The sequence below is a fragment of the Lathyrus oleraceus genome, chromosome 3, assembly GCF_024323335.1.
Source record: "Lathyrus oleraceus cultivar Zhongwan6 chromosome 3, CAAS_Psat_ZW6_1.0, whole genome shotgun sequence".
Lineage (NCBI taxonomy): Eukaryota > Viridiplantae > Streptophyta > Magnoliopsida > Fabales > Fabaceae > Lathyrus > Lathyrus oleraceus.
The window spans coordinates 376,102,046-376,246,224 of NC_066581.1; the positions used below are offsets into that span (position 1 = coordinate 376,102,046).

A 144,179-nucleotide genomic window follows, 5' to 3' on the forward strand; every position below is an offset into this window, starting at 1 on the left:
ACTTAGAATATGCAACTTCCCTATGCTCTGAGGACTTGGCCAATGACACCATTGGAGACTGGGTTATCTTTGATTGTGCCTTTCATCTGATGCAAACCTTGAGTGTCCCTGGTTCATTTTGCTATGTTATCTCCTTGCTTAAGCTGTTATTTTAACTTTGTGATTGATATCTGATGATTGTTTCTAAGAATCTGCCTTGGAATATTTTCATCTGATACATTAGAAGACATTGAAGACTGCTAGCTATTGGAGTGCTTGCATGGATGTTATAGCTATCTTTATTTGATGTCTTGGTCTTCATATGATTTTCTTGGATGTTTGCTTATGCTTATTGCTTGCTCAAAGGTCTAAAGGAAATGGGTTTCTATCTGACATTCTTGTCTTGTGGATTACATCCCATTGGTCATATCTTTTCAACTCTTAACTTTTAATTTTTGTATAGGATAGTTATTTCATCTCCTCCCACTTCTTTAATTTCAAAATCTCTCCCTCTTTTCAAAATATTCTTTTCTTGTGATTTCAAACTTAGATATGTTTTAAATGAGTAGAAACTTTGGCCTTATGCCAATGAATTTTCAAACTCCTTTTCTTAATCAAACCTGTGAATAAACTTAACCATATTGAATTTAATTTCAAAAAGACAAAAAGAACTAACAACCCCATTCAAGTCTTTGGCATATTTGTGCTTTTTTGTGTTAAACTTTTGTTAAAACCAATTCACCAACTTCTTTGAAATTTTTACCACGAACTACAGGGTTTTGATCCTTCATTTTTATGTTGGTACGTAGGCATAATTCTGAAGGTCTTGTCAAATACAAAAATATAATTTATGAATTCTTTCCTCATCCCCTCACTCTATATTTTTATCAAACATCATTTTGACCAAAACACTTGCACACAAAAAAGGGCTCCTTTGGAGTACCTATGACACTTTGGGTGTTAATACCTTTCCTCTGTGTAACCAACCCCCTTACCTGTAATTTTTGACATTTTATTAGTTTTGATTTGAAAACTTCTTATCTTTGGATTTTGTTCGTACTCTTGCAATTTTCCTTTGGAAACAATAAAAGCACGATGGCGACTCTGGTTTTATTGACGTCGAGTTTATCCATAGCTCGATGGTCATGAATTACCGCTACAATGAAAATCACGAAAAACATAAATAAGAAATAGTTTTTCCCATACCTTCATAATATTTGTTTGCACTTCATATTTCTCAAACCCATTGAATATAATGATCCTACTCCCTCTCCAAACTTTGATTTCCCTGTATTCGAAGCTGAGGAAGAGAATAATGATGAAGACGTTTCTGATGAGTTATCTCGTTTACTTAAGCACGAGGAAAGAATAATTCAGCCGTTTAAAGAGTAGATTGAGTTGGTCAACTTGGGTTCCGATGATGATATCAAAAAAGTCAAGATTGGGTCGCAGCTTCATCCAGAGGTTAAGAAGGGGTTGGTTGAGCTTCTTCGAGAATATTCTGATGTGTTTTCCTGGTCTTATCATGATATGCCAGGTCTTAATACCGATAGTATGGAGCATAGATTTCCATTGGAGCCAGAATGTCCTCCAGTCAAGAAGAAGTTAAGAAGAACTCATCCTGATATGGAAATGAATATCAAGGAAGAAGTGCAAAAGCAAATTGATGTTGGTTTCCTTGTTACCTCTGAATATCTGCAGTGGGTGGCCAATATTGTGCCTGTTCCTAAGAAGGATGGAAAAGTATGCATGTGTGTTGATTATAGAGTTTTGAACAAAGCTAGTCCAAAAGATGCTTTTCCTCTGCCTCACATTGATATGTTGGTAGATAATACAACTAAGTTCAATGTCTTCTCTTTTATGGATGTATTTTCCGGTTATAGTCAGATTAATATGGAACCCAAAGATATGGAGAAGACCATATTCATTACGCCTTGGGGAGCATTCTGTTATCGAGTGATGCCTTTCGGTTTTAAGAATGCTCGTGCAACATACCAGAGCGATGACCACTCTTTTCCATGATATGATGCATAAAGAGATTGAGGTTTATGTTGATGATATGATTGCTAAATTAAGGACTAAAGATGAGAATGTTGAGCATTTATTGAAGCTATTCCAGCGTTTGAGGAAGTATAAACTCCGCTTGAATCCTAATAAGTGTACATTTGGTGTTCGCTCTAGTAAGTTATTGGGCTTTATTGTCAGTGAGAAGAGTATTGAAGTTGATCCATCCAAGGTCTAATCAATACAAGAGATGCATGTGCCCAAAACTGAGAAGCAAGTCACAGGTTTTCTCGACTGCTTGAACTATATCTCAAGATTTATATTGCATATGACTGCCACATGTGAGCCTATATTCAAGCTCCTTTGAAAAGATCAGTCTTGTGGTTGAATCGAGGATTGCCATAAAGCTTTTGACAATATCAAATAATATCTACTTGGCCTCCGATTCTGTCTCCGCCTGTTGAAGGAAGACCTTTGATCATGTATTTGATTGTGCTTGAATAAAGTATGGGATGTGTTCTTGGTCTGTAAGAAGAATCTGGGAAGAAATAATATGCTATTTACTACCTCAATAAGAAGTTCACCGATTGTGAGTCTCGGTATTCTATGCTTGAGAAGACATGTTGTGCTTTGGCTTGGGCTGCTAAGCGTCTGGGCCAGTATATGTTAAATCATACTACTTGGTTGATATCCAAGATGGATCCAATAAAGTACACTTTTGAAAAGCCTGCTTTAACTGGGAGGATTGCCCGTTGGCAGATGTTATTATCTAAGTATGATATTGAATACTAAGCTCAAAAAGCGATTAAAGGTAGTATCTTGGTTGACCATTTGGCTCACCAACCTATGGATGATTATCAATCAGTGCAGTTTGATTTCCCTGACAAAGAGATTTTGTATTTGAATATGAAAGATTATGATGAACCATTGCTTGAAGAAATGCCAAAACCTGGTTCCCATTGGGGCATGGTATTTGATGAAGCTGTTAATTCATATGGTAATGGCATTGTGGCAGTGATTATTACTCCTCAAGGCACTCATTTTCCATTTATAGCTAGATTGACCTTCAAATGTATGAATAATATGGATGAGTATGAAGCTTGCATTATGGGGCTCGAAGAAGCCATTGATCTCATAATCAAATATCTTGACGTCTATGAAGATTCAACTTTGGTGGTTAACTAGATCAAAGGTGAATGGGAGACGAATCAACCCGGTTTGATATTGTAAAGAGATTATGCGAGGAGGATATCAACTTTCTTTACAAATATTGAGTTTTATCATATCCCTCGAGATGAAAACCGAATGGGAGATGCTTCGCAACATTGGCTTCCATGATCATGGGAAGTATTGGAACGAAGTTCCTAATTTTCTTATGATGTGTCTTGATAGGCCAACTCATGTATTTGTTGTTGAAGAAATCAAGGATGATAAGCCATGGTACTATGATATCAAATGTTTCCTCCATATTCAGATTTACCCACTTGGGGCGTCTTTGAAAGATAAGAAGACTTTGAGAAGACTGGATGGAAACTTCTACCTGAATGGATATGTGATTTACAAGAGAAATTTCGATATGGTTTTGCTCAGATGCATGGATAGACATGAAACAGACCTATTGATGACATAAGTCCATAAAGGTTCCTTTGGTACTTATTCCAATGGACATGTTATGACAAAGAAGATGTTGAGAGCATGTTACTATTATATGACAATGGAATCTGACTATTGCAAGTTTGTAAAGAAATGCCACAAGTGTCAAATTTATGCGGATAAGATTCATGTTCCTCCGACACTTTTGAATGTCATTTCCTCTCCATGGCCCTTCTCTATGTGGGGAATTGATATGATTGGCCTGATTGAGCCCAAAGCTTCAAACGAACATCGTTTCATTCTAGTGGTAACTGACTACTTAACAAAGTGGGTTGAAGCGACATCGTATGCAAATGTGATTAAGCAAGTTGTTGTAACGTTTATTAAGAATCATATTATATGTTGATATGATGCGCCAAGTAAGATCATTACTGATAATGGATCGAACTTGAATAACAATATTGTGGAAGCTCTTTGCAAAGACTTCAAGGTTACACATCAAAATTCTTCTCCCTATAAACCCAAGATGAATGGGGTTGTTGAAGTTACGAATAAGAATATCAAGAAGATTATCCAGAAGATGATTGTGACGTACAGAGATTGGCATGAGATGCTCCCATTTGCTTTTCATGGGTACCGTACATATGTCCGCACTTCAACTGGGGTAACCCCTTTCTCTCTTGTTTATGGCATTGAAATTATGCTCCCCGTGGAGGTTGAGATCCCATCATTGTGTGTATTGATGGAAGCCAAGTTGACCGATGCTGAATGGTGTCAGACCAGGTTTGGTCCGCTCAATTTGATTGAAGAGAAGAGATTGACTGCCATGTGTCATGGCCAGTTATATCAGCAGAGAATTCATAAAGCTTTTGATAAGAAGGTCATGCCTCGTGTGTTCCGAGAAGGTGACCTCGTTCTCAAGAAGATCTTATCTTTCAAAATCTGATTCTAGGGGCAAATGGACTTCTAATTATGAAGGCTCATATGTTGTTAAGAGAGCTTTCTCAAGTGGTGCATTGATTCTTACAACTATGGATGGTTAAGAGTTCACTCGTCTTGTAAATGCTGATGCAGTCAAGAAATACTTCGCCTAAAAATGAAAAGAATAGCTCGCTAAGTTGAAAACCCAAAAGGGAGGCTTAGGCAAAAATGAGCGTCTTGGTGGATTGAAAATCCAAAAGGGTGATCCAGGCAAAAGTTAGAGACATAAAACAAAAAAATCATCCTGATAGATTGAATAACCCACCTTGGGGCAAGCTAGGAAAAAATTAGGGATTATGGCAAGTAACTGCGTCCGGCCAAATCTGATCGTTGAAGCAGCATAGCCAGTCGTTTGGTTCTGATTCACCATTCTCAACCGAAGACAAAAGAAAAGTAGATTTCAAAGTTGGTAGGGAGAGTAGTGGTCATTGTATTCAATGTAGCCATTTTCCATGTAAATTACCACTTTCAAACTTTGTAAAGATCCATGGAGTCCTTCCTTTTGTAGACTACCATTCTATTAAATAAATTTGAGCCTTTACCCAATTTTTATGATGATTTTTGAAATAAATCAATCAATTAATAAACATTTTTCTGAAATAATAAGGCATTTACTTTAAGAACTTTGAAATCGAAATGGAATGTCAACAGCAATCTGAGAACAGTAAGGCTTGACGCGTGAAGCATCGTTGTCTTCACTGAGCAGCGTTTGGAGGTGTTTTCTCCCCAAACAATTTGTTATTCATCCCCAGCATGATTGATATGTTGGTCTCATTGTAGTTCATCATTCTATCCCCATCTGAGGCCTTTGTGGATTTTCATCCTCAGTTTGTATTGTGATTGAACCCTGGATCTCCGGTAAAACCTTTATTTGGTTCTCAGATCCCTAGCACCTTTATTTGGTGGTTGCATAGTCATGGCTTGGTTTCTCCCTTTGTGAGTTTCTGCAGGCCGGTTGATATTTTTCGTACCTTGGAATTAGTTTATTTCTCAATCTCTAAGAAGAGTCTTATGACTGTTGTTTTTCTTTTAAGGAATATGTTGCTGATTGCATCCTTGTATGGCGCGTGCTTTATCCCGATAGATTTTTATTCCCCAGTGAAGCCCCACGGAGTTGATATTTATTGATGGAATCCCGAGTAAGTTTCCTGGTTCCCCACTCGGAGGTTTTGCATCTTGTTATGATGTGGATCCCCCTCGGAGTTTCCTCTTCTGATGAAAGATCTCCTCAATTCAGGCAAATATCCGATTTTGAGCAGTATTGATGTAGTTGTCCCCTGTAGGGTTGTCTCCCATTTGATATGGTGTTGACCTAAAATTCCCCGCAGCGTTGATTTGTTGCCTTGAAGTGTATATATATATATATATATATATATATATATATCCCTCAACTTGAAGGTGTGGATCCTCAGCTGATCTCTCTTATCCTCAGCATGTTGGTTGATGTTCTCAATAGTGCTTTCATCCCCCACGGAGTTGCCAAGATGTATTTTCTCCTCTCCCATTGAGTTTGAGTTTTAAGAAAGATCTTGATCAATCATTGCTTATTCCCTAGCAGTTGTTTCTCCCCTCATGAGAGTCGAGTATGGAAGTTGGATTTTTTTTATCCTCGAGATTTCTACTGATATGTATATATTCTTCATTTCCTCTGAGCGCTGACTCTTCAACCATTTTGGGTCGGATGCATGTTCTCCATGTCTTTCCCCAACCAAAGTTGAGCATTGATTTGGATTGTTATATCCTCAACCTTCCCTGAGTACATGGTTGTGTGCTATTTCTAGGGAATTGAATATTTGAGATAAGATTTATATCCTTAATGATTTATTTTCATCCCTAGCAGGTTTTCTAGTTGGTTTTCCCATCTTGTTGAGATTAGCCGAGTATCTCGTTATGATGATTGGATCTTCATGTTTGTATCCTTTGTGCTCGTTTTTCAGCATAATCATATACATACTCATGCATAAGCATAACATCAGATATTTCATTGTGCATTTTACACATTGACCTTTTTTTTCTGATCCCTGCTTTGGTGATATCATTTCCCCATACAGATTTGGTGTGTCTGTCCTCCTTCAATATAGAGTGTCAGCCCCTTAAGCTGAAAGAGATTATCCTTTCTTCTTCCCCATTGAGACATTTCCTCGTGGACAATTGTTATTTCTGTTTCCTCCCCAATTCATTATCTGGATGGAACCACTCCCTTTGAGTTATATCCTCATTGGTTTGACTCTTGTTTGACCGTTTCTTTCTAGTTCTTACCTAGATAGATCTTTTGGTCCTCCAAAAGTTTATTACCCAGTAACTGGTAATATCCTTCTTGATGTTGAGTACTTTACCAGTGTTAATTTACCCATTAATCGGTAAAAGGTAATTTACTTCTTTGTTTTCTCCAGCGGAGTCGTTTTCGTTTCCCCCAGCAAGTCTATCCTGGATATGTTTACCTTAACCAGTAACGAATATTCTTTGTAGTGAGTTTATCCTTGATATGCTTACCTTAATCGGTAACAGATATTCTCCTTTGTTTGGTCTTCTGCCCAGTAATAGGTACTTGTAAATCCTTTTTTCCTAGCAAGTCTATCCTTCATATGTTTACCCTAATCGATAACGAATATTCTTTCCTTTGGTCTTCTACCCAGTATCCAGTAGATGTAAATCCTATTTCTTTGCGAGTTTATCTAAGATATGTTTACCTTAACCGGTAACGGATATTCTTTCCTTTGGTCTTCTGCCTAGTAACCGGTAGATGTAAATCCTATTCTTTTTTGCAAGTTTATCCTTGATATGTTTACCTTAACCGGTAACGGATACTCTTTGTGGAAATTTTATCCTTGATATGTTTACCTTAACCGATAATAAATGTTCTTTCCTTTGGTCTTCTGCCCAGTAACTGGTAGATATAAATCCTATGTTTTTATGGTTGATCACCTTTATTAAGCTGCCTTAATCGGTAGTTGGTGATTCTCCCCAGCAATCTATCCTTGATATGTTTACCCTAACCGGTAACGAATATTCTTTCTTCGGTCTTCTGCTCAGTAACAGGTAGTTGTAAATCCAATTTCTTCATGTTTCCCCAATAGGCTATTCTTGTTTAATAACCGGTAATGGATATTCCACTTTTTTCTCAGCGAGTCATCCTTGATATGTTTACCTTAACCGGTAACGGATGTCCGTCTGCCGAAGTGTCTTATCTTCCTACCCAGTAACAGGTGGTAGACAATATATCTCTTTTACTCCTGTGTTGAAGTTTTTCTTCCTCAGTTGAGTCTGGATTCATATTTATTTGTGAAATCGAATTTCCTTTTGGGTATTTCAACTCTGTTCTGATTTACGCCTTTCCCCGGTGGTTATGTCTTGTTCTGTTTGTTTTATTCCAAATGCATGCAGATTCTTTTCCCCAGTATGAGTCTTTCCATTGATTTATTTTCATGGAAATCCCCTCGTGTCTCCAGCAGTTTCTCAGTTGTAGCCTGACCTACACATAGCTTTTTATCCCCAGAGTCTCTATCCCCTCAGCGAGCTTTCCTTACAAAATTCATTGTGCTCCTATGGACTTTCAGTCTCTCCCGGATTCTTTTCCTTTGTGGGAATATATCCCCCACAAAGATTATTTTTGCACTCATATCATATGCATCATGAGGTCTCTTAGGGACCAAAATTTGTTTCTTGATGTTGTTATTTAAGTCCATTCTACCGCGTTAATACAAAGATTTTAACCTTCACATCCTCGGATAAAATGACCTTAAATAGGGGCAGCTGTAAGACCCCAATTTTGACCCTAAGATCCCTCATGCCATCTCATGACTTTGCATTGGCATTGGGATCACATCTTGGTATCCTCCTCACCTATCATTCATTGGGTTTGCATTGGGAGAGATCACCAAGCATATTTGATTGTATCATACTTTACCTTTTCTTTGTTTACTATTCAAAAATACAAAAATATGTCTAGTGTAACTTTGTTTCTTTTATAGGTAGTGTGTATGTCCACCAGTGCCTCATCAAACTCACCACTAGGGTTTCATACCCTCAATGCAAGGGATCAAGTTAGGAAAGGTCCACATTGGTTAAAAGCATCATATATGAATCCCAATGTTCTTTATTTGTCATTTTGATCAAGAATTCATCAAGAGTTTGAAGCTTATTTGTCAAGGAAACCCTAATTCATCTGGGTATCTTGTGTACCTTCCTCAACAAGTTTCCTCAAAATTTTGTCAAAGATATCATGGGATACTTCATTGAACATCATCTTAAGCATATATTATTCTTCATGATCCCCAGAGAGCAATATAACTTCAAGTTTGCAAGTTGATTCAAGGAGGTTGACCAGAGAAGTCAACTAGTCAAATATAGGGTTCCCTAGACCCTATATCCTGCAATTTTGTCATATGAAAATGATTACAATATCAAATTTACTCTTTATGATATTCCAAACAACTTTCATGTTGGAATCAAGAGCTAAGTTTGCTTGGAAAGTCAGTTTTTATGGTGAAAGCTTATAGGTCATTTTGTTTGTGCCCTAGATAGAAGGTCAACTTCCAAGAACCATAACTTCCTCAATTGTTATTATATTAAGATGATCCAAGTTTCAAGATCAATTTCAATATGTCTTCTTCAACTTTTCTTCTTTGAGAAAGGTCAAGTTCTACTTTCAAGGTCATGTGCCATGAGGAAACATTATAGGTCCATTTTGGCCATCATCATTGAACAAGCATTTTTCCTCAACTTCTAAAATCCATAACTCTATCACGCAAGCTCCAAATGGTGTCAAATTTATGATCAAATTAAAGATAATTGAAAGACCTACAACTTTTAATAAGGAACCAAAATCTTTTAATCTCATAGCAAAAGTTATTCAAGGTGGAAAAATGGGTCATTTGACTTTTAATTTAGAAAATTTTCAAGTATGTTTGATCCCTTCAACTTCAAGGTCAGAATTCATCATGTTCCAAGCTTCAAATGGAAAAAGTACCAACATAAAAATTGTTCCTCATTATGCTAGCTTTAAAAATAAACCAAGATAATTTCATTTGGGCAAGATTTGAAGGGCTTGCGCATGGTTTCTTTGCATGACCCAATTTGGCAACTTTTGAACTCAATAATCACAGAACTTTGCATGGCTCCATGTTATGATCTCATCATCATTTGTGCACGAATTGGAGTGGATTGCATTGATCATTTGGGCCTAAACACATGCCCATGCACATGAATTATTATTTTTAGCCAAAATTTGAAATGGTGTAGAAATGAATTGCATTGCCTGTAAATTGAACTCCATGGCCTCAGAATTGAGAAGAACCCTTGCCCAAGCTTTTCCAGCAATCCCATAGCCCCATTTGATAGAATACCTTGAAGATTTCATTGAAATCTAGCTTCTAGTTCAACTTATGTTTCTGAACTAGAACTCTAAGGATTCACATCCATTTTGATCCTAATCATCTCCTGCAAGCAAGAGGAAGCAAAACCAAGTGGAATTGCATAAAGAACGAGCCTCAAAACTACAACTCGAAGGTGAAGTTTCCAGAATTTCAACTCTTCGATTCTCTCTCATTTCTTAAGATTTTGGCTTGATTTTTGGTTGACTGAAGCCCTACCAATGTAGGCATTGATACTGAGTTGCTTTAAGGTTGAATCAAAGCAATTCAGTTTGCACACCTCAACTTTCAACTCCACATTTCTCATTATATAGTGAGAGTTGAAAGATTTGGAGGTCATATTTGGAATCCTCGTGATTTTCTCTTCAAATTTATGTATGATCCATAAATTTTAGTGACATTTTTATCCTGACCAATCCGTTGAGGTGGCCGGAGAAGATGACCGGAGCTAGGGCTCCGGTGGTGTGGTGGCGCAGTCTAGACCATCTGATCATGTGGCCACGTTCTAATCTGGTCCATCCATTTGAAATACCACTTGTACGCGCGCGTTGACTGATGACCATGGTGGATGATACACACTTGGCCATCAGATCTGCCACCTCAATTAATGAGGGAGATCTGATGGCCCTTGTTTTTCTGATTTAATTAATTTTCCAATTTAATTTTTAAAACAAGATTTTCTCATTTAATTCACTATAATTTCCATTTTAATCCAAAAATCATGGGACTTTCACCAAAATTCCACAAATAATTTCCTATTCCATTTTCTGAATTAAAACTAATTTTTGGATTGAGTTTGATATTTTTAATGAATTTTGTGATATTTTACTTGTTTTTAATAGATTTTAATTACTTCTGACTTTCAAAAAATGCCAAAAATAATAATAAAAGGTCATTTGGTGTTTTTGAAGGGATTTGAGGTTTTTCCCCTTTAAAAATGTATTTTTCTTCATTTAAAAATTGATTTAAATTGTTTTAATTGCTTTAATATTTTGTTGAGCTATTTTATTGACTTTGTGATGAATCAACTTCTGTTTGGCCTTGATCCTGGTTGAATTGGACATTAATTTAGTCAATACCATTGGATTTAGGGGGTTGATGAAGTTTGAACTTCATCCCTCAAGATGAATGAATGGTATTGATCAAGTGAGGTTCAGCCCTTTGTCAATTTGGGATCCCTTTCACTTCTTCATCTCATATTCATCTCACTTCTTCCCCAATCCTCTCATGACCAATGATTTCTCTAAGATAAAAATGCTAGTTGATTCATCAATGACCTTATGTCAGATGAATCAAATGAGCTTGATTGAGGTAAGTACATCCTATAAGACCCCAATTTTGACCCTAAGATCCCTCATGCTATCACATCATGTGCATTAGCTTTGGGATCACACCTTGGCATCCTCCTTACCCCTCATTAATTGGGTTTGAATTAGGAGAGATCACCAAGCATATTTGATTGTATCATACTTTATTTTTATTTGTTTGCTAACCAAAATACCAAAATATGTCAATGTATAACTTTATTTTTTTTGTAGGTAGTGTATGCATCCACCCATGCTCTATCAAACTCACATCTAGGGTTTGAGACCCTCAATGAAAGAAGATCAATCAAGAAATGGTTCACATTGGGTCTAAACATGATATATGGATCTCCATTCTCTCCACTTATCATTTTTATCAAGAAAACATCAAGAGTTTGAAGCTTGTTTACCTTGGAAGCCCTAATTCATCTAGGTATCTTGTGTGACATCCTTAGCAAGTTTCTTCATCATTTGATCAAATATTTCAAGGGATACTTCATATTACATCATATTACACATATATGATCCTCCATGAGTCCCAAAGATCAAGAAAACTTCAAGTTTTCAAGTTGGTTCAAGGTGGTTGACCAGAGAAAGTCAATTGGTCAAAATTGGGGTTCCCTAGACCTTATCTCCTACAATTTGTGCCATATGAAAATGATTACAAGAGAAGCGTTACTCTTGATGACATTAAAAACAACTTTCATGTTGACATCAAGAGATAATTCTTATTGTAAAGTCATTATTTATGGTGAAAGATTATAGGTCATTTTATCTTTGCCCTAGTTAGGAGGTCAACTTCCAAGGACCATAACTTGCTCAATTTTTACGATATGAAGGCCAACCAAGTTTCATGATCAATTAAAAGAAGTCTTATCAAAATTTGATTCTTTTAGAAACTTCAAATTCAACTTGCAAGGGCATGTCCCAAGAGGAAACATTATAGGTCATTTTGGGTCATCATCATTGAACAAGCAATTTTCCTCAACTTTTAAAATGCATTACTCCTTCATGACAAATCCAAATGAGGTCAAATTTGTTACCAAAATGAATAGGATTGAAAGAGCTACAACTTTGATGAAGTAACATTTTCTATTTGAAGCTCATAGAAAACGTTATTCAAGGTGGAAGAAGTGGATTTTTGACTTGGTACTTAGAAAAATTTCAATTAGGTTTGATTTCTCAAACTTCCACCTCAAAATTCATCATGATCCAAACTTGAAATCAGAAAGTGTTAAACATGAAAGTTGTTCCCCTTGATGTCACATTTCCAAAAAGTCCAAGATTATCTTATTTGGACAAGATTTGAATGACTTGCGCATGGTTACTCTTCATGGTTCCATTTGGATGAATCACATGATCATTTCTCAAATACAAATGCATGGCCTCATGTTAGACTTTCAGCATCATTCATGATCATTTGTGGACCTTTTCTAATTATACCATGGGCCTATTAGACGCCCATGCAAGCATGTACTAACCTTTCCAATTTTGGTCAATTTTTGAAGTGTGCGAAAAGCAATGCAAGAACTCTATAAATACATGGCCTTGGTGATCAGAATGAGGATCCTCTTGCCCAAGCTTCGACCTGCTTCTTCCCTAAACTCCATTGAAAGGATAACCTTGAGGATTTCATTTGAAATTGAGCTTCAATTCCATTTCTGTTTTGGGATTGAAACTCCAAGGATCCAAGCCTTTTGATTATCTCTTTCATCTCCTGCAAGCAAGTAGAAACAAGCCCAAGATAATTGAGACCCAAATCGAGCTTCATCACTGCAAACAGAAGGTGAATTTTGTGAAATTTCTCTCTTTGATTCTCTCTTAATTCTCCATCATTTCAAGTAATTTTTGGTTGGATGAAGTCCAACCAATGTAGGAAACAAAATTGAGTTGCTTTGAGGTCAAATCGAAGCAACTCAGATCATGAACCTCAATTTTCAAATCCACGTATCTTTCAATATACTTGGAATTTGAAGAAATGGAGGTCAGATTCGTGCTCCTAAGCATTTTTCCTTCAAAAACATGTCCTCAATTTTCATTTTCCATTTGGTTGAGGGTGGACCAGTTCGGTGAGATCCACCAGAGAAGATGACCGGAGCTAGGGCTTCGGTGGTGCGTTGGCAAAGTCCCAGCCATCTAATCTAGCTCCCACATTCTAATATTGACCGTCCCTTTTAAATACCACATGTGTGATGCATTGACCAGGGCCCATGGGGTTCCACATGCGCGTGACCTACAGGTCTGCCACCTCAATTAATGAGGGAGATCTGATGGCCCCTGATTTTCCATATTTTCTGATTTTCCATTTAATTATTTTATTTTGTTTAATTCATAATAAATCCATTTTTAATTCAAAAAATATGGGACTTTCACCAAACATATTTAAATATTTTTCTCTTCCATATTCTGAATTAAAAATATTTTTGGATTAATTTTGGTATTTTTCATGAATTAAATGTTTTTGTGCATATTTTTAATTGTTTAAAAATACTTTTGACTTTCTAAAAATTTTGAAATTTTTTGTCTAAGGTCCTTTGACATTGTTTGACCTAGGATAAATCCCTTGGCCATTTATTTGGTGTTTTGAAGGGATTTTAGGTTTTGACCAAATTAAAATGTATTTTAATGTGATTTTTAATTGATTAAATGTTTAAAAATATTGTTGAGCAATTTTTATGGTCTTGTGATGTTTGACTTTCTGTTTGGACCTTGGTCATGGTTGATTTGACTTTTGTTGGATAAAAACCATTGGATTTAGGGGATTGATGAAATGTACATTTCATCTCCCAAAATGAATGAATGGTTTTGATTTGATGAAATTCCTCTCATGATTAATCTGTATTTCTGTCTTCCCCTCCCTCTTCATCTTCATCCATATTCTTCCCCATTCCCTCATTTGACCAATGAAATCTCTAATGTCTAAATGCTAATTGATTCATCAATGACCTTGTGTCAGATGAATCAATACAAGTATGATTGAGATAGGTCCTTCCCATTTTCTTTTAGTGTGTGGTATGTTTTAGGAGTTTGGTTCTTTAAGCCAAATCTCTAACATGAATTTATTGCCCGGCCTCAGATAGTTGTGACTTCTACATAAGTCCAATTATGTTTGCTTAACATAGAACTAAATTTAACCTTCAAGGCATATCATTCTGAAATTCTAGTTATCAGACTTTAGATGTCACACGGGTTGTTATGACATCCAATTCTGCACAGACAAGAATTATGCAGAACTTAACAGTAAGTGCAGTAAATAACACAAGTAATTGTTCACCCAGTTCAGTTCAACATGACCTACATCTGGGGGCTACCAAGCCAGGGAGGAAATCCACTATCAGTACTATTAATTCAAAGCTAAACTCACCCGTTTACAACTCGTCACTTAATCCCTACCCAATGCAATTTCAATCTTACTCTAAGATCAGAGTTCCTACTCACTCCCCCTCAATCACCTCAGTGATTACTACCTTTAATCAATATTAAAGACAACTTTGAAGTCACACTTCAAACAACTCTTGATTGTGCTTAACAGCTTTAATCAAGATACACAGCACTCACGCTTAAAAGCTTTGAGCGACACAACACTTACAACTCAATGAACACCCTATACCAAAACAATCATCAACGTGATAATGGCTTGGCTTACAAGATATGTCTAATACAAGACTCACAAAAATACAGCAGTGAAGTATGATGGACACACTTAATCTTCACGCCTCAAAATCCCCAAAACTGAATGAAGGAACGACTTCCTTTTGTATTGCAGTACCTGGGCTTTTGCACTTGTATTCTCCTGAATTTAAGGTCACGCGAGTTCCCATAAATTCAATATCTAGGTTACTAACAAATAGACTATTTGTTAGGTTCATTAAATGTAGCTTGGTTGTTGATTTCCTGGTTTTTCTCTAAGCTGTTGAATCCCTGAAGAATAGCTTGAGAAAAAGCTGAAACAGAAAACTGAACAACCTACAATATAACATATGCTGTCAGGAATGAATGTCACGACATTCAGCTTGACATCAAGGATCATATGCTGAGTCTGTTTTTCCAGAAAATAGACTGTACAATTTTGCTGACCTGTACATGACCAAAAAGACCATGATACAGTAACAGCTTACATTAATAAATGTCAAAGTATCCAATTTGACATTTACACATTTGGCCTTAAGTTAGTTCTGTTATCCTCTTGAAGAACAAACTAAGAAACATACTGAAGTGTAGCAGAACACCACTCTGTCTATTATTCAATATATACTGTCCATGATGAATGTCATAACATCCAGTTTGACATTCATACAGTAGGCCTTATGCCAGGTCTGGTTCTTCCTTGATAACCAGACTGCAAATGAATACTGAGCTCTAACAGAACACCAACTGTTCTATTCCTCAGTAGCTGCTGACAGGGATGAATGTCACAGTCTCCAGTTTGACATTCAATAAATCCTGTATTAGCTAATCCTGCAGTAACTACTCAAGTGTGTCATGACATCAGTCAAGACATCAGAGTACAGTTAGATATTCTAACCTACAATGCAGTCACACATACACACCATGTCATGACATCAGTCAAGACATTAGAATCCAGCTAGTGTTTTACCATATAATGCAGCCAATTAAACACCTACAAACTCCCCCTTTGGCAAATTTTTGGCTAAAACACTTTGATCCCCATAACAGAGTTCATAGCAGCGGAATCACACATCTAGCAGGAAATAAACCTAGCTAATACACTCAGAGTGGCAGCACACTCACATACATGGAAGTTAAATAAGAACTTCACAAAGCAGCACACATACAGAAGTTAAATAAAAACTTCAACACACATCAACTGCTGCAGGGGGGGAAGTTGAATAAAAACTTCACACACACAACAACATACAAAAGAAGTTAAATACAAACTTCATCACACATCAGCTGCAGGAGAGGAAAACTTGAATCTGTTGTCCTGGGGTATCACTTGTCACTCCCCCTTTTTGTCAAAAATGTTGCCAAAGCAACACTTTAAGTTACAGATCCATAAATAGTAAGCAGAATTACACACAAACGACAGAAAACACAAAAAGACAAGTATTTACTCCTCAGCTTCATCATCCGCCTCCTCCTTAGAACTAGCCTCCTCCTCACCCTCTGAGCTCTGCCTTGCAGCTCCATCTATATCCTCAGCAGACATCTCCAATTGAAGGATCAACTTTTCCAAGGTGAGCTTCCTAACCTCCAGTTCTTTGCATGTCTCTCTGAGCACAGCAATGACAACAGCCTTGTCTGGATGGTTGCCAACATTGGATGTTTCTCCAGATGTCATGGCAATGTCAGGAACATGCTTTCCCAGAAACAGTTTGTAGCTGAAGGCCAATGGGCTCTCTCTTCTTTGCACACAGTCATTGTCTGTCAAGATGTTTGGGAATTGGTTCAACACAATGCCACAAATGAGGGACGGGAAGGCTATAGGTCCCTTCACACTGAAACTTCCTGCATGTTTCATGGTCTGATCAAAGATGTAAGTACCATAGTCCACCTTTTCCTTGGTACCAACAGCATATATGAACTTTCCTAACATCACAGACACAGTTGACTTGTGATTAGTTGGGGCCCAGTTTGCAGCTCCAACTTTGTGTAACATGGCATATTTCACACTGAGTTGACTAGCCACCAGCTTCCCTTTAAGAGGCCACTTCCTGACCTGATTTGCAGTGATGACTTGACAGATTCTGTTGTCAGTCACTTCAAGCTCTGGGCGCACTTCATCTGCTCTTCCCAAATACAGATTGATTACTGAGGGGGAAAAGGTCACACACTTGCCACGCACATAGACCTTTCTAAATTCATGGGACTTTCCATCTGCACATTCCTCAGATAGATTGACAATGAACTCCTTCACCAAGGTCTCATAACACTTTGGGAGTTGAGTCACAGTCCTCATTAGCCCTGCTTCTTTAATCAGCTCCACAATTTCCTTACATTCCAAGGCATTCTGAGCCAGTTCCCTCTCCAAGGCCAGTCTTTTGTGGTAGACATACTTCCACCTATTCACACTCGAGGCAAAGTGGAAGGACACATTGTCAATGGGAACCTCTGGAACACTAGCAACCAACTTGCTAGAGGTTGGCTTCTTCTTGATCAGGGATGTTGTGACATCACATGGAACATCCGAATCAGACTCCACCACAATTGCCTTGGTCTTCATTTTCTTGGGCACCTCTTTGCTCCAAGATTTAGCAGGTCCATGTCCTTTTCTCTTGCGTGTACTTTCTGTCACTGTTTCCTTGGGAGAAGTTGTCTCATCAACTTCCTTGGATGGAGACCTTTGCATCACTGTCTTTTTCCCTCTCCTAGTCTTGACCCTCTTGGCTATGCTAGGGATAACTGAGGTCAACCGTTCGTTATCAGAGAACTCTTCCAGGTTGATTGTGTCAGCTCTAGGGTTGGCCTCAACATCTTGAGGGACACTTACCTTCTCACCTCTCACCTTGCTTACATGTTTATCATTCTTAGGACCCTCTTCAGGTACTCCAGACACATTCTCCCTAAACACAACTGCGGTTTCACGACATGCAACATCATCGGGAACGATAGTGTTCAAGGGAACGGAAACCCCAGGAACATTCTGATCACCGGACAGAATCTTAGTGACCATAGAGGCAATGGCATTGTGCACATACCTCGATCCTTCCTTGGAAGGGTTGTCCAGAGCGATAGCTGAGGAGATTCTGGAGACCGTTTCTTTTGGTCTTCTTGCATGGGACGACGTTGCAGCGTTGACACTAACTTCCTCCCGGTTGGGGTTGCCAAACTCCGTGCTGTGAGAATCGGACACGGTAGTGTAGGAGGTGGTATCGGATTGGTGTGCCATGCTGAATATCTCAGAGGGAAGTTGAACCGTTTCTTTGGAAGAGGGTTTGCACGAATGGTGTTTGAAGCGACGGAATGTGAAACGCTTTATGCAAGAGTAAGGTCTATTAGATTTTGACCACTCAGAGCTCACTATTTGTTGTTTAATAATTTGACTTACTAAACAGTAGCTAACTAACTTCATTAGTTGCTATAAATTTTCAGACGTACGCATTCCCTCTTTGCCCTTACTATTGTCACCCTTAGCAGCGTACAATGTCATGACATTCCGGGTGACATTGTACTCTGTCTGCATCAGGTTCCTCCATACTAGGGTTGACCACCTGCTACCACACGCTAGGTGTTGAGATTCTGCAGACGACAATAATACACACCTCTGTCTATCCCTTGCTGTCATATCCTTTGTATGATGACCAGTAGGTGCCAATGGCTCATTACTTTCAATCAAACATTTTCCACAGTCTGTCTTTTTATCTAAAGACAGATATGAGACTCTTCTCATAGTTCTCTTGGAACTGCTCTTCTTCATTCCTTGTACCTGAAGGTGATCAAGTCTTCCATGTCCCAGCTTCCCTTCCTGATCTCCCTTGGCTAAAGGACACTTGGGAAAGTTGAGAGAGTCTTTAGATTTCCATAGATAGCAATTATCTCTGGATCTGTCTCCTCTCATCACTTCTTGATTGCACCCATTCAACACCACACATCCTCCCTTAGTAAATTCCACCTTGCATCCTTGGTCACATAGCTGGCTTATGCTTATGAGGTTCACAGTTAGTCCTTTTACTAACAATACACCACTCAATTTTGGAGCTTCAGGACAATCCAACTTACCAACACCCTCGACTTCTTTTTTAGTTCCATCACCAAATGTCACAAACTTGGTGGTAGGAGGATGTAGATTCACCACTAGGTTGCTCATCCCAGTCATATGCCTTGAGCAGCCACTATCAAGGTACCAGTCTTGTCTGATATGTGCCCTTGAAAATGTGTGAGCAAGGTTAGCAACACATTGTTGATTCTCAGGATAGGAGTGAAGCTTAGATGCCTGCTGCTTAGGATTGACCTGAGATGTCTGCTTAGCCGCCCATGTTTGTTTCTTAATGGGGACATTATGCTTAGACACCTTCTTCTTAGGCCTACCTTGCGAGGTCTGGTTTGGGTAACCATGCAGCCTATAGCAGAAGGGTTTTATATGACCGAATCTACCACAGTAATGACATCTCCATCTCTTAAATTTCTTCTTCTGATGATTGCTCATTCTGGTTCTCCGATGTTGCGACATTGGATGTGACTTCTGCTTGAATTTCTGAAATATAGCCTTAGGCTTTTTGAGTTCAGATGAAGAGTACTTAGTGCTTCCTAAGTCAGACATGAGTCCTGACTTCTGTCCCACCTTTAGGATTTCTTCCAAGGTGTCAGATCCTTTATTCAACATTTTGATGGATTTGGTCATTTGGTCTAGCTTAGAGGTCAGCAAGGAAATCTTACCCTTCAGACCCTCTATGACTTTCAGCTGCTCTAGTTTCTCAGCTTCTAGCTCTTTGATGAGTTTCTTCTGCTTTTCTCCTTGGATACAAACTTCTGCACTTTTAACACATAGTTCTTTATATGAGGCAGCAAGTTCATCCAAGGTGAGCTCATCTCCACTTGAGTTATCCTCTGAGGCACATACACTGGTCAGAGCAGTGACATGTTTGGCAAATTCTCCTTCAGATTCACTCTCAGTGTCTTCTTCTGACCAGGTGACAGATATCCCTTTCCTTTGCATCATGAGAAAGGTAGGGCAGTCAGCCTTAATATGACCATATCCTTCACATCCATGGCACTGGATTTCCCTTGCCTTGGTTGAACTTTTCTTCAGAAGTCGATCTTTTCCTTATGTCAGACGGGATGTTCTTGACATTAGGTCTACCCTGTTGATCAAATTTCTTTATGAGCTTGTTGAACTGTCTCCCAAGCATGGCTAAGGCTTCTGATATACTTTCATCACCTTCAGTATATCCTGCTTCTGACTCCTCTTCAGCGTTAGATACAAAAGCTACGCTTTTGTTCTTCTTTTTAGCATTCTCACACAAGCCCATTTCAAAGGTTTGAAGAGAACCAATGAGCTCATCCACCTTCATATTGCAGATGTCCTGTGCCTCCTCTATGGCTGTGACCTTCATAGCAAATCTCTTAGGCAAGGACCTGAGAATCTTTCTTACAAGTTTCTCTTCAGCCATTTTCTCACCTAGTCCACCAGAGGTGTTTGCAATTTCAAGAATATTCATGTGAAAGTCATGAATAGTGTCATCCTCTTTCATCCTCAGATTTTCAAACTTGGTGGTCAGCATCTGAAGTTTGGACATCTTCATTTTGGAAGTACCTTCATGAGTTACCTTGAGGGTATCCCAAACTTCCTTAGTGTCGCATCGCGCGAAAAACCGGCGGGAAAAGAAAGAACAACAGAGCCGCCACCGTGCGTTATTTATCCCAACAGAGGGAAAGGAAACGCTCGAAGTAAACCTGGGAAGAACATGGTCTCGCGACCAAAAAGAATGGGTTCGGGAGTCGGTTATGCGAAGGGAAGGTATTAGCACCCCTACGCGTCCGTAGTACTCTACGGGATCCACGCACAAAAGGAAGGATAAATGGTTGCTAAACACTGCTCAAATACTCACACACACTGGCTGAAAGAAACGCAAGAAACTGACTGAAACTGACTCGGCAGGATATCGTATCCTGGGCCTACTTAGTCTATCAGGCATAGACATCAGAGTCGAAGTAGTTCGGACTGGGGAGACGACACATGCTCGCTAGGATATCGCATCCTATGCATACGTATCTTCTCGGACGAAAGAAGAATCAGAGCATTCGTAGCTCGGCTGACACGCACACAAACAAACAAGACACACACAGGCAAATGTGGAGCCCGACTGCCAATCACTGGACTTATGTCAGCATCCGAACCTAAAACACACGCAAAGAGGCAAACGTGGAGCCCAAATGCCAATCACTGGACTTACATTGACATCCGAACCTAAACACACACACACTGGAACCCAAATGCCACTCGATGGACTTACATCGGCTTCCAAGCACACAACAACACAACAGGTTGATAGGGAGTCGGGGACTCAGCCTATAACTGTCAAGCACACACAAACAGACAGACAACAAATTGCTAAGGAGTCAGGCACTCGAGCCTAGCAACTGTCAAACAACACACACAAAAGAAAAGAAAAGGGCGCCCGGAGAGATCAGCTCAATCTCCTGCCTACATACTTCATCTGGTATGAAGATCAGGGCGATGTAGTTCCCCTACGCAGGGATAAAGGACTAGCCTAACCAGATAACAGAGGGAGACATAACTAGGGAGACTACGACTCGAGCCTAGATGTTATCATGCAAAATCATCCCTAAGTTATGTTTTTTAGCTAAATGGCACAAGGGCCAACCTATCCTAAGCATGGCTCACACAGGAAGCAAGCCACACACACTCTTAACTTGCACAGGAAGCAAGCCAAGCAAAACCTAACTTGCACAGGAAGCAAGTCTAAACTAATCCTAACTTGCACAGGAAGCAAGTCAAACAATCCTATCTTGCACAGGAAGCAAGTCAAACAATCCTATCTTGCACAGATAGCACACGCTATACACAAACAAGTGGCTCAAACAAGGGTTAGGTTTTAGTCAAGGGGTCATATCAACCTCAACAAACAAACCTCTGGAACTGGGTGAATGCGCTCTTAACCTTGCCATTGAGGGGCTAAGGTGAAGCAGATGAAAGGATGAGTGAAGATAAGACTTCACAGCTCTTATCCCTGGCCTGGGAGAGCTCAAGACAAGAATGTGTGGGTTCAGAAAGTGGGAACCCTTCTACACATTTAAACTGACTCAACTGTACAGTTGTACAAGATCTTGGGTTTTTATCTGTAATGCATCAACACAGTGGTGTGAGCAAGGCAGATGACACACTGAATAGTGGGGGATAGATTGCATATCCCTACCTTCCACCAATTGCCTCTTCACTTAGGAGGACTTTGACTCTATGCAAGGACAAAGTTAAACATCCACAAACATTGCCTCTTAAGGAGGGCTTCAGACAGTTGCCTGGCCAAGTAACAGGCCAGGTCTTCCAGACTACATGGAGACTAGAAGCATACCTCAATGCAAATTGCTTATACAAGCAAAGCAAAGCAAAAAGTTCACAAGGAACTAAGCAACTAAAGCACCTTTTTTGAAGCAGAATGAGAAACAGTTGTTGTTTGGTCTTTGAGGCTCAAAACAGCTGGCCTTTAACACCCTAGATGATGAATGGGAGAAGTACTTTGGCTAGACATGGCTTGGTTTGGATACAAGCAGCTTCTGTCATGGAGGATGTGTTGCACAAACAATGCTGCCTTTCTTGCTTCCAGTCGTGGTTCAGGACTTGCAACAGCTTTCAAAGTGATGGAATGTGATGATAAACCTAAACCAAGCTCGAGTCTTTTTGGTTTTTTTTTTGCAGAAAAGTCAAAAATGAATAGAATGAGTTCTTTGAGAGGTGAGTTTTTCTGTTGTGTGTTTTGTGGCTACCTCCTGTGGTGTCAAATGACAGGAAATGTTGTTTTGGTATTGTGTCAAACAAGGCAGGGTTTTGGAAGTTCTGGGCAGAAAAATCAAAATGCAAATGGCAAGGATGAATGCAGTCTTGTGAGAGTGTGAGGTTGGTTGTGTAGGTTGGCAAGACAGTGATGCTAAGTTGAGTGAAACAGGCTATTGTTGGTTTTTATCATGACAGAAGGAATAATGGAGTATGCTCTGCTGTTGTATGTTGCTTCTTTGTGGTCATTGAGTTTTGACAGCTTTTTCACATCTGCCAATAGCAGGGTGGATCAAGATGAGTGAAAGATTGGTTTGGAGTTTGTGGACTGGAAAATGAAAAAAGTGCCAAGGTGTGGTTTTTTGAGTGAATGAGAGAAAAGCAGTTCAGTTGGTTTGTGTTTGACAGGTTTTGATGGATACTGTGCAGGGTTTCCAAGAGTGGCCAAGGATGAGCAGTTTGGTTGAGTGAAGTCTTTTGGCTTTTTGCTGTTGGATGTGGTGACAGGGCTTTTGAAATGCAAAGCAAAATGGCCAGGTGAGAGAGTGAGCCTTTGTGTGGTTGCAATTGGTTATGTTGCTAAGTTATCCCAATGATAAAAAAATGAACCAGTCTCCTTTAGCAGTTGCCTTGTGGTCTTTTGTGGTTCCTTAATTCCTCATGACAGGAAATGAGGTTTTGAAATCTCCATTGGAAGTTGCCCTCTTTTTTGACAGAAATTGCAAGTGTCAAAGGCAAGGTCCAAATGAAGGATTTTCTGCTGCACACTCTTTGATGGCAAAAATGAGGTTATGTTCTCCAATCAAAGCAAGGTCATGCTGTTGGATCTTGGTCTATGGTATGGCAGGTTTTTCCTTTTGTGCCTGACAGAGAGCTTGAAATGCCAAGAAAATAGCAAGGTGAGGTTGGAAAATGAGTGAAAGTGTTTGGTCTGCTACTTGTTCATCATGGTTTTACAGGAAAATTTTCACAGTGCCAAAGCAAGTACAGTCCAAGGCAAGGTATGGTTCTCTTGACAGCAAAATAGGAATGCAAGTAAGAGATTCAGCATGAGTGAATTGGTATGCTATTGGTTATGTGGCTGTGTTATGTGTGTGTCCAAAACAGAAAATGATGGCCAAAATTCTGCTATGTGAGAGTGGTACAAGTATGGTTCATGAATTGGATTTGTTGTAAACATGTCCTTTTGCCAATGTTCAAGTAAACTAGTAAGGCCATATGTACTTGTTGGTTATTTGGCTGCATAATGAGGCTCACCATGACAGAAAAATTGCTGCATAATGCTGCTAGTACAAGGCATGGTTGTGGAAGCATGGACAAGTATGGTGAATTTGTACCTTTCTTACAATTCAAGCAACCAAGCAATGGCTTCATGTACTGCATATTTTGACTTTGCAAACACATTCTAAATGACATTTCTGAGCTTTCCCAATTAGCCAAATGGTAGAAAAAGGTTTATATCAAAAAGTCAACTCTTTGTCAAACTTGCATTTAAATGAAATAGGTCAAAAAATGCCATTTTGATTGGTGAAGTTTTGGCTCATGAAATTTATATTTTTGGAAAGAGGGGATCAAATGTGACTTGTAGGAAAAAACCCCACCAAAATTGGCCAAACGGTTTGAGAGATATGGCCCTTTGAAGTTCAAGATTTTCTGAAATCGATTCGATCATAACTTGCCAACCACACATGGGAATTGAGAGTTCTAGGACTTTTTGGAAATGGGAGAACAAGATCTTCAACTTTCATGTTGGGCAAAAATTCATTTGAGGCTTGTATCAAAATGTAAGTTTGAGGATCAAGACTTTCCATTTATGGCAGGTTTCAGTTACAGGCCCAGTTTCCATTTTGGGAAATTTTGATCTGGCTTCAAATTCTTCCATGATGGTGTTTGGCATGATATATGATGACTATTTGGACATGAATGAACTCTCACAAACCAATTCCAATCATCAAATCACTGATTAAATGGACAGTTGACCAACAGTTGACTTTTAGGGTTTCTGTCTGATTGTGCATTGATTGATGACTTCCAAACCCTAATTCCTTGAGAACTTGACTTCAAATGATGTCCCAAGTTGTATGAACTCTTGATTATTGATCATGATGCCCAAATTCCACAAGAATGACCACCACCCACTGCTTTGACTGACAGTTGACTTTTTTAGGGTTTTTGACTGTCTGTGTATGAACTGCTGACCTCTGAGCCTTCAACCCTTGACTAAAATACTTCCAATAGACCTCCAAGCCATGTGAACTTGTTTGGACAAACCCCAAGGCCTTGGTTCAATGAGAAATTCCTTTGCTTGCTTGGTTGACTGATCAGGAGATTAGTTTGACCTAATTCTTGATTGCTTGCTCTTGAGGCAACTGAGGGACAATGCAAATGCTATGCAATGGACCATGATATGCTATGACCAAATATGAAAATGTATGTACAATGATAGGTGCAAATTTGAGGTGCTACAGCTGCCCCTATTCAATCAACTGGGGACCCGAATGGATGAGAGCAACGGCTGTCAGACTTTCAGGGTAAACAGGGATTGAATACCAAGAACCGTAGAATTTGCACAACACAGGGATCCACCAATGGAAACGTCCACTGGGATTTGATTTATTGCTGGGTATATATTTTGTTTTTTTTTTTTTGGTTTTGTTTTCAAAGGGTACGGCCACATCCAGACATCGCAACGACGATGAATGGGAACAACAATCACAACTAGATGCCAACGGACAACTAGGAAAAACTCGACGTTTATCGGGACCAACGGAGAGGTAACCAGACGTTATTGAATAACTGGGAGGGATACAACCATACGTCAACGGACGAAATGGGAAAAACTCAACGTTTACCAAGACCAACGGAGAGGTAACCAAACATTAATGAATGAATGGAAAGGATACAACCATACGTCAACGGACGAAATGGGAAAAACTCAACGTTTACCAAGACCAACGGAGAGGTAAATCCACGTGGGGACAGGTACAACTAGACATCATCGGATGACTAGGAAAAACTCGACGTTTATCGACACCAACGGAGAGGAGGAAACTCTACTGGGGAGAGTGAACACAACCAAATCATCAACGGATGATCGGGAAAAACTCGACGTTTATCGACACCAACGGAGAGGAGGATACTTCACTTGGGAAGGAGGACACAACCAAATCATCAACGGATGATCGGGAAAAACTCGACGTTTATCGACACCAACGGAGAGGAGGATACTTCACTTGGGAAGGAGGACACAACCAAATCATCAACGGATGATCGGGAAAAACTCGACGTTTATCGACACCAACGGAGAGGAGAATACTTCACTTGGGAAGGAGGACACAACCAAATCATCAACGGATGATCGGGAAAAACTCGACGTTTATCGACACCAACGGAGAGGAGGATACTTCACTTGGGAAGGAGGACACAACCAAATCATCAACGGATGATCGGGAAAAACTCGACGTTTATCGACACCAACGGAGAGGAGAATACTTCACTTGGGAAGGAGGACACAACCAAATCATCAACGGATGATCGGGAAAAACTCGACGTTTATCAACACCAACGGAGAGGAGAATACTTCACTTGGGAAGGAGGACACAACCAAATCATCAACGGATGATCGGGAAAAACTCGACGTTTATCGACACCAACGGAGAGGAGGAAACTCTACTGGGGAGAGTGAACACAACCAAATCATCAACGGATGATCGGGAAAAACTCGACGTTTATCGAAACCAACGGAGAGGTAACTCTGCATGGAGAGGGGTACAACTAGACATCATCGGATGACTAGGAAAAACTCGACGTTTATCGACACCAACGGAGAGGAGGAAACTCTACTTGGGAGAGTGAACACAACCAAATCATCAACGGATGATCGGGAAAAACTCGACGTTTATCGACACCAACGGAGAGGAGAAAACTTCTTCGGTCTGAATACCGGAAAATTGGCCTCGTGCCATGAGTACATCGACCTGATCGTCGGAAACTCCTTCGGTCTGAATACCGGAAAATTGGCCTTGTGCCATGAGTACATCGACCTGATCGTCGGAAACTCCTTCGGTCTGAATACCGGAAAATTGGCCTTGTGCCATGAGTACATCGACCTGGTCGTCGGAAACTCCTTCGGTCTGAATACCGGAAAATTGGCCTTGTGCCATGAGTACATCGACCTGATCGTCGGAAACTCCTTCGGTCTGAATACCGGAAAATTGGCCTTGTGCCATGAGTACATCGACCTGATCGTCGGAAACTCCTTCGGTCTGAATACCGGAAAATTGGCCTTGTGCCATGAGTACATCGACCTGATCGTCGGAAACTCCTTCGGTCTGAATACCGGGAAATCACAGTACATATTATCTATAGCCGTCAAAACGTAGATAATACACTCGCATGGAAGATTATCCATAACCGGGTTGTAGGTTGCTAAATGAACAATCGACCGAAAAGAAAGGCATCTGGGTACCAGACTAGGTATGCAAAAGATGACCAATCAAAAGAGGATAAAGTTGCTAACTCGGAGCAAGTATCCAAAAGGAAGGGGAAGACCCAATGGGGACAATACTGCTTGATCAGGGCAAGTATCCAAAGGGGAAAGAATGTCAATATCACGAACCGGATACTGATAACTGCAAGGAGGGGATTACATCTACCGGTTAGTAGGCAGAAAACCACGGAAAAGTAACCAGTCATGCATAGGATGAATCACACAGGGTTAACTCCACCAAGGGGGTGAAAGTGGGATTTTACAACTACCAACTAGTAGGTAGAAAACCACAAAGATAGGACTTACAACTACCGGGTAGGTAGAGGCCAATAAAATCCGCTGAGGATGAAATGAATGAGTGCCGGTTAGTGAGCGACTATTCATTTATGCCCCAGGGCAGCACAAGAGATAGTCAACAAGAAGCCAATTTAGGATCGATCCAAAAAGGCAGACTGAATCAAGACTCATCCTAATGAGGAAAGAGCTCAATAGGGAAAACCCATCCTGTTAGGGAGGGAACGGAAGCAACCGTCATCCACGAGGATGTATCTCAGTGGGGAAATGGCAGGAAAAGATTAACACTTTCTGCTTAAGGGGTAGACTCTATATGGAGAGATCAGACACACCCACATCTGCTTAAGGAAAAAAGACCCAAGCTTGGCAAGACGCTAACAATTGGGGAGTAACACTGTTGGGGATACCCACTCGACTGAGGAATCACTTGTTGGGGAAACACCAACCTCTCAATTATGCTGATGAAACCAATCCTGAAGCCGATCCAATGGCGCGATGCTAAACTTTTTCCAACAACCCGAGCTCGGCTGGTCGCCACGGCCTAGGGCTAATGGATATGCTTGTAATGTTGATGCATGAGTTTTTTCTTGCTTTACACAATGCCCCATGATTATGGAAATGCTATGCACTAATGATGCGATATGCTATGCTTATCTAAATGCTGAATGCATAAACACACGTTTCCTTCAGAGACAACACCGGGGAACTCCAGGAACTGTGCTGGGGAATGGTAAATCGACTTCACTGGGAGGAAAACTCAACCAATCTTCAGATAGGATAAACCCTGCTTTGGAGAACGTCTGTTACTTCGCTAGGGATAACCCGCGCGATCCATGGGCAGAATCAACTCAGCTGGGGATGCAGATATCGGTCTGCTACGGAAACTCGCCCAATCCACTGGTAGGATGAATTCTGCTGGAGAAATAAATGTTACTTCACTAGGGACGACCCAACCAATCCATATGTAGGAGAATCACTGCTGGAGATGTATTTCATGAGACCCGCTCCACTCGGGGATCTATCTGAGGGAATGTCGGATTACGGGGATGTCGATCCACCAGATACTGAATCTTCAAAGAAAAACACCCATGTTGGGGGAGAGAGGAAGACTGCTCTGCTGGAGAGGCGAAAGTTGAAGTCTTCAGTAAACACTCTGCTAGGGGGGCTGCCCCACAATAATGTCCGAAACAGCAAACTTGCTGGGGATGCCCCACGATAGGGCACAAACAGCACTCTACTGGGGATGCCCCACAATAGAGCTAACAGGGATTTGGAGGAAGAATCTGTACTGCCGGGAACATGAAGATAAACAACTTCAACCAACACTGCACTGAGCAACCTCGTTGAGGAGAAACCATGAAAATGTTCTGCAGGAAAAAAGATACAGTCATGCTCGAGATACGAACAATTGTCTTACCTGTTGGTAATCATACCACCCTCGGGAGAGCACTGCGGATCTCCTAAGTATCCTTCCATCATCGTGAATGTTCACTTTGTTTAAGAACAATTTTTTTGAAAATTTTGTTTATTTTGAAAACAATGATACTTTATCAATTAAAACATGCAAAACATTTGTTGAGTCGAAACAAATAAGAGTGCAAATAATGGGATAAAAGCTCAAATAGATGTAATGGAATGGTAGTCTGCAAAGGGCGAGACTCCATAGATCTGTACAAGTTTGAAATCGGTGATATATATTGGAGAGGGCTACATTGAACGTAATGACCTTTCCTCTACCATTCTGAATTTTCGATGTATTCAAAGCTTCAGTCGACGACGAATCGAGAATTCCTGACGGATGACAGATGTACAGCACAGTCTTGTCGAGATGCAGTTACTTGCCAAATCCCTAATTTTTGCCTAGATTGCCCCAGTGTGAGGTGCTCAATCTAGCGGGATGCAAATTCTTTTTTCAATGTCTCTAACTTTTGCCTGGATCGCCCTTTCGGGTTTTCAATCCACCGAGACGCTCCTTTTTGCCTAAGTCGCCCTTTGGGGTGTTCAACTTAGCGAGCTGTTTTGCTTTTTTTTTTTTTTTTTTTTTTTTTTTTTTTTTAGGCGAAGTATTTCTTGACTGCATCGGAATTCACAGGACGAGTGAACTTCTTCATCCATTGTAGTAAGTGTTAAAGCACTGCCTGAAAAGGCTCTCTTGACAACATATGGACATTCATAGCTTGGGGGTTCACCTGCCCCTGGAATCGGGTACAAAAGACAAGACTTTCTTGAGCACAGGGTCCCTCGGAACACACGAGGCTTGATCTTCTGGTCGAATGCTTTTTCACTCTCTGCCGATATGACTGACCATGACACATGGCAGTTGATCTCTTCTTTTTGATCGAATTCAGCATCAGCCAACTTGGGACTTTGAGGGTGCTATTTTCTTTTATTTCTTTCCTTTCTTTTGATTTCTTTTGATTTCTTTTGATTTCTTTTTTTTTGATTTTGCACCCTCCTCTTTCTCTTTTTTCTCTTTTTTTTTTGATAATGCCCCAGTTGGCTGTTCTGCTGATTCTCGAGATGCAGCTGAGTGATCTTCTTTTCTTGCTCAAGAAGTCGGGAAATCTCGTCAGGAATCCCTTCAACATCATCTTCTTCCGCTTCGAATACAGGGAATTCAAAATTGGGAGATGACGTCCGATCATTATGTTCAATGGGTTTGAGAAACGACCTGCATAAAGATTTAGAGATGAAAAGCTTTTTGAAAAACAAACAAGACAATCGTTATGCAGATGAAACGATTGCTTTTATTCTTGTTTTTAAGGTTTTTTTGGTGATCACCAATTTCATGCAAAAAAGCAAAAAGGAAAAACAAATGGAAAAACAAATGTTTAACATGAATTTATTTGAATGAAAATATCATTGCACAAAATGCTGCCAACAATGCCATCACTTCTCCTTTCGGCATGGGAGAAGGGTTTTTAAACAAAGTGATTATTACTCTGACTTATGAACAACTGTAGGAAAGCCCACAGTGACCCAATTGTGATAGATCCCTCCAGGGATGACAACTGTCAGTATCCTTTGCATCAGTGTCATGAACCGGGCCATGTTTGCCCTCATTTCGGCCAATTCTGCTTGAACCTGATCCACACTCCTCTGATGATTGAGTTTGGTTGAGTAGCGGTGCGGACGATGATCAACAATCCTCTCTCAGTCAAAACCCAAAGTGAGAAGTCTCTCCCAAGCATGTCTGCAATGCAAGGATGATATGTGCATGATATGCATATGATGCGAATGCTATTTTATCATGAATGATCCTGAAAAGGATATGAGTATGCGAATTAACTTTCTCTTTTTTATGCATTACTATTTTTTTTGAAAATAAACATGCTATGATGCAAATGATGCAACATGACTGGTCAGGCTGTGCGTCTCAAGGCACAGGGTCGAAGCTTCAGCTTGAACTCGGAGTCACAATCCGTCTGAAACCCAAAGTCATCTGAGGAACTGTCATCTGAACCCATTCTTAGAAACCAAATCATCATCTGAACGAGTACCCTCAAATTCAGCCCAGGGATCCGAAATAAACGGAACCCTCTGATCAATACCAGGGTCAAACCTCCGGCGTCCAGAAACATATGTCCAGAATTCATAGTCACCATCAGTACCGGGAGTCACCAACTGTACCTGTTAAAATGAACAAACCCTTCCCCACTCACGGGTGTCATCTAGGCCAGGGTAAGGTCGAGAGAAACGCAGCATAAATAACCTTTCGTGGAATATCATCCTGTGCACACCCGATGTATGCACCGATAATATCCCACCAGGGTCTGAACTGCTCGTGATATCAATGTTCCGCTAAGTGGCGCCATACCACCCGCTTCCCATGAATCACTCTATTCCTAGGTTTCCTAGATTTCACTCATAGCCTGGGTATTGGGCCTTTTACCTCGAGTAACTCCCACCCCAAACAGAGAAACACAGCACAACCAGCAGATGAATATGAATAAATGCAAACATTAATGCAAACAATAAATGCAAACAGTAAATGCAAATATATACAAATGAATGCAATAAATAAACACAGCACAAAGCAACCAAACCCTAACCTAGAGAGCGCTAGGAGAGACTCGCTCAGGGAAGATGGACCAGCACAGGTCAACTTCTCGGATATCCCCAGCAGAGTCGCCAGCTGTCGCATCGCGCGAAAAACCGGCGGGAAAAGAAAGAACAACAGAGCCGCCACCGTGCGTTATTTATCCCAACAGAGGGAAAGGAAACGCTCGAAGTAAACCTGGGAAGAACATGGTCTCGCGACCAAAAAGAATGGGTTCGGGAGTCGGTTATGCGAAGGGAAGGTATTAGCACCCCTACGCGTCCGTAGTACTCTACGGGATCCACGCACAAAAGGAAGGATAAATGGTTGCTAAACACTGCTCAAATACTCACACACACTGGCTGAAAGAAACGCAAGAAACTGACTGAAACTGACTCGGCAGGATATCGTATCCTGGGCCTACTTAGTCTATCAGGCATAGACATCAGAGTCGAAGTAGTTCGGACTGGGGAGACGACACATGCTCGCTAGGATATCGCATCCTATGCATACGTATCTTCTCGGACGAAAGAAGAATCAGAGCATTCGTAGCTCGGCTGACACGCACACAAACAAACAAGACACACACAGGCAAATGTGGAGCCCGACTGCCAATCACTGGACTTATGTCAGCATCCGAACCTAAAACACACGCAAAGAGGCAAACGTGGAGCCCAAATGCCAATCACTGGACTTACATTGACATCCGAACCTAAACACACACACACTGGAACCCAAATGCCACTCGATGGACTTACATCGGCTTCCAAGCACACAACAACACAACAGGTTGATAGGGAGTCGGGGACTCAGCCTATAACTGTCAAGCACACACAAACAGACAGACAACAAATTGCTAAGGAGTCAGGCACTCGAGCCTAGCAACTGTCAAACAACACACACAAAAGAAAAGAAAAGGGCGCCCGGAGAGATCAGCTCAATCTCCTGCCTACATACTTCATCTGGTATGAAGATCAGGGCGATGTAGTTCCCCTACGCAGGGATAAAGGACTAGCCTAACCAGATAACAGAGGGAGACACAACTAGGGAGACTACGACTCGAGCCTAGATGTTATCATGCAAAATCATCCCTAAGTTATGTTTTTTAGCTAAATGGCACAAGGGCCAACCTATCCTAAGCATGGCTCACACAGGAAGCAAGCCACACACACTCTTAACTTGCACAGGAAGCAAGCCAAGCAAAACCTAACTTGCACAGGAAGCAAGTCTAAACTAATCCTAACTTGCACAGGAAGCAAGTCAAACAATCCTATCTTGCACAGGAAGCAAGTCAAACAATCCTATCTTGCACAGATAGCACACGTTATACACAAACAAGTGGCTCAAACAAGGGTTAGGTTTTAGTCAAGGGGTCATATCAACCTCAACAAACAAACCTCTGGAACTGGGTGAATGCGCTCTTAACCTTGCCATTGAGGGGCTAAGGTGAAGCAGATGAAAGGATGAGTGAAGATAAGACTTCACAGCTCTTATCCCTGGCCTGGGAGAGCTCAAGACAAGAATGTGTGGGTTCAGAAAGTGGGAACCCTTCTACACATTTAAACTGACTCAACTGTACAGTTGTACAAGATCTTGGGTTTTTATCTGTAATGCATCAACACAGTGGTGTGAGCAAGGCAGATGACACACTGAATAGTGGGGGATAGATTGCATATCCCTACCTTCCACCAATTGCCTCTTCACTTAGGAGGACTTTGACTCTATGCAAGGACAAAGTTAAACATCCACAAACATTGCCTCTTAAGGAGGGCTTCAGACAGTTGCCTGGCCAAGTAACAGGCCAGGTCTTCCAGACTACATGGAGACTAGAAGCATACCTCAATGCAAATTGCTTATACAAGCAAAGCAAAGCAAAAAGTTCACAAGGAACTAAGCAACTAAAGCACCTTTTTTGAAGCAGAATGAGAAACAGTTGTTGTTTGGTCTTTGAGGCTCAAAACAGCTGGCCTTTAACACCCTAGATGATGAATGGGAGAAGTACTTTGGCTAGACATGGCTTGGTTTGGATACAAGCAGCTTCTGTCATGGAGGATGTGTTGCACAAACAATGCTGCCTTTCTTGCTTCCAGTCGTGGTTCAGGACTTGCAACAGCTTTCAAAGTGATGGAATGTGATGATAAACCTAAACCAAGCTCGAGTCTTTTTGGTTTTTTTTTTGCAGAAAAGTCAAAAATGAATAGAATGAGTTCTTTGAGAGGTGAGTTTTTTTGTTGTGTGTTTTGTGGCTACCTCCTGTGGTGTCAAATGACAGGAAATGTTGTTTTGGTATTGTGTCAAACAAGGCAGGGTTTTGGAAGTTCTGGGCAGAAAAATCAAAATGCAAATGGCAAGGATGAATGCAGTCTTGTGAGAGTGTGAGGTTGGTTGTGTAGGTTGGCAAGGCAGTGATGCTAAGTTGAGTGAAACAGGCTATTGTTGGTTTTTATCATGACAGAAGGAATAATGGAGTATGCTCTGCTGTTGTATGTTGCTTCTTTGTGGTCATTGAGTTTTGACAGCTTTTTCACATCTGCCAATAGCAGGGTGGATCAAGATGAGTGAAAGATTGGTTTGGAGTTTGTGGACTGGAAAATGAAAAAAGTGCCAAGGTGTGGTTTTTTGAGTGAATGAGAGAAAAGCAGTTCAGTTGGTTTGTGTTTGACAGGTTTTGATGGATACTGTGCAGGGTTTCCAAGAGTGGCCAAGGATGAGCAGTTTGGTTGAGTGAAGTCTTTTGGCTTTTTGCTGTTGGATGTGGTGACAGGGCTTTTGAAATGCAAAGCAAAATGGCCAGGTGAGAGAGTGAGCCTTTGTGTGGTTGCAATTGGTTATGTTGCTAAGTTATCCCAATGATAAAAAAATGAACCAGTCTCCTTTAGCAGTTGCCTTGTGGTCTTTTGTGGTTCCTTAATTCCTCATGACAGGAAATGAGGTTTTGAAATCTCCATTGGAAGTTGCCCTCTTTTTTGACAGAAATTGCAAGTGTCAAAGGCAAGGTCCAAATGAAGGATTTTCTGCTGCACACTCTTTGATGGCAAAAATGAGGTTATGTTCTTCAATCAAAGCAAGGTCATGCTGTTGGATCTTGGTCTATGGTATGGCAGGTTTTTCCTTTTGTGCCTGACAGAGAGCTTGAAATGCCAAGAAAATAGCAAGGTGAGGTTGGAAAATGAGTGAAAGTGTTTGGTCTGCTACTTGTTCATCATGGTTTTACAGGAAAATTTTCACAGTGCCAAAGCAAGTACAGTCCAAGGCAAGGTATGGTTCTCTTGACAGCAAAATAGGAATGCAAGTAAGAGATTCAGCATGAGTGAATTGGTATGCTATTGGTTATGTGGCTGTGTTATGTGTGTGTCCAAAACAGAAAATGATGGCCAAAATTCTGCTATGTGAGAGTGGTACAAGTATGGTTCATGAATTGGATTTGTTGTAAACATGTCCTTTTGCCAATGTTCAAGTAAACTAGTAAGGCCATATGTACTTGTTGGTTATTTGGCTGCATAATGAGGCTCACCATGACAGAAAAATTGCTGCATAATGCTGCTAGTACAAGGCATGGTTGTGGAAGCATGGACAAGTATGGTGAATTTGTACCTTTCTTACAATTCAAGCAACCAAGCAATGGCTTCATGTACTGCATATTTTGACTTTGCAAACACATTCTAAATGACATTTCTGAGCTTTCCCAATTAGCCAAATGGTAGAAAAAGGTTTATATCAAAAAGTCAACTCTTGGTCAAACTTGCATTTAAATGAAATAGGTCAAAAAATGCCATTTTGATTGGTGAAGTTTTGGCTCATGAAATTTATATTTTTGGAAAGAGGGGATCAAATGTGACTTGTAGGAAAAAACCCCACCAAAATTGGCCAAACGGTTTGAGAGATATGGCCCTTTGAAGTTCAAGATTTTCTGAAATCGATTCGATCATAACTTGCCAACCACACATGGGAATTGAGAGTTCTAGGACTTTTTGGAAATGGGAGAACAAGATCTTCAACTTTCATGTTGGGCAAAAATTCATTTGAGGCTTGTATCAAAATGTAAGTTTGAGGATCAAGACTTTCCATTTATGGCAGGTTTCAGTTACAGGCCCAGTTTCCATTTTGGGAAATTTTGATCTGGCTTCAAATTCTTCCATGATGGTGTTTGGCATGATATATGATGACTATTTGGACATGAATGAACTCTCACAAACCAATTCCAATCATCAAATCACTGATTAAATGGACAGTTGACCAACAGTTGACTTTTAGGGTTTCTGTCTGATTGTGCATTGACTGATGACTTCCAAACCCTAATTCCTTGAGAACTTGACTTCAAATGATGTCCCAAGTTGTATGAACTCTTGATTATTGATCATGATGCCCAAATTCCACAAGAATGACCACCATCCACTGCTTTGACTGACAGTTGACTTTTTTAGGGTTTTTGACTGTCTGTGTATGAACTGCTGACCTCTGAGCCTTCAACCCTTGACTAAAATACTTCCAATAGACCTCCAAGCCATGTGAACTTGTTTGGACAAACCCCAAGGCCTTGGTTCTATGAGAAATTCCTTTGCTTGCTTGGTTGACTGATCAGGAGATTAGTTTGACCTAATTCTTGATTGCTTGCTCTTGAGGCAACTGAGGGACAATGCAAATGCTATGCAATGGACCATGATATGCTATGACCAAATATGAAAATGTATGTACAATGATAGGTGCAAATTTGAGGTGCTACACTTAGCTAGTTCACAGTGGTGCACCAGCCTGAAGATGTTCTTACTGATTCCATTGAACAATGCATTCAAGGCCTTCGAATTTCCAAGAGCTAATGCCTCTTGCTCCTTGTCCCACTCTTCTTCAGGAATTTGCACACTGACTCCATCTTCACCTGTCCTCATTGGATGTTCCCATCCTTTGTTGATAGCTCTCCAGACTTTGCTATCTAGAGACCTTAAGAAGGCTATCATACGAGGCTTCCAGTCATCATAATTAGAGCCATCCAACATGGGTGGTCTATTTGAGTGTCCTATATCCTTGTCCATGGTACTAGAAAGTAACTTCCCTAGATCTCACCCAGAAATTCACAGGCAGGGTGCCTGCTCTGATGCCAATTGAAATTCTAGTTATCAGACTTTAGATGTCACACAGGTTGTTATGACATCCAATTCTGCACAGACAAGAATTATGCAGAACTTAACAGTAAGTGCAGTAAATAACACAAGTAATTGTTTACCCAGTTCAGTCCAACATGACCTACATCTGGGGGCTACCAAGCCATGGAGGAAATCCACTATCAGTAGTATTAATTCAAAGCTAAACTCACCCGTTTACAACTTGTCACTTAATCCCTACCCAATGCAATTTCAATCTTACTCTAAGATCAGAGTTCCTACTCACTCCCCCTCAATCACCTCAGTGATTACTACCTTTAATCAATATTAAAGACAACTTTGAAGTCACACTTCAAACAACTCTTGATTGTGCTTAACAGCTTTAATCAAGATACACAGCACTCACGCTTAAAAGCTTTGAGCGACACAACACTTACAACTCAATGAACACCCTATACCAAAACAATCATCAACGTGATAATGGCTTGGCTTACAAGATATGTCTAATACAAGACTCACAAAAATACAGCAGTGAAGTATGATGGACACACTTAATCTTCACGCCTCAAAATCCCCAAAACTGAATGAAGGAACGACTTCCTTTTATATTGCAGTACCTGGGCTTTAGCACTTGTATTCTCCTGAATTTAAGGTCACGCGAGTTCCCATAAATTCAATATCTAGGTTACTAACAAATAGGCTATTTGTTAGGTTCATTAAATGTAGCTTGGTTGTTGATTTCCTGGTTTTTCTCTAAGCTGTTGAATCCCTGAAGAATAGCCTGAGAAAAAGCTGAAACAGAAAACTGAATAACCTACAATATAGCATATGCTGTCAGGAATGAATGTCACGACATTCAGCTTGACATCAAGGATCATATGCTGAGTCTGTTTTTCCATAAAACAGACTGTACAATTTTGTTGACCTGTACATGACCAAAAAGACCATGATACAGTAACAACTTACATTAATAAATGTCAAAGTATCCAATTTGACATTTACACATTTGGCCTTAAGTTAGTTCTGTTATCCTCTTGAAGAACAAACTAAGAAACATACTGAAGTGTAGCAGAACACCACTCTGTCTATTATTCAGTATATACTGTCCATGATGAATGTCATAACATCCAGTTTGACATTCATACAGTAGGCCTTATGCCAGGTCTGGTTCTTCCTTGATAACCAGACTGCAAATGAATACTGAGCTCTAACAGAACACCAACTGTTTTATTCCTCAGTAGCTGCTGACAGGGATGAATGTCACAGTCTCCAGTTTGACATTCAATAAATCCTGTATTAGCTAATCCTGCAGTAACTACTCAAGTGTGTCATGACATCAGTCAAGACATCAGAGTACAGTTAGATATTCTAACCTACAATGCAGTCACACATACACACCATGTCATGACATCAGTCAAGACATTAGAATCCAGCTAGTGTTTTACCATATAATGCAGCCAATTAAACACCTACACATTCTAGTAAGTGAGATTGTAAGTCTCCCATTCTTCATGGCATTGTGTGGAGACTTAAACTTTTTTCCTTCCATGGGAGCTAGTGGCATACTTGTTGAATTATCCAAGTTGGAGCCCTTTTCGTGGAAGATGTCTTGGTTTAAGGATTCATACTTGTGAATGAATGGTTAAGTGTTTTCCAAAGAATGACTTAATCAATTAAAATTCACCACTAACATTTGACTAACCATTGACTAACTCTTGTTAATATTGCTTTAATTTCAGTCATTTATCATCCATTGCCATTTAAATTTCATATAACTTGTTTATGTTTCAAGCCATTTTCACTTTGCTCATTTAAGCCATATCTTGTGATTGTATATATTGTTTGTTTGCTTTTGGTTTTGTTTGTGGTCTTAGGACCTTAAAACATTTAATAACAAGAGAAACCCTAAAAAAAATTTGGTGGTCTGTTGGAATTGATATGAACTTTTGGACTTAGGATTAGGAAACTTCCCATGTGCTAAAGGACTTGGCCAATGCCAACATTCTGAGACTGGGCTATCTCTGATTATGCCTTCATCTGATGCAAGACCTTTCGGTGCTCTGGATTCATCTGCTACTCTATCTTTGTGCTTAATTGCTTATTTTGTTGTTTGTCTATGTCTGATGTTTTTTTCTGAGTTGATCAAGGAATATTTCATCTGATACAAATTGGAAGACAATGAAGACTGCTAGTTCTTGGAATGCTTGCTTGGATGTGGCTATCTTTATTTGATGCCTTGATCTTCATGATGTCTGTATATTTGGTCATTGCTTATTGGTTATTGCTTGATTAAAGCCCAAAGGAAAATGGGTTTCTATATGACATTCTTGTATGTTGGATTGCATCCCATTGGTCAGATCTTTTCAACTCTTAACTTTTAAATTTGTGCTTAGGATAACCCCTTCATCTCCCCCCACTTCTTTAATTTCAAAATCTCTCCCTCTTTTCAAAAAAATTCTTTACTTGTGATTTCAAAATTAGGCATGTTTAATGATTAGAAACTTTGGCCTTATGCCAATGAATTTTCAAACTTTTTCTTAAACTAAACTTGTAAATAAACTTAACCATATTGACTTAAATTTCAAAAGACAAAAAGAACTAACAACTCCATTCAAATCTTTGGCTTTTTATGCCCTTTTACTTAAACTTTTTGTTAAAATCAATTCACCAACTTCTTTGAAATTTTCACCACGAACTACGAGGTTTTGATCCCTAATTTTTATGTTGGTACGTAGGCATAAGACCGAAGATCTTGTCAAACACAAAAATATAACCAATGAGTTCTTTTCTCATCTCCACACTCTTTTTCATCAAACATCTTTTATACCAAAAACACATGCACACATAAAAAAGGGCTCCCTAGGAGTACCTAGGACACTTTGGATGCTAACACCTTCCCTCTGTGTAATCAACCCCCTTACCTGTAATCTCTGGAATTTTATTAGTTTTGCTTTGGAAACTTCTTATCTTTGGGTTTTGTTCGTACTTTTCCCTTTTCCTTTGGAAACAATAAAAGCGTGGTGGCGACTCTGGTTTTATTGACGTCAAGTTTATCCATAGCTTGATGGTCATGAATTTACTGCTACATAAATTAAGTGGAGACTCTGCTAGGGAGTATTCCTCAGTGGGTTTAGCCTACTTTTTTATATGAATATATTTGTATATTTTGTTTGTGTGATATGATCTGTCTGTTGTGCTTGGTGATCTCTATATGGTGAGATAAGTTCTAACCCAAACTTGAGTGCAATTAAGATATGAGGATGGTATAATCATGTTCAACTTGTGTGGAGTAGTCCTTAACAAGTTGGCTTGAGACCCATCTACTTAGTGGAAACCTCTTTAGAGTTACTGATGTCACACAAGTTATTTGTGGATAGGAATTACTTTCTCTAAACTGGGGTCCGAGAAGCTGAGGACCGTAGAGCATTTAACCTAACTTGGCCTATTTAGGACATAGTGTGGAGACGGTTCAGGTGTAGACTTGATAATAGTTGTTACACGATACTACACTCAGACGAGTTTCTCTTGAGAATATTATGGGTTGATGAGTCAGTCATCCTAACCTATAATATCTGATAGACGGGATTAAGACTCTTGGCACTTTTGTAGAACATGATCTGCATGTTTTTATCCTTAGTACACTCCTTTGGGATGGTTCTTAACCTGACTCCATGCTCGTGACTCACAATAAACCCTTTGATTCTCGGTTGATCCGATCAAATCTCATTAATATAAATGGAACTTGGGTGTTGATAAGGTGAAAACCATAATCCATCAAAATGGATGATTGATCTTGATGATGACTTGATCCATCCCTTGACCTTTGTTTGTGTTTGTCTTGTGTATGATCCCTTGTTTGTGATTGTTGCATTCATGCATTCATGCGCATCATAACATTCATCACAGAAAAATAAATTTCAAGGAAACTAAGGACTTATTTGCAAATATTTTCAGACCATGGATTGTGGACGAAGGAACACTAAAAAGTACAGTTTCAGATATCCTTATTTGAAAGAGCTAAGGAAGTTGTCATCCTTTGTATTAGATCCCTTGGACTTTAAGCAACGTCATGGAAAGCTCTTGTCTATATCATCTGCTGATGTGTTTGAAGGACTTCTGAGTGTTTTGGTTCAGTTCTATGATCCTCTCTACTGATGCTTCACTTTTCCTGATTATCAGCTTGTGCCTATGTTAGAGGAGTATGCCCATCTCTTAGGAATACCTGTATCTGACAAGGTACCTTTTAGTGGATTGAAGGAGATTCTCACATCTCATGTCATAGCTGAAGCTCTTCATTTGAATAAATCTGAGATTGATGCTCATTTGGTGAAGAAAGGAGGCATTCTTGGGTTGACTTCTGAGTTCCTCATTGGTAAAGCAACTGTCTTTGCTCAAGCCGGTAGTATGGATGTGTTTGAAGCCATCTTGGTATTGTTCATCTATGGTTTAACTTTGTTCCCTAATATTGATGATTTTGTTGATGTTAACTCCATTACAATCTTCTTGATTGGGAATCTTGTTCCTGCTCTGTTGGGTGACATGTATTTCTCTTTGCATTTGAGGAATTCTAAAGGTGGTGGAACTATTTTGTGCTATGTTCCTCTTCTGTACAAGTGGTTTATTTCTCACTTTCCTCAGACGCCTGCTTTTTCGGAGAACAAGCAATATCTACGATGGTCTTAGAGACTTATGTCTCTCACTAATGATGATATTGTTTAGTATAGTTCTGCACTGAGTAGCTTGGATATTATTGATAGTTGTGGTGAGTTCTCTAATGTGCCTCTCATTGCTACACAAGGAGGAATCAACTACAACCCTGCTTTGGCTCGTCCTCAACTTGGGTTCCCCTTGAGAGATAAACCTAATAACACTTAGTTAGAAGGTCTATTTTATCAAGAGGGTAAAGATCCCCAACTTTTGAAGAGAAAGATGGTGCATGCTTGGCATAATGTGCATAATAAAGGAAGATCCAAGCTTGGTCTATGCAACTGTGTAGCTTTGGAAGCTTACACCATTTGGGCGAAGAAGAGAGATTTGCAGCTGAAGATGTTGTATTCTTGTGAGAGACCTATTTTTCTGGTTGGGATGAGCCATCAACTCTCCCTGAACAATATGTAAAGGAGTTGGAAGACGCACTTTCCAAGATGAAACAAGAGTGAGATATGTGGGAAGAGCGGTTCTGTGCTTTGATCCCTAAGCATGAAGAGTTGCAGCTTGAGTATAAGGATAAAGATGCACTTATTGAGATTCTTGAAGACCGTGTAGTGAAGAGATAGAGAGATCCAGAGGATTTATCTTCCTCTAGCATGCCTTAGCCTTCCGGTGCTTGGAAGAAGATTGTTGATCAGCTAGTTCTTGAGAAAGCTCGGATGAAGACATCCTTTGAGTCCGAGATTCGACACATCCGAAGGAAGTATGCACTCATAGCCAGATTATCTGATGCAGTTGCTAGGGATCCTTAGGATGATAGTTTCCTCTTCTCTTGTATTTGTATTTTACTTTCTGAAATTGTACTCAGTATAATCCTTCCAACTTTTATGAATAAAAAGAGATTTTATTGTCAAATGAATTGTTAATTGTTGATTGAATATATATTTTTTCAAATGAGAATTCATATATTCTTTGAAATTAAAAATAATCAAAACATTGCATTTCATGCATCATTTGCATAACAGGTTTCTTTCGCCAAATGTCTTATCATTTCTTCTTTTGTGCATCAGCCAAGCTGACTCACCACTATAATACTCACACTAATCAACCGAAAAGAATGGAGCAACTAGAGCAAGAGAACAAAGAGCTGAAAGTTGAGATCGCCAGACTTACGTCACTAATAGAGTCTGTCATTGCTGCCCAGAATTAGTCATCACCATCTCCTGCAACACCTCCTCCTCAAAGAATCGTCCTTTATGAGATTGCTTCTTCAACTGTTCCAGTTGTTGCTGCCAGCCAATCCATTCCTGATATGCATGCTGGATTCCCTTGGGGAATGCCACCAAATTTTATGCCATAAGGGTATGCACTCATCTTTGCTTCTCTGCTGGCATATAGCCCGGTCATGTCAGTGCCACCTCCTGTTGTTCACACTTTTCCTCGTGTTGATGACACTATCTACCACTTTGAGCCGTCTGAAGGTTCATACGTCTACGAAAAGATGGATGAAATGAAAGATCAATTCCTTGAGCTGCGCAAAGAACTGAAAACTCTGAGAGGGAAAGATTTTTTTGGGAAGAGTGTTGTTGAACTCTGCTTGGTTCCTAACGTCAAGATCCCGGTGAAATTCAAGGTCCCAAACTTTGAAAAATACAAAGGGAATACTTGCCCGCTAAGCCATCTTATTATGTATGCTAGGAAAATGTCTACTCAAACTGATAATGATCAGCTGTTGATTCACTATTTCCAAGATAGTTTAACTAGAGATGCCTTGAGGTGGTACATGGGCCTGGACAGTGCAAGCATCCCTACTTTCAATGACTTGGGTGAAGCCTTTATCAAGCAGTATAAGTACAATGTGGATATAGCGACTGATAGAGATCAATTGAGGTCGATGTGTCAGAAGGACAAAGAGACATTTAAAGAATATGCCCAGAGATGGAGACAATTAGCTGCTTATCCGCCTCTTGAAGAGAAGGAGATGACTAAGATTTTCTTAAAGACGTTGAGTTCGTTTTACTACGAACTTATGATTACAAGTGCCCCCAATGATTTTACCGAAATGGTAAACATGGGGATGAGGATAGAAGAAAGAGTCTGTAAAGGACGTTTGACTAAAGAAGAGGCGTCAACTAGCAAGAAATACAATGGTAATTTCTCCAAGAGGAAGGAAGGAGAAGCCAATTCAATATCAGTGGGGAGGCAGAGGAGGCCTCATGTCAGAAAAATTTCTACACCCCGTCAACATCAACACCAAGTTTCTTCAGTAATTCCAATTATTTCCAACAATCCCAACAATCAATCAGTTCCAATTCAACAACAACAACATCAACAACAGCTGCAACAAAGAACCAACTTCAACATCAACAATCATCACCAACAAAATTTTGAGAGGAAGCAGGTCTCATTTGACCCCATTCCTATGACATACGCAGAATTGTACCCGTCCTTGGTCCTCAAGAATCTCATTCAGCCAAGAAACCCTCCGCAAATACCTGAGCCACTACCATGGTGTTTCAAGCCTGATCTTCGTTGTGCTTTTCACCAGGGATCCCCTGGTCATGGTATTGACCCTCCCCGAAGTCCAGTTGTCACTAACATCTTATTCAAAGGCTAGTTATTACTAGTATTTGTTTTAAATCCAATTATTATTGGTATCCTTGAGTTTTACTTGTCACTGGTATCATTTTAAAATCCAATTATTATTTGTATCCTTGAGGTCCATTTGTCAGTGACATTATCTTAAAGACCTAGTTGTCACTGGTATTATCCCAAAGTCCAATTGTTATTGGCGCTCTTTGTTTTTAATCCAATTATTATTGGTATTCAAGGTTCAATCGTTATTTGCACAGTTTGAAGTCCAATTCTCACTAGCACCAATCTGCAAACTCCAATTGTTATTGGTAACCAATTCTGGTTGTTACCAGCATGCATCCTTTAAAGTCCAGTTGTAACTGGTACCCTGTTTTCAAAGTCCAATTGTCATTCGAATCCAAAGTCCAGTTGTCACTAGCACCATTTTCCAAGCCTGGTTGTTACCATCTTTACTCTCGAAGTCCAATTGTTATTGGCACCTTTTAAAGTTCAATTGTTATTGGCACATTATCTTAAAATCCAATTGTTATTGGTATCCCAAGTCCAGTCATCACTGGAATCACTTATAAGGTTGATTGTTATCAGTGTATGTTTTCCAAATCTAGTTGTCACTGGTATCTCTTTAGAGTCCGGTTATCACTAGGATCTCTTTTTAAGTCCAATCATTATTGGTATCCCCTAGAGAGTCTAATTGTACCTGGCCATCATTTTCAAACATCCAATTGTTATTTATGTCCTTAAAATCTAGTTGTCACTGGTATCCTTTTAAGACCAGTTGTAACTGGCGCGCTATTTACAAATCCAATTGTTATTGGTACCTTTTAAGTCCGGTTGCAACTGGCATTCGATTTCAAAATACAATTGTTATTGGTACCTTTCAAGTCAAGTTGTTACTGGCATCATTTATTAAAATGTAATTGTAATTGATACCTTAAGTCTGGTTGTGACCGACATCGTTTGAAAAGTCCAATGGTTATTGGTACCTTCAAATTCCAGTTGTTACTGGCCCCAGTTTGAAAACTCCAGTTGTAATTAGCACCAATCCATTAGAAGCTGGTTTTAACCAATGGTTACGGTTAAAGTCCAACTTTGTTGGAACATGCAGAGAGTTTTATACCCTATTTATCCTGATGTTTCCTAGAAAGTTATGTATGACTCTTTATTCTAAGGAATTCCCATAAGTTTGTATGTCGTTCTTGTTAGAAAACTCCGACATTTTGTCTTGATTGATTTCTTTGTAAAGAATCATAATAGCTTTTGCATGGATGCTTTTCTTGTTAGAAAACTCCCGAGTTTTGTCTTGATTTGAATTCCTTGTCATGGATCTCTTTTGTTGATTGATTGATTTCCTGTAAGAAAACTCTAGAACATTGTGACGATTGATTTCATTGTTATGAATCCCCAAAGTCTTTGATTGGACATTTTTCTTGTATAAACCCCACGAGTTTTATCTTGGAAGATTTCTTTGTAAGGAATCTCTAAATTTCTTTTATATGGATTAATTTTCTTGTAAGAAAGCTTCCAGATTTGTCTTGGATGTATTCCGAGTTTGCCAATTTGTTTGGTTAGGTGCTTTTCTTGTTAGAAAACTCCATAATTTTGTGTAGGATATATTTCTTGTCAAAAAACTCCAAAACTTTTGAATTCTCTTGTATTCTAAAGTTTCGTTTGTCAACTTTTACTTTGGATATTCTCCATTGTCTTTTCTTCAGTGGGTTATTATCCCTAGTAAGTTTTCACTCTCATTTTTGTTTCATATGGGCCACCATTTCCTTGCCTCTATCATTCCCCACAAATTTGTCTTTCATTATTCATCCATCGTAAAATATCCTGCTAATGTCCATCTCATATCACATCATATCCCTAAAAAAACCAAATAGATAAAAGAGTCATTCATACATGCATAGCATATCATATCATGTCATATGCATACTGTCACACTCCAATTTTGAATCTGAATCACCGAATAAATACATACATCATAGCTTTTTCATCTCTCCATATCATAGCTTGCATTTTCTACCGCATAATGCCTAAAATGTTAGTAGAAATAAATTTTCGAATATACAGGCATACCAGTTGAATCAACTTTCAAACATGGGTTAAATTAGCGAGTGAAAAATTTCAAGTTGAACTTGTAGACATCCGTTTTGTTAATCTACGTTTCACGTAGTTTAACCTGGTGTGCTCTTTTTATTTTTTCGACTACTTTTTCGATCACATTTTGATCTTCCTGAAGCTTTCAACTGATCATTTTTTACTTCAATATTTAACAAACCTGTATGTTTTCGTTAAGTTTATTTCACGGTGGTCATTTTTGTGTATTTAATTTATTTATTTTAGCATTTTTGCGTTCTTTTTTTATTCATTTATTCATTTTCATTTTTCTTATCAAAATGCCAAAAAAATGTTTAAAATTTAATAGTTTATTAATTTGATTCTATTTTACATTAATATATTTATTTGTTATCTTCAATTTAAAACTCTTTTAATACTAAATAATCGCCAGTGAATTTAATTATGGAATAAGGATTTTTTAAACCCTAATATATATATATATATATATATATATATATATATATATATATATATATATATATATATATATATATATATATATATATATATATATATATATATATATATATATATATATATATATATATATATATATATATATATATATATATATATATATATATATATATATAGTGAGTAGTGGTTTCGGATTGGCTGGACACAAAAAGAAAAACTCTCGTACTGACTGACACTTCTCATTTTCATTGATCTTTCTTTCATTTGTGAAAAATGGACCAATAACATCGCAACACCATGGCGGCTTCCTAAAAGAATCATCTCTCATCCAATAAAAAAATGAAGAGAGATGCAAACATATTAGTCTTCTTCTTCCTAGAGATGGACCTGCATTTTTTGATTTGTTTGTCCTCTCTCCAAGCAGTAACCCACTATTCACGCCCTTGAGATCTTCATCACCTTCAAACTCACCTCTTCTCACGTCTGACTTTCGTATGCTCCCTCATGTCCGTACACAAACCACTATAAGCCTCGTCATACTTCACCCTTCAAACAACTTTGATTCACCAACCCCAAACCACAAAAACACATTTGACATCACCTTCAATAGAAGAAACCACAACAACATTATAACAACTCTCTTCATCTTCTCAAGCAATGGATTTCAAACAATGAGTTTTTTGTTATCTTGATTACTATTTTCTTTTATTTGATGTTATTTCAATCTGGGGTTTAAATTGGGTTTTGGGCCCTATTTGATTCAAATATTCCTTATTGGCTTACACCCCATATAAATTATACCCTTTTTTCTCTTTTCACCCTCTTTAATTATTTTGTTTTTGTTTTTGTTTATTTGTTCGTATTTGTGAGTATTTTATGTTTTAGAGTTTAATTTTGATTAGGATATTAGGTCTCTTTTGGGTTTCCTAATTGTTACTAATACCATATCCGTTTTTGCACCTCCCACATGTTGAATAACTTTGTTATATAGTAATATTGGGTTGCTGTTGTTTAATTCCATTTCGTAAAATTTGAAATTTTGAATAGCGAATTTGACAATTTCATGTCGTTATGCCGCTGAAATTTCAATACATTGATAGATATTTTCGCCGCGTTATGACTCTTTGCATACGACATTCCATTTATTGTCGATACACACAAACCGACTTTGCATGAATTTCTCAACTTTTTTCTTATTTTGAATTTTGATTATGAGGTTTACTTAATCGCGGATTGATATCGTTTTCTTTTCCATTGTGTGAATTAAGCCTCACTTTACGATTTCACTTGCTGAGTGTATCAGTTCATTTCATGCCATTTTGCAATGATATGTTTCATGTTAGCATTTCTTTCGACTCATGATAACACACAACGATCTAACTTCGTTGCATTTAAATCAAATTTGAACTCAATTTCCATTTTCCTTGCACGTCCTTGCGTTATGTGACATTGGTTCACATCTCTGCATCATGATCTTGATCTGTGCATGTTTCATTCTTGTTTTACTTCTTTCGATTTAATTATAATGAACGTGTGTTGTGCCTATGACGTGTGTGTTTCCATCTCCTATCTCTTGGCTTGCTCTTGGGATTTCTTACATTGAGACTTTTTTTGTGCACATACACTCACTTGCTTGCTTTTTTTTATTAGGTTTTTTCTCTAATCGTTTCGTTATTTCATATGCCTATTCAACATATGTACCCCCATTTCCATGACGTGTAATAATATTATCGCTTTATTTTTTATTGCTTTGCTTAGGTACTTTCTAACACAAGAATAAAATCAACCCCTTTTCAAAAAGAACAAATTCAAAACTCGATCCAACGTCTAGTATTTTTTCAAAGACTCAACCATTTCAAACTTTATTTTCAACTCATTCTTATTGTTCCCTATTTCTAAAACCTTTCACTTTCAAACTATTTTCAAACTTTCAAACTATTCTATTAAACCATTTTGCAATCGTTAATCAAATGCTTGATCCAACATCAAACCATTTTCACAATGAAAATCAAGAAAGTGTAATTCCTATTTTACACTTTTTAATGAAGATGGAAATAGAACATGATGGATACCACGAGCTCCAAAGGCTAAGATTCGAGATGGATATCTCACCCATCCTAGCTCTTTCCATCATTCAAAACTGTAAATGCGAATTTTTCAAACCCTTTCTCAATCAAATATCAAAACATCTAAAAAATATCAAACCCTTTTGTAAATAAGATAGAAATGAAACATGGTGGATACCATGAGCTTCTAAGACTAGGATTTAAGATGGATATCTCGCTCATCCAAGTTCTCGCCATTACTCAAAACACATTCAAACCAATCAAACTCCTTTTCTTGTCGCCACACGATTGATCCTCAAACCCTTTTTGCAATCGAAAGGTACTTTGTCTCAAGACAATGCAAAATATTTTTTTGTCCACTTGAACATGTGAGTAAGCTTGTGATGTTGCCCATGAAAGTTGATTTGTAAATCCATTCGGTCGTGATGCAAACGTTCCCTTTTCCACTTGTTTTGGGTCGCCAACAATGTTTTTATCGATTAACACAAAATATATTTTGCTAAAATCGACCAACAAAAAAATTCTACCTAGGACTATTTAAGCCTTGAGTTTCTATTGCACCTGAAGATACGTAGCAGCATGATTTGTAAATCTTGTCACGCACATTAATAGAAAATCCAAAAACATTTTATATTTTCTTTTGGTCCTATTCTTTCTTTCCCTCTTAATAACTCGAGAAGCCTAACATTTCTAAGCTAACATTAACACGTATAACTAATCAAACGATTCCCATTGAGTATAACAAACGTGAGGGGTGCTAATACCTTCCCCTTGCGTAATTGACTCCTGAACCCTGATTTGGTTGTGATGACCAATATCACTGTCGTTCTTTCTTGGGTTTTATTGATATTTCTCATTTCCTTTTTAGGAATAAATAAATTTCGGTTGTGACTCTGTTTAGTCCATCCTGCGAGCATGCGATTGTGCTTTGCAAAGTCGCGTTCTCATTTTTCGAGGTGCGACAATCATCATGTTGAATTATTTAAGTTCAAATAAGATGGTTCTATTGTTGATTACCAAGATAAATTTGAGAAGTTGGGAAATCCAGTTGTGGGATTTCCTCACGAAGATATTCTTAATTGTTTTATTTCTAGATTAACACCTTAAATTAGAAATAAAATGGCTATTCATAGACTTGTCTCAGTCTCTCAAACAATCGGCCTTGCAAAACTCATTGAAGCCAAATCTTAAGAGGTGAAGCCCAAGTTTTAAAAACTCGTATTTACCACTTTTAATCGTACAAACAATAACTTCCAAATTACACCTATTTCAAAACCATAATACTTAACCTTCCCATAACATACTCCTAATCCTAAACACCCACCCACATCCCAACCACCAAAGAGTCCCATAAAACTCCTATCACAAGCTCAATTACAAGAATGATGTGCACAAGGTCTTTGCTCTAGTTGTGATGAAAAGTTTGTTCTTGGATACAAGTGTGCTTCTAGTAGGTCTCTACTACTTCTAGTTGAGGAAGACACCTAAAAATAAAATAATTAGAAAAGTTAAGTAATGTAGAAGAAGTTGTTGAGACGGGTCCTAGTGATACTTATTTCCATCTATCACCTCAAGCCTTGAGTGGTCAATTTTCTCCCCAAACTCTCAAATTCTAAGGACTAATTGGAGGAATTCCTATGATGGTTCTTTTTGACATAGAAAGCCCTCATAACATATTGCAACCTCGATTGTACAACATCTAAACCTAGCAGCCATATCGATTACCTAATGTTCAAATTACCATATAAAACAAACCTTTCACTATACCCTCTAACTTGTTACCCATGGAGAGTTCTGATGTTGATTTGGGCATGGCTTGACTGCATACTCTAGGGCCAATACATGCATACTTATTAAAATCTTTCTATCATATTTTCCCACAATAAAACTTATGTCACTCTAAAGGTTGATCCTAAATTCCATTCCAAACAAAAAAGCTTTCACTAGCTATGCCAACTAATTCATACAAATTCTATTACCTCCTTACACCTGATTGCCTTTCAAAGAATTGAATCGACAAAAGAACCCATTGAACCCACTATCCCAATCCTTTAAAACATCCCTTCTAATATTCCACCCAAAATTTCTACCATTATCAACAAATACCCTATTATTTTCCAGGGTCCACATGGACCACCACCATCAAGACCACATGACAACCACGTTCTCTCTTCCTAAATACACAACCCATCAATGTAAAACCCTTCCACTATCCTCACACCCAAAAAGAGTAAATGTCTTTAATTATATAACAAATGTTAAGGGAAGGAACAATTATTCCCAACAACAGTCTCTTCTCCTCATCTGTCCTATTAGTTAAAAAATGATGGGAGTTGGGACTTTTATGTTGAATATAGGTTCCTAAATGTTGTTACAGTTAAGGATATGTTTCCCATTGCAAAAATTGACGAGTTATTGGATGAACTAAGTACTACATCAATTTTTAACAAAATAGATTTGCGTTCAGGCTATCATCAAATTATAGTTGCTTTGGAAGATATAGATAAAACTGCTTTACTATCTTTCGAAATTCACTACGAATTTCTTGTAATGTCATTTGAGATTACTAATGCCCTTTCCATATTTCAATTAGCAATGAAAGATTTACCGGACCCTTACTTGCGATGATATATTCTTATTTTTTTATGATATCTTAATTTAATGTTCAAATTTGAGTGATCATTTAACTCATTTTTTAAACTTGTTATAATCAAATGCTTTTATTGCCAAGTTGTCTAAGTGTGTTTTTTGTAGTTGATAGGTTACCTATTTAGGTCATGTGATGTCTGTTAAGGGCATTACTCGATATGCAGAAAAGGTGCAGGCTATTTTAGATTATCCTGAACCTCGCTCACTCACGACTATCTAAGGTTTTTTTTAGGACTTATCGGCTTTTATAGGTGCTTTGTGTGTCACCAAGCCACTTTCGCCGCTCCACTTGCCGATATATTGTGTTCCATTATATTTTCTTAGAGTACTGAGGCTGTGATAACCCATACACAGTTAAAAAATGACTGACATGTTAGTCCTAGCTTTTCCAGACTTTACAAAAATATTCATCATGGAAACAAATGTTTTAGGAGTAACAATAAGTGTTATGTTGTTCCAAGACAGTCACCTCATCGCCTTCTTTAGCAAAAAGATATGTCCCCAAATGCAAGCCATTCCAATTTATGTGCGATAAATGTATGCTATTACAAAAGTAGTTGAAAATGGCATAAGTATATTATTGCTCACAACTCTCATATTTACACAAATCAAAAGAGTCTTAGAAATTTGTAGCTCAAGAAAATCCAAGCATCAGAGCAAAAAACACGAGCTTCAAAATTAAAAGGATTCAACTTTGATATTTTTTATAAACTACGTAAATCAACTCGTAGTTGATGCCTCTAGTAGAAAAATTTATACTAGAGAATCCTTGTTGTCGACCTTGTTCTCACCATTTTTAGATATCCTAACCAAGCTCCAATAGTTTCATACAAAATATAGTGAAGGTCAAAAGTTGGTAGAACAGATGGAACAAAATGAGAGTGAACATAAATTACACAAATTTTTAAAAGTTCTATTGTACTACAAAGATAAAAGTTTAGTACCTAACCTCAAACGACTTCACTTTTTGTACTTTTTGTACCTATCCAGCAAGTCACTCTATTGTTAAGGCAACCACACACGATTGTCAACCTCTTTTGCTTAGGATTCCCTCAAAGTGGAAGTAAAGAACTTTGTCAAATAGTCCTTTATTTTCTAACCGAACAATACCAAAATCAGAAAAAAAAAATGTGTGTTACGACCTCTACCAATACCAATTCTAGTTTGTAAAAAACTTATAGTGGATTTTATTACACATTTACCAAACTCCTTTGGTCACATTATCATTTGGGTGATTTGTGATCGTCTCACCCAGTTCGTGCACTTCGTCTCCTTACCGACCATGTTGTCAACTATGGACCTTGCATCTCGCTTCTTACTATAACTTTGTGTGGAAATATTTGCTTGCAGGTATGAAGCTGATGATCCTGAGGCTGATAACCTTCTTTATGTTTTGGTGACAAAAACGTCGATGAATGCATAAATTGGTGGTGATATATTTCCAACTCTTAGGTGATGTTTATTAACTTGAAAATATCTTAAGCCTCATCAAACATAATATTCAAGGTTCCAGTGAAATTCTTATATGATCGGTATATCTAGAAAAGGAAATTGAAAGCTTTAGAGTTAAGAAAGAAAGGAAGTGTGAAATCTCTCATGGTCTTGTGAAAGTAAGAAAGTTAATCCTAATGTACTAAGGAAACTCACACACACCTAAAATACTTTAAAGGCCTCTCTTTACATAACAAAATCACCTAAAAAGGTTTTCACAACCTGGCCAATTGATTAGGGGACTGTTTGTTTGATTATGATAATTTTTCAACTACCGAGTCGATTAAATCATAAGCCTAATCAAATAGATGATGCTTAATCAAGTCTGTAATCGAATTTGATAGTCTCTTAATGATTAGTAATGACTATCTATTTAAACATTCCATTTCGAGCTTCAATTATCGGTTATTAGACACACCTAATCGATTAGCCTAACAATTAGACCATTAATTTAACCCATGGATTGTTTCCTTTTTAAGCCAATTTTCTCCTATATAAAGAAGACCTTTCCTGACTTCATCTCACATCAGAATTCAGAGTTTTCCTATTTCTTTACGATTTATCTCGCTCTCTAAATATTTTATTTTTCCTATGATGCCTTAGTATCTTGTGAGTGAAAACAGTTCGTGAGAAAAGAGTTTTACTGGTGTCCTGCCACTGTTGTTATTTTTAAGATTGCAATACTCTTGAAGAATTAAGTTTGGTAATAGAACTCGGCCTGGAAAAGTTTTTTTTGGTTAATGAGATCAACCTCTAAAATCTCTACTTGGTTCATGAGTTCATCCTATGGAAAAATTTATCTTTTGGTTGGAGGGATAAACATGTGTAAAATCCTTTGATTCGCTTGTATCAAAGATTCATGAGCATAACCTGTAAAATCTCAATATCCTAGTCAAACCTCAAGAAGAACTCCTGGGGGCATGATTATACCAACGTTCGATCGAACCTAGATAATTCTCTAGTGCCATCTCTCTAACCTTTATTTTTTTAATTCTTTTTATTTACTTTAATGGTTTATTTTTTTCTACTTTTCTCGCTAATCTTAAATATACTAACATCATTTTCCTTTTAAGTGATAAAACCCTTAAAATTAATCGAGAATTTATAATACCATAATTCACCCCCTCTTCTGATTGGAGTCACTTGTCCAACAATTTTCCACCTACACGAGATTCCCAAATCGATAGTCTCTGGCCGCGACCCCTTATCTCTCGGTACTAAAAAGAGAAATTAAGGAAATATTGAGAAACTACAATTTGGACTCATCTTTGTAGAAACTTTAGGAAGTATTGAGTAACTAAAAAGAGAACTTATAATGAAGTGGAGAAAATGGAGATATAAGAAAATAAGGAAATAATTGATGTTACCTTTCATGTCGGGGACTTGGTAGTGTTATGATTGTCGCACCCCAAAATTTGACTTTGGCTTTGTTGACCACATCTTGATTAATCTCGTTGTCTCGTATTCATCTCAATTTCTTAAACTTCGCGTGACAACTGGTTTGATTAGGTTTTGTGTGTTTTCGTTGCTTACCGTGTTGTATTTCGTTGTTTTAGCAAAACCTGGCCGATATCGTTGCCTCGTATTTATCTCGCTTATCTCTTTTGTGCGTGGCATCGCTTCGATTAGGTTTTGTGCGTTTTTATCTATTTAATTGTTTGTTTGTCGGTATTTTGACTGTATTTCAAATATATTAGAGTTTTCGTATTGTCCGATTATTTGTGATTGTGTTTGTCAGCGTTTTCGTGATGTCGTGTTGATTTTATTATTGCCTAGGGTTGTTTATTTAATTACGTGTTGTGCCGTGTGATTTAATCGAGTCTGTTTGAGTCGTGTTGTTGATTTTACTGGTTTACCGGTTTACTGGTTTATTGGTTTTATCAATTTGTCTGTTTTGCTGTGCAAATTGTCATCGTTTTTATCGCGTTCGTGTCGCTCGATTTTATCGTATTTTAATCGTGTGCCGTTAATATTATTTGTGGTTAATATTAATTGTGTTTAGTTGTTAATTAGTTTATTTAATTAGGATTAATATTATATTAGTTTATTATTATTATTATTATTATTATTATATAATATATAAATATATATTATTAATTTATGTTAGATATTTTTTAGGTTTCTTATTGTTTAAGTAATCTAAATATATATTATTAATTTATGTTAGATATTTTTTAGGTTTCTTATTGTTTAAGTAATCTAAATATATATTATTAATTTATGTTAGATATTCTTTAGGTTTCTTATTGTTTAAGTAATCTAAATATATATTATTAATTTATGTTAGATATTTTTTAGGTTTCTTATTGTTTAAGTAATCTAAATATATATTATTAATTTATGTTAGATATTTTTTGAGGTTTCTTATTGTTTAAGTAATCTAAATATATATATATATATATATATGTGGTTAGTAAGAAAAAGAGAAAAAGAGGAAGGGAGTTGATCAGTAAGGAAAAAACGTGTGGTGAGAGAAACAGAGAATTGAAAAGAAATATTTTTCCAAAAGGTTATCGTATTTCACTTGTTCTTCATTTTCGGTAACCCAAAATCGTCCCGATTATTCACCGAAACACAAAATCGATTTCATATCTTTGAAGTTCGTTGAGTCCAGGTCACAAATATCTAAGGTTCATTTCATTCCGGCGTCGTTTCACCGATCAAAAGCGACGTTGAAGTCAGGTACTCACGAAGGCAGCCAGCACTGCGTCGGTGACGGTTTCCAGCTTTCGGTCGATCATTTGGACGATCAGAAGTTCATCCTCTTCACACAAGGTAATATTCTTCACTTATCTCTGAAATCGGCAAAGTTCCGACTTGCCGACATGTGTTTTAATATATTATTTATCTAAATATATATATATATATATATTATTTTTGTCTATTATATATTATTTGTCTAAATGTACATATATATTATTTTTGTCTACTATATATTAATTGTCTAAAATATAAATATATATATATATATATATATATATATATATATATATATATATATATATATATATATATATATATATATATATATATATATATATATATATATATATATATATATATATATATATATTACTTTTGTTTACTAAATATTGTTTATCTTTTATTATTATTTTGCATATATGTTTTATTTAAATGTTAGTTAAATTAATTATTTGTTTAAATGTTTATTTTAATTAAATGTTTATTTATATCAAATGTTTATTTTGTCTAAAGTAAATGTTTATATTGTTTTTTTATATTTGTTTATGTTGTTACTAACCGTTTCGTTTCAGTTTCAGCTCGATTAACTCCACTAACTATTCGTAATACTAACTATTCATAGCTAACTGTGTTGTAATAATTTACTTTCTCGCATTTTTTATGTTCTGTATTGTGTGTTTAATCGTATTGTTCACGTTTTATGTTAAAAAATCGAAAAATCCAAAAAAAGAGAAACCCGATGCGATTCCAACGGTCGCCGTTTAAGAAACCTTTTTCACACACTCACAAGCTTACTCTTGGGCTTCCTTATAATGAGCTCATTTATGTATTGTTTCAGGGTTTAGGCTCATTCAAATCTTTTGCCAGCTTTGGCTTTTCAGTTTAAAAACATTTTCAAAAGGACGTGTCAGTCTCGAAGCCTCCCGCCTAGGTCGAGCAAGAGATGGCAAGACACGCCAATCTAAAATCAACAAAACAGACTTTCCCCTTTTCTTTTGGGAGAACTACGTGGATTCTGATTTCTCCATTGCGCCTTGGAGATACGTAGGCATGAAGTCTACGACTTTATCGAGTCCAAAAACAATAAAATCAAGTTCTTTTCTCATCTCTCCAATCAAACGATCAAAGCGAAAAAAGCAAAGCATTCACATAAACATAAGCAAAAAGGTTCCTGTGGAGTACCACAGATGTAGAGGGTGCTAATACCTTCCCTTTGCATAACCAACCCCCGAACCCGTAACTCTAAAGGGATTTATCGTTATTTTCCCCTTCCTCTTTTTGGATAAAATAAAAGACGGTGGCGACTCTTGCATTTAAAATATTTTTCAAACGGGTTAAGTTCAATCAATACTTAATCTCGTGAAAAATCCCGCCGCGACAGAATGGCGACTCTGCTGGGGACACAATGATTAAACTTATTTGAGGGTTTAGCCTATCTTTGCTTGTTTATATGTTTGCTTTGTGGATATTTGCTAAATTGTATTGTTTGTAATGTTTGTTATTTTGGGTTTTGGGGGATACTTGTGATAAATCCTATACCCGGATTTGGGGTACATTTGAGATAGGATGGATGATAATTCAGGTTGACTTGATAGGAGACAATCCTTACCGAGTTGACTTGAGCCTTTGTCCGCTTGGTGGAGGCCTCTTTGAGGGTGATAGTGCTAAACAAGTCATTTGTGAGGCATTGTTGCTTTCGACGGGCCCGTGAAGCCAAGGACCTTAGTTTACCTTTACCCCATCTTGGCCTTACTTAGGATGTGATGCGGTGACCACTTCGGACCAAAAGTCTGGTTTGGTTGATACGCGATATCACACTCAAGCGAGATTCTTTTGAGAATAATATTGGAAAGCGAGCAGTTGCTTAACCCGGTATTATCCGAAGAAGGATCCATAACCTTGGGAACTTTTAGAACCTGTTTGGCAGGTGAACCTTAGAACTTATCTTGGGGCGTTGTCCTAAACTCCATGCTGGTGATGAACTTTGAGCCTTGTATTGTTTGACCATGTTTGTGTTTGCTGCATTCATGCATGACATGCATTCATTCCCATCATTTCAACCTTTTTCCAAGGAACTTAAAGTGAGGATTGCAAATATTGCAGGAAACATGGATTTTGGACAGAGAAGTGTGAAAAAGTACAATCTCATCAATCCAAAGATAGATGAACTAAAGAAATTGGTTTCTTCGATCGCAGATCCTATTGGTTTCAGAGACAGATATGGGGCACTTATATCTTTATTGACACTTAGGATGGAAGAAGGGTTATTGCAGACATTAGTACAGTTCTATGATCCAGTCTATCACTGTTTCACATTCCCAGACTATCAACTCATGCCTACATTGGAAGAGTATGCCCAGTTGCTTCACATCCCAGTTGCTGATACAGTACCTTTCTCTGGTTCAGAAAAGTTACCCGAGCACAGTTCTCTTGCAAAAGTGTTGTACATGAAGAAGTCAGAATTCAAGAATAACTTCACCACCAAAGGAGGACTTCCAGGTTTCACTGCCAAGTTCTTAATGGGGAAGGTTTCTTATTTTGCCAGTCAAGGTTGTGATACTATTGTGGAGCATCTGTTCGCCTTGTTGATCTACGGTTTGTTACTATTTCCTAATATTGAAGGTTTTGTGGATTCATATGCTATACGCATCTTCCTAAGTGGTAATCCTGTTCCAACTTTGCTCGGAGACACCTATCATTCCATCCATTACCGTACTTTGAAAGGAGGAGGAACCATAGTCTACTGTATATCGTTACTCTACAAATGGTTTGTCTCTCATCTTCCTAAGTCAGCTACTTTTTGGGATCGCAAGTCAGGACTTCAGTGGTCACAGAGGATTATGTCTCTTACCCAGTCAGATATTGCATGGTATAGTAGAGTTTTAGACGATGTGAATATCATTGATAGTTGCGGGGAGTTCCCCAATGTGCCCCTCATGGGCACAAAGGGAATCATTTCTTATAATCCGGTACTTGCTAGGAGACAACTCGGTTACCCTATGAAGGACAAGCCTCCTAACATTCTTTTAGAAGGTATTTTCTTGAGGGATAACGAGGAGGACCCTACCATGAAAGAGAGAGTAGTAAGAGCTTGGCATCGTGTTTGTCGCAAAGGGAGACTTGAATTGGGTAAGAAAGATTGTACCTCCTATGAGCCGTACCTCCAGTGGATCAGAGCCAGAGCTATACAGTTGAAAATGCCATACCCACATCATGATCTTATCAAACCCGCTCCGTTGAAGACCCCCTACCTTCCGCTAGATGACGAAGAAGAACTCCAAGCCACCTTGGAGAGGGTCAAGAAAGAGAGAGACGCTTGGAAGGATAAGGCCCAGGTGCTCGAAATGGAAAATGAAGAACTTCAGAGACAGTTAAAGGAGCAGAGTGGAGAAGATCGTGCAGGTAAACGTCCAATGGTGCAAGAGGATTTATTTTCCTCAGGCACAACAGATTACTCCCAGATTCCACAATCCTCATGTGCATGGAAAGGTCTTGTAGACAGTTTGGTGAAGGAGAAAGCTTTTATGCAGAAGGCCTATGAAGAAAGAATTGAGAGACTTGAAGGACAACTCCTACTTGTTTATGCTCGTCCTGATGACACATGTCCTTAAATGGTTTTCTTGGTTGTATTTTGGGTTGATAACTTTGTTTTGTTATCAAAAATGTTTGCAATTCTATCTTTTCCTTCACTTAGAGTTCCTTGGAAAATCATTCATTTTGCATATCCATGCATCACGTGCATACAGGTTGTCTGTCTTGGTCCAGTCTTCTAACAGTTGCTTCCCGCCAGCAGATCCATTTCAAGCTGACGCATAATTACAACACAAGAGCCAACTACAAAAGAAGAATGGAGATAACAGATAACGAGAACCGAGAATTGAAAGCTCAGGTTGACCGCCTTTCTGCTATGGTCGAGACATTGATAGCAAACCAAGCAGCCCAAGCTGCTCAACTTCAAACAGCACAAGCTCAGGTTGCCGAAGCACAAGATGCACAGATCCAGGCGCAAGCACAGGCAGCAGAGATGCGCAACCAAATGTTAACCGCCCGTCTACAAGCAGAGGAAGCCCAGGCTAGGGCTCAAGTTCATAATTCAGGACAGACTTCGGCACAGAATCAACCTTAAATTCAGAATCAGACAACAGCAGCACCCGTCACTACAGTCATCGCTTCAGAAATCAACGCTGTCCCAGTCACTTCTGTTACCATCACAGCATCCCGTCCTTGGGAAATACCCAGGGATCTTAATCAAGATAGATATCAACAAGAGTTCGTTCCACCAAATGCTCCTGTCTTCACTAATGTGCCTCCCGTTGTTCACTATACTCCTCACCTAGGAGAACCTGTCTATCACGGCCCTACCCCAAGTGAGGATCCTGGTCTCAATGATAGAATGGATGAATTCCAGGATCAGTTTGCGGAATTACAAAAAGAGATAAAAGCTCTTTGTGGGAAAGAACTGTTTGGCAGAGATGTAAATGATATGTGTTTGGTTCCAGACGTAAGGATGCCAGCAAAATTTAAACTACCAGAATTTGAAAAGTACAAAGGAAGTTCTTGTCCACAGACCCATTTGGTTATGTACGTGCGAAAGATGTCAATGTACACCAACGACCAAAGGATGCTCATTCATTGTTTTCAAGACAGCCTTACCGGTGCAGCTTTACGCTGGTATATGGGATTAGACAGTTCTCAGATCAAGACTTTCAACGATTTAGGCGAGGCCTTTATCAAACATCACAAATACAACCTGGATAATGTGCCAGACCGAGATCAGTTGAGGTCCATGCAACAAAGAGAAAAGGAGACATTCCGTGAATACGCGCAAAGGTGGCGCGAAATTGCAGCACAGGTTGTTCCACCTATGGAAGAAAAGGAGATGACGAAAGTGTTCTTAAAGACTCTTGATACTTTTTATTACGAGAGGATGATTGCAAGCGCTCCTACAGACTTTACTGACATCTTCAAGCGGGGCAAAGAGGTACGGCGGTTTTATGAAAAAGAAGGAACAAGAAACTAATGATGTGTCCTATAATCATCCAAGAAGGATCAATTATCCTTACCATTCCCAACACCAACATATAGCAGCCGTGACTCCAGTAATCACTTCCGCTCCAGTTCAAGTCCAATACCCTCAGCAGCGTACCAACCGCTTCCAACAGAATACTCAGTATCAGCAACAACATCAACCTCAACAACATCAACATCAGTTACAACAACGTCCGCCACAGCAGCAAAGAAGAACCAATTTTGATCCAATTCCAATGTCATATGCAGAATTGTATCCAGCTTTGATCACTAAAAACCTTATGCAACCACGACCACGACCTCCTGTACCAGAAGTGCTACCTTGGTGGTACAAGCCAGAGGTATCTTGTCCCTTTCATCAGAATGCTCCAGGTCATGACTTAGACAACTGTTTTGCTTTAAAGTTGGAAGTACAGAAGTTGACAAGAGCAGGTATCCTGACCTTCAAGAGCATGGGTCCCAATGTGAAGGACAATCCAATGCCAAGTCATGGTCCTTCATCAGTGAACAATATAGAAGTTTGTCTCAATGAACAACGTGTTACGAAGATAGAGGAGATTCGGCAGTCTTTGGTTGAAATTCATTCTGTTTTATGTGCTCATGGTCTATTCCAACATGACCACCAGATCTGTGGTACATGTTCAGTCAATTCAAGAGGTTGTAAAAAGATTCAAGATGATTTGCAAGGCGTCCTTGATCAGGGTTTGATTCAGATTTCTAGACAAGTGAGTTCTCCAGAATCACAAGAACAAGAGGTGAATGTCATCATTCCTTGCTTCAACATTCCAGAGAAAGTAGAGATAGCTTATCATCCGAGAGAGCCAGTGGTGATTTGCCCTCCGGGCCCAATGCCTTACACTTCAGATAAAGCGGTCCCTTACCGCTATGCAGCAACTATTATTGAGAACGGTAAAGAGGTCGAGATTAAAACCTTAGCCTCAGTTACCAATATCACAGCAAATAGCCGAATGACGCGTAGTGGCCGCGTGTTCGCTCCGCCGGTTATCCCAAGTAGAAATGTTGAGAAAGATCCAATAGTCGTGGTACCAGTGACAAGAGAAGCAGAAGGGCAAACAAGCAATTCAACCCTTGATAAAGAAACAGATGAACTACTCAGAATTATCAAGCTCAGTGACTACAAAGTGGTAGATCAGTTGCTACAGACACCGTCAAAAATCTCGATCCTGTCCTTATTATTGAACTCAGTTGTCCACAGAGAAGCACTACTGAAGGTGCTTGATCAAGCCTTTGTAGAACAGGATATAACAACAGAGCAGTTCAACAATGTTGTAGGCAGCATCACTTCGTGCAATGGCTTAGGCTTTTGTGATGAAGAACTGCCAGAAGAAGGAAAGAATCACAACTTCGCTCTCCATATCTTAGCCAATTGTCAAGGGGATTCTTTGTCTAATATCCTAATTGACACCGGTTCATCTCTGAATGTCATGCCCAAGTCTACCTTGTTGAAGCTAAAGTACAAAGGGGGGCAAATGCGGCACAGTGGAATTATTGTGAAAGCGTTCGATGGATCAAGAAAATCAGTCATTGGAGAAGTTGATTTGCCTATTGGTATTGGACCACATGTATTCCAGATCACTTTCCAGGTTATGGATATAGTGCCAGCTTATAGCTGTCTGCTCGGACGCCCATGGATTCACGAGGCGGGTGCCATTACATCCACGTTACACCAAAAGTTAAAGTTTGTCAAGAATGGGCAAATAGTGACGGTTAATGGGGAGCAGGCTATACTGATTAGCCACCTTTCATCGTTTAGTGTGATAGAAGTAGACGAGACGGCTGTTCAAACTCCATTTCAGGCCCTGACCATCGATGATTACAAGAAAAGTGAAGGTTCAATCGCGTCATTCAAAGACGCCCAGCGGATTGTCAAGACAGGTCCTACAGAAATGTGGGGCAAGGTGATAGAGTTGCCAGAAAACGTTAACCATGCAGGATTAGGCTTTGTTGATGGAAAACAAGTGCAGACTTCAGTGGTGCGACCTTTCAAAGATATCTTTCACAGCGGTGGGTTTATCAACATGGTAGCAGTTGAGGAGGATACTTTTGAGGGAAAGACAGAAGACGAAGGCCCCAGATTTGTGACACCAGGAGTAGTTATGAAGAACTGGACCACAGTTGACATCCCACATTGTGTCCACATATCAAAGTAATTAAGCTTTTCAGTTTTCAAAAATCTTCCGCTTTAGCCCAAAGCGCGAAGCATTAATTTTGTAAAATGGGCACTTTTGCCAAAAACGTACCATCCATGAAAAAGATCTTTTGTGTTCCTATACACTTGTGTCCTTTTATCTTTTCAGCTTTTTCGGAAAATGGTAACACAAAAAAAAACCTTAAAAAGAAAACATTTTTGCATGTCATGGTCAGTCCTCTAAAAACAATTGTTTGTACAGGTTACTTAAACCCGTTGAACACAATGACATCATGCCCTCTCCCAACTTTGAACATTCTGTATTCGAAGCTGAAGAGGAAGAGTGGGATGAGATTCCAGAAGAGGTCGCCCTCCAGCTTGAAAATGAAGAAGACACTATTCAGCCATACAAGGAGCCTTTGGAAACAGTCAACTTGGGTTCGGAAGAAAATGTGAAAGAAGTCAAAATTGGAGCATTGTTATCCCCACAGGTCAAGGAGCAACTGATCAGCCTGTTGAAAGAGTATGTAGATGTGTTTGCTTGGTCTTATCAAGATATGCCTGGTCTCGACACTGACATCGTAGAGCACAAGCTACCTTTGAAGCCAGAATGTCCACCGGTCAAACAGAAATTAAGAAGAACACATCCAGATATGGCCGTCAAGATTAAAGAAGAAGTTCTGAAGCAAATAGATGCTGGTTTTCTTGCCACTTCAGTGTATCCAGAGTGGATAGCAAATATTGTGCCAGTTCCTAAGAAGGACGGGAAGGTACGAATGTGTGTCGACTATCGTGACTTAAATAGAGAAAGCCCAAAGGATGATTTCCCCCTGCCTCACATTGACATGTTGGTAGACAATACAGCAAAGTTTGACATATTCTCCTTCATGGACGGATTCTCCAGGTATAACCAGATCAAAATGGCTCCCGAAGACATGGAAAAAACTACATTCATAACACCATGGGGAACATTCTGTTATCAAGTGATGCCGTTTGGGTTGAAGAACGCAGGTGCTACTTACCAGCGAGCCATGACAACGCTCTTTCACGACATGATGCACAAAGAGATTGAGGTTTATATGGATGACATGATCGCGAAGTCTCGTTCAGAAGAAGGTCACTTAGTAGATCTATTGAAGCTGTTTCAACGATTGAGGAAGTTCCGTCTTCGCCTCAATCCAAACAAATGCACATTTGGCGTCAGGTCAGGTAAACTCTTGGGCTTCATTGTCAGCCAAAAAGGCATTGAAGTTGATCCAGATAAAGTAAAAGCTATCCAAGAGATGCCCGCACCAAAAACCGAAAGGCAAGTGAGAGGTTTTCTAGGACGATTGAATTACATATCCCGGTTTATTTCTCACATGACTGCCACTTGTGAACCTATCTTCAAATTGCTGAGAAAGAGTCAGAATTGTGTTTGGACAGAGGATTGTCAGAAAGCATTTGACAGTATCAAAGAGTACCTCATGGAGCCTCCTATCTTGTTACCACCTGTTGCTGGAAGACCGTTGGTTATGTATTTGACAGTGCTTGAGAATTCTATGGGTTGTATTCTGGGTCAACAAGATGAAACTGGAAAGAAAGAGCATGTCATTTACTACTTAAGCAAGAAATTTACTGACTGTGAATCACGATACTCCTTACTCAAGAAGACATGTTGTGCATTGGCTTGGGCTGCTAAGAGATTGAGGCAGTATATGTTAAGTCACACCACTTGGTTGATATCCAAAATGGATCCAATCAAGTACATTTTTGAGAAGCCTGCACTCACTGGTAAGATTGCCAGATGGCAGATGCTGTTATCAGAATATGACATTGAGTATCATACCCAGAAAGCTATCAAGAGCAGTGTGTTGGCTGAGTACCTTGCTCACCAACCCGTTGAAGATCACGATGATAATGAGGATGAGTTTCCTGATGAAGATGTCATGTTCCTAAAATCCAGAGATTGTAAAGAGCCACTTCCTGAAGAAGGACCTGAACCAGATTCTCAATGGGGTTTAGTATTTGATGGAGCTTCCAACGTTTATGGACATGGAGTAGGTGCAGTCATTATCACTCCAGAAGGTTCTCATATTCCTTTCACGGCAAGAATTTGCTTTGAATGTACAAACAACATTGCTGAATATGAAGCCTGTATCATGGGTCTTGAAGAAGCCATTGACCTCCGCATCAAAAATCTTACTGTTTATGGTGACTCAGCGTTAGTTATCAATCAGATCAAAGGAGAATGGGAAACACGCCACCCTGGCTTGATCCCATACAAAGACTATGCAAGAAGATTGTTGACTTTCTTCACCAAGGTTGAATTGCATCACATTCCTCGGGATGAGAATCATATGGCGGATGCTCTAGCTACGTTGTCTTCAATGTATCAAGTGGGTTTTCCAAACGAAGTACCCAGAATTGTGATCAAGCGACTTGATAGACCAGCACATGTGTTTACAGCTGAGGCCAGTTTTGATGATAAACCATGGTACCACGATATCAAGCATTTCCTTCAGACTCAGGAGTATCCTCTTGGAGCAACAGAAAAAGATAAAAAGACTTTGAGAAGGTTGTCAGGCAGTTTCTTCCTTAATCAGAATGTGCTCTATAAGAGGAATTATGACATGGTCTTACTCAGATGTGTTGACAAAAAGGAAGCAGAAATGTTGATGAAAGAAGTTCACGAAGGGTCCTTTGGTACTCATGCAAATGGCCACTCTATGTCAAGAAAGATGTTGAGAGTTGGTTACTACTGGTTGACCATGGAATCAGATTGCTACAAATTTGTAAAGAAGTGTCACAAATGTCAGATCTACGCTGATAAGGTTCATGTACCACCAACCTTTTTGAATGTGATTTCTGCTCCTTGGCCATTCTCAATGTGGGGCATTGACATGATCGGTATGATTGAACCTAAAGCTTCCAACGGACACCGTTTCATTCTCGTGGCAATTGATTACTTCACCAAATGGGTGGAAGCAGCTTCGTATGCAAAGGTGACAAAGCAAGTGGTGGTCAGATTCATCAAAAATAATCTCATTTGCCGATATGGCATTCCAAACAAGATCATCACTGACAATGGCTCCAATCTGAACAACAAAATGATGGATGAATTATGTGAAAGTTTCAAGATCGAGCATCACAACTCTTCTCCTTACCGTCCCAAGATGAATGGGGCAATTGAAGCTGCAAATAAGAATATCAAGAAGATCATTCAAAAGATGGTTGTTACCTACAAAGATTGGCATGAAATGCTGCCTTTTGCACTACACGGATATAGAACATCAGTCCGTACTTCAACTGGGGAAACCCCATTTTCACTTGTATACGGTATGGAAGCTGTGTTACCGATAGAGGTTGAAATTCCATCAATGAGGATACTAATGGAAACTCATTTGTCAGAGGCTGAATGGTGTCAAAGCAGATACGATCAGTTGAATTTGATTGAAGAAAAAAGAATGACTGCCTTGTGCCATGGACAGTTATATCAAAAGAGAATGAAGCAGGCATTTGATAGGAAGGTTAAGCCGAGAGAATTCAAAGAGGGTGACCTTGTACTCAAGAAGATGATACTATTTCACAATGATTCTAGGGGCAAGTGGACTCCTAACTATGAAGGACCCTATGTTGTCAAGAAAGCCTTCTCAGGCGGTGCTTTAATTCTTACAAACATGGATGGTGAAGAGCTTCCACGTCCCGTGAATACAGATGCAGTCAAGAAATACTTCGCCTAAAAAATGAAAAGAACAGCTCGCTAAGTTGAAAACCCGAAAGGGCGGCTTAGGCAAAAATGAGCGTCTCGGTGGACTGAAAACCTGAAAGGGCGGTCCAGGCAAAAATTAGAGACATAAAAAACAAAGAAAATATTATCCCGGTAGATTGAAAACCCGAAAGGGCAATCTAGGCAAAAGTTAGGGATTTCAGGCAAGTAACTGCATAACGGAGACAAGATCATTGAAGTATCAGAATATTTTCAACAGTTCTCCAACTTTCTCAAGGCTGCAATACAGGTCAAAAGTGGAAGAGAGAATGATGTCATTGTAGTTCAACGTACCCTTTTTCCACGAAATTACCATTTTCCAATTTGTAAAGATCTATGGAATCACGTTGTTGGCTGATTACCATCCCATCAAATCAATTTGAGCCTTTCTATATTTCTTGGCACTCTTAATTTTCATTTCAATTTACGAAAGTTCTTTTACTTTGACAGATATGTTTTGAAACAAAAGTTTTGAATTAAAAACAGTTTTTGAAAAATATAAAGATTATTTATTTTGATTTGTGGACATCAATAAAAGGATTGAGACATGTGGTCCCAGTAATTCTGAAATCATGTGATTCCAACTAGACATGTTCATATTACTATCCTTATATGTATATGATGAAAAAATCTCCACAGGTGTCTTGGCAGTAATATTTCTCCAGCAGAGGTTGTGATTCTGGATATCCCCAGCTATGCTTCCTGGTTTTCCTCAAGAGATCATGCAAGAAATATTTCAAGAAGTTTATTCCCTTCACTTGGGGCATGAAGACTCCCCAGTTAATTGATCATGAAGACTCCCCAGTTTAATTGATCATGAAGACTCCCCGGTTAATTGATCATGAAGACTTTGATCCAGGTTTTAAGTTACAGATTTGGCCTATGGGATTACTACAGGTATTTCCCCAGTAATTTATTAAGGCGGGATCAGCAATGTCCCCAGCAGAGGATGAGAAGGAAGATTTGATTTCCCTGAGCAGGAGTAATACAGAGGTCTCCATCCCTCAGCGAGTGAAGAAAGTTGATATTCAGAAACTACAGGGAATCTCCTGTTGTTCTCTGTCCATTCAATAGAAGGATATGTCTCCTCCTCAGTAATGTTTTGTAGTAAAAGAAGAGTGTGTTATGCATTTTAAGCAAATTCAAGAATTGCAGGATTTCTCCTGAATTCTCATTTATATTCAAAGGTCAGACATCACTGTTCCCCGGCAGAGTCTCCTAGAGGAAAAATCTCGTAACCAGATATCAGACACCATAATCCCCTGCAGAGTCTTCAGATACAGAAAGTCTCCATGATAATTAAAGCAAAAAAATCAAGGATAGATTCCCCTATATTCTTATTCCCTGGAAAGATACCACCTATCCCCAGCGGACTTTATCCCCAGCGGAGTCTTCCAGAAGAATAATCCCTTCTGCATTATCAGCAAATTCAAGAATTGCAGGACTTCTCTTACAATATCATCTTATTTCCAGAGAATAACACCTTGTATCCCCAGCGGAGTCCTCAGAAAGGTCCAATCCTCATATACCTCACAAATTCAAGAACCACAGGGAATCTCCTGCATTTTTGAAGTAGAAGGCATCTCCATTTTTCTACGGAATCCTCAGCAGAGACAGACTTTTAAAGAAACCTGGATATGGTGCTCTTGTACCAATTCCCCAGCAAGTCTTTGTACTACTCCCCAGCGAGTCTCAGTGCAAATCTCCAGCAAGTCCTTATGCAGCTGTTAACATTTTTAGCTATTCCTAGTTTTGTCTGTCCATCATGCATTCATTACTAAATATTCATGCATATCTATGACATATCATGCTTGCGTTCATATGCACCTTGTTTCCTTGTTTATATTGTGGGTTGAGTCAATCTCTCCATATAGAGTATCCTCATAAGCAGCAAAATACCTTTTATTGGTCATGTTCCCCACAGAGATCTATGCCTCGTGGAAGATGGTTGTTTCAGTTGTAAATCCTGATGAGTTCATTCCTCTTCAGTTGAAGTCTTGTTTGACCGTTTCATTCTAGTTCTATCCTAGTTTGAACCTCGTGTCTCCAGATAAAGCTCAGAAATTGCCAGTAAAAGAAGGCAACAATATAGTCTTTGTGACTCTCATTCAGTAAAACAGACATGACAGATATTGTGTCCAAGTCCTTTATACCTTCATCTTTGAGTTGGTACCCGTTACAAACTTGAGTTACCTACATCCATGAGTGGTAACCTTTGTTATCCCTCGGATAAATTAATTACTATCTCCATCTATGAGTTGATAACATCCTCACAGAAAGTTCCATGGTTCTACCTGCAACTTTGAGCTGGTAGCGTGCTTTCGTCTTTGAGTTTAGCACAGATTCCTTTTGATTCCACCTTCGTCTTTGAGTTGGTGAAGTACCTGCAACTTTGAGCTGGTAATATGCATTCATCTTTGAGTTAGCAAGATTTCTTTTGATTCCACCTTCGTCTTTGAGTTGGTGAAGTACCGTCGTCTATGAGCTGGTAGTGTGCATTCATCTTTGAGCTTGCACAGGTTTCTTTTGATTCCATCTTCGTCTTTGAGTTGATGGAATTCCTTCATCTATGAGTTAGGTACACTTTATCCTGTTACCTTCATCTTTAAGCTGGTAACGTGCTTTCGTCTTTGAGTCAGCACAATTTTCTTATGTTTCCATCTCCGTCTTTGAGTTGATGGAGTACCTTCATCTATGATTTAGGTACATAGTGAGCCCTCATCTATGAGCTGGTAGTATGCGTTCATCTTTGAGTTCGCACATTTTCCTGTGATTCCATCTTCGTCTTTGAGTTGATGGAGTACCTTCATCTATGAGAGGGTATGTTTGATCCTTGTTGAACTGATAGTGTGCTTTCATCTTTGAGTCTGCACAGATAACTTCTGATTCCATCTTCGTCTTTGAGTTGATGGAGTACCTTCATCTATGAGTTAGGTACATTTTGTCCTTCCACCGTCATCTTTGAGTCGGTAATGATAAACATCTCCAGGAGAATATGTTCTAAATTCTTTTAAACACCTTTATCAATGAATCGGTGGTTGCCTTCAACTTTGAGTCGGCATTTCTCTGTCTACCTCATCAATGAGTTGGTAGTGCGCATTCAACTGTAAGTCTGCACAATGATCCTTAGATCTGATTCTTCATCTACACCATCATCAATGAGTTGGAATTTGATTTCCCTAGCAGTGTTATTATCAATCTTTTGAAGCTTGCCTTCAACTTTGAGTTGGCATGTCCTGTTTACCTCATCAATGAGTGGGTAGTGAGCTGTCAACCATGAGTTAACGCAGTTCGATTCTTATTATGCCCTTGTTATACCTTCATCCTTGAGTTGGTATTCATCTTTTCTGTTACCTCCGTCTTTGAGTTGGTAATGTACTGTCACATCAGTACTCTTGTTATATTGATCTTTTCCCACTTTCATCTATGAGATAGTGATGTATCGTCAACATTGAGTCGATATCTCTTTTCCTCCTATTTTCCATCTATGAATAGGTAGTGAATCTTCCCCAGCTGAGTATTCTCAGTGTTTACCTTCATGCATTGAGTCGGTGTATGTCCTTCCCCAGTAGAGTTTGCACTCTTGTGTCTCTGTGTCTGTCTGTCTTTTGCATCATGCATACATACATTTGCGGTCAAATTTTGTGGCGTTTGTCATATTTAATTACCTTACGCCATTCGATAGCCTCCGGCTATCTGGCCTAAGTTAATTAAATAGGGGCATCTGTCGCACCCCAAAATTTGACTTTGGCTTTGTTGACCACATCTTGATTAATCTCGTTGTCTCGTATTCATCTCAATTTCTTAAACTTCGCGTGACAACTGGTTTGATTAGGTTTTGTGTGTTTTCGTTGCTTACCGTGTTGTATTTCGTTGTTTTAGCAAAACCTGGCCGATATCGTTGCCTCGTATTTATCTCGCTTATCTCTTTTGTGTGTGGCATCGCTTCGATTAGGTTTTGTGCGTTTTTATCTATTTAATTGTTTGTTTGTCGGTATTTTGACTGTATTTCAAATATATTAGAGTTTTCGTATTGTCCGATTATTTGTGATTGTGTTTGTCAGCGTTTTCGTGATGTCGTGTTGATTTTATTATTGCCTAGGGTTGTTTATTTAATTACGTGTTGTGCCGTGTGATTTAATCGAGTCTGTTTGAGTCGTGTTGTTGATTTTACTGGTTTACCGGTTTACTGGTTTATTGGTTTTATCAATTTGTCTGTTTTGCTGTGCAAATTGTCATCGTTTTTATCGCGTTCGTGTCGCTCGATTTTATCGTATTTTAATCGTGTGCCGTTAATATTATTTGTGGTTAATATTAATTGTGTTTAGTTGTTAATTAATTTATTTAATTAGGATTAATATTATATTAGTTTATTATTATTATTATTATTATATAATATATAAATATATATTATTAATTTATGTTAGATATTTTTTAGGTTTCTTATTGTTTAAGTAATCTAAATATATATTATTAATTTATGTTAGATATTTTTTAGGTTTCTTATTGTTTAAGTAATCTAAATATATATTATTAATTTATGTTAGATATTCTTTAGGTTTCTTATTGTTTAAGTAATCTAAATATATATTATTAATTTATGTTAGATAATTTTTAGGTTTCTTATTGTTTAAGTAATCTAAATATATATTATTATTTTTATTTTTTGAGGTTTCTTATTGTTTAAGTAATCTATATATATATATATATATATATATATATATATATATATATATATATATATATATATATATATATATATATATATATATATATATATATATATATATATATATATATATATATATATATATATATATATATATATATATATGATGTGGTTAGTAAGAAAAAGAAAAAGAGGAAGGGAGTGGATCAGTAAGGAAAAAACGTGTGGTGAGAGAAACAGAGAATTGAAAAGAAATATTTTTCCAAAAGGTTACCGTATTTCATTTGTTCTTCATTTTCGGTAACCCAAAATCGTCCCGATTATTCACCGAAACACAAAACCGATTTCATATCTTTGAAGTTCGTTGAGTCCAGGTTACAAATATCCAAGGTTCATTTCATTCCGGTGTCGTTTCACCGATCAAAAACGACGTTGAAGTCAGGTACTCACGAAGGCAGCCAGCACTGCGTCGGTGACGGTTTCCAGCTTTCGGTCGATCATTTGGACGATCAGAAGTTCATCCTCTTCACACAAGGTAATATTCTTCACTTATCTCTGAAATCGGCAAAGTTCCGGCTTGCCGACATGTGTTTTAATATATTATTTATCTAAATATATATATATATATATATATATATATATATTATTTTTGTCTATTATATATTATTTGTCTAAATGTACATATATATTATTTTTGTCTACTATATATTTATTGTCTAAAATATAAATATATATATATATATATTACTTTTGTTTACTAAATATTGTTTATCTTTTATTATTATTTTGCATATATGTTTTATTTAAATGTTAGTTAAATTAATTATTTGTTTAAATGTTTATTTATATCAAATGTTTATTTTGTCTAAAGTAAATGTTTATATTGTTTTTTTATATTTGTTTATGTTGTTACTAACCGTTTCGTTTCAGTTTCAGCTCGATTAACTCCACTAACTATTCGTAATACTAACTATTCATAGCTAACTGTGTTGTAATAATTTACTTTCTCGCATTTTTTATGTTCTGTATTGTGTGTTTAATCGTATTGTTCACGTTTTATGTTAAAAAATCGAAAAATCCAAAAAAAGAGAAACCCGATGCGATTCCAATGGTCGCCGTTTAAGAAACCCTTTTCACACACTCACAAGCTTACTCTTGGGCTTCCTTATAATGAGCCCATTTATGTATTGTTTCAGGGTTTAGGCTCATTCAAATCTTTTGCCAGCTTTGGCTTTTCAGTTTAAAAACATTTTCAAAAGGACGTGTCAGTCTCGAAGCCTCCCGCCTAGGTCGAGCAAGAGATGGCAAGACACGCCAATCTAAAATCAACAAAACAGACTTTCCCCTTTTCTTTTGGGAGAACTACGTGGATTCTGATTTCTCCATTGCGCCTTGGAGATACGTAGGCATGAAGTCTACGACTTTATCGAGTTCAAAAACAATAAAATCAAGTTCTTTTCTCATCTCTCCAATCAAACGATCAAAGCGAAAAAAGCAAAGCATTCACATAAACATAAGCAAAAAGGTTCCTGTGGAGTACCACAGATGTAGAGGGTGCTAATACCTTCCCTTTGCATAACCAACCCCTGAACCCGTAACTCTAAAAGGATTTATCGTTATTTTCCCCTTCCTCTTTTTGGATAAAATAAAAGACGGTGGCGACTCTTGCATTTAAAATATTTTTCAAACGGGTTAAGTTCAATCAATACTTAATCTCGTGAAAAATCCCGCCGCGACAATGATTACAACCTTATCAACAATAAACAATTAGAAAAAGAACATCTCAAAAGCTATCAAAACGATTCTTTGGACCTTACACTATTATAAAATATGGGAGACTAGTGATCTATGAATTGGATATCCCCCTTCTTCCCTTATCCATCTGGTTGTCTATATTTCTCTGTTGAGACCATATTATGGTGAGGACCTCCATGCGGGTTTTTGTGCCTTGCCGTTGCGTCTCAAAAATATTTTCACTCAAGAAGTGGTAGATGATGTTCAAGAACTAGATATCAGCGTAATAAATCCAACTACTGCTAAGTCCACTTTAGTTCGGGGAAATATGATAGAAAAGGAATAGACAAAAAAAAGAGCTAATTTTTTTTGGGAAGAAGAAATTTGAGAATGGAAGTGCAAAGACTTGTTTAAGTGAAAATTATACCAAAATGACTTAAACACTTCACTTCAAGGAGTTAAACGAGTTCACTTAAAACAAAATGACCAAATTAACTCCATATCCAACCTTTAAAACTAGAGAGTTTGATGAAAAGAGGAAGGGTGCACCAGTTAACATATCGCCTCTCAACAAACAACAACTCAAAAACGCAATGGTACAACTCCTTTTTCGGTCAAATGGAAAAAGGGACTTGGATCAACCGTTGTTTGATCACAAAGATAAAAAAGAGACAATCACAATCGTTGATCAAGAAATCTTAGGAAATACACGTTGTACCATTTGACGCGTTATGAACAACAACTGCCACACACGATCAGACAGACTGCTACATCAGAACGTGTGTCAACTCTTGTGACATGCTACCCTAGCGTGTCAGGAGCGTGTAGCCCACTCAGTTAATCTCACTCTTCCACGCAACCGTGTCCCCAATTCATCCCCTCACACTCTACTACACATCGTCTTTTCGAACTATTAGATTTCTTAATCTCTCATTCTACCAAATCTACACCATCCAAAATTTTCCTTCAAAATTTAGTTTAAGATTCCCTTTCCACTACTTTTTCAGATTCCATCTTATCTCATTCTAACCTGGGTATCTGAATCAACTCTCCACCATTGGATCAAAATAACTTTCTTATAAATTCCTCACCGCTATCCATTATCACCAACCCAAAATTGGATGCAATGACCAAATTCTCAAAAATTCCCCCCACCCCAAACGCACCATCAAAAATCACAACAAAAGAAAATTTCAATCCCTTACCACCACGTGTCACCATTTATCTGAACCTTTGGGACACTATTCTTATTGGAACTATGAATATTGATATGAAGCCCAATAAATCCACTAGAGATAAAAATGTCAATTATGTTGAATGACTTTTATTCATATTAAGGGGGTGCAATTAGTTTACCTTAACAATTTTAAAGCTTTACAAAAGAGGTCCATGACTTATTTATTTTTAACAAAACTCTATCTATTTATAATATACTTTGTCCGTCCTACAATGGTGACTCAGTTGACCATTTTACTAAAGTACCTTTATTATGTATTGGAAATTATGAAAGTAAAATTAATTAGAAGATAAAATTTAAAAACAAATGGATTAAAAATTAAAATGAGTCATTCATTTTAAGATACTCTTTTATTTTAAATATGTCATATTGAAGTTATGTTCTTTAATAAAATTTCTAAAATTTATTTTATCTCTTTTCTTTTCAACCTAGATCAATATTTTAACCCTAACATTAATGTCTCATTTATCCACTACCCACAACAAAATAGGAGTATGTGCATGCATCATAGATGAGCGTGATGCTTTTGTATTGATAAAAACCGAATGAAACACTCCAATTTATGATATTCACACAGACTATTTACTTACTTTAACTCTCCATTGAATATATAAATGTTATAAATATTTTATTAAAATTTTGACATAACTTCCACATTCGCATTCTAATTTTCATTCTAATAACTGCCGCGTCAAATCAAAACTCACCTATCACCTTATTTTAACTGTGAAGTTGAATTTTAAAAATAAAATAAAATAATAGTCAAAATTACAACCTTGAAACTTAAGTTTAATAATTGATTAAAAAATATCAAAACGGCAATTTACCAGAAAAGCTAAAAACGAAAATTATAACAGAAACTTTCTATAATCATTTCTATACAAAATCATGATTATTTTGTTCCCATAGAGATTCTTTCTCTATGATCAACTTTTATGGGTACATAACTGATTTATATCGAGAAAGTTCTTCAGAAAAGTAAAGAGAAAGCAATGATATTGTTTTATTTTGACGCAAGCAATGATATTATTATTGAATAATGCATAAGATGTAAAACTTTGTATTCCATAATGATTTTGACATTTGAATCATTGTCAAATATTCATCATTAAATTTTGCTAGATATTAACAAACTAACACATGCTTATTCAAACAATTATTGGATTTGTTTGAGTCGTTTCTTATTCATGCATTATTACTAGTTAATCATACCAATAATCATCTAAAGAAATCTATGGAAAAATGTGGTCCAATATTGTAAAAGGATTGAAGGACAAATTTAACACTACTTGGTATATTGGCTTTTTATATACTAATTAATTAGTAATTAGTGACTTCTTGGTTGGTTGTTTTGATTAACAAAAGTGCTAATTGCAAAATTTGGCTAATAATTTGAATGTTGGCTATATTTGATCACAACATTCTTCATAATATTAGGCTTAATTAACATGTGTTATAATTATTACTTTTGGTCCAATATTGTTGCGATAATCTTAGAAGTATAGTATTAAAGAAATTCAAATAATAGTGACTAATTAAGGAGTGATTGATTAAACAAATGCATATTAATTAGAGTATAAGGGATAATCTTGTCCTTACATTACACATCATTCTACACTTATATATTGTAAAGGACACTCCAACCAATCATAAAAACTTACACAATCACTACCTTTAGTTCTTATACGATGCAACATCCAATACACGTAACTCATTATTGAACATTATGTTATTTCTCAATGTCCACATGCATCAAATTTTTGACAACTAACATAAACTTAACTTTTTCTTCTTCACCTTTCCTTGGAGTAGTGGCTCAAACCTTCAATCTCTCCCTAATCACCCATTCTCAGTCATAAGTAAATCATGGTCCATTTATACTAATCCTCCATTGAAACTGCAAATTAAACAAGTTTTCTTCGGTTTCAAAGCACAATATACATATCCTGTCATGTTCATTTTGGAGAATGTTGAAATTGCAGTCATCGTCGGTATCGTTTTAGTTTTGATTGTTTGTCAATTTGCGTGTATAATGTATTGTTTGATTTATCGTATGTTTGTATTTTACCAATTATATGAATTTATTTGCATTGTTGTTGTAGGGTTATATTTTATGTGAAAGAAAGGTACCGTTAAAGTTGAAAGAAAAGTTTTATCAGATTGCGGTATGACATGCGATATTGTATGAGATAAATTGTTGAGCGCTTAAAAATCAACACGAAAATAAAGTGAGTGTAACAAAGATGAGGATGTTGTGTTGGATGTATGACAAGAATAGACATGATAAGATTATAAATGACAATATTAGAGAGAGTATTAGGGTATCACCTATAGTAGAAAAATGGTGGAGAATTGACTTTGGTGGTTTTGGTATGTAGAGAGAAGACCTTTAGATTATGTGGTAATGAGAGTAGATCACATGGACTTCTAAAAAGCACTTGAGATCAATCTTCAATAATGATGATTTCCAATCTTGATTGATATCATTGAATAAATATGAATCTCTTGATTATTCTTACTGTAATTGATTCTTATCAGATCCTCCAAAAACTCACATAATCAATCAATTCTTTATTTGGAAGATTCACATCCTTGATTGATATAAATCTTGAACAAATAAGATCTTTTCCAAATCCAAACTTAAGTCATCACACTTATATCTCTAATATAACAGAAAAAGAAACAAATCTCAAAAAAACAATATATACTTCAATTTATCTTGCTCACCAAGTCACAGTTCGAGACAAATGTCTCACATATAATGGAACATTTATCTGGACATCTGCCAACGTAACAAAATATGATTATTGAACAAATCAAATAAAATATTTACTTAATATAAATCACAATTGCAACTTCTCAAGCAAAAGATTCAGAATAAATCTCTTGCAGAAACGGAATCACAATTTAAATCATATTTAGTAGAGATTGAAGATTTTCTTATTAAGTGAAAATCCAAATGTTATAATTAAAACATATCTAATTAAATATCTTCATGGAATGAATCTTCAATCATTATCTTTGCATATCCAATTTCAGCACAATCTTGAATAAACGAAATCGGATAAAAATCTCCTTTCAAGGCTTACTCAAATAAATCACTTCTTCAAAGCAAATCCAATCCAATTAAATATTCATCTATTCTTTAATGCAAATCCAATCAAATCAAATATTCTTATTTGAATAGAACCTTTTCTAAATTGATTTGGATTAACAAGCTTTTTCCAAATGTAAATTTTCATCATACCCAAATTATAACAATTTTTCTAACCAAATGCTAAAGCTGTCATTTAATGCAATATGAAAAGTCTGTGTGTAACACCCCGATAAAAAAAAAGAAAAAGATAATTATTTAATTTAAGTTAATATTATATTTATTAATTTAATTAAATAATTGGAATTATTGGATTATTATTATTATTATTATTATTGGAATAATAATTATTGGAAAATATATATAAGTTGGAAATAAGAAAAAGAGTTCCAATTGGTAAAGAGGGTTTTCACGTGAAAAGCAGAGAAGCGGCTGAAAAGAGGAAAAAGGGTAAAGAGACAGAGCAAGAGGAAGAAGGTTGGAGAAGAGAAAAGCTTGAAGCTTAAAGATTCGCCGGATTAACTCAGGTAAGGGGGGTTTATCGTCGTTTAATGGGTATTATGGGTTAACATGTAATGGGTAGTGGTAAGCCATTGATTTGACCCTAATTGGGATGTTGAATGCTGAAAAATTGAGATGAATAAGTTATGTAAAAGCTGTAATTGAATCTGTAATTGGATGAGTTTTGATTTTCCGAAAGTGTAGCTTTTTACGGAATTGAAATCGGAGGTCCGGAAGTCCTCCAACGGCGGAAAATGCGGAGAATTCTGCATTCTGCTTCGTGTTAGCGCAGGAACAGCTTTCTGTCTTGCGTTAACCGGTTAACCCAGGGTGTTAACCGGTTAACACTGTTAGGAATTGTGAAGTATTGTTGTTTTGCTTGCGTTAACCGGTTAACCCAGGGCGTTAACCGGTTAACACTGTTGTGAGTTATGAAAATTGCTGTTCTGTTTGCGTTAACCGGTTAACCCAGGGCATTAACCGGTTAACACTGTTGAGTTTTGCCAGAAAGCGTGTTCTGTGTTGCGTTAACCGGTTAACCCAGGGCGTTAACCGGTTAACACTGTTGGAAATTGGAAAAATTGATATTTTAATGTTGTGAACATAATTGGTGATTGGCCTATATCGGTGTGTGATATAGTAGGGATTATTTCCCGTTGTTTTGAGTAGGATAGGTATTAGTAGAGTGTGCTAATACTGTGACTGAATTATTTGGCATGACATAATATGATTATGTGATAAATATGCTGATGATGTGTGAAAATATGCATAATGTTGTGAATGTATATATTATGTATGTAATTGTGGATGGACTGTTTTATGGCTTAGAGTGTGAGCATATGTCCATTGTGGATTGTTGTTGATGTTGCATGCTAGGTGATTTGGCATAGCATAATGTGGCCTTTATGGTGGTAGCTAATTCCCATGGTGAGGAATTAGTGATGTTAGTCATTTTGGACTATTGTTGATGTTTGCATGCTAGGTGATTAGCGTGCATAGCATGGCCCTTGGGGTGGTAGCTAATTCCCATGGTGAGGAATTAGTGATGTGAGTCACTAGGTCTCAAATGAGTGGGACTAGTGAGCTTGGTAGCCGTACCTGGATTTGGTCGGTGAAGTTGAACTATATGTTCACGAATAGTCGGTACCGCATGCATGGAGTCTCATTGCATAATGTATGTATGTATGGCGTATAATATGAATGGATGTATTCCAATATTATACGTGTTGTTGTGTTGGTGTTGAATATGAGTACGATTATGGAGTTGATATTGCCGTTACTGATTGTGTGATCTGATTTGGGTGATGAAATGTGTTAAATTACTTAACATTGCATGATATTTTATAATGCTGATTATATCGATTGAGGAACTCACCCTTACAACTATTTTTCAGGTAACGAGCAGTGATTTGAGTAGAAGCTAATGTTCGGAGTCTAGTGTAATTTCCTTAGTGGGTCATGCTCTGATAGATGTAACATCGGGATGGGATGTTTTGTCTTATTTTCATTGTTGGATGTTGAATGATCTTACATGTATGAGTTACATGTTTTTGAATGATCGAATTGATCTCTATCCGCTGCGTATTATGCAAATGTTTTAATTGATAAATAAAGGAGCATGACAAGCTATTTTGATAAATGCATGAAGTTGGTTGTGTGACACCCTTAACTGCAGAATTACTCTGATTGATTTATATTTGTTATTTTAATTAAATATTTGGGGTATTTTAGAAGGGTGTTACATTAGTGGTATCAGAGCATAGTCGGTCGAGTCGAGTCGTAATTATTCTGTTTCCCTGTACGTGATAGGTGTTGTGTAACCCTATCAGTACTTATTGTTTTAGCTTGTTGGGTTTTCAGAATAGAGATGGCTGGAAGAGGTAGAGATGATGCTGCGATTGTTGAGGCTCTGGGTATGCTAGCTGGAGTACTTGGAGGGAATCCGAATGTTGTGGGAATGGGAGCTGCTCGTCAACTGAGTGAGTTCCAGAAGAACAATCCTCCAATGTTCAAGGGAGCATACGATCCAGATGGTGCTCAGAAGTGGTTGAAGGAGATCGAGAGAATCTTCCGAGTGACTGAGTGTGCCGATAACCAGAAGGTCAGGTTCGGTACGCATATGCTGTCAGAGGAAGCAGATGATTGGTGGGTTGCTACCCGCAATGAGTTGGAAGCTGCTGGGAATGCTGAGATCACTTGGGCTGTGTTCAGAGAGAGATTTCTGAGGAAGTACTTTCCAGAGGATGTCAGAGGAAAGAAAGAGATAGAGTTCTTAGAATTGAAGCAGGGCAATCGGTCTGTTACTGAGTATGCTGCTAAGTTCACAGAGCTGTCGAAGTATTACACTCCCTATGATGAGGCTACTGGGGAATTTTCAAAATGTGTGAAGTTTGAGAACGGGTTACGTCCCGAGATCAAGCAGGCTATTGGGTATCAACGGATTAGAGTGTTTTCTGATTTGGTTGACTGTTGCAGGATTTTTGAACAAGATACCAAGGCCAGAGCGGAGAGCTATCAGCAGAGGGTTGATAGGAAAGGCAAGAATCAGAATGATCGTGGGAAACCGTATGCAGCTGGCAAAGGTTTCCAGAGACAGAGTGGGATGAAGAGGCCTAGTGGGGGAGACTCCAGTGCCCCTGCTAAGTGTTATAGATGTGGTCAGGTTGGACATCGTTTCCATGAGTGTACCAGTACTGAGAAGAAGTGTTTTAAGTGTGGCAAGGGTGGTCACTTGGCTGCAGAGTGCCGGTTGAAGACTGTGACTTGTTTCAACTGTGGAGAGGTGGGTCATATCAGTCCACAGTGCCCTAAGCCGAAGAGAGAGAATCAGTCGGGAGGCAAGGTCTTTGCTTTATCGGGTTCTGAGACTTCTGCAGATGATCGTTTGATCCGAGGTACGTGTTATATTAATGGCTTTCCTCTTGTAGCTATTATTGACACAGGTGCGACTCATTCCTTTATATCTTTGGATTGTGCTGTGAAACTTAAATTAGAGATATCTGAGATGCATGGTAGTATGGTGATTGATACTCCTGCGAAGGGTTCAGTGACTACTACTTCAGTTTGTTTAAATTGTCCTTTGAGTATTTTTGGTAGAGACTTTGGGATAGACCTCGTGTGTCTTCCACTAGTGCAGATTGATGTTATCTTGGGTATGAACTGGTTGGTGTTTAACCGAGTTTCTATCAACTGTTTTGATAAGACTGTGATCTTTCCTGAGATTGAGGAAGGAAAGAGTTTGTTTCTATCAGCAAGGCAGGTGAATGAGGCAGTAGCAGATGGGGCAGAGTTGTTTATGCTGTTAGCGACTTTGGAAGCTAAAGATAAACTAGTGATTGGCGATCTAGCCGTGGTGTGTGATTTTCCTGATGTGTTTCCTGAAGAAGTGAATGAATTACCGCCAGAGCGTGAAGTTGAGTTCTCGATTGATTTGGTACCTGGTACTAGGCCGATATCGATGGCTCCGTACCGTATGTCTGCTGTTGAGTTAACTGAATTGAAGAGTCAGTTGGAAGATCTGTTGGATAAGAAATTCATTCGTCCGAGTGTGTCACCGTGGGGTGCACCAGTGTTATTGGTTAAGAAGAAAGAAGGTACTATGAGGTTGTGTGTGGACTATAGGCAACTGAATAAAGTGACGATCAAGAATCGGTATCCTTTGCCGAGGATTGATGATTTGATGGATCAGTTGGTTGGTGCGAGCGTGTTCAGTAAGATAGATTTGAGATCTGGGTATCATCAGATACGTGTGAAAACTGAGAATATTCAGAAGACTGCCTTCAGAACAAGGTATGGACATTATGAGTATTCTGTGATGCCTTTTGGTGTGACTAATGCGCCTGGAGTATTTATGGAGTATATGAATAGAATTTTCCATCCGTACCTAGACAAGTTTGTTGTGGTGTTTATTGACGATATTTTGGTGTATTCGAAATCGGAAGAAGAGCATGCTGAGCATTTGAGAATGGTTTTAGGAGTTCTACGAGAAAAGAAGTTATTTGCTAAACTATCCAAGTGTGAATTTTGGTTAGAAGAGGTTAGTTTTCTTGGTCATGTGATTTCAAGAGGCGGTGTTGCGGTTGATCCTTCTAAGATAGAAGCGGTATCTAAGTGGGAAGCTCCGAAGTCAGTTTCTGAGATAAGGAGTTTTCTTGGACTTGCAGGTTATTATAGGAAGTTCATTGAGGGATTTTCTAAGTTGGCGTTACCGTTGACGATGTTGACTAGAAAGGGGCAAGCGTTTGTTTGGGACTCAAAATGTGAAGAAGGTTTTCAAGAGTTAAAGAGAAGGTTAACTACTGCTCCTATTCTGATATTACTGAGTCCGTCAGAACCATTTGAGGTTTACTGCGATGCTTCATTGTTGGGTTTAGGTGGTGTTTTGATGCAGAATAAGCAGGTTATAGCTTATGCTTCGAGACAACTGCGGGTTCATGAGAGGAACTATCCGACACACGATTTAGAGTTGGCAGCTGTGGTATTTGTTCTGAAGTTATGGAGGCATTACTTGTACGGGTCAAGATTTGAGGTTTTCAGTGACCATAAGAGTTTAAAGTATTTGTTTGATCAGAAAGAGCTGAATATGAGACAGAGGAGATGGTTAGAGTTTCTGAAGGATTATGACTTTGGTTTGAATTACCATCCGGGTAAAGCAAACGTAGTGGCTGATGCATTGAGTCGGAAATCATTGCATATGTCTATGTTAATGGTTAAGGAATTGGATTTAATTGAGCAGTTTAGAGACTGAAGTTTGGTGTGTGAGAGTACTCACAATAGTGTTAAATTGGGAATGTTGAAGTTAACGAGTGGTATTCTGGATGAGATTAGAGAGGGTCAGAAATCCGATGTGCTTTTGGTTGATAAGTTGACTCTAGTGAATCAAGGTCGAGGTGGTGAATTCAGAGTTGATGAGAATGGTGTTTTGAGTTTTGGTAATCGGGTGTGTATTCCGGATGTTACCGAACTTAAGAAGAGTATTCTTGAGGAAGGACATCGTAGTGGCCTGAGTATTCATCCTGGGGCTACGAAGATGTATCATGATTTGAAAAAGTTATTTTGGTGGCCGGGAATGAAAAGAGAAATTGCGAGTTTTGTTTATTCTTGTTTGACTTGTCAGAAGTCAAAGATTGAGCATCAGAAGCCGTCTGGGCTAATGCAACCGTTGGCTATTCCAGAGTGGAAGTGGGATAATATCAGTATGGATTTTGTTTCTGGTTTACCGAGGACGATTAAGAATTTTGAAGCTATTTGGGTGATTGTCGACAGATTGACAAAATCGGCTCATTTCATTCCGATCAGAATGGATTATCCGTTAGAGAGATTAGCCGAGTTGTATATTGAGAAGATTGTAAGTTTGCATGGTATTCCGTCGAGTATTGTTTCGGACAGAGATCCTAGATTTACATCGAAGTTTTGGGAAGGTTTGCAGAGGGCTTTGGGAACTAAGCTGAGATTGAGTTCTGCATATCATCCGCAGACTGATGGTCAGACTGAGAGGACGATTCAGTCGCTGGAGGATCTTTTGAGGGCTTGTGTTTTGGAAAAGGGAGGTGCTTGGGATTGCTATTTACCTTTGATTGAGTTTACCTACAACAATAGTTTTCATTCGAGCATTGGTATGGCACCGTTTGAAGCTTTGTATGGTAGGAGATGTCGGACGCCTTTATGTTGGTATGAGTCCGGTGAGAGTGCTGTGGTTGGACCGGAGATTGTTCAACAAACTACGGAAAAGATTAAGATGATTCAGGAGAAGATGAGGATTGCTCAGAGTCGTCAGAAGAGTTATCACGATAAGAGGAGGAAGTCACTTGAGTTTCAAGAGGGAGATCATGTGTTTCTTCGTGTTACTCTGATAACTGGGGTTGGTCGAGCTTTGAAGTCGAAGAAGTTGACACCTCGATTTATTGGTCCTTATCAGATTTTGGAAAGGATAGGAGAAGTAGCCTATCGTATCGCTTTACCGCCGTCACTTGCGAATTTGCATGAGGTTTTTCATGTGTCCCAGTTGAGGAGGTACATTCATGATCCGTCGCATGTGGTCCAAGTAGATGATGTACAGGTGAGAGATAACCTGACTGTTGAAACATCACCTATGAGGATCGAGGATCGAGAGTTGAAACAGTTGCGGGGTAAAGAGATTGTTTTGGTAAAGGTAGCTTGGGGAGGACCAGCAGGTGGCAATGTGACTTGGGAACTTGAGAGTCAGATGAAGGAGTCTTATCCGGAGTTATTCGCTTGAGGTATGTTTTCGAGGACGAAAACTCTTTTAGTGGGGGAGAGTTGTAACACCCCGATAAAAAAAAAAAAAGATAATTATTTAATTTAAGTTAATATTATATTTATTAATTTAATTAAATAATTGGAATTATTGGATTATTATTATTATTATTATTATTGGAATAATAATTATTGGAAAATATATATAAGTTGGAAATAAGAAAAAGAGTTCCAATTGGTAAAGAGGGTTTTCACGTGAAAAGCAGAGAAGCGGCTGAAAAGAGGAAAAAGGGTAAAGAGACAGAGCAAGAGGAAGAAGGTTGGAGAAGAGAAAAGCTTGAAGCTTAAAGATTCGCCGGATTAACTCAGGTAAGGGGGGTTTATCGTCGTTTAATGGGTATTATGGGTTAACATGTAATGGGTAGTGGTAAGCCATTGATTTGACCCTAATTGGGATGTTGAATGCTGAAAAATTGAGATGAATAAGTTATGTAAAAGCTGTAATTGAATCTGTAATTGGATGAGTTTTGATTTTCCGAAAGTGTAGCTTTTTACGGAATTGAAATCGGAGGTCCGGAAGTCCTCCAACGGCGGAAAATGCGGAGAATTCTGCATTCTGCTTCGTGTTAGCGCAGGAACAGCTTTCTGTCTTGCGTTAACCGGTTAACCCAGGGTGTTAACCGGTTAACACTGTTAGGAATTGTGAAGTATTGTTGTTTTGCTTGCGTTAACCGGTTAACCCAGGGCGTTAACCGGTTAACACTGTTGTGAGTTATGAAAATTGCTGTTCTGTTTGCGTTAACCGGTTAACCCAGGGCATTAACCGGTTAACACTGTTGAGTTTTGCCAGAAAGCGTGTTCTGTGTTGCGTTAACCGGTTAACCCAGGGCGTTAACCGGTTAACACTGTTGGAAATTGGAAAAATTGATATTTTAATGTTGTGAACATAATTGGTGATTGGCCTATATCGGTGTGTGATATAGTAGGGATTATTTCCCGTTGTTTTGAGTAGGATAGGTATTAGTAGAGTGTGCTAATACTGTGACTGAATTATTTGGCATGACATAATATGATTATGTGATAAATATGCTGATGATGTGTGAAAATATGCATAATGTTGTGAATGTATATATTATGTATGTAATTGTGGATGGACTGTTTTATGGCTTAGAGTGTGAGCATATGTCCATTGTGGATTGTTGTTGATGTTGCATGCTAGGTGATTTGGCATAGCATAATGTGGCCTTTATGGTGGTAGCTAATTCCCATGGTGAGGAATTAGTGATGTTAGTCATTTTGGACTGTTGTTGATGTTTGCATGCTAGGTGATTAGCGTGCATAGCATGGCCCTTGGGGTGGTAGCTAATTCCCATGGTGAGGAATTAGTGATGTGAGTCACTAGGTCTCAAATGAGTGGGACTAGTGAGCTTGGTAGCCGTACCTGGATTTGGTCGGTGAAGTTGAACTATATGTTCACGAATAGTCGGTACCGCATGCATGGAGTCTCATTGCATAATGTATGTATGTATGGCGTATAATATGAATGGATGTATTCCAATATTATACGTGTTGTTGTGTTGGTGTTGAATATGAGTACGATTATGCCGTTACTGATTGTGTGATCTGATTTGGGTGATGAAATGTGTTAAATTACTTAACATTGCATGATATTTTATAATGCTGATTATATCGATTGAGGAACTCACCCTTACAACTATTTTTCAAGTAACGAGCAGTGATTTGAGTAGAAGCTAATGTTCGGAGTCTAGTGTAATTTCCTTAGTGGGTCATGCTCTGATAGATGTAACATCGGGATGGGATGTTTTGTCTTATTTTCATTGTTGGATGTTGAATGATCTTACTTGTATGAGTTACATGTTTTTGAATGATCGAATTGATCTCTATCCGCTGCGTATTATGCAAATGTTTTAATTGATAAATAAAGGAGCATGACAAGCTATTTTGATAAATGCATGAAGTTGGTTGTGTGACACCCTTAACTGCATAATTACTCTGATTGATTTATATTTGTTATTTTAATTAAATATTTGGGGTATTTTAGAAGGGTGTTACACTGTGCGCCAAGATGTCACAGAACATGATTCAGCATCTTGCTCAACAAGTTTTCTACAGAAATTAGTCAATTGTTTGGAACAACAAAACTCATAAAACCATTTTGTGCCCTTGTGCATTGTTTCTTTTAAAACTTTTCTCAAGGCATTAGACATGAGTCATTTCCATAGTTGAGATATAATTCTCCTATCTCCATAGTATTGATGATAATTCTTTTTCATCTGTGTGAGCTAGTGGCATACTTGTTGATCCTTATCCAAGTTGGAGTCCTTCTCATGATGTTGCAAAGTACTCATACTTGTGGGTGACTAGTTGATATTCTCCTTAAAATGAGAAAATGTTTTTTCCATAAAAAAATGAACTACGAGGTTTTGATCCTCCATTGCACTTTGTTGGTACGTAGGCACGAGACATCAAAAGTCTTGGCAAACATCAAAATAAAGAAAATATACTTCTTTTCCCATCTCTCCAATCTTTTAACAAACAACACCCTTTTTCATACCAAAACGTATATATTTTCAAAGAGGTTCCCATGGAGTACCATGGATGTTTAGGGTGATAATACATTTCCTTTGCATAACTAACCCCCGAACCCTTGTTCTCTTTTTATTAGTTTTTGTTTAAAAACTTCTTTGGGATTTGTTCGTATTTTTTCCCCTTTTCCCTTTGGAAACAATAAAAGTGCGGTGACGACTCTTGCCTTGCGAGTTAAGTTGATCAATAGCTTAATCTCAAAAGTTTTACCGTTACACCAAGGATTAGGGTCTCCCTGAGAAATTTTACTCAAGAACCAAGATCAATCATCAATTGTTGCATTTATAATCAAAATGTCCAGATGAACCATCATGACCATAAGCCTGTAAATCATAATTTAGTGCCTTGTATCCTAAATAACAGGAAACCTTTGAATCAAGGATTCAATTTGAAAGACACAACTATAAATGAATGACTTATAATGGATGATTAGGGCATGCGAATCATGCAGATGGAATGAATCATAAGCCAAATAAAAATTAAAAAAAGTAGGACAAATTTTGGGGTATGACACTTTTGAAATCTGACCAGTGTGATTGAGTTAAGTTTATTCTGAGTAGGATTGATTATTTCAGGACCTCTATTAAGAGAACCTTGTTTTTATCCTCTTTGATTCAGTTTATTTTAGGCTCAAATGGTATCTCCTCTGCTGATGAAGATTCAGTTGAAGCACTTATTCTAATTGATTCAACTGTGATCAAGCTGAGGCGTTACTTCAAAGATGACAAGGAGGTGTAATATTATTTATATAATTTTGGTAGATACATATATAAGGATAATATTGAGATTCCATAAGGTTTGGAAATCAAGAAGAAGAAAAAGAAGAAACCTGCAGCAAACTATGAGCACATTGGTTCATCTTCGTATGCTCTGTTCCACTCTTCTGATAGGTTGCTATCTGTTAATACCAAGGCATACCTTGATAGCTTTGTTAGAAATATTTTGGTTGATAATCAGGTTATATAGACCCTTCTTCATGCCTATATTGATATGGTTGCTAATGAAACAAAGAAAATAGAAGAGAAGATAATATAAGAATCGAAAGAAATAGAATAGAAGATCCTAGCTGAGTTGTATGTTGTGAAAGGCGTATTGAATCATCTTAAGGATTACAATACTATGTTCAAACTTAATGATGATGTCTTTGCTCCCTCACCCACTGTTTTACCTTAGACCACTCATGCATCATATCATATCATATCATCACATGCACTTCATGATCATTTTGTCTGTTTTTATATTTAGACCTATTTTGGTATCTTCGACTAGTTTCAATTTTATTCTGGATACTATTGGTTTATATATTATGTGACGTGTTTGATCCATTTTTATAATATGTTGATTTGTTGTTGCTCTTGATTTGTCTTTTATCTCATATCTCTTATAATTCTATGAAACTGTGTATGTTGCATTTATGCATATGTATGCAAGTTTCTGGTGCTTAAGTATTATAAAATATATGGCATTGTTTATAGGCTTTGTGTTTAACATATATATTCACTTGCATACTTTCTATATTTTTTATATTTTTCTAACGGGGAGAAGTTGTCGAGATATTATCAAAGTATATTATATTATAATGTTGTGTTGTTTAGTTAAATGAGAGTTGTGAATTCAATACTGCCTCAAATAATCACTAAAATCAAATTACCAAATATCTCCAAATTTTCCAAACATCAAAAGGGGGAGACTTAAATCTCAGTCATCGCCAGTATCATTTTAGTTTTGATTTTTTTTGTCAATTTACGTGTATAATGCATTGTTTAATTTATCACGTTGTCGCGCCATGAATAATACCCGAGAGCACCGCACGCTCGAAGATACAACAGAGTCGCTACCAAACTTTATTTATTCCCAAAGAAAAGGGAAAATATTTATAAAACCCAAGGGGAAGAGAAATAGGGGAAGGAAGTCAGTTATGTAAGGGGAATGTATTAGCACCCCTCACATCCGTTGTACTCAACAAGAATTGTTTTGATTGTTATTTGATTGAATGTGTGTTATTATCTTAAGGTTACTTGCAAAAGGGTAAAAAAAGGTTTAATAATTAGTGTGCTCGCCAAGGATTCAGACCCTCGTGCCTACATATTCTCATAGTGTAATTAGAAAATCAGAGCTCCGTAGTTCGTGGTAGAAAATACGGATTTGTTGGTTGATTTTATGGAACAATTATAACCATATCCTAGAAGTGTATAGACGTTAGCTGATTTTGATCCTTGGTCGGATACTCCAAGCTTTTAGTCTGACTACTAAGAAAAAGATTATAAAAGTTCTTTTATGAAAAATAAAATTTGTTTTACAAAAGGTTTGAGTGATAAAAGAAAAGGAAAAAGTTGATTGAATTGAAAACAATGTTGTGAACCGAGGAAAGGTATATCTAAGCATGGGACAAACAAGATAGACATAAAAGGAAAAGAGGGTTTTCCATAACATGACACTAACAGGGCAAACATGAGAGAGTCTGTCTAAGCATGGGACTAACAAGACAAATGAATAAGGGAAGAGGTTTGCCAAAGAATGGGACTAACATGGAAAAATTGAGAAAAGGGGTTTACCAAAGCATGAGACTAACAAGGAAAGCAATGAAGGAGAGAGTTTTGCCAAAGCATGGGACTAACAAGGCAAGCAATGAAGGAGATACTTTTTCAAATCACGAGACTAACATAATTTGAGAGAAAGGGGTTTGCATAAGCATGGGACTAATAAGGCAAGTATGAACAAAGATGTTTCCAAAGCATGGGACTAACATGGCAAACATGAGAGAGTTTGTCTAAGCATGGGACTAATAAGACATACTTGAGACGAAAAAGGGTTTGCCAAAGTATGAGACTAATAAGGAAAGGAGGAAATGTTTTGTCTAAGCAATGAGACTAACAAGACAAACAAAGGAGAAAGAGGTTTCAACCATGATAGGTGATTAACCCAAAGAGAGGGGTTTTATTCATAAATGGGTGCTTAACCATAAGAAGCTGATTAACCCAAAATAGTGTATGGATGGCCAAAAGAATGTTGGGTTTGATTCAAGGAAAAATGCATTGTTGATGTTGATTGTTAAAGTGTTGAGATGTCGTATGTGGAGAAGAAGACTTGACAATAATTTGATCAGAATTGCACTAAAGTCTATGAACAAAGGTGAATATTCTAAATAACTAGGGCCTACACCCCGTACACTGAGGTATTCAGAACAAGGATAGGAAAAACCACTCTCTTTTTTCTCAATTTCTTAAGCCTTGTGGCGTGCAATTCTCATCATGACTGACAAGTGTTGCAGATGAATCCTTTTGTTGTGCTTGAGGTTCATGGTTTTCAGCCTTGAGGTTCCTTTGTCTTCAAGATCTTGACTGTGCAATCTTGAGTTGACTTGAGTGTGAAGTCCTGAACTTGAGTTGAGGTCAAATGAAATGCCAATATAGAGGATCAATCCTATCAAGTGATCAAGAGGCTTTTGATCACTTGACTGGACAGGGGTTCCGATAAGTGAATTGACTATTTGATCAAAGGAAACTTTGATCAATCAGTCAATCAGGAATAGTCTCAGAATATGGATAAGCATTTAGATTTTTTAGCCTAAAACCTAAGGAATCAAAATGCTATTAAGCAAATTAATTTCTACATTAAAACTAATCTAAAAAACTATGAACATGGCATATTATTTTCTAAAAAATTTAATTGGAATTCAACTAAAACTATGAATTAAATTCTAACTAATTGTGGTATCATTATTTTTATAATTTACAAAATATTGATTAAAATGTAATTAAGCAAACATTAAAAATATACTTAACAAAAATGCATAAAAAACTAATAGAAAAAAAGAGAAATTAAAACAAATAAAAAAGAAATAAAATAAGGCAGGGGTTGCGCCATGTAAAGGGGTGTGACTTGCAATCTATGTGGCCTTGGATTGAGACACCCAACATTCAGAAGGCAATGTTAAGTGGGGGGTTTTGGACTGAGTAGGGTGTGTGAAGAAAATCATTGGGCCTCCCATGGTTTGTGGGCCCGGGATAATGAAGCCAAGAGAGGGATAGAAGAATCATGATTCACTTTACTTTAATCTTCACTCTAAACGTGTATCACCTGAAACTATACATGAGCATTAACTCCGTCGTGCTGGAAATCGCTTCTGGCGGCGGTGGAGGTTCAACCACCCCGAAACATACCTCAATCCACTCTTTTCCCCCTCCTTTATTTCAATCTCCATGATATTTCTTCAAACTCCTTTTAAAAGATCAAATTAAAGCAGACATACTATGAACCCTAAAACCTAATAATACAATATAAACGGCACAAAGGCCTCAAAAGGGACCCAAACCTTAGGGGTTAAGCTACATTGAAGCAAGCAAAAATGAGCAAGATAAAGCTGGAATCAGAGCCTACCTTCGAGGCAAAGGCTTACCTGACGAATGTTGACATTGAAGAGGACGAAATTGAGGAATCAAGAATACCATAGGAACTTCCAAGTGGTACGAAACTGAACTGTAATTCCTCCTTATACTCTTCTTCTTCTTCTTCTTCTTCTTCTTCTTCACCCATAATGTCGCTCCCCGGATTTCCTGAATCCAAGTATAAACGCGAAAAAGAGTGGCGCGGAAAAAGAGTAGAGTCGCCAGCTATGTACTTTTATCCCAAGAGGAGGGAAAGGTAGTACTGCATAACCAAGAGGGAACGGATAAAACAAAGTCTCGAACCAAAGAAAATCGAGTAAGGGGGCCGGTTACGTGAAGGGAAGGTTATCGCACCCCTTCACGTCTGTGGTACTCCACAGGATCCACGCTTGTTATTTATGTCTAAAGTGTGTGTATAAAAAGTCCTATATGCGATGCGAAAGAGAGAAAATCAAAGTAGGGAAAAGAAAGAGTTATTGCTCGCACAGGCCCTACCCTGCTGCATACGTATCTCAAGAAGGATTGAGAATCAGAGCACCGTAGCTCGGCTGACCTATTTTTGTTTGTTTTGTGTTTTCTCGATAAACGACGTTACTACGCAATCTACCAGATGCTCGACCTTTGGAGACTTACTCACCTGTAGTAGAAGGAGTTAACGTGTTCTTAAGAAAAGAAGATCAAAGAGTTTATTTGTGTTTTAGGAATGCTCATGCAAAAAGGAAGTCCTAGACGAAGGAACCGTGCTACCTTAATTGACATGCAAACGAGAGATTGTACGAAGCCTAGCAATCCTATGGGGAGACGATCACACCACACAGAAACATATAGCATAAAGTAAACACACCAACAAGGGGGATCAAGCATACATGGGTAGGGCTTTAGTCAAGAGGGGTCATATCAACCTCGACAAACAAGCCATGGAAAGGTAATCAAATGGGCTCTTAACCACTGACATTGAACGTCAGGGTGAGCAGATCAAAAGGGTAATGAGGATAAGACCTCATAGCTCTTAACCCTGGACAGGGTGAGCTCATGACAAAGCGTGGGGGTTCAGAAAAATGGAACCCTCTCCACTGACTGACCGGACAAAAAGATCTTGGGCTTTTGTTCTGAAGCATCGACACGTAGTGCGACCCTAAAGAACGACACACTGAATAACGGGGGATTGACTACTAATCCCTTTTATCCGTCAATTGCCTCTTCATGGAGGTCTTTAGCACTGGTGCCTCTTCATGGAGGTCTTTGGGCACAAAAGTAAACACACAAAAACATTGCCTCCTATCGAGGTCTTCCAGCTAAGAAAGCGGTAAAATGCTGGAAAGATGTAAAAGGGATCAAGAGATCTACCACACGAATAAAGATCCGAAGTAATAGCAACTAAAGAAATAAGAAACCCAGAGATCTCTCAAGCTAGCACCATCAAAGAAAACAAGTCAGCAAAGCAATCAGAATAAATCTCCAAATTGTATCCCGCAAATAAAGTGGAATACCAAGCAAACTATCTCTTCAAGAGTCATGTGAGCCCTCAAAAAACTCAACAAACAAGTTAGAATAACAAGATGAGGTGCAATCATGAGTTGCACCAAACAAAAGAACCATAACAATAACAACGTCAGGTAAACAGTGCACGGATGCAATAGAAAACATGTCACAACAAACACAAAACAGATTAGAGAGCAAACAGAAAAACCAACTACTGTCATGATTGCTACTGCTTCGTTTAGCGAAGACTTAGCGAAGCTTCGCTACAGGTTCGCTTAGCGAGGTGGTAGCGAATGCTCGCCACAGATTCGCCTAGCGAGATGCTAGCGAATGTCTACGGGTTCTGGGTTCTTCCTTGATAACAGTCCAATTTCAGAAATCCCAAAGTCTAATGATACCCAATCTCCCAAATTTCAGAAACAAAGTAATTTAACATGATAAGAATCGTTCTGAACATACATGCAAACCTAAAAACCCAATCTCCCAAATTCAACCCTAATGATTCATTCTACAGAATTTACAACATTGAAAGCATAAAAGAATGGAGAGAGAACAAACCTGATTGAAGAGGTTGATTGATTTTGAAATGTAACGGTTAGGGTTTGCAATGCAACAATTAGGGTTTGTGTGAGATGGAAGTGAAAAGTGTGTGAGTCAGCGTGAGAGTGAGAGTGAGACTAAAATAATTTAAAATGGTTTTTTTTGGGCCCAAATGAGTGGCCCTCTGAAAATTAAATGGGTTTCTACCGTGCTCGCTACTGTCTTCGCGAGCATGATAGTTCAGGAACAGACCTTTGTCCCTTCAAGATGAACATTTTGAATGATGAATAGACCCCATTTGAACATGTTGGAAGTATCTCAAGTCATTCCCTAGCCATTTGACCCTCCGTTGACCAACAGTTGACTTTTGACTTCACAGTTGAATTTTGAACTGTACTGAGCTCATTAAGCTTGATCCTTTAGAGAAAACCTCTGAAAATGAAACCCTAGCTCCCAAGAGCTCTACATAACATCCATAAGACCAAGAAATGCATCTCAATCCTTGAGGAACCCTACTTTGACTTTGATACCCAGATGAATACAAGCTTCTTGGAAGACAAACTCTTGGAGCTAGTTCTGATTGGCATGATGAAATGCAATATGAAATGTTAAATGACCTAAAATGAATGCATGAATGAGAAGGGAAAATTTGAGGTGCTACAGCTGCCCCTATTCAATCAACTGTGAACCTGAACGGATGAAAGCAGCGGCTATCAGACTTTCAAGGTAAATAGGGATTGAATACCAAAAGAACCGGAGAATTTGCATTCTGTAGGTGATGAATCAAAGAAAGCAAGGCCATTTACCAATGGCGGCGTCAAAACAAAATTGATATTTACCGATATCAAGGAAAGTGAGGCCATTTACCGATGGCGGCTTCAAAATAAATTTTGATATTTACCGATATCAAGGAAAGCGCGGCCATTTACCGATGGCGGCTTCAAAACAAATTTGATATTTACCAATGTCAAGGAAAGCGCTACACGGCCAGACATTTACCAATGACTGGGAAGGAACTCGATGTTCACCGACATCGAACAATGATGTTTATAAGTGAAACAAGACCAGACATTTACCGATGACTGGGAAGGAACTCGATGTTTACCGACATCGAACAAAGATGTTTATAAGTGAAACAAGACCAGACATTTACCGATGACTGGGAAGGAACTCGATGTTTACCGGCATCGAACAAAGATGTTTATAAGTGAAACAAGACCAGACATTTACCGATGACTGGGAAGGAACTCGATGTTTACCGACATCGAACAAAGATGTTTACAGACACCAAGGAAAAAATACATTTATGAAACGAAACCATTTACTGATGGCGAAAATGAAATACTCGATATTTACGGATAGCGAAAACACACAGTTATTTAAACGACAAAACCATTTACCGATGGTTAACAAGCGGCTAATGTTTACTGACATCGAATAATGATGTTTACCGACACCAAAAAAAAGGAAAGGACACACACGGGTGTTGACAAAACGATTTTTTTTTGTAGACACCATGAGAGACATGCCATTTATTGATGGCCAACGATTGGAATTCGACGTTTATCGACATCGAAAGATGATGTTCGCCGACATCAAAGAAAAGCACAGACATTTACGTGGATCAACACGACACTTACCGGTATCGCAAGGATGATATTTACATATGTCAAAATAAGGCAGACACCTACTGGTGACTAAATCGGAAGAGAATCAAGCCTTCCTTTCACGGACTGGTGAGAAAATAAATCTCACTGGGATTATCGATTCTGAATGTTGCCAAGAGCAACTGCTGCAAATGTGCTACACTGATGTTGAAAAATGATCCGTCTCTTCCGGAGATATGATCCAATCTGGTTTAATACATGTATGCATATGTTTGAGTTTTCCACGGCGTAATGCTCCATACTGAATGGAAATGCTACACGATTTGAGAATGCGAATGCAAATGATGATTACTACATGCAAGATGTAAAGGGAGGAAAACTCCTGCTGGGAAAGCAAATGATCACTTTACTGAGCACACAATTTCTGATTCGATCTTCCAACTCTGTGGGGACATACAACAATTCTGATGAGGATACTTACTGATCTGACATTCTCGGAATGGTTGAGAAACCAACTCAACTAGGGAGTCACTTGTTGGGAAAACACCAACCTCTCGACCATGCTGGGGAAACAAATTCTGAACTCGACTTAGACGACCCAACTTCTTACACGACTGGACAGTGTTGAAACAACAGGGTTTTCCTTCAAACAAACTTTGGCTCATCTGCTTTAGCCATCAATCAAAGATAGTAACCTGCAAAACGGAAGGACATACATGCCCTAGGAGATCATATGGACAAAATATACTCAAGTGTACTCAACATTCAAAATGATTTTCAGATGTTTTATCTTTCCGCACGTCATTGTCTAGCCTTCATGTTTTTTAGATGCAATGTTTATAAAAAATTCGGATGTTTTTTGCAAACAAAACAGTAGAAATAAAAAACAAGAGAGTAATTTGACTGAATAACGACTTTTATTGATTGAAAATGGCCTATAAAGGCAAATACATCAGGAAGCAATTTCTAGGAAGAGGTAATTGCGCCAAAAGAGAAAATAAACTATCCTATTGGCAATGTGAACACGGCATTCCACTATTTTCCAATTCTGTTATGACTCATAGATCTTCAATTTCCCCCAAATTCTTTGCTTTCTGAGAAGAGTGATTGGACCGATCATATCCTTCAAGATGGTAGACACTGAAACGCGATGAAGTACAGATAACTCAGACTATAGTCTTCGCTTTAATTCCTCTTTTGCCTGGACCGCCTTTTCAGGTTTTCAATCCGCCGGGATACCCATTTTTGCCTAAGCCGCCTTTGCAGGTTTTCGACTTACCGGGTGTACATATTATTTTTTATTCTTTATCCCTAACTTTTGCCCGAACCTTTTTCTTTTCTTTTTCTCTTTGTTCGCCGGGATGCCCTTTTTTGCCTGGACTTTCTTTCTTTGTCCAGCGGGTCAGTTTATGCGAAGTATTTTTTGACTACATCTGAATTCACAAGAGACGGAAAATCTTCACCATCCATAGTTGTAAGCATCAAGGCTCCACCGGAAAAGACCTTTTTAACAACATATGGACCTTCATAATTTGGTGTCCACTTGCCCCTGTTATCTGTACCGGGAGGAAGGATCCTCTTCAAAACTAAGTCACCTATCTGATAGCTTCGAGGATGCACTTTCTGATCAAAGGCCTTCTTCATCCTTCTCTGATATAGTTGTCCATGGCACACAGCTGCTAATCGCTTTTCCTCAATTAAATTTAACTCATCAAACCTGGCTTGAACCCACTCAGCCTCGTCAAATTTTACATCCATCATCACCCTCAAAGAAGGGATTTCAACTTCTACTGGCAAGACTGCCTCCATGCCATACACAAGTGAAAACGGAGTTGCCCCGGTTGACGTACGCACTGAGGTACGATACCCATGCAAAGCGAAAGGCAACATCTCATGCCAATCCTTGTACGTCACAACCATCTTTTGCACAATCTTCTTAATGTTCTTGTTTGCCGCCTCTACATCACCATTCATCTTTGGTCTGTAAGGAGAAGAATTGTGGTGTTCGATCTTAAAGTCTTTGCAAAGCTCTTTCATCATCTTGTTATTGAGATTCGAACCATTATCAGTGATGATTCTCTCAGGAACCCCGTAACGACAGATAATTTCTTTCTTAATGAATCGAGCAACCACTTGTCTGGTAACATTGGCATAGGAAGCTACTTCCACCCACTTGGTAAAGTAATCAATCGCGACTAGGATGAAGCGATGTCCATTAGAAGCAGTAGGTTCAATCTTTCCAATCATATCGATGCCCCACATCGCGAATGGCCAAGGAGAATTCATAATATTCAGAGGGTTTGGTGGTACATGCACTTTATCTGCATAGATCTAACATTTGTGGCACTTTCGAGCGTATTTGAAACAATCAGATTCCATGGTTATCCAGTAATAATCGGCTCTTAACAACTTCTTGGCCATTGCATGACCACCAGCATGGGTACCGAAAGATCCCTCGTGTACTTCCTGCATTAACACGTCTGCTTCGTGTCTAACCACGCATCTGAGCAGGACCATGTCAAAGTTCCTTTTGTACAACACATCATCCTTGTTCAAGTAAAAGCTTCCAGCTAGCCTTCTCAGTGTCTTCTTGTTATTCTTTGATGCTCCTTCAGGATACTCTTGGCTTTTGAGGAAATTCTTAATATCATAAAACCACGGCTTCTCATCAATAACAGACTCGGCTGCAAACACATATGCAGGCCTCTCGAGTCGATTCACAGCAACGTGTGGCACATGATTCCACCAATGAACTTTAATCATGGAAGACAATGTGGCTAAGGCATCAACCATTTGATTTTCATCTCGGGGTACATGATACAACTTTACTGTCTTGAAGAAAGTCAGGATCCTCCTGGTGTAATCTCTATAAGGAATCAAATGCAGCTGATGGGTATTCCAGTCTCCATTGACTTGGTTAATCACAAGAGCAGAATCTCCATAAATGTCCATAGTTTTGATCCTTAGATCGATGGCTTCCTCAATCCCCATGATACAGGCCTCGTACTTAGCTTCGTTGTTGGTTACTTCAAAAGTCAATCTGGCAGAAAAAGGTATGTGTGCACCTTTAGGATTAATGAGTACTTCCCCAACACCATTTTCATTCACATTTACCTCCCCATCAAACATCAGTGTCCACTTGTCATCGGGATCCGGTCCTTCCTCGACAAGAGGCTCTTCACAATCTTTCATCTTTAAGTACATGATATCTTCATCGGGGAATTCAAACATCATCGGCTGATAGTCATCAATTGGTTGCTCGGCAAGGTAATCAGACAGAATACTACCCTTGATGGCCTTTTGCGACGTGTACTGGATATCATACTCTGTCAAAATCATCTGCCAATGAGCCACTCGTCCGGTAAGAGCTGGCTTTTCAAAGATATACTTTATTGGGTCCATCTTAGAAATCAACAAAGTAGTATGGTTCAACATATACTGTCTTAGTCGGCGAGCAGCCCATGCCAAAGCGCAACAAGTTTTCTCGAGCAGCGAATATCTTGTTTCACAGTCGGTAAACTTTTTGCTAAGGTAGTATATTGCATGCTCTTTTCGACCAGACTCGTCATGTTGTCCCAATACACACCCCATCGAATTCTCTGTTACTGAAAGGTACATTATCAGAGGCCTCCCAAGAACTGGAGGTATAAGAATTGGAGGTTTCTACAAATATTCTTTTATCTTATCAAAAGCTTTTTGACAATCATTATTCCACCTGATTGCTTGATCTTTTCTTAGCAATTTAAATATCGGTTCGCACGTAGCTACTAGGTGAGATATGAACCGTGCAATGTAGTTCAGCCTCCCTAAAAACCCACGAACCTTCTTTTCCGTTCTTGGTTAAGGCATTTCTTGAATAGCTTTTACTTTCGCTGGATCAACCTCAATGCCTTTCTCACTGACAATGAAACCTAACAGCTTTCTAGATCTCACTCCAAATGTACACTTGTTTGGATTCAGCCTCAGTTTGAACTTTCACAATCTTTCGAACAACTTTTGCAAGTTTAGCAAGTGCTCCTCTTCTGTCTGAGACTTCGCAATCATATCATCCACGTACACTTCAATTTCTTGGTGCATCATGTCATGAAAGAGAGTCTTCATAGCTCTTTGGTAGGTAGCACCGGCGTTCTTCAACCCAAATGGCATTACCTTATAACAGAACGTGCCCCAAGGTGTAATGAATGTCGTCTTCTCCATGTCTTTTGGCACCATCTTGATCTGATTATAGCCAGAAAATCCATCCATGAAAGAGAAAACCGAGGACTGAGCAGTGTTATCAACCAATACATCAATGTGAGGTAATGGGAAGTCATCCTTCGGACTGGCTCTGTTTAAATCTCGGTAATCGACACACATCCTGACTTTACCATCCTTCTTCGGCACGGGTACGATGTTGGCCACCCAAGGGGGATAATTGGTAACTGCTAGAAAACCTGCATCCAACTGTTTCTGAACCTCTTCTTTGATCTTGACAGCCATATCAGGACTAGTTCTGCGAAGCTTCTGCTTTACCGAAGGACAATATTCTTTGAGAGGTAGCCTGTGCACCACAATATCTGTATCCAAACCAGGCATATCTTGATACGACCATGCGAATACGTCCACATATTCTTGCAGCATTTCAATCAGCCCTCTCTTGACCTTTTCCTCTAAAGCAGCCCCTATCTTGATCTCTTTCTTTGCATCCTCAGTACCAAGGTTAATGACTTCCAACTCTTCCTGATGAGGTTGAATGACCCTTTCCTCCTGTTTCAATAGTCTGGCCAATTCTTTGGGGAGTTCACAATCTTCTTCACTCTCCTCTTTGGCTTGGTAAATGGGATTATCGAAGTCATACTGAGCCATAACATAACTGTTTTTAATGGAATCCACAAGATCAATTCTGCACGAACGATGTTTCATGCTTTATTTTAGAAAAGAGTTCAAGGAAGTGACACAAAAAACATTGCCATTTTTATTGTTTTGAAAATGAAAGTAATAAAAACAGAAAGACAGTGAACACAAATTTGATTGCAAAACGTCCTTTATTGATGATAATCATTGAAAATTTAAAACATGATTTGGCCCTACAATGAACCACTACGCCTTGGGCAGAGCATAGGGTTTTCATGCAAAATGAAAAACAGAAGAAAATTACTCTGTCTGAAGAGTAACTTGGACTATTTCTTCAGCAGTCCAGTTGTTGATCTTCTCCCCTGGAGCACACGGGCGCACCCAATTATCCATATCACAATCACTGTCACCATCTTCATTGTCTGTTGCAAAGACATCCCCGTGATTTATCAACCCAACACTAGTGAAAGTACACGGCCTTTTCTGATTCTGGACACCCTGCTCTGATGATTGAAAAGGCTGAAAAATGATATGCATATGCGGGTTGACTTTTTCTCTTTTTTTTATGCATTATTTTTTGAAAATGAACATGCCATGATGCAAAATGATGAAACAATGGCTGGTTGGTTATGTATCGCAAGGCACAGAATCAGAACTTCAACATGAATTCGGAACCGGGAACCATAGAACACAGTCATCAACTTAGAACCCATACTTCAGAACCAACGGTCACCAACAAGAACCAAACAAAAGTCACCAATAGAACAAGTCACCATCAGTACCTGTAAATGATTTGTTCCCGCCCCACTCACGGGTGTAATCTAGGCCAGGGTAAGATCAAGAGAAACGCAGGATAAACAACCCTTTCAAGAATATCATCATATGCACACCAGGTGTATGCAACGATAATACCCCATCAGAATCTGAACTGCTCGTGATACCATGTTCCGCTAAGTGGCGCCATACCACCCGCTTCCCATGAATCACTCTATTCCTAGGTGTCCTAAAGTTCACTCATAGCCTGTGTATTGGGCCTTTTACCTCTTGTGACTCCCACCCAACAGCGAAACAAATACACAGCCAGCACAGTATGCATGAAACAGTAAAGCGCACATAGGATGCAATGCAAGCAGATAAGTATGCAAAGCAATAAATAAATAACAATGGACAATAAACAAACAAACGCTAGGAAAGGCCCACTAGGGAAAATAAATCCCCAGCAGAGTCGCCAACTGTCGCTCCCCGGATTTCCCGAATCCAAGTACAAACGCGAAAAAGAAAGGCGCGGAAAAAGAGTAGAGTCGCCAGCTATGTACTTTTATCCCAAGAGGAGGGAAAGGTAGTACTGCATAACCAAGAGGGAACGGATAAAACAAAGTCTCGAAACAAAGAAAACCGAGTAAGGGGGCCGATTACGTGAAGGGAAGGTTATCGCACCCCTTCACGTCTGTGGTACTCCACAGGATCCACGCTTGCTACTTATGTCTAAAGTGTGTGTATAAAAAGTCCTATATGCGATGCAAAAGAGAGAAAATCAAAGTAGGGAAAAGAAAGAGTTATTGCTCGCACAGGCCCTACCCTGCTGCATACCTATCTCAAGAAGGATTGAGAATCAGAGCACCGTAGCTCGGCTAACCTATTTTTATTTGTTTTGTGTTTTTTAGATGAACGACGTTACTACGCAATCTACCGGATGCTCGACCTTTGGAGACTTACTCACCTGTAGTAGAAGAAGTTAACGTATTCTTAAGAAAAGAAGATCAAAGAGTTTATTTGTGTTTTAGGAATGCTCATGCAAAAAGGAAGTCCTAGACGAAGGAACCGTGCTACCTTAATTGATATGCAAACCAGAGACTGTACGAAGCCTAGCAATCCTATGGGGAGACGATCACACCACACAAAAACATATAATATAAAGTAAACACACCAACAAGGGGGCTCAAGCATACATGGGTAGGGCTTTAGTCAAGAGGGGTCATATCAACCTCGACAAACAAGCCATGGAAAGGTAATCAAATGGGCTCTTAACCATTGACATTGAACGTCAGGGTGAGCAGATCAAAAGGGTAATAAGGATAAGACCTCATAGCTCTTAAACCTGGACAGGGTGAGCTCATGACAAAGCGTGAGGGTTCAGAAAAATGGAACCCTCTCCACTGATTGACCGGACAAAAAGATCTTGGGCTTTTGTTCTGAAGCATCGACACGTAGTGCGAGCCTAAAGAACGACACACTGAATAACGGGGGATTGACTACTAATTCCTTTTATCCGTCAATTGCCTCTTCATGGAGGTCTTTAGCACTGATGCCTCTTCTTGGAGGTTTTTGGGCACAAAAGTAAACACACAAAAACTTTGCCTCCTATCGAGGTCTTCCAGATAAGAAAGCGGTAAAATGCTGGAAAGATGTAAAAGGTATCAAGAGATCTACCACACGGATAAAGATCCGAAGTAACAGCAACTAAAGAAATAAGAAACCCAGAGATCTCTCAAGCTAGCACCATCAAAGAAAACAAGTAAGCAAAGCAATCAGAATAAATCTCCAAATGGTATCCCGCAAATAAAGTGGAATACCAAGCAAGCTATCTCTTCAAGAGTCATGTGAGCCCTCACAAAAACTCAACAAACAAGTTAGAATAACAAGATGGGGTGCAATCATGAGTTGCACCAAACAAAAGAACCATAACAACAACAACGTCAGGTAAACAGTGCATGGATGCAATAGAAAACATGTCACAACAAACACAAAACATATTAGAGAGCAAACAGAAAAACCAACTACTGTCATGATCGCTACTGCTTCGCTTAGCGAAGACTTAGCTAAGCTTCGGTACAGGTTCGCTTAACGAGGTGGCAGCGAATACTCGCCACAGATTCGCCTAGCGAGATGCTAGCGAATGTCTACGGGTTCTGGGTTCTTCCTTGATAACAGTCCAATTTCAAAAATCCCAAAGTCTAATGATACCCAATCTCCGAAATTTCAGAAACAAAATAATTTAACATGCTAAGAATCGTTCTGAACATACATGCAAACCTAAAAACCCAATCTCCCAAATTCAACCCTAATGATTCATTCTACAGAATTTACAACATTGAAAGCATAAAAGAATGGAGAGAGAACAAACCTGATTGAAGAGGTTGATTGATTTTGAAATGTAACGGTTAGGGTTTGTAATGAAACAGTTAGGGTTTGTGTGAGATGGAAGTGAAAAGTGTGTGAGTCAGCGTGAGAGTGAGAGTGAGACTAAAATAATTTAAAATGGTTTTTTTTTGGCCCAAATGAGTGGCCCACTGATAATAAAATGGGTTTCTGCCATGCTCGGTACTGTCTTCGCCTAGCGAGCAGCTAGCGAATCATCTCGCTACTGTCTTCTCCTAGCGAGCAGCTAGCGAACATGACAGGATTTTGTTTTTTTCAAAACAGCATGCAAAGCACAATTCAGCAAGGTTCCATCAAACACTCTCAGACTTGAGTAAAAACATAGTCAACACTTACTCGCTAGGCGAGCATCCAGCGAGCAGGTTAGCGAGAAATTCCAGTAGCAACATCATCAAGGTTCGCTGGAGCAAAGGAGGAAGCGTGGGCTTCGCCTAGCGAAGGATTGCTCGCCTAGCGAGCATGACAGTTCAGGAACAGACCTTTGTCCCTTCAAGATGAACATTTTGAATGATGAATAGACCCCATTTGAACATGTTGGAAGTATCTCAAGTCATTCCTAGCCATTTGACCCTCCGTTGACCAACAGTTGACTTTTGACTTCACAATTGAATTTTGAACTGTACTGAGCTCATTAAGCTTGATCCTTTAGAGAAAACCTCTGAAAATGAAACCCTAGCTCCCAAGAGCTATACATAACATCCATAAGACCAAGAAATGCATCTCAATCCTTGAGGAACCCTACTTTTACTTTGATACCCAGATGAATACAAGCTTCTTGGAAGACAAACTCTTGGAGCTAGTTCTGATTGGCATGATGAAATGCAATATGAAATGTTAAATGACCTAAAATGAATGCATGAATGAGGAGGGCAAATTTGAGGTGCTACACATAGTCAGTAGGAGTCTAAATTTTCTATTGGATGCTGATTGTTGATGATGATACTAGTTGCGTATTGTTGGTGAATTAAGTAGAATAAGAATGAAGGTTGAAGATGATGATGTGGCTGAGCTCTACTCCATTGAAGCTTTGATGGAGTATTTCAAAGGAGATTTTGTGAGGGTTTGGTCAGAGGTTGTAGAATAATTGAAGTTTGATTTGGTGAAAATTATTGATGGATGAAGGTGGTGATGAATGATAATGGTTGTCCTCCCTGAATTGAAGAGTGAGTGAAGATTATATATGGTGAATGCATAACTGATTTGAGTAGAGCTGGGCAAGGTTTGTTTATATTTAGGGCATTGAAAAGGGTTAGTTTTTATTTAGGACAATCAATTAGTTAATTTTTGTTGACTCTTATATGTTGTTAGCATGTAAATAAGTTAGGGGATTGCTTGACTACTTAGACTGTTAGTAAGTGTTAATACTCTTTTGTCCTTTGGTTAGGAATATGAATTAGTTAAATTGTCAATTCAATTGAAGTTGCAGTTAGTTTATGGTGAGTGATGATTGTGAGGCCTACTAGAACAATTATTTAAAAAGTTAGCGAGTTATGGAATATACTTATGTTGAATTGACTAAGTTATTTTGATGTTTGAACTGCATTGGATGCCTTATGTTCTTTCTATGTTACTAGGGCTGCAGTGGATTGTATGTGTATGCTATGCATGAATAAGCTTTAACTTTGTATGGTGTATGAATTGTAGGGCTGGAATATACACCTCGTGAGAGTGAACTAAGCATGGCAAAGTGTATGGGCACATGTAAAGGGCATGACAAATGGAGACACCATCAAGACTTGTGAAGAGTCTAGAACAAAAGTGGGGATACCTTATGAATGAAGATGAGGTAAGATTAAGGTCTATTAGAAATTTGACTTTGGTCAACTATTTGACCAAAAAGTCAATAGTTGACCAAAAGTTAAATGTACGTAAAAAGTGTGATATCTGTGTAATTTGATTTGGATTCTTTTGTAATGTAATGTTTGAATGATTTTGTAATAAAAATGGATTATTTTGTAATGAAATTGATGACTTTATAATTGAAACTGACCCTTGGTTGATTTGTAAGTTTTGTACTTCAAGAAAGTTATTTTCCCTCCAAATTGAATTTAAAATCTTTAAATTTGCCTTGGATATAACTTGAATGGATCCTGGATTTGAATTGCCTTGAATGACTTTCTCTTGATCTTAGCCCCTTGACTAAAATCATGCCAAGAATCAAACAATAGTCAATAGTAATCACTAAGTAGGCTTTGTATGAAAAATGATCACCAGAGGCCAATATACTTCAAAAATCAATTGTCTCATAATGCAATCCAAGGACCACGGTCTAAGAATTAGGGTTTTACAGAAGTTGGTTCACAAAGAAAGAGCCAAACACCATTGTTGTTCCAAAATAGTCAAGACATAGCATAAGCTTTATCCACTAGCTTTGTATCATAAATATCTATACTCTTTGAATCAATGATGCTTATTTAAAAATGCAGTTGTAAATGCATGTGTTATGATGGATGATTAGGGCATGTGAATATGCAGATGCAATGAGCAATATGCTAGACAAAATTTAAAAAAGTAGGCCAAATTTTGGGGTATGACACACGTGTTTGTATTTTATCCATTATATGATTTTTTTGCATTGTTGTTTTAGCATTGTTATAATTCATTTAGAATAATATCTTGTATTCATATTCATTCGCTTCGGCTACATTTAGTCTTGTACCTTTGAGAAACCTCTTAATTCATTGGATTAGTTGTTGTGTCTATGTTTTTGTTCCCTTTTGAACCTAGAATTTGGTTGTGTATCAATATATTTAGTATTGCTTGAATCATAAGTTATTACACTTGAATAAAGGCTAAAAGGATGTATGATTCGAATCATACAAAGTGTGACTCAAATCATGAAATCTCATGAAAGCTAGAATTTGGCTCTGCCTCATTTGAGTTGAATCAGAGAAGAGTTTCATTCGAATCACAACTCCACTTGACTTCAATCACGAGGTACACATGATTCGAATCATGGCCTCTTTCCCTTCTATCCACCTTTGATTCAACTTGAATGATTCTTTGATTTGAATCATTACTTAATGATTTGGTAAAAAACCCATTATCATAGTAATAATTTTGAGAAAGTAACATCTTCCAAGAGTGTGTCTACCTCTTGCACCTTTTACTCATTTTTCTCCTTATTTTTGTCATTGAGTGAAAGTGTGTGACCCATGTGATAACATCTCCGAAACATTGTGAGAAAAGACATCTCTCGGATGATTATTGTTTCTTCTTAGTGAAGAACAAGAAACCTAGAGAATTTGAAAGGATTGATAAATCAAGTGATAAAATTGATCAATATCAGAATTCACCCAAGAACCTAGAAACCCATTTTTACCTTGAACCTTGAGAGAACCAAGTGTGTGTGTGTTCTTCATCACCATCACCTAACTCCTTATTGATACATTGTGATTAACCTCCTAGAATGTAGATCTTGTGAGTTTTAGTGTTGTATGTGTGAGATTCTTCAGATACTATTCATCATCTTCAACCTTTGTCAAGAACCATTTTTATGGACCTTCAACTCTAAAGATTGATTATGAGAGGTAGACCAGAAGTACATTAGGGAATCTATTATTTTTCTTTGAAGTTGTGTTTTTGTGTATCAGGTAGAAAAATCATTTCTTGGATATGGACTTTGGTTGTGTGGTTCACAAAGAGAGAGGTATGTATCTATAACCCATTGAAGACTTTGGTGAAACCGCATGATGAATGTCACAGAACAAAGTTGGGAATTATCCAAATAATCAAGGCTAATAGAAATTGCTCAAACAAGTCTTCATCGGATTCGAGGAAAAAATGTTACATAAAGGAAGCTTGGAGCGGGTTATTATGGATAGTAAGATTATTGGATCAAGATGGTTAAGGATCCTGTGTGTAACAATTGAGTATTTGCATTAACATAAGGAATTTTCATTGGATTCGTGTGTTGGTTAATGTAGTGTTGATGTTAGCGTTTGGATTGATGATAGTTCATTATATCAAAAAAATACTTGTACAATAAATCTTTAAATTAGTGGAACGCCTGATTATTTTCCCAATGGTTTAAAACCATTGAAGTGTAGAGTGGGCAAGGTCGGTTGACGAACCACTATATATTTATGTCTACTCTCTTCATTCCCTATATCTTTTTAATTTTCGTGATTCTTCATGTACAAGTTAAATCATAGCATAATTTGTATGTCATTTAGGTTAGATCATGCTTGTAGTGATTTATTGTATAAGCATAGGTTTGTGTTGCATTAAACCTATCAAATCATGCTTAAGTCGATTGTGTTAAACAACATGTCTATGTTAAGATATTGAATTGCTTAGATTAAGCAACTTGAATTGTCTTAGTTAATTCAACTCATTGTTTTATCATACTCTTTGCGATAACATTGAAATACATTGGTATGAATTCATATTGATGATATTCCATGCTTAAATTCTATCTCATTTTAGCTTTCGCATATTAAACTCTGATTTTTGTATTGAATGTTTTAAAATTGTTTTTTTAAAGGGATAAGTCTATTGAATCCCCTTCTATACCTTCTTCATACCTATATTCTCAACAGATAAATGCACATTCTTTCAAGTTGATTCCGTGTTGGAAATCTATTTAACATCACCTTCCATCCAAATACTTTTAGTTTTGATGGAATGCTTTTCTTCTATATTCTCCTTAGAACTCATTTCCATTCCTCTTCTAAATTATCCTCTATCTCCCTCTCCCTTAGCTTGTTGTAGAAGCTTTTGACACTGAATACCCCCATCTTGATTGACGGGTCTATTTGTGTATCATGAAATGAAAAAAGATGAGCTAATGGATATTTAAATTAGTGTAACTTTCTTGTTTTTAATTAAAATAATTTTGTGTTTACTAAAATAAGTATGTTTTACTCGAGAGTACTTAGATGAGATAGTAAGTGTCTTTTCATCTTAACTCGAAGTCTTTGGTTCGAACCCATGTCTCAACGTGCAACAATGCTAAATCTTTTGAAGGATAACTTTGTGTTGTGTGAGAATATAGGTAAGAAACGGTCGAGAGGGGGTGAATAGACCTCCACAAAAATTGTTTTGATGAAAATGGTTTGAAACAATTTTTATAAGAGTTTTAAAACAAAATTGATTTTGCATGGAGGAAGCAAAGTGTAGCGTAAAATAGATTATATTTATAGATTTTAGTTTGTACGCAATGACTTAAACAATTCACAGTATAGGAAAGATTGGAATCTCAAATTCAACCAAATGTACAAATAAATTAATGTATTGAATACTTATTTAAAATACACGAGATGTGTGATTTTTACAACACTAATACTAAATAGTTTCTACGACTACAAGTTTCATTTTAATCCACAATAAGATAAAGTCAAATTTTAAACTCTAACAAAACTTAAACCTTTACAATAAATCTCTACCAAAAGAAATCCTAATGGCATGCAATTTCAAGAAAGCAATAAAGAACAACCTAATCATACAATTACCTATGAAAATTGAAAAGGAAAGAGAAAGAAGAGAGTATGTTGGGATTTATACTATTTTGGCGTGTTTGTCCTTACTTTGCGCGTACTCAAGTCTCCAATGATTTCCCATTGAAGTTTTGTTGGTCTTCCACTATGATTTGTGACAAAAATTACAAAAGTTTGTACCATTACAATATCCAAATTAAGGCTGAAAATATAAAAATCTTCTTTCTGGATCTTTGACTTGCACACAGTCTACTAACTGAAATTTTTGTGAAATCTTTACGTGAAATCGCTTTTTGAATCTTCCATCCCCAACAATCTGCGCCGAAGTCTCAGTTCTGCGACAATCTTTTCTTGATCTCACTTGTATCTTGAGTGGTGGTTTGTCCAAATATTGAGAAGAACTCTTACGTTCTTTGTAGGCTTCTACAAAACACTACCAAAGTCAACATGAGGAGAATAACCTCCTTCTTTTCCATTGGAGGTGTTAAAATCAACCACAACACCATACATCTCGTGAACCTCTGAAATATTAACCAAATCTTCAAAGAAATATTAAATTTATAACGTATCTCTTCAATAATCACTAATCTACAAAAATGGGATTTATATGCATACAATAATGGAGAAAGAATGAGGTAGAAGATGAAAGAAATCGTTTGCAAGTGTTCACAATGATTCAAAACTCTTTTGAAAATGTGAGGAACAAGTTGTTTGAGAGTTCTCAAATCAATATTGGAAGTATGTGTTTTCTAATATTATGAAGGGTCTGAGAGAAAACTGATTTTATAGGTGCTGGAGATCTATCACAAAAATGAGTGAAAAATGATGTTTGATTTGTGTCACAAGAAAAAATTATGATTTTAGTCAAAGAGCAAAGTGGCTAGAATCAAGACATGAAACATATGAGAAACTCATATTTATGATTTGGATCATAATTCAAGTCACGATTCAAGTCATGAATATGTATGATTCGAATCAAATAAATTAGAGGCAAAACATGGAATTGCAACTCTCCATGATTCTAGTCATAGGGTTCTATAATTCAAATCATGTACAAGTTGTGATTCGAATCGTGACAACTTCAAATACTTCTTATACTCTCTACTTTAATTAATTCAGGTTGAATGTGTGATTCGAATCACACACCAAGAATCTCAATTTTTTTTTACAATTTTCAAGATGTTTTGAGATTCTATCAATATCATAACTTAAACAAAACTCAAATATAGTTCATGAATTAAAAAACTCGACAAATTGACTTAAAGCATATCCTTTATACTATAGTCAAACATTTTGATTTATGCATACTAAAAACGGATTCAAACCTCAATTCAGAGATGCACAACTAATGAGAAGACTCAATGATTTAAAACTAAAAAATCAAAAATTTAAAAGACAAGTAACAAAACTATAATTGTTAAGATAGCAGAGACATGCAACTTCATTTTGTCATAAATTATGATCCTCCGATTCGAATGAATAATCTCTGCAATTACACGTAAAAGATATCTTATTTATATAAAAAAAGAAATGCTTTCATTCTATTTAAAAAGAGAGTCAAAATTACAATAGTAAAGACTTCAGTTTAAAAGTTTATTAAAAAAATTAAAATTATATTAAAACAAAAAAATAAAAAAATGAAAAAATAAAGAAAACTTCTATGATCATTTCTATACAAGATCATGATTATTTTGTTCTCACAGAGATTCTTTCTCTCAATGATCAACTTTTATAGGTTTATTTATATAGAGAAACTTCTTTAAAAAAAAGTACTTTGATAATAAGTGTTTTATTTGAATGGTTCTTAAAATAGTTCTTAAAATAATATTAGATATGTTAATTTTAATAATATAATTAGTGTGATTTGTCAAAATATTTTTATTAATTATAATTAATAGGATAGTTAAATAAATTTAAAATTAATAAATAAAAGTATTATTATGAAAAAATTTAATAAATATTATATTAATAATATAAAAAAGTAATTAATTTTAAATAGAAAAAATATAAATAAAATACTTATATGAGACAGAAGGAGTAGCACAGAGAAAGCAATACAGAGAAAGCAATGATGTTATTATTTTATTTTGACGCAAGCAATGATGTTATTATTGAATAATGCATAAAATGCAAAACTTTGTATTTCATAATGATTTTGACATTTGAATCATTGCCAAATATTCATCATTAGATTTTGCTAGATATTAACAAACTAACACATACTTATTTCAAACAATTATTGAATATGTTTGACTCGTTTCTCGACTACAACTATCTTTTTTCCCAGCTAATTATTGTAGTTTTCTTATCCATGCATTATTACTAGTTAATCATACCAATAATCATCTAAAAAAATAAGGAAAAAATGTGGTCCAATATTGTCAAGGATCGAAGGACAAATTTAACACTAGTTGGTATTTTGCTATTTATATAATTAATCAGTAATTAATAACTTAATGTGGTTGGTTGTTTTGATTTTAAAAAGTTTTGCAAATTTTGGCTAATAATTTGAATGCTAGCTTTATTTGATCACAACAGTATTCAGCTCAATAAACATGTGTTATAATTATAACTTTTGGTTCAATATTGATGTGCTAATCTTAGAAATAAAGTATTAAAGGAATTCAAATAAGAGTGACTAATTAAGGAGTGATTGATGGTTCTAGTTGTTTATCATGCAATGACAAAACACGAGGTAAGGGATATTCACATTAGATGTCATTTTCTTGTTTTGAACTAAAAGAACTTTGCGTTTACAAAATTTTACTTGAGGGTAGTTAGATGAAATACTAATGGTCTATCAAGCTTAACATGAGATATTGCATTCGAACTCAGGTCTAGTATATAATAGTGTTAAATCTTTTAAGGAATACTTTTGTATTTATTGTTGTCCTCTTGACTTGAGGGATTAATCCCGGCAATTATGCTTAAATGATATCCGGTTTGTACCAAAAAATTAAGTATTTTATGTTTTTAAATATATTTTCGACCAATATAAATGAATACTTATGGTTTGTCTTCCATTAGATACGATTAAGTTTATATTTATTTATGATTTAAGTTTGGTTGGAGTTCTATTTTTTTTGGACAGATAGATGTATAAATATATTTGGATAATTTCATCCTTTGAGCTAACTTTTGTGATGAGATTCAAACTTATCTAACATGGTATCAGAGTCAAGGTAAGGAATTCAATATGAGAATTTCATCCATATTTCATGCTAAAGCGTGAGAGAGAGAGTGTTAAAATTGTGTTGGAGTCCTACATTACTTAGGTCATTGAAGTTGTGTTAGAGTTTCACATTGTTTAGGGTGTTGAAGTCCCACATAGTCTAGGGTGTTGAATTTGTGTTGGAGTCTCACATTGTTTAGGTTTTCAAATTGTTGGACAAATAAATATATTTGGACAACCTCATCCTTTATTAGTGTAAATATAGTAGTCCAACTATCTACTGTTCACTTTTTAAAACTCTTATTTTGCAAAAGAAAATGTTTTTGAAAATGGTTTTATAGGAATGGTCTATTCAACCCCCCTTCAAAACCATTTTATTCACATATTCTCCATCAACAATTGGCCTCAGAACTCACATTTTGATCACATCCTCCGACTTCAAGAGTTGAGAATATGGATAGAACGATCTGACGGATGTGCTCAATAGAACTTTCATATTCTAAGCAAAGTTTATACATTTCAAAAGTCATTATGTTACTTGTTTGATGTCATTAACTAAATGACCTAGAGTTAGTTGAAGCAATCTAATTTTATTATGTTAAAAATTATTTAATCATCAGTTAGAATTTTAAAGTGACTTTATCTAACCACAATTTTGTTGACAAAATATTGAGTTATATGTGTAGTTATTTGGAAATCTAGCTGTATAGCTTGAAGACCTTTATTATTTCATGGTTATTTGTAAAAATGATATAACATGAAGCTTGAAGCATCTATGTTTAAATTTGAAACAAAGAGAAAAAGATTATTAAAGAAAGTAGAAACATCTCCTTGAAGACCTACTCTTCCAAAGTCACCAAAAAAGAAGATGAAAATAGTTTTTATGAATATGTTGGTGTGTTTGTTGATTTTTCAACAAGCATATGAAAAGACTCGATGTAATAATATTGAGTGAGCTAAATCAGTGTCAAATGTTGAAATAATTATACATATTTGCTGAAGCGTAAGTTCAAGCAACAAAGTAGCTAATCATTACTGAATAGTAAGACTCAAACTAAAATAATCAAAACATGTGTCATTCCACTTCATTTGATGTTTTCTTAAGGAGTGTTTGAGAATTTCTCTTCATAGGTGCAACAAAAGACATATTCAATCGTAATTTTTTATCGTATTGTGCTTTTGCTAAGTTTTTCATTTTACTAATCATTACTTGTGCAACAAATTAAGGTCTAGATCATCTAATTGGTTTGATCGTTCCAATCTCCTTGATCTTCTTCTTGTTGTACATAATTTATTTGTTCTATTTGTGTTTAATGTGATATTTGTATAAAGTACGTGTTTGCTATGTGTGCATGATATATTTATTCATCTGATCATTACATTCATATGTTTATTTTATATTCATCTGCATTATTCCATTCATCTACTCATTTTATATCATCAATATTATTCCATTCACTTGTTCCTTTATTATTCATATGAAGTATATTAATCATTTGCCATCAAAGATTTTTCATTCTACATTAATTTTTTTTTCATGTGCGTTAAACCTTTTATTGAATTAATATTTTAATTTTTGCATCAAAATATTTTGCATTCTTTCTAAAATAAAAAAATGATTTTATCTTTTTTAATTTTTGTTTTGTTTTTGGGCTTATAGTTCAAATCATGGAAAATCCTAATTCGAATCACAAAAGGATTTGAATGTTTAATTCGAATCATAACTTTGTATGTATTGAATCAAAAGTGGGCCAATTTTTTGCATTTTGCATATGTAATCCTGATTAGAATCATTATTATCATTCATTCAAATTAAAGTAGGTTTTGACGAAAATAAACTATTTGATTCGAATCACACTAGAGTTTGAACCGAATCAAACAAACCTATTCACTTCTGATTCGAATCACATAGCTAATTGATTCGAATCAAACCCTTTTTAAATTCAAATGACTAAAAGCAAACTTTTCACACTCCCATTAACTTTTTTTCATTGCATATTGCTAAAAATCAATAATTACATCATTTAACAAGCCACCCATCCTCACTTTCAAATATTCTCTCACATTTCAATTAAACCAAATTCATTTTAGTTATTTCTCTTAAATCACTCATCTCATTCATCTCTCTAATTTATCACAAACTCGTCTCACCTTCAACCTCCATCACCATTCATTATCCAAAAATCGAAGGTTCGAGAAATTTGTCTAAGAAGAAAAAGGGAAATAATCCAAGTTCTTCATTTGTGCCTCCTGAAACTCTTAAGAAAAATATAACGAAAACAAGAGCTCACAAAGATTAATCTAGACCTAAGTTCATAATGGTCTTCTAGGTTAATCTTTTTCTATTTCTGGTTCATCATCTTCATCTTCTCAGACATTGGCTACTTTGGTTCATAAAGCCAGTCACCTCATCTATGAAGACGAGAAGAAAACATAGTCTAAGTTGTTTCTAAATAAGCTTTATGGGCCTGAGTATTTTGTTTCAAAGGAAGCAGGAGCTTCTCTAAAAATGGATTTCTTGAAACCTTTCGAAAACCATAATCTGATGAAATTTTTAAGCCTGAGTAAGAAATTAAATCCAAATCGTGTCAAGGAATTTCTATGTAGTTCCCATTTCACTAGAGAAGGTCTTGAATGCAAATTCCATGGCAGATTGGTGTATTTCCTATTGCTGATTTTCTTGAGCATTTAGGTCTCGAATTCAAAGGTAAAGCTCTATGGTTTAGGCATGCTGAGTTCGTGGAGTCCATCTCAAAATACATTTTCAAAAATCTTCTGGATTCTGCAAATTTCTCCATTATCCAGATGAAATGAGAAATGTGCATGCTCCACTAGTTGTGTGTGAAAATCTTGTATAGAAAAGCTAGAAACTAGGATAGAGCTTGTCGTACCCCAAATTTTGACCACCCTCTTTATCCTTATTACTAACTTAGGATGAAAGTCACTAACGTATTCAGATTCCTATACAGGTCATCTAGTCAACTCCAATGACCTGAAAAGTCAAAGGAGGACCATTTTGACTTTTCTAAACCATTCATCCCATTTTCGGGTAACTAATAGGTTAACATTGTCATTAGATAATGAGGGTTATTTAATTTTTGTTTAGGATTAATTAGGTTTTTAAATTTTTTAGAGATGGTATTGGGGCTACTTGGAATCTGATTAACATTAGTGAAATTATTAGAATATTGTTAATAAAAAATCAAGATTATTAACTTAAGTTTCTTTTGTTCAAAGTTCTTAGATTAATTTGGTATTAGCAGGGTTAAATTAAATTTCATTAATTTATGATTAGATTAATAAAATGGTGATTGATTGGGGTCATTATGTTATGTAGTTTTTAAGTGATTAGATTAATATATTACTTACTTTATTATTATATATGAATTTAGATAGGTGTTTAAATAAGTAATTAGATGGTTTCAAGACCAGCTTACTAGTTAATTTTATTTTTTGGTATTTTGGGTTGTTGTTTGAACTCGGAAATGGGTCTAGCCCAGTCCGGCCCCCATCTCAACTGGGTCAAATAGAAGACCTAAGTTCCAACTGGGTCAGGCAAGACCTAGGACCCATCCTCCAGACCGGGTTGATGACATGACTCGAGTTCATCTCCACCATCTTTTTCCCCAATCAAACCCTAATTTTGCCCGCAAAATAAGCAATCAAACAGTAAGCCTATAAATTAATTCAATCCAAAACTTCCATTTACGTTCCAATACATTCGGAATTTCAAAAAATGGACCAAATACATCATGGAAACCGAAAACCCTAAATCTATTTCTGAAACAAAATAAAATTATAATCAATTTGATTTACAATCAAATTCCAACTTTCTAAACTCGTACAATCAGAATTAAAATTAAAACCCTAATAAATCTAATAAAAAATTTAATATTAACCTATAAATATATAGAAATGTCAGATGAACGGGGACAAAGAAAAACCCTAAGAAATATCTATTGTTGCTACAATCTCGATCCTTCAACTAGAGCTTGAATCAAAGTAGGATTAGGGTTTCACATGAAACCCTAATTTCTCTGAGCTTAGCCTCCATTACGATCTAGAAGGACCTCGCATCAGATAAGAGAAAAGAAGTTAGAGAGGGGAAAAAGAAGGGCAATAGAACCAAGGGAGATCGAGAAAAGTGTCTTACCATTTTACCAGGGAACTACTCTTCCTTGGTTGTTGGTCTATGAACTTCTATTAATCTTGATTGCATCATTGTTTTATTGTCGTTTGTTATTTACTCTAGATTGTTATGACTGTTTAAAATGGATTAAGGTTAGAAATTTTGGAGTTTGATTTTGAAGGGTTAAAGGGAAGGCCGATCTTTGGATCGGACAAGTTTTAGGGTTGAATTAGGTAAAATTTGGTGTTTTGGGGAAAATTAGGATTAGGGTTCATGTGATTAACCCTAGTTTTCATCTGGGTAGGGCTAGGGTTCGTCTGGAAAAAGGGTTAGGGTTCATGATTCATTAGGGTTCTCAGTTTATGGGTTGATGTTCATCACTGAGATGGACATCATTTACAGATCTCAGTTGAGCTTCAACCAGAGATCTAGGGGTCATGACGGTTTCATGGTGGTTTATGTCGGGGGGCCCATTTATGGGTTGGGTGTTCTTCATGTTCATGATGAACATGAAGATCCCTATTAAAGGTGATGGTCCAGGAGGTGAGTCGCAGTGGAAGAAGGGGTGGTCAGAGGGAAAGGATAAGAGAGAAAAGAGAGGTTAGAGAGAGAGAGAGAGAATAAGCAAAGAGAAAAAGTAGGAAAAGAAAAATGAGAGGGGTCTGAAGGGTGGGAGTTTAAGTACTCCCCCCGTGACTCCTCTGATGCCAGCCAAGTGGCATTCTCTAAAGGCTTTAAATCAGTTGACTTCCCCAGTAAATTTATGTTCTCGTGCACACAACCTCACCATGTACCCTGGTTGACTTCCCATCACAGTCATCCCTTTTGCATACGCTAACTGGTAATCTAGATCAAAGGTTGTGAATTGATCCAATCATATCCGTGTGATTCATATCACAAGGCCAGGAGAGAGTCAAACTTTGACTCTCTCTCCGTAGACTCCTTCCCACGCGTGGGCCTCAAAATTAATGGGTTTTCTCTTCCATTACTATTAACACCCCTACCTAATAGCCGATTACTAATTATGTTTAAAGTATACCCCCTGTTTTTAATTTTAATTAGTTAATTAATTACTTAATTGACTAGTAATTTGGGATTTTGTTTATTTAATGTCTAGGATTAATTCATTTAAATTAATAATTAGGGTTCTCTAAATTTCTAAATTCAATATTTAATTTATGTCATAAGTTAATTTATTTATTTGTGGTTTGGTTATTTAAATCGGGATTATTACAATTAATTATTTATAATAGTCACATTTAATTAATTAGGGATAAAATTAGGATTGATTAAAACGAGAAACATGAGATAAAATTAAGGATAACTTCTAGGGTTTTAAGGGATATAAATTAGAGAAAAAATCGGGATAATGGGTATATCATGTTGCGTCATTTAATTTATTATCTTAATCTAATTAAATTTTATTGTTGCAATCAAAATGGGATATGGGATAAAATGCTAGGGTTTTCAAGATAATAAAACCAGGATAATGGTTATATATAATATTCTAATGTAATCACTAATTTATTTTTTTAAAATAAACTAAGTTTTATTTTCACAAACAATCAAGGGATAAAAATAAATTCAACACACTTCAAATTGTAAGTCCTCTACCCTAGTGTATTGAGGTATTTTCTTCAAATCAATCACTTATCCAACCCTGATGTGTGAGAATTTTCAAGGGATAAAAAAAATCTACAAACAATATTTTATACAAGAACTATGGTACTCTGATCCCTCGCCTAATGCGAAGGTATGTAGGCATAGAGTTGTAAACTCTAGCGAATACGATAATAAAAAATATTTTTTTGGTCTCCCATCTTTTTTATTAAAATATATTCTTTATAAAGATAACAAATAATTAACGATTAATTTATAATCAAGCAAACATCTGTAAGCCCACACTAACTCTAGAACTAAAGGAGGATTCTATTGAGTACAATGGAGGTATAGGTTTTATCATTATTTTCCTATTCCTTAGGAACGAATAAAGGATGATGGCGACTCTGTCATTTTTCCATCCGCGACAGCTCGCGACTCCGCTGAGGAGTTCTTACACTTCCCCTGAAGATAGTTCGTCCTAACCTTTGGTTTTTAGGGTTGTGTTTTTTGTTTACTTGTTTATTTTTTGTTTATTTATTTGCTTATTCTTTTTATCTTTCCTATTTCTTCCATATATATATATATATATATATATATATATATATATATTTATATATATATATTTCATTATACTATTATCATGTGGATGAGATTGTTATATGTGTGAAGCCAAAACCCAGACTTGAGGAAAAAGTAATAAGTTTAAGTAAGGGGTCGTCCTGTCTTGGCCACTGGGGTTCTCATCCCGTAGGGTCTTTAATGACGATTCTTCCTAGAGTAGATAAATTCAAAGGGTTTGTCATAAGAAGGTTGGCACTTCTTCATGATAAAGCTTTGAATTTGGTCCATGACTCTAGGGACCTCTTCTAGAAAACCTTCAAATCAGGGTGACCTTATGTTATCAACCCGCAAGGGTCATTACTAAGGTTCCGCCTAGATGAGACATATCCCAAAGGATTACCGTAGTCCATGTCTCTAGGGCCATCATCTTACCTAAATTTTTATATCCTACACGTGAGAGGATTGGGTAGTCTAATCTTAGATCCAGCCTAATCATAAGAAGCCTATCCAATATAGGGCATACTTACCTGTTACTCCAACCCCAAAGACTTTAAAATTAAAAGACATTCATATCATCATACCATTTGCATTAAAATGATCCTTTTTCATATATTTACCATTTTCTTGGGGGATTTCAAAATTTGTTGTAGGTGCTTTGTGAAAATGAATTCAAACAAAATGACAACCCTTTGTATTCAGGCACTGATTCCATATTTACAAAACCTAAAGGTTCTTCAAAGCCTGATGCCTAACTCTATTTAGAGGAAGTTAGCACTTAAGTATGGGAGAATTCTTGATATATTGAGAGTCCCAGTAAAATTAGAGGTCGTCACTACTTTGGCTTAGTTTTACGATCCACCCCTGCAGTGTTTCTTATTTCAAGATTTTCTGCTAGCCCCCACACTAGAAAAATTTGGGTTGTACTTGGGCCTTTCTAAAGACAGAAAGGGACCATATGTGAGCACGGGGTAAAAGGTAAAACCTAAGGAATTGGATGTGACTTTGGGGATACCTACTGAAGATCTGTTGCCACACTATAAGGAAGACAGAGACATCCATGGTCTCAAAAGAAGTTACTTGGAGGGAGTAGCCCGAAGAATGGTTGGGGCAGAAAGATTGGGATCCTATGTTGATGTCTTGGCTTTGTTAATATTTGGGATAGTCCTTTTCCCAAATGTGTTTGACTTTGTTGATGTCGCTGCTATTAGCGTCTTCTGGGCTGTAAAGAATCAAGATGTAGATTTAGTACCCGCTCTGCTAGCTGATGTATACTACACCATGAGCTTTTTCTACAACAAAGAAAAAGGATCATTACGTTGTTGCATTCCGTTGTTGTACCAATGGCTTGCCTCACATCTATACAAATATATCTATATGGTAGAGACCAAGGGAAATCATGCATGGGCTCAAAAACTTAGGTCCCTCATTGAGAAATCAATCCTTTGGTACCCTAAAAAGATACATGCTAAGGGTATAATTGTCAATTGCGGAAGTTTTCCTAATGAACCCCTCATTGGCTCCAAGGGATGTATTAATTATATCCCTATACTGGCTATGAGGAAATTGGGTCACCCTGTGTGGGAAAAACCCAAGGAAAAGGTAACTTAGAAGGCTTCATCTTGCATAATGAGGATACCATACCCCATAACTTGTTTGGAAAAATCACGTGTGCATGGGAAAAGGTGCACGTAAGAGAAAATAAGTTAAAAAGGAAGGACCCTTCAGTCAAGGAATCCTATACCCAATAGGTCAAAGAAAGAGTACAGTTGATTAAGCTACCCTTTGATATTTATCCAACCTACCTTCCAGAGGAACCTGGCCTCAGTCCAATATCCATTGAAGAGGTCGACCACCTTAAAGCGGCCATTCCCAAATTTGAGCAAGATAAAGAGAACTTTGAGTATAGTCTTAATGACATGACTTATGAAAAGAATCTGGTGAGCTATAACCTTGAACAGAAGAACAGACAACTTCTTGAAAGCCAAAAAGAGATCAAGACTGAAAGAAGTAAAAGAATAAAAACATTGGGAGGATTGTTTGGCACTGGGTATAATCATGAGACTCTCAATAAGAAGTTAAAGGAAGCCCAGGAAGAAGGTCAAAGGTGAAAATATCATTTGAGTTGGCTATGTGGGAACAACAAGAAAGGGATAATGCTTTAGCAACTAAAATTCATGGACTTGAAAGGACAATTGCGGAATCTCAGGTTGCTGTTGCTAGACAATAACAACTTAGGATGGAAGCTGAGAAAATTTTGCCAAATAATTGGAGAAGGACCTACGAAGAACTCTAAAACCTTAAATAACTAGTGCATTTCCAACATCAAGACCATGAAGCCTTGAGAGCCCAAGTTACGCATTGGAAGGAGAAGTCCAGTATTTAAGGGATCTTGCTGATGTTGCCCAAGTTATAGTTCAAGAACATGGTGATAAGGTTGAAGCATGGAGGATGGAACATTCCAACTTGGCAGAATTCTCCAACAACATGGTCCGGGACATTTCAAGGATGTTTAGAAGAGTTGATCGGGTGGTCAACTTCCATAATACTCCTCAAGAAGTCCTCGAGTTTGTTAGGTCGTGCGATGTTCTGCTAAAGGAGTTTAAGGCACACTTGAAAGTAGCTATGGCGACACCACTTTAGTTTATGTTTTTCTTTAAGTTTTTGTTTATTTTGGCACTCTGCTATTATGAATTGGTTCCTGCGTGAACCTTTTGAATTAATAAAAGTTGACATTGCCTCTGCTATATTGATTGTATTGTTTTTTATTTCGTTCATATTTTTTTATGCGACAACGAATTTTGAAATTTCCCTCCAAGGAAGTTAAAAACAAAATAATCTTTACATACATCCTCATACATTCATACATACTTCATTTTCGTGCATTAAAAAGGAAAACAAAATCATATTTGTCTCCCATACTTTCTCAGTATCATCGAACGTGACAACCTGACTCTCCAAACTCGAGCTCAATGCAAGAAGGCCATGGAGAAATTTGAATAAAATCAGGCTGCACTTACAGAGGACATGGACTCGGTTAAAGAGAATATGGAGTAAATGAAAAACAAAATTGATCAACTCACGAGAGCTTTTACCAATATGATGGCAAGAAAGGTTGAGGCTGAGAAAGGGTGCTTCCACATCCACCCCTCCACCCGTCGAGGATAACCCTCTTCAAGGATTCACCTTTGACATCCATAGAAGTGAAGCTTAGAATAACACCCTTCATCCTAAAGGGTCTATCCCATCCGTTATTCACAGTGGGGCATCTCGTCCCATATTAATACCAGTTCCGCAAGAAAACTATGTGGATCTGAGCCAACAATATGAGGATGTGGATCATATGGGCATGGCCCAGGAAAATAAACTAGCTTCCCACCCTATTGTCATTATTGGGGAGACAAAAGCCAAAGACAAATATAAAATATTGGAGGAAAGGCTGAGGGTTATTGAGGGCTTCAATATCTTTGGAGTCGATGTGGTTATACAACCCAAATTCAAAACACCAGAGTTTGAAAAATATGAGGGTGTTAGCTGCCCTAGGAGTTATATCCGAATGATTGTTAGGAAAATGGCCGCCTACACGGACAATGAGAAATTAATGATGCACAATTTCTAAAACAGTTTAAGTGGGATATCCTTGGATTGATATTTGCAATTATAAATAAGTCACATCAAGACCTGGGAAGCCCGAACCAACACTTTCTTAAAGCAATACAAGTATAACTTGGATATGGATCCTAACCGCATGCAACTCCAGATTCTATCTAAAAAATGAAATGAATCCTTCAAGGAGTATGCTCAAAGATGGAGGGAACTAGCTTCTCGCGTGCAACCTCCATTTTGGAAAATGAGTTAGTTGACATGTTTATGGGCACCCTGCAAGGCCCTTACTTTATATAGATGATCAGTTCAGTGTCTACCGAATTTGTTGACCTGGTAATAATCGGGGAAAGGATTGAAAATGTCTTAAAAAGTGGTAAGATTGGAAAACCATCCTCCAATAAAAATAATAACAAGAGGTACTCCAATAACGGTAATCCAAATAAGGGAGAAACCAACGTGGTTATAATCGAGTGGCATCCTTAAGTACCCTACAATCCTTACATAGCTGCAGTAGTCCCTAATCAATATCCATAACATGCATACTCTGGGCCTCAAGCATAATAGGCTAGAGCACCGACTCAACAAAATTAGAAAAATGTGTATCCCCGAAGGGATCAATAAAGACCATGGAAGAACTTTGACCCCATATCTACAACATATACTCAGATCCTACCCTACTTGATTCAGAAGGGATTGGTAGAGATTAAACCTCTAGCACCTCCGCCAAATCCTCCTCCTCATGGTTACGATGCAAATGCTAGGTGTGATTTCCATGCTGGATCACACGGGCATACCACTGAGAAATTTTTGTCTCTCAAATTCAAAGAACAAGATTTGATGGATCGTAAGATCATTTATTTCTCTCGGAGGGCCCAAATGTGAAGGGAAATCCAATGCCAGGACATGGTGGTCCAACTGTCAATGTGGTAGAGGGACTAGAGGATAACGTTGTAATATAGGTAGTAGATCAAATAAGAACTCCTATGGAAAGGGTACGTGAGAAATTGATTGGTTACAAGGAATTCGAAGAGTTACATGCTGAATGTAAAGTCTGCTTGATCAACCCAGGCACATGTGAGAAGATGAAGGAGTGCCTTCAGCAAATGATGAATGAGGCTTTGGTCCAAATTGGGTACACAAGGAAGTTAGAAGATATCTCAGCTATAGAATATCATGGGCACACACCTTTTGAGACCCCTTACCAGCGAATGGGAGTTGCAGTGCCATTTCAAATACCGGTTCCAATATCCTCTCAGACGTCGGTACAAATACCAGCTCCAACACTGTTTCAAATTCCATTTCAAATACCAGTAAAGCTATAAGGCTCTATTGTCTTTCATGTTCCTGCACCATTCCCGTTTGAAAGTACCAAGTTTGTACTGTAGAAGACAAACCTATAGTGCTAGAGCGAGCAGTCACTAATATTGTTGGAATCGGGGACATGACCCGGAGCGGAAGAGTGTTCACTTCTGAACAACAATCGAAGGTAAAGAAACCTGAGGGGTCAAAAGGGAAAGAGGCTATAATTTCAGAGGAAGGGTCTTCCAAGAAGAATGTACCTCAAGGAGAAGCCAAGTAATTCTTAAGGTCGATCATGAAAAGTGATTATAAAGTGGTAGATCAGCTGAGCCAAACGCCCTCCAAAATCTTTATACTGTCTCTATTGCTAAGTCTTGAGGCCCATAGAGAATCCTTGTTGAAAATATTAAGCGAAGCCCATGTCACTCATGACATAATAGTAAATCAATTTGATGACGTGGTGGCTAATATCACCGCTAGCAGCTGTGTGATTCAGTAATGATGAATTACCTCCAGAGGGACACGCTCAAAACAAAGCCTTACACATATCTGACAAATGCCAAGATAGTCTCCTATCAAGGGTATTAGTGGACATATGCTCGTCTCTAAATGTCATGCCTTAGAACACTCTGGGAAATATGAATAATGTAAGAACTTCCATGAAGGTAATTTAGTGGTCAAGGCTTTCGATGGTTAGAAGAGGATGGTAGAGAAGTTGACTTACCAATAAAGGTAGGACCTCATACATTTATGGTCACCTTTCAAGTGATGGACATCAATCCATCTTATAGTTCTCTTATAGGACGGCCTTGGACCCACGCCGCAAAAGCCTTCACTTCAACCCTACACTAGAGGTAGAAGTTCATAACTGATGATAAGCTAATAATTATCGAAGGAGAGGAAGACATGTTCATTATTCACCTCTCATCATTCAGATACATAGAAGCAGATGGGGAAATGTTGGAAATACCTCTCCAAGCTTTGGAGATTGCAGCGGTCAGTCGAAGGAGAGAACAATCAATATCTCCATGGGAGAATATGTCAAAATTGATCAAGGGTATACATATACAGGGCTAGGGCAAGCTGTTTGAGATACCAGAAAATAAGGATCAGCTCGGGATGGGTTATAAACCAGCTAATGAAGGACTTCAGAAGACCAACCAGAAAAAACTCTGTACACTTTAAGATACTTTCCACAGTGCGGGATATAGGGGTGAAGATTAGGTGGCTATGATTGAAGAGGAAGCAGGGATACTCAACTTGGTGTGTCATTGCTCACCAAATACGACTCTTAGGAATTGGAAGGCCATCGAGATTCTGGAGATGATTTCCAGTTCAAAGTAATTTACTGTGTTTTTTTAATAATAATAAATCCTTTTCTACGGCCAGAGCAAATGGACAAGCTTTTGTAGGGCCCATTTGTTTCAACAACTTTAGGAATAAAATTTCACTTTTGTTTTCAATTAAGATCCTTTCCTTTAATTTTAAATTTTCTTTTCAAAAATGGCAATACTCTTCCATATTCTTTTATTCTTATAAAATCATCCAAAAGATAATAATAAATAAAAATCTTCCTCATGCAAATTAATGAATGAACCTATTGAAAATGACACTGCTATAATCCCTTATAAGTTTGAATTCCCAATTAACCAAGCGGAAGAAGGTGATGAGGATGATTATGAACTGCCCAAAGAGTTAGCCATACTATTGAAGAAAGATGACAAATAAATTCAACCTCATGAGGAACCAGTGGATGTGATCAATTTGGGGACTGAAGAAAACAAGAAGGAGGTTAAGGTCAACACTTCCTTAAAAGATGGAGTCAAGAAATGGTTTATTGAACTCTTACATGAATACGCAAATGTGTTTGCTTGGTCGTACCAAGATATTCTAGGGTTAGACACAAACATTGTTGTACACAAACTATCGCTCAAACAAAAGTGTCCGCCAGTTAAGAAAAATTGAGAAGAACCAGACCAAACATGTCTCTCAAGATCAGGGAAGAGGTCAGAAAGCAGCTCGACGCTGGGTTTTTAGCCATTGCAAAATATCCAGAATGGATGGCTAACATTGTGCTAGTTCCGAAGAAAGACGGTAAGGTCAGAATGTGTATGGATTATCGGGATTTGAATAGAGCAAGTCCTAAAGACGACTTTCCACTATACCACATTGATGTACTAGTAGATAACACCACTCAGTTCTCAATCTTCTCCTTCATGGATGGATTCTCTAATTATAACAAGATAAAAATGGATCCCGCAGACATGGAGAAAACCGCATTTATCACTCCTTAGGTCATTTTCTATTATAAGGTAATTCCTTTCGGATTGAAAAACGCTGGGGAAACATATCAAAGGGTTATGGTGACTTTGTTCCACTATATGATACATAAAGAAAGAGAGGTTTATGTCGACAACATGATTTCCAAATCACAAATTGAAGAGGATCACATACTCAACCTACAAAAGTTGTTTGATCGTCTAAGGAAGTTCAAGTTACGATTTAATCCAGAAAAGTGCACTTTTGGGTTCAGATCATGAAATTTATCGGGGTTCATAGTTAATCAGAGAGGGATTAAAGTCAATCTTGATAAAGTGAAATCCATCCAAGAGATGCCAACTCCAAGGGTGAAAAAAGAGGTATGTGGATTCCTAGGGAGATTGAATTACATTGCTAGGTTCATCTCACATCTTACTACTGTGTGCGAACTAATCTTCAAGTTACTCAGGAAGAATCAAGCCATCGAGTGGAATGAAGGTTATCAAAAGGCCTCCAATAAAATCAAGGAATATCTGTAGGAGCACCTATCTTTGTGCCACCGGTTCCATGAAGGCCACTTATAATGTACCTAATGCTACTCAACAATTCTCTGGGATGCATACTGGGGAAACAAGATGAGACCGGAAGAAAGGAGCACACAATCTATTACCTAAGCAAGAAATTTACCGATTGTGGATCCAAATATTTTCTCTTGGACAAAACTTGTTGTACTCTAGTCTGGGCCGCTTGGCATTTGAGACAATACATGGTGTGTCATACTACTATATTGATATCCAGAATGGATCCTATTAAGTATATCTTTGAGAAACCCAATGTAACTGGGAGAATAGCCCGATGGAAGATTCTATTAACAGAATACGACATCCAGTATGTCACACAAAAAGCCATAATAGGGAGTGTGCTAGCGGATTATCTCGCACAACATCCAATAAAATATTATCAACCTATATTGTTTGACTTCCTTGATGAAGATATCATGGTAATAAGGGATTCTGAGACCCCGGGTCCCGATGAGGGACCCGAACTAGGATCACGATGGAAACTTGTGTTCGATAGTGCTTTAAACGCAACCGGACATGGAATTGGAGTTGTCATAAATTCTCCAATAGGGTATCATATTCCCTTCACGGCTAGATTATGCTTTACTTGCACTAATAACATGGCAGAGTATGAGGCGTGTATCCTAGGGATTGATGAGGCCGTTGACCTAAGAATAAATATCCTAGAAGTATATGGAGATTTAGGTCTCGTCATCAATCAAATCAAGGGAGAATGGGGGACCCATAATGCTAAGCTAATTCGGTACCGAGACCATGTTCGGAAGATGATCACCTATTTTGACGAGATTAAATTCCACTATATTCCTCGGGAGGAGAATCAACTAGCAGATGCCTTGGCCACTCTGTCATCCATGTTCAAGGTTAAGTGGTACAACATAGCGCCGACCATATGAATTTACCATTTGGATGAGCCTTCCTATTACGTGTCCATATAGGTGAAAGTTGATAATAAACCATGGTTTCATGACATCAAACAATTTCTTCAGAAATAGGAATATCCTGCAAATGCCTCGAGTGCGGATAAGAAGACACCTAGAAGATTGGCCTCCCAATTCATCCTCAATGGGGAAGTACTTTACAAAAGGAATCTGTAACGGTAAATTCATGACCATTGAGCTATTGGTTAACTCAACATTAATAAAAACAGAGTTGCCACTGTGCTTTTATTGTTTCCAAAGGAAAAGGAAAAAAGTACGAACAAAGCCCAAAGATAAGAAGTTTTCAAATTAAAACTCATAAAATGTCAAAGATCACAGGTAAGGGGGTTGGTTACACCAAGGGAAGGTATTATTACCAAAAGTATCCTAGGTACTCCTAGGGAGCCCTATTTGTGTGTAAGTGTTTTGGTTGAAAAAGATGTTTTTGTTTTAAAACGGAATGAGGGGATGAGAAAAGAATTCATTATTTACATTTTTGTGTTTGGTAAGACTTTTGGTCTTTTGCCTACGTACCAACATAAATGAGGGATCAAAACCTCGTAGGTCGTGGTAAAAATTTCAAAGATGGGTGTGTTGGAAAATGTATTATTTCCGCTTTTATTATTTCCTTTAATACTACCTTTATTTTTCTTTATTCTCCATTAAGGAGAAAATCAATTGTAATAATTGTATCCTTACTATATAAACAAGTCTAAGGCTGACGAATAAAATATAATAGCTTTTACCTATTTTTTTCCAATATGGTATCAGGAGCACTATGTTAGGGGTCACCGTAAAGCTTATGGCTTAGGGGTTACCGTAATGCTTTCCTCAACTTATTGTTATTGAGTTAAGAGCACTGGGTTAGGGGTTACCGATTTTTGTTGGGTTAGGGATTACCATAAAGCTTTCATCAACCTATTTTTGTTGGGTTATGGGTTACCATAAAGCTTTCCTCAACATATTTTTGTTCGACCCACTTTCTTACCCGACCCAATTCACATACCGTTTAGCCTCATATGGCGAATAACAACAACATGTGGCCTTCCCCATTACATGCCTAGACTGGATCCAACCATGGAGAACAAACGCAACCTGAGTCGGGCGTCAGCTGCGGAAACGGCGTACGAACTAGGAACCTTGACGAGGGAAGAAGATCAGACAAAGTTCCTTGGTGTGATCACTGCAAACGCGAATGATATACACGTGAAACTTACTGGAAGCTCAAAGGCAAACCTCCTAACTGGAAGAAGAAAAGTGGTTGTGCATTTCAGGCTAGTAATTATGATCAAGGGCAACAACCTCCTCCATCTCAGTTTCCGCTCACTACAGAGCAATTAGACAGACTGTATAAACTCCTCGAGTCTCCAACCCCTTCTTTCTCTATTGCAACAAAAGGTAATTCTGCATTTCTTAGTGTCAGTCCCAATCATACTTGGATAGTAGATCAGGTGCCTCCGATCACATGACAGGTGAATCTACTTTGTTCTCTTCATATAGTCCGTGTGCAGGTAATCAAAAAATAAAAATCGCAAATGGCTCTTTTTCAGTCATTGCAGGTAAAGGGTCGGTTGTGCTGTCTCCAATGTTAACTCTTAAAAATGTCCTTCATGTTCCAAATTTATCTTGTAATTTAATGCCCGTTAGTAAATTAGCCTAAGATATAAATTGTCAAACTAATTTTTTCCTATCTCACTGTGTCTTTCAGGATTAGAACCCGGGGAAGATGATTGGCAGTGCTAAAGAGAATGGAGGACTCTACTACCTTGACATTGGATCTGCATCACAACTACATTTAAAAACAATAAGTTCCTGCTTAGAGTCTTTTTCTGTTTTGAATAATAAAGATGACAACATTATGGTATGGCATTTAAGACTAGGTCATCCTAGTTTTCGTTACTTAAAACACTTGTTTCCTAAGTATTTCATAATAAAAGCTTTTCTTCGCTTAAATGTGAAGCATGTGAGTTTGCAAAGCATCATCGTTCCCAATTTTCAATACAGCCTTATAAACCATTAAAACCTTTTTCTATTATTCATAGTGATGTTTGGGACCCTAATCGTATAAGTACACTCTCTCTCAAAAAATGGTTTATCACATTTATAGATGACCATACAAGAGTATGTTGGGTGTACTTGTTAAAGGGGAAATCAGATGTTTATCAGGATGTAAAGAATTTTTTTCAATGATGCAGAACCAATTTCAAACAAATACCCATGTATTTAGAAGTGATAATGGCAAAGAATATTTTAACACTATCCTGGATGATTTTTTTCTAAATAATGGGATTGTACATCAAAGTTCATGTCCTAATACTCCTCAACAAAATAGAGTGGCCAGAAGGAGAAATAGACATTTACTAGAGGTTGCTAGAGCTCTACTTTTTTCAAATAAAGTACCAAATTATTTGTGGGGAGAAGCTATTTTAACAACTGCGTATTTAATTAACATAATGCCCTAAAAAATTCTCAATTTTCAAACTCCTATTAATGTCTTCAAAGAATGTTTTCCTAATACTCGTGTTTTAACTGATTTGACTTTAAAAATCTTTGGTTGCACAACCTTTGTTCATGAACATAAAAATGTTGGAAAACTTGAGTTACATAAAAAAGAGTTGCCACTGAGTTTTTTAAATAACTTATCTTTTCTAGTATCACAAAATTCTGAGATTTTTACAGCTGCATCAACAAAAAATGCCCATGATTCTTTATCTGATCCTACTCTTGTTATGAGTAAGGAACCTTGTGAATCCGAGCCTACATTTTCTCTGGTAGAAAACAATGAGAATCCTGAAAACGATGATAATGATGATCTAATTGAAATGCCACAAAATAATGAGTCACTTCAACAAAACAAATTTGAATTAGGAAATAGGACTTGGAAAGGAAATATTTTTGTGAAAAAGCACCATAAAGGAAAGGACCAGTCCACATCTCAATACTGCCAGAAATCTGAACCGGGGAATGATCAATTTCCTAACATAAGAAAAAGGTAATTCTATCTTTGTTTCTGAGAGTCGTATTTTGTATCCTGATATAGATAATCTTGTTGCCATTAGAAAACCTGTCATATGTTGCACTAAACATCCCATGTCCAATTTTATATCATATTCAAATTTGTCTTCATCTATGTTTGCCTTCACTTCAAAATTGTCTAGTGTAGAAATTCCAAAAAGTGTACAGGTTTCTCTAGAAATTCCAAAGTGGAGGGAAGCTATACTTAAGGGTATGAAAGCTCTTGAAAAGAATAAAACTTGGAGTGTCACGTCACTACCAGATGGCAAGAAGACAATTGGATGCAAATGGGTGTTTACTGTGAAGTATAATTCAGATGGGTCAATAGAAAGGTACAATGCTCGCTTGGTGGCTAAAGGCTTTACTCATACCTATGGTATAGATTACTCAGAGACATTTGCTCCTGTTGCAAAATTGAATACTATCAGAATTCTTTTGTCTCTTGCTGCTAACATGGATTGGCCTTTGCATCAGTTAGATGTTAAGAATGCATTTCTTAATGGCGATCTAGAAGAAGAAGTATATATGGACATTCCTCCTGGCTTTAAAAACAAATTTGGATCAAATGTGTGCAAACTAAATAAGTCTTTGTATGGATTAAAGCATTCCCCTAGAGCTTGGTTTGAAAAATTCACGCAGTCCATGAAGAAACAAGGGTACATCCAAGGACAGGCTGATCACACCTTGTTCACAAAATTCTCCCACAATGGGAAAGTTGTTATCCTGATTGCCTATGTTGATGATATTGTCCTTACTGGAGACGATACGATGGAAATGGAAAGAGTAAAAGAGAAATTGGAAGTAGACGTTGAAATCAAGGACCTGGGATTCATGAGACATTTTCTAGGTATGGAGGTTGCTCGGTCAAAAAATGGTATTGTGGTTTCACAACAGAAATACATTATAGACTTGTTGAAAGAAACATGAATGAGTGGATGTCGTCCTGTAGATACCCCTACGGATCCTAATGCTAAAATTTTAGGAGAAGGTAATGTTTTTGTTGATACTGGGAGATATCAGAGATTGGTTGGGAAACTGATTTATTTGTCACATGCCCGACCTGATATTGCTTTCTCAGTTAGTATAGTGAGTCAATTTATGCATTCTTCTTTTGAGGAACATCTTGAGGAAGTCTATAGGATACTGATATATTTGAAGGGAAATCCTGGAAAAGGATTAATTTTTAAGAAGACTAGTGAAAGAAATGTGTCTATCTTCACCGATGCTGATTGGGCAGGTTCAGTCACAGATAGAAGATCAACCTTTGGATATTGTACCTATGTTTGGGGTAATCTTGTGACATGGAGGAGCAAGAAACAAGGAGTTGTAGAAAGGAGTAGTGCAGAGGCCGACTTTAGAGCTATGTCTCAAGGTATTTGTGAATTATTATGGATCCTTAGAGTCCTAGAAGAACTTAAGATGAAAATTGAGCTTCCATTGGAATTGTACTCTGACAGTAAAGTTGCTATTAGCATAGCTCATAATCCAGTTCAACATGACAGAACCAAGCATATCGAGATTGATCGACACTTCATAAAGGAGAAGTTAGATGCGGGAATCATATGTCTACCATTCGTGACTTCAATTCAACAAACTGCGGATATCCTGACCAAAAGTTTGACAAGACCTACTTTTGAGTATTTGATAGACAAGTTGGGCATGATAGATATCTATGCACCAACTTGAGGGGGGGGGGGGGGGGGGGGGGGGGGGGGGGTGTTGGAAAATATATTATTTCCGGTTTTATTATTGCCTTTAATACTACCTTTATTTTTATTTATTCTCCATTAAGGAGAAAATCAATTGTAATAACTGTATCCTCACTATATAAACTAGTCTAAGACTGACGAATAAAATATAACAGCTTTTACCTATTTTTTCCAATAGGGTGGATTGATTTTAACAAAAGCTTAAAGATCTTTTGTTATCGATGGGATAATACTCAATGAAACATCCACTAATAATTAGGGATTTACAACATTTAAGAGGGAGGGCTCCAACTTGGATTAAATCAATAATTATGCCACTGACCCCTAATAAATGGAAAGACTTACACTCAACATATCATGGAATGGGAGAATTACATCTCAACCAAAGATAACTCAAATCTAAAATGCTTTATTTTTGAAAAGTTTAAAGGAAAAAGACACAAAATGGCAAAAACGACTAGATGAGGTTGTTAGTTCTTTTTCGGTTTTTTTGTAAATAAAGTCAATATGATTAAGTATTTTTACAAATATAATTAAGCAAATAGTTTGAAAATCAATGGCATAAGGCCAAGGTTTCTACTCATTAAGACAAGTCTAACTTAAGAAAACAACAAGAAAAGAAGTTTTGAAAATGAGAGTTAGATTTTGAAATTAAAGAAGAAGGAAGAGATGAAGGGACTATCCTAGACAAGATTTAAAAGTTTAGAGTTGAAAAGATCTAACACATGGGAAGCATCCACAAGACAATAGTGTCAGATAGAAATCCATTTTCTTTGGATTGTCAAGAAAGCAAAAAAGATATAATCATTCAAGCAATTAATAAGAAGACCAATGGTATCAAATAAAGATAACCAGACATCCAAGCTAGCACTCCAAAGCAAGCAATCTTCAATGTATCAGATGAAATAATCCCTTGAAACATACTCAAAGAGAAAACATCAAATAGTGACAATAAGATCAAAATAACAACTTAGACACAGAGAAATAATGTATCAGATAAACCCAAGGGAGTCTCTCTAGCTTGTATCAAATGAATGGCATTGGCCAAGATTGGTCTCAAATTAATGGTATTGGCCAAGTTCTTCCATATCTTAGAGATATTTCCTACCCTAAGTCTATAGGTCCAAATCAAGTCACAGATAGAGGTCCAACAATCCACCAATGTGTTTTTTAGGGTTTTTGTTTTTATTAATGTTTTAAGGTCCTAAGACCACAAACAAAACAAGATCACAAGCACAAAAATACAATGGCTCAAGTGAGCAAAGTGAAAATGACTGAAACATAAATAATTTGCATGAATGTAAATGACAATGAATGATAAAGTGCAAGAATTTAAATTACATTAAAGTAAATGACACCAAAATAAGGTAAATATAAAGAGATGTTAGTGAATGTTAATCCACTCACAAGCATGGAGATATGAACCTATACATCATTCATAAGAAGGGCTCCAACTTGGATAAAATCAACAAGTATGCCACTAGCTCTCATAAATGGAAAAAGAGAAAAATCTTCACACAATACCATGAGGAATATGAGACTTACAATCTCATTTATAAAAATGTTAATGCCTTTGGGACAAATTTAGCGCTATGTTAAGCAATCGTAATTGGACTTATGTAGAAGTCACAACTATCTGAGGTCGTTCAATAATAATATTGGTGTGTATGCATGCTAGAGACAAGGTATACAAGACCAAGCTCCTAAAGCATACCACAACACAAAAGTAAGAGGGGATGTGCCTATCTCAATCAAACTCATGTTGATTCATCTGACACTAGGTCATTGCTGAATCAAGTAGCACATGATCCATGAGAAATCATTGGCCAATAAAGAATTGAGGAAGAAATAAGATGAAGATGGAGAGATGAAATGGAAAGAATCCTAAATTGGTCAAGGGATGAATCTCACTTGTTCAATACCATTCATTCATCTTGAGGGGTGAAGTTTAAACTTCATCAACCCCCTAGATCCAATGGTATTGACCAAGTCAAGGTCTAATTCAACCAAGACCAAGGCCAAATAGAAGTAAGATCAACACAAAGTCAATACAAAATCTCAACAAAACATTAAATCAATTAAACAATTTTTAAAAATAATTTTAAAATGAATAAAATAAATTTTTTAAAGGTCGAAAACCTAAAACCCCTTCAAAACACCAAAAAAATAGCCAAGGGATTTATCATAGGTCAAACAAGGTCAAATGACCATTGACTAATTTTTTTTGGCATTTTTGAAAAGTCAGAAGCAATTAAAAATTAACTAAAACAAGTTAAAAATCACAAAATTTATCGAAAATATCAAACTTAATCTAAAATTTAATTTTAAATCAAAAATGGGAAGAGAGAAATATTTGTAAATTTTTGGTGTTGGTCCCATAATTTTTGGATTAAAAATGAAATTATAATGAATTTTGGAAGAAAATACTATTTAAAAAATCAATTTTAAAAATAAAACAAATCATAAAAAACAAGGGCCATAAGAAACTCCCTCATTATTTGAGGTGGCAGATCTGATGGCCACACGCGCGCGTTCCACCATTTCCTTAGTCAACGCATCCACACGCTTGATAATTAAAAACAAGGGACCAGATTAAAATGTGTAATCAAAATATGAGGGTGAGAGATGGGCCAATACACCACCGGAGCCCTAGCTCCGGTCATCTTCTCCGGTGTGGGCCACCGGACTGGTCAGACCAAAAGTCTCCAGAAATTCATGGATCATATACCAATTTAAAGAGAAAAATGCAAGGATCACGAATATCACCTCCATTTCTTCCATCTCTCACTCTATAATCAGAAAGTGGATATGAGAGTTGAGGTGTTCAATCTGAGTTGCTTCGATTGAAGCTCAAAACAACTCAGAAACATTGTCTACATTGGTAGGACTTCAACCATCACAAAATTTAGTCCATATCTTGAGAATTGAGAGAGAATGAAAGAGATGAAAATTAAGAAAAATCACCTTCGGGTAACAACTTTGGAGCTTGGTTCTTGATGCAATTCCACTTGATTTATCTTCCTCTTGCTTGTAGAAGTCAAATGGAGTAAAAATGGCAATGAATCCTTGGAGTTTTTTTCAAAATATTGAGTTGAACAAAAACTCGATTTCAAAGAAATCTTCAGGGAATTCTGTAGAGTGAGGCTATGGGATTGATTGGCAAAGCTTAGGCAAGGGTCCTCCTCCATTCTGAGGCAATGGAAATGTATTTATAGGCCAATCATTTTTATTTCCACACCTTTTCAAGTTTGAACATAAAATAGAAATTCAAGTTGCATGGTGTAGCGGTAAATTCATGACCATCGAGCTATAGATAAACTCGACGTCAATAAAACCAGAGTCGCCACCGCGCTTTTATTGTTTCCAAAAGAAAAGAGAAAAAGTACAAACAAAACCCAAAGATAAGAAGTTTTTAAATCAAAACTAATAAAATGTCAGAAATTACAGGTAAGGGGGTTGATTACACAGAGGGAAGGTATTAGCACCCAAAGTGTCCTAGGTACTCATAGGGAGCCCTTTTTTGTGTACAAGTGTTTTGGTCAAAAAGATGTTTGATAAAAATATAGACTGTGGGATGAGAAAAGAAATCATTAATTATATTTTTGTGTGTGACAAGACCTTCGGTCTTGCACCTACGTACCCACATAAAAATTAGGGATCAAAATCTCGTAGTTCGTGGTAAAAATTTCAAAGAAGTTGGTGAATTGATTTTAATCAAAGTTTTGAAAGAAAAGGCACAAAATGGTCAAAGGGTTTGAATGAGGTTGTTAGTTCTTTTTTTATTTTTTGAAATTGGGGTCAATATAATTAAGTTTCTTCACAAGTTTGATTTAAGAAAAAGTTTGAAAATTCATTGGCATAAGGCCAAAGTTTCTACTCATTAAAACATGTCTAAGTTTAAATTACAAGCAAATAAGGTTTTAAAAAGAGGGAGAGATTTGAAATTAAAGAAATGGGAGGATATGAAGAGACTATCCTAGACAAAAATTAAAAGTTAAGAGTTGAAAATATCTGACCAATGGAGTGCAATCCACAAGACAAGAATGTTAAATAGAAACCCATTTCCTTTAGGACTTATGAGCAAGAAAATAAGCATAAGAAAACATCCAAGCAAATCATATGAAGACCAAGGCATCAAATAAAGACAACCATAACATCTAAGCAAGCATTCCGATAGCTAGCAATCTTCAATGTCTTCCAATGTATGAGATGAAAATATTCCTTTGCAAATTCTCAGAAACAATCATCAGATATCAAACACAAAGTCAAAATAATAGCTTAAGCAAAGAGGCAACATAACAGATAAACCAGGGGCACTCAAGGTTTGCATCAGATGAAAAGTACAACCAAGGATAGCTCAGTCTCAAATAGAGGCATTGGCCAAGTCCTCAAAGCATATGATTGTTGCCTACTTGAAAAGTCTCCACACTACGTCCTAAATAGGCCAAGTTGGATTATATGTTCTACGGTCCTAAGCTTCTCGGACCCCCATTAGAGAAAGTAATTCCTATCTGTAAGACCCCAATTTTGACCCTAAGATCCCTCATGCTATCTCCTCATTTGCACTGGCTTTGGGATCACACCTTGGCATCCTCCTTACCTCTCATTCATTGGGTTTGCATTGGAAGAGATCACCAAGCACATTTGATTATATCATACTTTGTTTTTCTTTGTTTACTAACCAAAATGCCAAAAATATGTCCATGTATAACTTTGTTTCTTTTGTAGGTAGTGTGTGCATCCCACCTATGCCTCATCAAGCTCACAACTAGGATTTGAATCCCTCATCACAAAATATAAATCAAGGAATGGTTCACCATTGGTTATAAACATCATATATGGATCCCCATGATCTTCATTTATCATTTTTAATCAAGAATCCATCAAGAGTTTGCAGCTTGTTTTCCTTGGAAGCCCTAATTCATCTGGGTATCTTGTGTGACTTTCTCAGCAAGTTTCTTCAACAATTGGTAAAATATTGCAAGGTTTACTTCATTATATATATCATATTATGCATATATGATCCTCCATGAGTCCCAAATATCAATAGAACTTCAAGTTTGTAAGTTGGTTCAAAGAGGTTGACCAGAGAAAGTTAACTAGTCAAAACTGGGGTTCCATAGACCCTATCTCCTACAATTTATGTCATAAGAAAATTATTCCAAGAGCAAAGTTACTCTTTATGACATTCCAAACAACTTTTATGTTGACATAAAGATCTAGGTTTTCTTGGGAAGTCATTTTTTATGGTGAAAGATTATAGGTCATTTTGTTTGTGCCTTAGTTAGGAGGTCAACTTCCAAGGATCATAACTTGCTCAATTTTTATAAGATGAAGTAAATCCTGTAACACCCCGATAATAATATGATAATTATTTAAATTAAGTTAATAATATATTTATTAATCTAATTAGATAATTGGAGTATTATTATTATTATTTTTGGAATTATTGAATTATTATTATTATTGGAATAATAATTATTTGGAAATATATAAGCTGGAATAAGTAAAAAGAGTTCATTTTGGAAAATAAGGTTTTCACGTGAAACTCAGAGAAGCGGCTGAAAGAGGCAGAGCAAGAGGAAGAGCTAGAGAGCAAGGGTTGGAGAACGGAAAAGCTTGAAAGCTCAAAGTTGCCGGATTAACTTAGGTAAGGGGGGTTTATCGTCGTTTAATGGGTATTATGGGTTAGCATGTAATGGGTAGTGATAAACCGTTGAATTGACCCTAATTGGGATTGTTGAATGCTGAAAATTGTGATGGATATGTTGTGTAAAAACTGAAATTGAACCTGTAATTGAGTGTGTTGTAATTTCTCGAACGTAGAGCTTTTTACAGAATTAGAATCGGAGGTCCGGAAGTCCTCCAATGGCGGAAAATGCGGAGAATTCTGCATTCTGCTTGTGTTAGCGCAGGAACTGCTGTTTTGTCTGCGTTAACCGGTTAACCCAGGGTGTTAACCGGTTAACACTGTTACGAATTGAGAATTTGTGCTGTTTTGCCTGCGTTAACCGGTTAACCCAGGGCGTTAACCGGTTAACACTGATAAGTTTTGGGCAGTAAGCGTGTTTTGCCTGCGTTAACCGGTTAACCCAGGGCGTTAACCGGTTAACACTGTTGCAGTATGGAAAAATTGTTAATTTAAATGTTGTGTGCCTAATTGGTGGTTGCCTATATCCGTGTGTGATATGGTAGGGGTTATTCCCCGCTGTTTTGAGCAGTATAGATATTAGTAGAGTGTGCTAATACTGTGTTCAATTATTTGAGATGATATGATGTTTTGACAAATGTGTTGATGATGTATGATGATATGCATAATGTTGTGAATGTATATATTATGCATGTATTTGTGAATGGGCTGTTGTATGGCTTAGAGTGTGAGCATGTGTCCATTGTGGATTGTTGTTGATGTTGCATTGCTAGATGATTAGCGTGCATAGCATAGCCTTGGGGCTGTAGCTAATTCCCATGGTGAGGAATTAGTGAGTGAATCATTGTGGATTTGTTGTTGATGTTTGCATGCTAGATGATTAGTGTGCATAGCATAGCCTTTGGGGCTGTAGCTAATTCCCATGGTGAGGGATTAGTGAGTGAGTCACTAGGTCTCAAATGAGTGGGACTAGTGAGCTTAGTAGCCGTATCTGGATTTGATCGGTGAGCTTGGACTATATGTTCAAGAATAGTCGGTACCGCATGTGTGGAGTCTCATTGCATAATGTATGTATGGCGTATAATATGAATGGATGTATTCCAATGTTATACGTGTGGTTGTGTTGACATTGAGTATGAGTATGATGGAGTTGATATTGCCGTTGCTGAATGTGTAATCTGATTTGGGTGATGAAATGTGTTATTTACTTAACATGACATTATATTCTATAATGCTTATTATATCGATTGAGGAACTCACCCTTACAACTATTTTTCAGGTAACGAGCAATGAGTTGAGTAGAAGCTAATGCTTGGAGTCTAGTGTAGTCTCCTTAGTGGGTCGTGCTCTAATAGATGTAACATCGGGACGGGATGTTTTTACTTTGTTGAATAATTTTACATGTAATATGTTACATGTTTGAATGATCGATTTGATCTCTATCCGCTGCGTATTGTGCAATACTTTATGTTTTGAGTTAAATAATGAGCATGACTAAATATTTATGGCGAATATTGTGAAATATTGTGTGACACCCTTGTTTGCATATTACTCTGATTTATATGTTGTTATATTTTTATTAAATATCTGGGGTATTTTAGAAGGGTGTTACATTAGTGGTATCAGAGCATAGTCGGTCGAGTCGTAATTATTCTGTTTCCCCTGTACGGGATAGGTGTTGTGTAACCCTATCAGTACTTATTGTTTAGCTTGTTGGGTTTTCAGAATAGAGATGGCTGGAAGAGGTAGAGATGATGCTGCGATTGCTGAGGCTCTGGGTATGCTAGCTGGAGTACTTGGAGGGAATCCGAATGTTGTGGGAATGGGAACTGCTCGTCAACTGAGTGAGTTCCAGAAGAACAATCCTCCAATGTTCAAGGGAGCATACGATCCAGATGGCGCTCAGAAGTGGTTGAAGGAGATAGAGAGAATCTTCCGAGTGACTGAGTGTGCCGATAACCAGAAGGTCAGATTCGGTACGCATATGCTGTTAGAGGAAGCTGATGATTGGTGGGTTGCTACCCGCACTGAGTTGGAATCTGCTGGGAATGCTGAGATCACTTGGGCTGTGTTCAGAGAGAGATTCCTGAGGAAGTATTTTCCAGAGGATGTCAGAGGAAAGAAAGAGATAGAGTTCTTGGAGTTGAAGCAGGGTAACAAGTCTGTTACTGAGTATGCTGCTAAGTTCACAGAGCTGTCGAAGTATTACACTCCCTATAATGAGGCTGCTGGGGAATTTTCAAAATGTGTGAAGTTTGAGAACGGGTTGCGTCCCGAGATTAAGCAGGCTATTGGGTATCAACGGATTAGAGTGTTTTCTGATTTGGTTGACTGTTGCAGGATTTTTGAACAGGATTCCAAAGCCAGAGCGGAGAGCTATCAGCAGAGGGTTGATAGGAAAGGCAAGAATCAGAATGATCGTGGGAAACCGTATGCAGCTTGCAATGGTTTCCAGAGACAGAGTGGGATGAAGAGGCCTAGTGGGGGAGACTCCAGTGCCCCTGCTAAGTGTTATAGATGTGGTCGGGCTGGACATCGTGTCCATGAGTGTACCAGTGCTGAGATGAAGTGTTTCAAGTGTGGCAAAGGTGGTCATTTGGCTGCAGAGTGCCGGTTGAAGACTGTAACTTGTTTCAACTGTGGAGAGGTGGGTCATATCAGTCCACAGTGTCCTAAGCCGAAGAAGGAGAATCAGTCAGGAGGCAAGGTCTTTGCCTTATCGGGTTCTGAGACTTCTGCAGATGATCGTTTGATCAGAGGTACGTGTTATATAAATGGTTTTCCTCTTGTAGCTATTATTGACACCGGTGCTACTCATTCCTTTATATCTTTGGATTGTGCTGTGAAACTTAAGTTAGAGATATCTGAGATGTATGGTAGTATGGTGATTGATACTCCTGCAAAGGATTCAGTGACTACTACTTCAGTTTGCTTGGGTTGTCCTTTGAGTATTTTTGGTAGAGATTTTGGGATAGACCTTGTGTGTCTTCCACTAGTGCAGATTGACGTTATCTTGGGTATGAACTGGTTGGTGTTTAACCGGGTTTCCATCAACTGTTTTGATAAGACTGTAATATTTCCTGAGATTGAGGAAGGGAAGAGTTTGTTTCTATCAGCGAGGCAGGTGAATGAGGCAGTAGCGGATGGGGCAGAGTTGTTTATGCTGTTAGCGACTTTAGAGGCTAAAGATAAACTGGCGATTTGTGATCTAGCCGTGGTGTGTGATTTTCCTGATGTGTTTCCAGGAGAAGTGAATGAATTACCGCCAGAGCGTGAAGTTGAGTTCTCGATTGATTTGGTACCTGGTACTAGACCAATATCGATGGCTCCGTATCGTATGTCTGCTGTTGAGTTAGCTGAATTGAAGAGTCAGCTAGAAGATCTGTTGGATAAGAAGTTTATTCGTCCGAGTGTGTCACCGTGGGGTGCACCAGTGTTATTGGTTAAGAAGAAAGAAGGTACTATGAGGTTGTGTGTGGACTACAGACAACTGAATAAAGTGACGATCAAGAATCGGTATCCTTTGCCGAGGATTGATGATTTGATGGATCAGTTGGTTGGTGCGAGTGTGTTCAGCAAGATAGATTTGAGATCTGGGTATCATCAGATACGTGTGAAAACTGAGGATATTCAGAAGACCGCTTTCAGAACAAGGTATGGACATTATGAGTATTTTGTAATGCCTTTTGGTGTGACTAATGCGCCTGGAGTATTCATGGAGTATATGAATAGGATTTTCCATCCGTACCTAGACAAGTTTGTTGTGGTGTTTATTGATGACATTTTGGTGTATTCGAAATCGGAAGAAGAGCATGCTGAGCATTTGAGAATGGTTTTAAGAGTTCTACGAGAAAAGAAGTTATTCGCTAAACTGTCAAAGTGTGAATTTTGGTTAGAAGAGGTTAGTTTTCTTGGTCATGTGATTTCAAGAGGTGGTGTTGCTGTTGATCCTTCTAAGATAGAAGCGGTGTCTAAGTGGGAAGCTCCGAAGTCTGTTGCTGAGATTCGCAGTTTCCTTGGTTTGGCTGGTTACTATAGGAAATTCATTGAGGGATTTTCTAAGTTGGCGTTACCGTTGACGATGTTGACTAGAAAGGGGCAAGCATTTGTTTGGGACTCAAAATGTGAAGAAGGTTTCCAAGAGTTAAAGAGAAGGTTGACTACTGCTCCTATTCTGATATTACCGAGTCCGTCGGAATCATTTGAAGTTTACTGTGATGCTTCATTGTTGGGTTTGGGTGGTGTGTTGATGCAGAATAAGCAGGTTATAGCTTATGCTTCGAGACAACTGAGGATTCATGAGAGGAACTATCCGACACATGATTTAGAGTTGGCAGCTGTGGTATTTGTTCTGAAGTTATGGAGGCATTACTTGTATGGGTCGAGATTTGAGGTTTTCAGTGACCATAAAAGTTTAAAGTATTTGTTTGATCAGAAAGAGCTGAATATGAGACAGAGGAGATGGTTAGAATTTCTGAAGGATTATGACTTTGGTTTGAATTACCATCCGGGTAAAGCAAACGTAGTGGCTGATGCATTGAGTCGGAAATCGTTGCATATGTCTATGTTAATGGTTAGAGAATGGGATTTAATTGAGCAGTTTAGAGACTTGAGTTTGGTGTGTGAGAGTACTCACAATAGTGTTAAATTGGGAATGTTGAAGTTAACGAGTGGTATTCTGGATGAGATTAGAGAGGGTCAGAAATCCGATGTGCTTTTGGTTGATAAGTTGACTCTAGTGAATCAAGGTCAAGGTGGTGAATTCAGAGTTGATGAGAATGATGTTTTGAAATTTGGTAATCGGGTGTGTATTCCGGATGTTATCGAACTTAAGAAGAGTATTCTTGAAGAAGGACATCGTAGTGGCCTGAGTATTCATCCTGGAGCTACGAAGATGTATCATGATTTGAAAAAGTTATTTTGGTGGCCGGGAATGAAGAAAGAAATTGCGAGTTTTGTTTATTCCTGTTTGACTTGTCAGAAGTCAAAGATTGAGCATCAGAAGCCGTCTGGGCTAATGCAACCGTTGACTATTCCAGATTGGAAGTGGGATAGTATCAGTATGGATTTTGTTTCTGGTTTACCGAGGACAAGTAAGAATTGTGAAGCTATTTGGGTGATTGTTGACAGATTGACAAAGTCGGCTCATTTCATTCCGATCAGAATGGATTATCCGTTAGAGAGATTAGCCGAGTTGTATATTGAGAAGATTGTAAGTTTGCATGGTATTCCGTCGAGTATTGTTTCAGACAGAGATCCTAGATTTACATCGAAGTTCTGGGAAGGTTTGCAGAGGGCTTTGGGAACTAAACTGAGATTGAGTTCTGCATATCATCCGCAGACTGATGGTCAGACTGAGAGGACGATTCAGTCACTAGAGGATCTTTTGAGGGCTTGTGTTTTGGAAAAAGGAGGTGCTTGGGATTGTTATTTACCTTTGATTGAGTTTACCTACAACAATAGTTTTCATTCGAGCATTGGTATGGCACCGTTTGAAGCTTTGTATGGTAGGAGATGTCGGACACCTTTATGTTGGTATGAGTCCGGTGAGAGTGTGGTGGTTGGACCGGAGATTGTTCAACAAACTACGGAAAAGATTAAGATGATTCAGGAGAAGATGAGAATTGCTCAGAGTCGTCAGAAGAGTTATCATGATAAGAGGAGGAAGTCACTTGAGTTTCACGAGGGAGATCATGTGTTTCTTCGTGTTACTCCGATAACTGGTGTTGGGCGAGCTTTGAAGTCGAAAAAGTTGACACCTCGATTTATTGGTCCTTATCAGATTTTGGAGAGGATAGGGGAGGTAGCCTATCGTATCGCTTTACCGTCGTCGCTTGCGAATTTGCATGAGGTTTTTCATGTGTCTCAGCTGAGGAGGTACATTCATGATCCGTCGCATGTAGTCCAAATAGATGATGTACAGGTGAGAGATAACCTGACTGTTGAAACATCACCTATGAGGATTGAGGATCGAGAGTTGAAGCAGTTGCGGGGTAAAGAGATTGCCTTGGTGAAGGTAGCTTGGGGAGGACCAGCAGGTGGCAATGTGACTTGGGAACTGGAGAGTAAGATGAAGGAGTCTTACCCAGAGTTGTTCGCTTGAGGTATGTTTTCGAGGACGAAAACTCTTTTAGTGGGGGAGAGTTGTAACACCCCGATAATAATATGATAATTATTTAAATTAAGTTAATAATATATTTATTAATCTAATTAGATAATTGGAGTATTATTATTATTATTTTTGGAATTATTGAATTATTATTATTATTGGAATAATAATTATTTGGAAATATATAAGCTGGAATAAGTAAAAAGAGTTCATTTTGGAAAATAAGGTTTTCACGTGAAACTCAGAGAAGCGGCTGAAAGAGGCAGAGCAAGAGGAAGAGCTAGAGAGCAAGGGTTGGAGAACGGAAAAGCTTGAAAGCTCAAAGTTGTCGGATTAACTCAGGTAAGGGGGGTTTATCGTCGTTTAATGGGTATTATGGGTTAGCATGTAATGGGTAGTGATAAACCGTTGAATTGACCCTAATTGGGATTGTTGAATGCTGAAAATTGTGATGGATATGTTGTGTAAAAACTGAAATTGAACCTGTAATTGAGTGTGTTGTAATTTCCCGAACGTAGAGCTTTTTACAGAGTTAGAATCGGAGGTCCGGAAGTCCTCCAACGGCGGAAAATGCGGAGAATTCTGCATTCTGCTTGTGTTAGCGCAGGAACTGCTGTTTTGTCTGCGTTAACCGGTTAACCCAGGGTGTTAACTGGTTAACACTGTTACGAATTGAGAATTTGTGCTGTTTTGCCTGCGTTAACCGGTTAACCCAGGGCGTTAACCGGTTAACACTGATAAGTTTTGGGCAGTAAGCGTGTTTTGCCTGCGTTAACCGGTTAACCCAGGGCGTTAACCGGTTAACACTGTTGCAGTATGGAAAAATTGTTAATTTAAATGTTGTGTGCCTAATTGGTGGTTGCCTATATCCGTGTGTGATATGGTAGGGGTTATTCCCCGCTGTTTTGAGCAGTATAGGTATTAGTAGAGTGTGCTAATACTGTGTTCAATTATTTGAGATGATATGATGTTTTGACAAATGTGTTGATGATGTATGATGATATGCATAATGTTGTGAATGTATATATTATGCATGTATTTGTGAATGGGCTGTTGTATGGCTTAGAGTGTGAGCATGTGTCCATTGTGGATTGTTGTTGATGTTGCATTGCTAGATGATTAGCGTGCATAGCATAGCCTTGGGGCTGTAGCTAATTCCCATGGTGAGGAATTAGTGAGTGAATCATTGTGGATTTGTTGTTGATGTTTGCATGCTAGATGATTAGTGTGCATAGCATAGCCTTTGGGGCTGTAGCTAATTCCCATGGTGAGGGATTAGTGAGTGAGTCACTAGGTCTCAAATGAGTGGGACTAGTGAGCTTAGTAGCCGTATCTGGATTTGATCGGTGAGCTTGGACTATATGTTCAAGAATAGTCGGTACCGCATGTGTGGAGTCTCATTGCATAATGTATGTATGGCGTATAATATGAATGGATGTATTCCAATGTTATACGTGTGGTTGTGTTGACATTGAGTATGAGTATGATGGAGTTGATATTGCCGTTGCTGAATGTGTAATCTGATTTGGGTGATGAAATGTGTTATTTACTTAACATGACATTATATTCTATAATGCTTATTATATCGATTGAGGAACTCACCCTTACAATTATTTTTCAGGTAACGAGCAATGAGTTGAGTAGAAGCTAATGCTTGGAGTCTAGTGTAGTCTCCTTAGTGGGTCGTGCTCTAATAGATGTAACATCGGGACGGGATGTTTTTACTTTGTTGAATAATTTTACATGTAATATGTTACATGTTTGAATGATCGATTTGATCTCTATCCGCTGCGTATTGTGCAATACTTTATGTTTTGAGTTAAATAATGAGCATGACTAAATATTTATGGCGAATATTGTGAAATATTGTGTGACACCCTTGTTTGC

The 144,179-nt window shown here is 37.7% G+C and overlaps 2 protein-coding genes across 2 annotated transcripts; both read left to right on the forward strand.

The window, feature by feature from the left end:
* Positions 1-42,622: 42,622 nt before the first annotated feature.
* On the forward strand, positions 42,623-51,041 carry LOC127131344 (uncharacterized). Its single transcript, XM_051060269.1, has 3 exons — positions 42,623-42,799; positions 43,064-43,367; positions 50,791-51,041. The coding sequence occupies exons 1-3, from the start codon at positions 42,623-42,625 to the stop codon at positions 51,039-51,041; spliced, it is 732 nt and encodes a 243-aa protein (XP_050916226.1).
* A 9,695-nt stretch (positions 51,042-60,736) lies between these two features.
* On the forward strand, positions 60,737-103,990 carry LOC127131345 (uncharacterized). The gene is made up of 4 exons (XM_051060270.1): positions 60,737-62,395; positions 103,195-103,320; positions 103,633-103,684; positions 103,893-103,990. Exons 1-4 carry the CDS (start codon positions 60,737-60,739, stop codon positions 103,988-103,990), a joined length of 1,935 nt encoding a protein of 644 aa, XP_050916227.1.
* The last annotated feature ends 40,189 nt before the right edge of the window (positions 103,991-144,179 follow it).

What these genes read in the sequence shown, in the direction of transcription:
- LOC127131345 (XM_051060270.1), top strand. Translation starts at nt 60,737, where the DNA reads ATGGGTCCCAATGTGAAGGACAATCCAATGCCAAGTCATGGTCCTTCA. An exon ending in CCAGATTTGTGACACCAGGA is followed by an intron (nt 62,396 to 103,194) that starts GTAGTTATGAAG and finishes TGATGATACTAG; the next exon opens with TTGCGTATTGTTGGTGAATT. An exon ending in TTGTGAGGGTTTGGTCAGAG is followed by an intron (nt 103,321 to 103,632) that starts GTTGTAGAATAA and finishes TCCTTTGGTTAG; the next exon opens with GAATATGAATTAGTTAAATT.
- LOC127131344 (XM_051060269.1), top strand. Translation starts at nt 42,623, where the DNA reads ATGTCAGTGCCACCTCCTGTTGTTCACACTTTTCCTCGTGTTGATGAC. An exon ending in AAGATTTTTTTGGGAAGAGT is followed by an intron (nt 42,800 to 43,063) that starts GTTGTTGAACTC and finishes TTTATCAAGCAG; the next exon opens with TATAAGTACAATGTGGATAT. An exon ending in AACTAGCAAGAAATACAATG is followed by an intron (nt 43,368 to 50,790) that starts GTAATTTCTCCA and finishes ATGTTGTTACAG; the next exon opens with TTAAGGATATGTTTCCCATT.